This window comes from Plecotus auritus, assembly GCF_963455305.1.
Source record: "Plecotus auritus genome assembly, chromosome: 1".
In the NCBI taxonomy this organism is placed as follows: domain Eukaryota; kingdom Metazoa; phylum Chordata; class Mammalia; order Chiroptera; family Vespertilionidae; genus Plecotus; species Plecotus auritus.
In genome coordinates, this window is record NC_137770.1 from 186,289,201 (window position 1) to 186,433,379 (window position 144,179).

The 144,179-nt window shown below is 38.4% G+C and overlaps 1 protein-coding gene across 1 annotated transcript; it reads right to left on the reverse strand.

Annotated features, from left to right (window-relative positions):
- Window positions 1-50,572: 50,572 nt before the first annotated feature.
- Window positions 50,573-94,247, reverse strand: MMRN1 (multimerin 1). The gene is made up of 8 exons (XM_080668469.1): window positions 93,557-94,247; window positions 84,667-84,786; window positions 80,934-81,040; window positions 72,009-72,110; window positions 70,628-70,801; window positions 63,449-65,437; window positions 52,579-52,725; window positions 50,573-51,405 (listed from the first exon to the last, which is right to left on the reverse strand). The coding sequence occupies exons 1-8, from the start codon at window positions 94,132-94,134 to the stop codon at window positions 50,984-50,986; spliced, it is 3,639 nt and encodes a 1,212-aa protein (XP_080524595.1). The 5' UTR covers window positions 94,135-94,247; the 3' UTR covers window positions 50,573-50,983.
- Window positions 94,248-144,179: the final 49,932 nt, after the last annotated feature.

A 144,179-nucleotide genomic window follows, 5' to 3' on the forward strand; every position in this document is an offset into this window, starting at 1 on the left:
CTTCCAGACATCATTCCAGATGTCCTTCCTTAAAAAACCCGGGGCTGGAGGGAAGCCAGCCCAGGTCCTGGGTGCCTGCGGGTGGCTGGAGGAGGGAAGCAGCCTGGGTCTCGGGTGCCAGAGGGAAGCCAGTGTTGGCAGCCAGGGGAAGGAAGGCCTACTCTTGCATGAATATTCGTGCATCAGGCCTCTAGTATTTATAGAGAATGGAATCCCACCTTTGAGTTTCCTCACACTGAGGACAGTAAAAATATAAAATGATTTTAGGTGCATTTGAATTCATCTTCATAACTCATAAATTACTTGTGAAGAATGTATTTATAAAGCAGTAAGGACCTGTGGACTCACTCTGCCAAAGAATGTCCCTTATGATCATGGTTTTGAAAGTTCCCCAGATCAGTAGTAATGCATACAGAAATCTAACTGGCTGAAGAATCTTAGGAAAACCATTCCACTTTTCTGGTCTTATATCACTCACTGGTAGAGTGCTGGGTTCTTTAAAAGGTTTCTTTTGCCTGAGACCTATGAGAGGGAGATGACTGGAGCATGCAAATGAATATCAGGTGTCACTGTAAATCACCAGTGGGGACTGATTAAACTTGGGCAATTTTTAAGTGTGTTAATATTAGTTTGTTGGGTGGCCATAAAAGAATACCATAGATTGGGTGACTTAAACAAGTAACTTAACCTTTGTTATCCTCGAATTATCTAAAATAATAAAAGCATAGTATGCTAATTAGACTGGACAGCCGAACGACCTTCCAGACTTCCTTTTGGATGACGCCCCAGAGGCAGGCAATCAGGCAGGCAGGCAGAGGCATTTAGGGGGGATCAGGCAGGCAGGTGAGCAGTTAGGGACAATCAGGCAGGCAGGCGAGTGGTTAGGGGCAATCAGGCAGGCAGGCAGGTGAGCGGTTAGGAGCCAGCAGTCCCAGATTGCAAAAGCGTGCTGGCTGGGCTGAGGGACCTCCCCCCTCCTCCTGTGCATGAATTTTGTGCACTGGGCCTCTAGTTCTTTATATAAAAGATGTAATAATTGCTACCTGGCAGATGTTTTCTGAATAGTAAATTAGAAAATGTATTCCAAGCACCTGATGGTTAACAAATAGAAGCTATTCTTAGTAACATGTTTCTCTAAAGAATAACTTTCTTTAAAGCAAAAAAGATTTTTATTAGGTTTGATTTGCATTTTGGCTTTTCTTCAAAATGCCACTAATATGTGTTGCAATATTAAATGTCTTGTTGCTATTACTGTAAGCAAGAGAATCTACTATAATTGCCAACTTCAGCAGTGCATACTGTTTAGGGTAGACTACTGCAGTCATGTCCCTGGACTTGTCCCTGCCTTCTCATATGTTTTCCCTTATATAGACCTATACTGACACTGGGCTTGGCCATATAACTTACTTTGATCAATCCAATAGCAGGTGTGCCTTTAGCAGAGCCTTGAAAAGCACTGGCATCATGGGATTTTCCCTCTTTGCTGCTCCTGGGATCACTGTGACTGCCCCCTGTAAAGAAGTCCAGGCTAGCCCCTTGGATGAAGAGTGACCACATAGACCTGAGATGAGCCATCTCAGAGGCGGCCTTGAAGGCCAACCACACTTCCAGGACCAGGCATGTTTATAAGGTCATCCCAGGCCAAACAGCTCCTGCTGAGACACTCCCTGGTCCCAGAGATCACCTAAGCTGATTTAGACCAAAAGAATTGCACAATGGATCCTCAAAATCATGAGAAAGAATGAAGTTTTATGTTAGGCCACTAAAGTTTTTGAGTTGTTTATTATGCACCAAATGATATGTCTAATTGACACATCATTGTATTTCCAGTCCCTAGCAAGATTCCTAGAACATAGAAGATAATCAATAAATAATTGAAAAAAATCTGCAATCTTTATTTAATGGCTTTAGCATGCTATGTAGTTGGATAAATTGTTAAAAAGAAATGTTTTGAATAAAAAACAATTTTTCTTCAGTAATTACTATAACATAAGTTATGTGGTGTGATATCTTTCTGTCTTGGAAACAGTGTGACAAATATTTTCTTAAACTTGTGTGAAATGTATCATGCACAGATATCAAATATCACTTTAATACTGTGCTAATTTTGAAATTTTAGTTTTCATGATTGATTTACTAATTATGAATATCAGAAAAATATTTTTGTATATATATATATATATACATATTCACTTAAATCTATATGTATATATGTATACATATGCAAACAGTTAAATTTTACATTATAAGGGTTAAATAAAATCTGTTATATGGTTTGAAGAATAGCCACAGTTAAGACAAAACAGTGTTTAAAACCGGACAGTGGAGAGATTTGAATATACCTGGTGGCTGACATCTCACTCAGAGTAAACACAGCAGTGCTTACTATGACTCCGAAGGTCCTGCATACCAGGTTGTATGTTACTCTCTGACTTCTAAATAGCACCTCCTCATTCTCCACTGCTACTTCAGTGGCCGCCTTTTAGTCTTCAAACCTGCCAAACATCTGCACCTCAGGGTCTTTGCCCTTACTAATGTCAATGCCTGGATACTATTCCCAAATAGGCTAGTGCAGTCACTCTCTTCAGGTATTCGTTCAAAAACTGTTTCTCAGCGTAGGCTTCCCCGGTTGGTCAATTTAATTTCATATCAACTTCTCTGATTTCTGTTTTCTCCTTGGCACCCACCACTGTCTCACATACAATATATTTTATTTATTTCTCTTCTTTATTGTCTAGCTCCCCACACTCGAATATAAGCCAAGTAAGAATAGTAATTTTTATCCGTATTCTTTATTACGTTATCCTCAGCACCTAAAACAGTAACTGACTTATATAGTAAAAGCCGGTTGATATTTGATGAATGAATTAGAAAGAGGGGTATTTATTCCTAGGTGTTTCAGTTGAATTAGCTGGACGTTTAATAGAACTTTGGTGTAAAAGTAAACCTAATTGCAGTTTTATTAGGAGAGGGTTCATAACTTTCAGCAGATTAATAGATTTTTTTTTTTTTTGGGTGCAAGAACCAAAATATGCTACAAAAAATTGCCCTAAAAATTTTAAAATATCTTTTGAAATAGGTAAGAGTTGTTGAGGCTTTTTGAGAAAGGTAGTGGCGAGAGTAATATGGTACCAAAGGAAGATTAATCAGGCAGAATGATGGATGTAAGTCCCAAGAGATTAAAGGCAAAGAGACCAGTCAGGAGGTTATTGTCTGAAGTAAGATAGGAATTAATGAGGTCCTGAACTGGACGCATGGTTTGGGGAATGAAAAGAAGCGTTACATCTCATTATGTGCAAATACTGTCAGGAGTGTTACTATGTTCTAGGGTGATAGCATTGCTGAAACGGAAATCAACATGATAAGAAAAACACATTTTTAGTTTAAACGAAATAAAACTTTAAACAGTGGGATGTTTTTGGCTGAGATAACCTTGATACCATTGTAATTAGTTGGTTATTAATAACAGGAAAGGAGCAAAGGGGGAAGTCAGACGTTATAGGCCTGTTACTTGGGCAGCTTTGCCAGGAAGCTGCTATTTCACACTCCCCAGGGAACCACATAGGGAACATACACGCATGCCCAGGAAAGTTGGGGAGACTAGGGAAGATGCCAGTCAATCACACGTGGAGACAGAGATGGTTGGCCCGAGAGGGCACGGCCACGGCAAGCGTGCCAAAATTGGGGAATGCGTCACCTCCTAAATAGAGGCGTTTGCTCTCTTGTTGCTGTGGTTGCTCCTGTGCTCTTGGCTTCCCTGCATTCACCCATGTTTCCTCCGTAGGCATGTGGCCCTGCCTCCCCACGTGCACTGGACTGATGGACTGCAGCGGGGGACACAGCTCAGCCAGCCTGATGCGGGCCTGGGCCCGGATCCCACATGGAAAGGAAACTCTGGACACTGGCTCTGATTTGAGCTCTGCTGAAGCCCCAGCTACACTTCTTCTATGACGGACTGAGGGAAATGGCATTTGGAAAGCCAGAGGTGGAATTTCATGGAAATAAAGCTTCTTTCTACCATATCTCATCCTCCCATGGTGGCCTCCAGAAGTGCTTATTCCAGAGGCACCCCAAAAGCTCCACCCCCAGCAGCAGCTCAGGGAGACGAGCCCCACTCCCCTTTGATAACAACCGCACTGCATTGAAGGGAAAAAAAGGTTTTACTATAATACACCAACCATCTTGACTTTTATCCGAAAGTTATCTTTTCTCTCTCCCTACAAATGCTACCATTAGCACATTTGGTTATGAGAGAGGTGGTGGGGAATTGTTTGTTCAGTCCCATTAGAGATACTGGAATAAGACAAAATGACACCATTATTTACCAGTTTCACTCTTGATTTGATTAGCCATGAATATATTTAAATATTTTCACTTTCAACTTGAAACCTAAAGTAACATTACTTGGTAAATATCTTCGTGGAAATTATTTGAAATGTGTTCCTGAAAAGTTCTCGGTGGGAGAGAGGAATAAACATGTAAGCTTCAGAAGTGACCTCTCACATTACATTGATTCCAAGCCCCTATGCTTTATGTGCATTTTGCATTCTCATCAATGATTTATCTGTGTAATTTTGAGAGAAAATAATAATTAAAATTATTCATTTATTAAATTCTCATGGAAAATTATCTTAAGAACATTGCTGCTGTGTTTAGAAACCTTCCCCCACCCGCCCCTGAGCCTCGAACCATGCTGTATATTCACTTATGATAAGAATTATTTTTATTTTCTCATATTGTTGCAAAAGGACTATAGTAAGGTGAATCATGAGCTGAAAGAATTCAAATGCACCCTGGCTGGTTGGATTGGAGCATCATCCTGTACATATGGTTCGATCCCCAGTCGGGGCACATATGGGAGGCAACCAACAAATCTCTCTCTCTCTCCCCCTCTCTCTAAAATCAATAAACATCCTCATTTAAGAATTAAAAATAATAACAGTAATAGCAATGTCAGCTGCTATTATCAGAGTAATTCTTAGCACGGCAATGCAATTGAGCAATTGGAGAGTAGATATTCTTCACACTTGGGTTTCTCTGCACTCTGCAGAGTTCTCTTCACACTGAATTTGATGCTCTTAGTACTCTGTTCCTGCAGGCTCAAGTTAGGTGTCCCTTCTCTTTCTTGAGCAAGTCCAAGATCTTTATTCCGCCCCTATCCTATACAGGTGCTGTATTTCTTCAATTTCTGGAATTTGACAGGTAACCCCTCACACTATGGTCACTGGTGTTCTTCAAAAGGAAATGCCCTAAACAGAGGCATTCGCCCCTAACCACATGTATATTCCTCCCTAAAACCTCTCAGTTGTGGTTCTTGCCCACGCTCCTGGGCATTTCTCCATCACAACCAGCTCTTTGCATCGATGTCCGACCTGCCTTTCCAGCCCTCAAATATACCTGCCATGTTGCTGGAAACCTGATCACACTATTTGCTTATGTAAAATCAATCAGCAGTTTCTCAAAATCATAGGGTGTAAAGGAAATTATTTATGTAATCATGCACACCCCTCGGGTTCTGGTTTCGCCTTCCATCCTTGTCTTGTTTCCTCTAATTGTACTTTACATTCTCTTTTTCCCTGGAACACCATGCTGCTCTCTCCACAGGCCAAATACACCCAGTCCTCAAGTGTTAGTTTCACCAACTCCCTTCTCTTGCCTGGGCATATTCATTCTCTTCCACTTCTCAGTTCTTTATGTATTTCTGCTGAAGCATTATCTCATTGTATAGTAATACTTGGACAATTCCCTAGTCATCTTTTATATCCAGTAGCCAGCATAGTGATGGCTGCATACTTTGTTTTAGCAGAGATAATACCTTTAAACCAAGAATGATTTTCATGATAAAACTTCCAGGTTCCATATGTGAGAAGGCGAAATATGTGTTTTTCAAACTGTGTCACTTGCATGTTTAAGTCGGGCTTCATCACTGCTATTCAATAAATGCATTTGGGAAACCTCCATCTCCCTTTGGCTGACTCATTTCCTGGGTGCTGGCTCCAATCATGAGGCCATGTGGATATCTAGGAAAGAAAGAGGACAGAAGGAAAAGCTTTCAGGAATGAATCGAGGAAACTGGGACTTGGCTTCTATAGCCTCGTGCATAATGGCTCCTGGAACTACAGACAGCTGGGCAGGGAAAGCCCTGGCTCCCAAAGGAGATAACGGATGCCAACCATTTTAAATCCTTACAGGTAAAAAAGCGGAAACCACAAGAACAACACAAACCCAGCCTCTCAACAAAGAAGAGCGGTCGCCCGCTGTGCAAGGAAATTTCAGCAGCCCTGACAGCTGCCTTTATTCAGCTATTGCTTTTTTATTTTTTCGAACAAAAATATTGGACTATCCCAGGAATTCTTGGCTGCGTGACAAGAGAGGCATATAATCCCACTGTCTGCTCAAGCTAACCATCTGCACATGGGGCCTGTGTGCTATGATGAGACACCTTGTGTTTGTGAGATTCAGATTGGCACGGTAGCCCTGACTTAAACCTGGAGGCTTAATAGTAGGTCCCACTGCTAGAGTTTCAGAAAGTGCTCTAAGCTTCTGGAATGGACCCATAATACTTAGGAATTAATATCAGACTGAGTTTCATTTGCTACAGGGTCAACTTTTATTTAAAAATGAAACAACGATTGGTATTTGAAAATAACAACATTCAAATATTTTTACAACATTCAAATATTAATGAGTGTATAAATTATAGATGCTTCAAATGTTTAAACACATTCCATTTTTTGCATAAAATCAAACTTAACATGTATTATCCATGACAAATTTACTTTTTAAAAACTTATTCCACTTTACTAGTTCTTCTTTTATTACTATTTTATCTAGTGATATACTAGTAATATCACCAATATTTTCATATTTTATAGTAGAGAAGCAATGAAGCCATTTCAATAACAGCTCTATTGAAAAACTTGTTAATATTTGTGCTTACAATCCCATAAATATTCAAAGGGACAATGTGAAAAAACAAAACATGTACTAGATTCAATGATGTCCTCTCTCCTTTCTCTTCCAGTAGTCCAACCAGTAACATCTAAATCATGCTTCATACAGTTTGAGAAAAATAAGAACACTAATATAATTCATATACATAGACATAACAGTGTATCATTTGATCTTTAAGTTTTGCCTAACATGTATTTTATTATGCTATCACATGCTTATAAGACTCAAAAATGGGTCTGTATAGTTCTAAGAAATAGATTCTGGAATTGTATTACCAGAGCATCACCCAACAAAAATAGCACCAATTAAGGAATCTGTTTATCCAAAAACTAACTAGCTGCTCCACTAGGAAGGAAGAGATCCATTCTTGGCTCTTATCCATAACATTTTATAGACCCTGCTTTCTTCTGAGTGCTCTGTATTTTTAAAAGCTTGGGACCATGTTACACAATTACATGGTAACTATATTTCTGTTCTATGTAAATACCTTAGAATCTATAAATATTAGTTGAGCAACACTTTTCTTTTTTTAAATATATTTTTATTGATTTCAGAGAGAAGAAAGGAGAGGCAGAGAGGGGTAGAAACATCAGTGATGAGAATCGTTGAATGGCTGCCTCCTGCATGCCCCCTGCCAGGGTCGAGTCCACAACCCAGGCATATGCCCTGACAGGGAATAGAACCTTGATCTCCTTGTTCATGGGTGGACACTCAACCACTGAGCAACCCTGACTGAGCAAGCAACACTTTTCTTGTTTAAAAATCAAGGAGCGGCGGGGAGTACAGAGGGAAGGAGAAAGAAAATCTAAATCTGAAACTAGAATAGGATTTTTGCCATTGTGCAAAATTTTAGAATTTTAGAATTAGTCATAATTCTAAAAGTGATTCCTTAGAAAATATTTACATGCTACAAAGTCCAATACTAAAACAACCAATGTCTAATTTTGAGATCTCATTCATGAGCAATCAATGTAAGATATTTGTGAGAGATACAAAAGCTCTTTAAGTATTCCAAAGATCAGTCTGATTTTCTCTGCACTAACCCTTATAATTAATAAATGAGTCACATGAAATCTATTAGAATGGCATGGCCTTTCCTGTTGATAGTTTGTTGTCGACATTTTTCTTATAGAACTTGTATGCATTCTGCTTCTTTAAAAGTTTATTTCATAGTTACGAGTTTATTGGAAGAAAATAGCATCCTTTCTTGAGAGATCTAATGACTTCTTATTAGAACTAAATTTCACTCTTAAAGGGGGAGAAAGGGCTGTCAAGAGCAGATGGAAACATTTTATCTTTTGCTTACTCATTTCAATTCAGGTGAGTTGTATAGTAACCAAAAGCAATTTTATTTGAACTTCTCAGTGACCTTTATGTGAGTTTGGCAGTTTGCGGCTACCTCCTAGAGGACCTGGCCACATTTCAAAAGCACCGATGTAATTGGCACTCCTTCCAATAACCTTTTCAGAGTCACAAGGTTAAGTGGAAACAGAGGCCAAAGCAAACCTTCATGAGGGTCTTATTTTTTGGACAAGGTTCGAGGCTTTTATTGTTCATTTTTTATGTTTTATTTTGTGGTTGTTTTTCATATCAGGGAGCTTTGCCCATCATTCTGTCAATCTAGAACCTTTTATGAATATGAAGATGGAACAAACTCAATCAAGCATTATGTTTATTTCCTGTGCTATTTACAGTCACTGCAAGAGACACACACAGAAAAATAGTAATCAAAACCTGCACACAAAAAATGCCTATTTATTAAGATTCTTCATGGTCCAAATATTATGAATGATGTGGTAAGTGCTGACTATGAGAAAAATCAGGGGCACTTTTTATTTTCTTTTTCCATGCTGGAAAATTGTACACATGGCATGAAAGTCATACGCTGACAGTGTAGCACACTGTTCCTCCACGATTTGGTAATTAGTGGAATATACCAGAATAAATTAACTGGAGGTATTTTTTTTTTATTTTTTTTTTAACGTAGGCCCGGGGAGAGTTGAATTGCTCCTGCTTCTGGCCCAGTGTGTTTTGCCATCTGGACTGCCACAGCGTGCTGGAAGTGCCCCCTTCCTCCCAAAGAAAAAATACAAGATAAATGCTTTTGAACGCTACCTTATGCCCGTTTAACATCCGTTTCTGACTAGACACAGTCGTCTGTCCCCTCCCCCTCATTCTTTTCATTTCCCTCCCTCCAACTAGCCTGACAAGGAGAAAGAACGGAGATCTCACATGCACCACACTCCCATTACGATCCCCAGTGTGGTGCCACTAAATAGTACCCTTTCTGAGTGGGTCTAATTGGCCAATATATGGTGCTTTCTATTGATGCTTTTTAGTCACCACAGAGTTCGATAAACTTACATGTATATAATTCATCACATGAAGGCCACTTTCTTCACCCCTATTGTTCTGCCCTTTAAATTGTTATCCTAGGTGAATTTCCATGTAATTAACTGGTTTGGTGGCAATTTCAAGCACTTCAGAGAGACAAAAGGAAGACTGAAAAAAGGCACATTTGTGAATTGGTTTACATCCAGAAGCATTTCTTGTCGTTTTCCTAGACCACCAGATGTCAGCCTAAATTGAAGAATGGAGAAGAAACTGTGTATCATAATGTTAGTGTCTAGTAGGCCAGATGGAGTTTTACACGACCCTGCAGGAGGAGTGAGCCAGCAGTTGTTAAAATACAGTGTTAGAAATAGCCCAAGTGACATTGCATGCACTGTAGCTTTTTTTTTATTATTATGGAACTTAATTGTATCATAGATCACTGATAGCTTAATTTATGGGGATTGATTTTGTTAATTCAAGCAGTTCAAAAGTCACTGTTAAAGCTTTAGTACATTTAATTGTATCTGACTTAAGCTTTACTTGTGCCATCAGAAGACAAATGACTGGATAGAGGTTATACATTTTTTATTTTTTCTGCTGTTTGTCCATTTACACATGTTTCATTTACTATGAATTACATCTCAATCAGCAGTGTGAAATATATAAGGCAGATTTTTTCTTTGAGCTTTCAGTTGAGCTAAAAAATGCAAATGTTAAACTATGTTTAAAAAATGTGACACTTTTATTTCACTATGAGAGGACAACAACCATAGAATGTTAAGATTTTCCTCTCAATGCTACCATCCATTTCAAATGGGAGATTATAGATATGACTTCTTAGGGCCAAATAGCTGTGTTTTGAGCTAAACTAATGAAAGTGGTCTGCTATATTTTTTCATTAATATTCAACATTAAACATGTAGGGAAATTCCATAATACATGCATTAAGCAAAGCAGTCAGGCCTGGCTGGAGTGGCTCAGTTGGTTGAGTGTCATCTTGTGTACCAAAACGTTGCTGGCCTGATTCCCGGTTGGGGCACATACCTGGGTTGTGAGTTCGATCTCATACAGAAGGCAACCCATTGATGTTTCTCTCTCCCTTTCTCTAAGCATGTTCTCAGATGAGGATAAAAAAAAAGAATAAGAAGAAAAGAAAATAGTCAGGAATACATTTAGAGTGATTTTACTTATCTTTTGATTTAACACATAGGATGAGTAAATAACAGAGGAGGAAATTTAAAAGATTGAGCTGGTGCATGTGTGTGAGAGGGAGAGAGAGAGAATGTATGTTTTGCCCTGGTAGTTTATTTAGAATTATTTATCTATTTTTCTTGCTTGAACTGCTTCTCATTACTGATGCATCAATGAAATTGTTTTTATCCCTCTGTTCTTTTTGTGTTTTTTTTTTTTTTTTCTATTTGAACACCAGCAGCCAGGTTCTTATCTTTTTTACCCTACTGAGCTATGAAAGCCAAATTCCCTTTGGAGGCAATTATAATGATAATAAAACCTCACATTTGCTTATAATTTTGGAGAACACTGACTTTGTCCAATTGTCTACTTTAACTCACAAACCTCCTTTCCAATGCACTCATTTATCACAACCCCTATTTCACACGTACTAAGCGTTAGATTCCAGGTGCTATGTGCATCTCAAATACCTGAACATTATAATTCAACGTTCTTCTATTCTTTTTAAAATAGTTTTATTTTTATTGTTTTCAGAGAGGAAGGGGGGGGGAGAGAAAGAGAGAGAGAGAGAGAGAGTGAGAGAGAGAAACATCAATGATGGGAGAGAACCATTGATCAGCTTGCCTCCTGCACGCCCCACACGGGGGATCGAGCCCGCGACCTAGGTGTGTACCCTTTGACCAGAATCCAGCTTAAAATAGTCTGCAGATATGATCTTATTAACTTTGTAATAATTAACCTTGTAACCTTTTTTACATAGTGAATGAAAATTTCAAAAAGGTTGAAGGTTTACTCCATGGTTGAATAGTGTATGGATGTCAGAATCAAATCAAACTCTTTATTCTATCTCAACAGTGGCTTTGACATCTGAACTTCCTTTTAAAATCAGATCAACAAGAAAGAGAAACAAAATAAGCCCTTTATTCAGTTTTACATAATCCTTAATGGAAGATCTTTTATGGTAACTTTGTAAAAAATGAAATCTGGCCCGGCTGGTTGTGGAGCAGTGGTTGAGTGTCAACCTATAAACCAGGAGGTCAGGGTTCGATTCCCTGGGGGGCATGCAGGAGGCAGCCAATCAATGATTCTCTCTTATCATTAATGTTTCTATCTCTCTCTCCCTCTCTCTTCATCTCTGAAATCAATAAAAAACAAAGAAAATGAAATCTGAAGACTTAGGTATGATTATATCCTACATATTGTCTTTTTATATTTTAAATCTCATACATTTGATCTATATTTATGTCTTCCATTTTTTAGCAAATATTGTAATAGTTCATAGGCTTGTTAATTTCTAGTACATTAGAAACAACTTAGGATACAGTTTTTGTTTTGTTTTTAAGAAGTTTATTTATTTATTTATTTATTTATTTATTTATTATTTTAGAGAGAGAAACATCAATGTGAGAAAATAACATCAATCAGCTGCCTCCTGCATACCCCCTCCTGGGGATCAAGCTGAAAACTGGGCATGTGCCCTGACAACGAATAGGCAATCTTTTGATGCATGGGATAAGGCTCCAACCAACTGAGCCACACTGGCCAGGGCTAGGTACAATTTTGTATTATATCCAATATAAATAATATCCAAAGGGTAGTGGTGCTGATGTCCTAATGAGGATATAATCATCTAACTTTTCCCCCCACATAACCACTACTTTTGTTAACGAAGAGTAAAGAATAGATTTGGTTTGACAATTGTCGTTCAAGAAATAAATGACGAAGAAAATCAAAGGCAGAATGCCTCATACAAGCCTGTCAAACTATTCTCAGCAAAAGGTCTGGCTGTGACATACGTGTCCAATTACATGGATGTAGTTAGTGACCAAGTCTGCACTTTCATGCACGTAAAGGGAAAGTTATACACACAGTGGCTTGGGTTTTGCTTTTGTCTGTGTTTTGCTTCTCCTGCCCAAAGTAGTACAGGACTTTGTTTCAGTATTCCTTTGCTTATCTGTGCTTCCAAAAGTCCCAGGTAAATAAATAAATAAATAAATAAATAAATAAATAAATAAATAAATACATTTTAATTACTTCCTTTTCTTACTCTTTAGAAGCCACAAAATCATTGATAGTACTAGTTAAACTAGTCCAGTTTCACCAAGTAATTCTTTAGATCACACATAGCTTTGAGAACTTCCCTGAGGACCTATTCACTCACATACTTTCCACCATCTTCATGCAAATGAAAATCAAGATTGTGGGACCTAGCCCTAACCGGTTTGGCTCAGTGGATAGAGCGTCGGCCTGCGGATTGAAGGGTCCCAGGTTCGATTCCAGTCAAGGGCATGTACCTTGGTTGCGGGCACATCCCCAGTAGGAGGTGTGCAGGAGGCAGCTGATCGATGTTTCTCTCTCATCGATGTTTCTAACTCTCTATTCCTCTCCCTTCCTCTCTGTAAAAAATCAATAAAATATATTTAAAAAAAAAAGATTGTGGGACCTTGTCTATCCTTTCCCACGTAATCCAGCAACAGATAGAGATATGCGGGGATTTCCCTCCCTGTCAATACTGCAGAACAGTGTTCTCTTTCTTCTGACTCACTCTGGTTCTGTCTATTCTCTCAGGCAACATACTTCTCAGAATGACGTCCATCCCCTCTGCTCTCTGCTCATCCACCTTTCCAATTATGCATCTTAAAATATATAACCCACAACAATCTTTTTCCTATTCTTATACTTAACGCTATTCAACAAACATTTGCTATTATGCACCCCAGGGCGATCTGAGGTGAGTTACTCTTCATGGCGTGCACAGTCCAGCAAAGACCTCAGAGGCAGTTAGTGTTTTATGGGAGTAATAAAATGTGCTGGGGGAGGGACCTAGTGACGGGAACAAGTCATTCTGTCCTGGACACAGAGGTGATGTTGGGAAAGCAGCCTTGAAGCACAGGTAGAATGTTTCCATTTTTTATTTTTTTTATTTTTTTTTAAAATATATTTTATTGATTTTTTACAGAGAGGAAGGAAGAGGGATAGATAGTCAGAAACATCGATGAGAGAGAAACATCGATCAGCTGCCTCCTGCACACCTCCCACTGGGGATGTGCCCGCAACCAAGTCACATGCCCTTGACCGGAATCGAACCTGGGACCCCTCAGTCCGCAGGCTGACGCTCTATCCACTGAGCCAAACCGGTTTTGGCTGTTTCCATTTTTTAAAAAAAATATATATTTTATTGATTTGTTACAGAGAGGAAGGAAGAGGGATAGAGTCAGAAACATCGATGAGAGAGAAACATTGATCAGCTGCCTCCTGCACACCCCCTCCTGAGGATGTGCCCACAACAAAGGTACATGCCCTTGATCGGAATCGAACCTGGGACCCTTCTGTCCGCAGACTGACGCTCTATCCACTGAGCCAAACCAGTTAGGGCTAGAATGTTTCCATTTGATAGTTTGGGAGACATTATTCTAGATAGCAGAGGCACAGAAATGTGTGTCTGAAGAACAGTGTGCATATAGTGTCCTGGGAGAATGATAGCCCAAACGCTGACTTTGTCCAATTGTCTCCTTTAACTCACAAATCTCCTCTTCCAATGCACTCATTTATCACAACCTCTACCTTACACGTGCTAAGCATTAGACTCCAGGTGCTAAGTACATCTCAAATACCTGAACATTATAATTCAATTTTCTTCTATTCTTTACAAGCCTCGCATATTCTGTTTGATTCACAGCCTTCCATGACTCAGAGAAAGTAACAGCTTCAACTTTACTTCCCATTTAAATCACCTAAGCCTAAGGAGCTTTAAAAAAATAATCATACCCAGAGACCTCCTCTTAGCAATTAAAGTAGATACTCAGGAGATTCGCATGTGAGAATCTCTGCTGTAGACTATCGAGGGAGGTCTGCTCTCCTGTGCTGTTTGTAACCAGGGTCACTGGGAGAATTAGCAGTTCGATCCCCTAGACTGCCCCAGGGCCATAAGTATGGAACAGATTAACCTCCATCAATCACTTAGAGCTCTAGCCACTTACATTTTCCTGAGGAAAATTCTTGGAATATCTTCATTGAGTCTCCATGGACTTCAGGATAAAGTTAAAAAATTTTAAAACAACCATGCAGGAACCTTCATTAATTTCTTACTAGATGCATATTCAGCCTCATCTGCACACACACACACACACACCTTTTTATCTAGTGATGTAGACACACTTGTCATTCTCATGCCAGGATCCCTCACAACTTTCAGCTTTAAATGTGTTCTTTTTCCTTCCTGTTCAGGTCTTGTTCCCTCACACCTGTGCACAAGGAACTCATTCTTCTAGGATCTATCGGCAAGTGTTCCTTGATTTATAGTCCTCAGGATAAATTAGGTCTTTCCCACTCTCTATACTCTGTGTGTAGGTCTATTAGACTACTTTTCCCCTGTAACGTAATTGCTAACTTCTCATTGGTGTCCTCACTAGAAGGTGAACTGCTGAGTAGGTAGAAAGTGGCGCTTACTTCAGAAATCCTTTGCACACAATGCTTGGCATATAAAAGAGGCTCAAATATATACTGAAAAAATCTGTATGACTTTATTGAGTCATTTTACTATTCCAAAATGTAATAATATATTCTTTTATACCTGCACAGACTAGTTGTCACTGAATGATTCTTACATTCTTGGCACATTGAAGAGTCATATTTGTATGTAAAACTCCTCAAAATTAGAATATCTTATTTGAAAATTATCTCTTTTTTTATTCTACATATTTTAAAAACTTAAAATATAGATTCAGGAAATGCTAAATAGGGTAGTGATGTATTCTTTATATTAATAGCAATTAACTGGATAATGTTTCTTTATTTGGAAGGAAATTCCATGCTTAGAAGTAAAGATATTTTCTTTGCACTTAATTCACCATTTCTATTTCAGGCTTATGGAAAAGGAAAAGGAGAAAAATGAATTTATTTAAACTGGATAAGCAATCTGTAAATCAGTGCAAAAGAACCTAACTATCCTTTGAAGATCCCTTTCTTCAGGTTTTCCTCCATTGAAAGGGTAAAAGAGCATTGAAATTGCATAAATAGTGCTAATTAATATTTAATGAGTGATTGACCGAAAGCCAGATGTGAACCTACCATGACCAAACCAAAGAAATATTTTTTAATGGTTTTCACAGCTAATGTCCTTTGGGAATCATTTTTTAAATAGATTGTTAATCTATTTATGCTCTGCTTCTATTTTTAGAAGTGAGAAATAAGGATCTTTGGATGTGTAATCAATGAGCCAAAAATCATGGAAATACAACATTGTGTACTTCTAAACTGCTGGAAGCACAAAGGTAATTTAAATCCTGCTATGCCATTTGACTACTATGAAGAAATATTCCTATAGCGTAATGAAACTTTTCTATTTGGATCATTTCCTTTCTTACTATTTTATCTCCATCAATTTCTGCTTCCTCTCTTATTACCAGACTGATACTGCCAAGATGTTGCAACTAACATTTTCATTCTAAGTGTTTAAAATCAGTTATTTCTCTTTATACTTCTTTTACCTTTAATTCGTTGGTAGGTTTCTTCACACTCATATTTTCTCCGTTTCTCTCACATGTCTTTATCTTACACCTATCCTTAGTTAATAAGGGACTGTTGCAGGTTGGGTTAGCTGAGGAGACTTTGAGATGAAGATTCCATTCAGAAAGTTTATTAGAGAGTGACCTCTGGGTTCACAGCTGTGGAAAGGAATGGTAGAAAGCCAGACTGAGCAGATGGAGAGGTTGAGCCAGAATATAGTCAACGCGAAGAACTCAGCTCCGCCAGCCAATCCCACAAAGAGCACAGGCCTGCCATTCTCCTGAGTGTAAGTGAGGGGCCAAGGCCTTTAGACCTGCATGGACCAGTTTCTACCTCTGAGCTGCCCTAGAATGGAAGCATGACCCTGGTCAGGGAGACTTTCCTCCCCTAAGCCAACTCTGAGGCCCAGAGAGACAGCATTACCAGCAGCTGGGGAAGAAGTCCTTTCGTCCTGAAGGGCGGTCCTGGTGGCACATCAGAGTGTCCTCTAAAGACCAAACTGGTTGGACTGTGCCTTGTACCAAAGAAGGCTAAACCAACATTTTCTAAGGGAATTTAATTACTTTTGCTAATGAGGGCTTTAGATAGGGCATGAAAGGTCTCCTTTAAAAAACAATTTGAAGGCCTGAATTAAGAAAAAAACAAAAAACAAAACAAAACAACACAGAGCAAATGTCACGGGAAATGGGAATGAGTGAGGTAGTTTAAGTATGCTCACTCTACAGAATAAAGAGCCAATGAGAAACCTCCAAGTTGCACGGTAGCCAGAAGGTTTGTAAAGAACATGGTTGTTAATGTTTGGTAAGAAGTTGTTGGTATTGCTTCTTTGTAAAACTCCCTCCACTCCACCACTCCCACCAAAGTCTTTAAGTACACTTCAGGCATGTGACCTGCATGAGAGATGTGATTTTAGTGGAGATTAAAATAAAAGCTTGAAATTCATGAGTGGGTTAACATAGCCTGCCTATAAATAGAGGCCCAGAACCAGAATTGACCATTTAAATTTTCTTAAATCTTAGCAAATATTGTTAAATAAATCTTCCATAAATCCTAGCAGATTAAGAAATGGGGTTCAAATTTACCTTAATAGATTTCAAGGGATGATGACACTCCAGGTGACACATGGTATATTCTTGTGAAAATATATATAGTAGTTTTTAAATAGTTAAACAATGAAATATTGATAATTCAGGATATAGTAGAGGAGCAGGTTTTTTATAGCATCTCCCTCTGATAGAAGAGTACTTAGTAAAGGGTATTTTTATTAATGAGTATGTTCAAGCCCCACTCATCCTAGAAGATATTCTTTTTCACATAAGCTAGGAGTACTGGTGAAACCCCTGCTGAGATATAGTACAGGACATTTTGTAGAAGAAATGTATACACAGGACATACCAATTGTGTGTACACTCCTCAGAGATCCTTACTAATAGAATTCCATTTTTTTGCATGGATATTTGCATCAAGAATTTATTAAAGAAATAGAGCAATAAAATTAGATTGTAAAATCTGTTTGAGAAAGAAAATCATTGCAGTTTTGAGGTTCAACCTAGAATAATTGGAGGGAGAAAAAACAAACAAACAAAAACCTGCCATTTATCAAGTACCTACTCTGCACCAGGGCCTGAGCAAAGTGTTTCAAATCCTCACGTGACAATGAATGTTAGACTGTCCCATTTTGCTCTGAGGAGTCCAAGGCCACAGAGCTAAGATTCAAACCCAGCTTGGTCTGGCTAACGGTCCATGTTTTTCAATTGCTGAGAAGGTTTGAAATTTCCTCCTCAATTATGATAAAAGGAAATGATTAGTCTGCTATGTTTCAGCAAAGTCTTATGTAGGATATAGATTTTCATGAAATAAACAGAAGATGAAGAACAAGTGGATCCTTATAGAACTATTAGTCAATTGTGTTCTCAATGGCTAAGGGAGAGGGTATTGGTGATTTGTAAGAACTTCATTGTAATTCTACCTGCATAGTATTTGAATTTGTTTTCCAAAACTTATTCTGTCAAGTAAACTATAACCCGCTCATTTCATAGTGTTCCATCAATGATTATCAACATTATTCTGTTGGTCTTAAGAGATGTATCTGAGCTCATGAGCCAAACTTATATTCATAAGCCCCAAAATTGATGTGTTGTGGGCTGTCCAGGCAACAGCATCCTTTACCTAATGAGAATCTGAATCTGATCTGTCTATGTTAGTTCACTATAGCTTACATTTAAGATGTCATGAATACCTTATTTGAAGGTACTTGTTAATAGCTATATTAGGTTGAAATTTACTTTGTGTGAATAGCTAATCACACTACATCTCTATAACTGCTAGACAAATTTGTTGTGACATCGAGGGCAGGTTTGTTTTTTAACTGGTTCATAAAAAATGAACCCTTGTAATATGTAAATATAAGTTTATATTTAAATCCTAAACAATTAATGGTGGCATTCTTAGAATGAGAGGCTGGATATACTCATTAAAATGTTCCCCCAAAGAAGTGTTTTAATATCTAGCTGGTGTTCCTTATGCAAACTCGTTTTGATTCCCATGCATTAACTACCACCCTCACTTTTGTACAGCTCTCCAATATTTGTCATCCTCTCTTCAAAGAACTACTCAGTCCTTTTTTACCTGTGTGAACTTTGTGTTTGCGACTTTATCTTGTCCTATTCTGCAACTCATAAAAATCAGGCAAACAAATGTAACACTAGAATAATTTTCTCCCACAAAGCCAGTTTTAGAGTGTTCACCAAAAGAATACATTACTGTACAGTTTAGTGAGAGCAGATATTTACCTGTCAAATCAGGGCTGTTCCCTGTAGGTTGTGGCATCACAAAAGCTTGCCTCTCCAATTACCCAGAGTCTGGTTTCAAATATGCTTTCCTTCTAGGCAGGTTTTCTGTAACAGATCCTGTGCCCAAACACTCTCCCTTGGGCAAAGCAAGCACAGAGGTGCCTTTGTCTTCCTCTTGAACAGGATCCAAGCCAACAGCCCTGGCTTCTTTGCTTGTGAGTTTGCCAAACTGTTCAGTGTGACAGGAGGAAACAGTGTGTCTGTGGTCCTCCCACCTGCCACACCAGACAGTCAAGTGGTAGCGAACCTTGGGTGCATACATCAGGCTTCTGAAGTCCAGCGTACACCCCTTAACAGGAGGTTCAAAGGATCTATTTTCCTTTGGTTCTATTTATATGGTTTATCTGCTGTGACTTTCTGGTAAGTACACCATACAATGAAGGCTCATTACATCTCAGAGGAAGGATACATTTAGGAAATATCAGTAAATAGAAAATAACATGTTTCCACAGGCCAGGAGAAGAAAAAAAATATTTTTCTCTAGGTTTTACATCTGTACATGTCCTATGTGGCATGCCTTTCTTTCTTATAGAACCAACAAATATTGATTGAGCTCTCATAAGTGCACATAAACGGATTGTGATAGGACATAAATCCCAAACTTCATATGGGGAAGGCATGTGCTCTTTCAATGAACTACAGCCTTTAGCAAGTATTGCTTTGCTTGTGTGCAACTTGTGTTACTTGGTTATTTCTGCAACATTGGGCTTTATATTGCCCATCCCTCCAACACATTTGGCAAAAATTGCCAAGTGCTACGTGTTTTCTCCTTTGTGATTTTCTGAATTTCTCTTGTTGTTTATTTAATTGACACTGATCCTCACGCTATGTGCCTTTTTAATTTCTCTTTCTAATTCTGAGACTAAACACTTTATAGTTTTTCTCTCCGATGCTCATGTTTTTATCATCTTTCAGCAATTATTTCTAATTTTTAAAGGTTTTTATCTTGTGTTTAGTCTCTTTCATCCTTTATTCATTCTTGCTTTTGGGTTTACATTCCTAGACTGTGATCCTGCCGGCGACCTCCTGTTACAAAACACAGCCCAGGAATCTCCTGGGAACAGCCTGTCAAAATTGTCTACTTGGTGATCGGTTACAATGCTTGGCAGGTGGCGTGTGACTGATCATTGCTAGAACAGAAATATATTAAAGTGATATGTGGCCACATTAGAGTCACTTAAACAACTGGTTCTAGGTGATAAAGTAGCTGTGGAGCATAAAAATAAAATTATACGAACAAAAAGCAAAATTACTACTGAAATCATATAAAATAATGGTAAAATGTCATAAAATGGGCCAAAATACTCATGTTTCTCTTGTTCTGAGAATTACATTTTCTTGTGCTATGAAATAATGTTGTGTACATGTGTGAAACAGCATATAGTATGGATATAACGGTTTAAACTGTGATTTTTCAAAATATTTTCTAATTCACAACATTGTGTTTCTCTTCCATATTGTCTCCTATAATGTTTACTATAACTGACCTGGATACTCTATCTCAAAAGTGTTTAGTAAAAAATAAAACATATAACAATATATGAGTAGAGTGGGAAGTGATAGGAACAACTAGGGATATTACCTGAGCTCCTAATATATCCAGGTGTTCCATGTAAAAAAACAGGTCCCCATCTACACTAATAAAAGATAAACATGGCAAATTAACCATCACTCTGCTATGCCTACAAGCCACGCCCACCAGCCAATCAGGAGCGAGTATGCAAATTAACCCAACCAAGATGGTGGCTGGCCAAAGAGCTGGAGCAAGCAGGAGGCTTGGGTTGCCCCCGGTGATGGAGGAAGCCAAGCTTCCCACCTGCCCTGGCCGGCCCTGGCCTCGGCTAGAGGCTACAAAGTTTCAATTATAGAAGATAAATAAATCCCAACAAAAATGGTGGCGGACACAGAGCTGGAGCAAGCAGGAGGCTTGGGTTGGCCCTGGAGATGGAGGAAGCCAAGCTTCCCACCTGCCCTGGCCAGCCCTGGCCTCCGCTCAAGGCTACAAAGTTTCAATTATAGAAGATAAATAAATCTTAGATACTTGCTTCCAGCCGGCCCTGGCCTCTGCTCAAGGAGGTGCTGAAAAAAAAAAAAAAAAGAAAAAAGAAAAAGAAAAAAAGGAGGGCCTGGGACCTTGGGTCGCTGGGGGGGGTGATCAGGCCAGGATGAGATGGCAGGGGACATTGGGGGTAAGCAGACCAACAGGGGGGCCAGTTGGGGGTGAGCAGGCCATCAGTGGGGTTCAGTTGGAAGTGATCAGGACAGTGGGGGGGCAGTTTGGAGTGAGCAGGCCACAAGGGGGAAGTTGAGGGTGAGCAGGCCAGTGGGCAGGGAAGGTAGGGGTGAGCAGGCCCACAGGGGGGCAGTTGGGGGTGAGCAGGCTGGCACGGGAGGCAGTTGGGGGTGATCAGGTTGGCGGGGGAACATTTGGGAGCGAGCAGGCTGGTGGTGGGGGGCAGTTGGGGGTGAGCAGGCCGGCAGGCAGAGTGGTTAGGGGCAATCAGGCAGGCAGGCAGGCAGGTGAGCAGTTAAGAGCCAGCAGTCCTGGATTGCCAGAAGGATGTCTGACTGCTGGTTTAGGCACAATCCCTGAAAACTGGCAGTAGGACATCCTTCGAGGGGTCCCAGATTGGAGAGGGTGCAGGCTGGGCTGAGGAACACACACACACACACACACACACACACACACACCTGTGCACAGGTTTAGTGCACGGGCCACTAGTAGTATAATAAGATGGTGTTTAACATTTATGCCTTAATAAAGCCAGAAACTATTCTTTTATATGGAGTGAATGAAGAGGAATAAGGGATTTAATTTTGGAAAAAGAGCAAACCAAGAGTATGAAAAAGGAAATCCTTTTTTGAACAATGATTCCAATAAAACCAATAATTGTATTTAATCACAGAAATGTTGGAATAAAAGAGAGCTAAAGGGAAAACAATGGGTGTTGGTGAGTATATGGAGAAATCAGAACCTTCATACTTTTGGAGGAGTAATGTAAAATGGTTCAGCCACTATGATAGTTTGATAATTCCTCAAAAAATTAAAAGTAGAATTTCCATATGACGCAGCAATTCCATTTTAGGCATATAACCTAGAAAACTGAAAACAGGTACTCAAGAAAATACTTGTATATAAATGTTCAGAGCCACTCTATTCATAGAGCCAAAGGTGAAAACAATCCAACTGGCCATCAACAGATGAATGAATAAACACAACAGGCATATACACACAATGGAACATTTTCAGTAATAGGGATCAAGTCCTAATACATGGTACAGCATGGATGAACCTAGAAAACATTATGCTAAATGGAATAAGTCAGATAAAAGAGAGTCACATACTAAATGACTCTATTTATATGGAATATCCAGAATCTATAAATTTATGAAGTCAGAAGCTAATTGATGGTTGCCAGGGCTGAGCAGAGAGGAGAGTTGGGAGTGACTGCTTAAGAGATGAGGGGTTTTCTTTTGAGATGATGAAAATATTTTGGAATTGGATATTGGTAGGGGTTACACAGCTTTGTGAATGTACTAAGTCCTACTTGTTTTCCTTCTTCCCTCTCATTTTTCTTTCTTACTTTACTTTTTACTTAAAAATTACTAAATTATATGAGAATATTTTCAAAATGATAGCTACAGAAATTTAAAATACAATGCTTATTATGTTATATAATATCTGAACATAGCTGCATGATATATTTTAAAGATGTTCCTTTTTTCTACCCTAAGAAGACCTTTTTTCTATTCTAATGTATTTTAGCACAGAAATGTGCTTTTACATTTAATCTCACATAGAAGCCCAATATATAAAGTAGATAACAATGGAACTGATCTAGTTGAAGCTGGCTTTCTGCAAGTGGCCTCTCACCTCAGAACACAGTTTGAAAACCACCACTTCAAGCAGTTCAATATATTTAATGACATTTCTTGTTTCTCTATTTCTATATAACTTGTTGGGACTATTACTACAAGAAAGGAACAAATTGCTCATTTTTAGTGATACACGGACTCAGGGATTCCTCCAGAATACATTTAGGAAATTACTTCTTGGGAAGTCAATTGTACTTTAGTGGCCTGAAAAAGATGATGAAATTTGGAAGAACAAAAAACAATTCAATTCTTTCTGTTAGGTTTTGGACATTCTGAACAGTTTACTTCTTTTAAGTTTTTATTTTTTATTTCCATCAGGATAGGTCAGGGACCCACTCTTTGTCCCTCTCTCTATTTTTTCACTAATAACCTCACTAATCATCTGTCAGCTATATCTCCAACTAAGCACATATGACTTCAAAACACATTTTTGGGAAATTAGCAGGGAAAACAGAGTTAATTACATCAGGAAAAGGCAGGGACTGCATTCACTGATCTAATTGGAGCCACCAGGAAGAACTCATTCTAACCAAATGAATCTCCATAGGGCCTGGAGGAAGACAAAAATTGAGTTTATTGTGGCTGTTTGCATGAAAATACATTAAGGTGCCCTTCCAAGACACCTGTGTACTAACTAGAAATTCAGAAGCTGACCAATGTTTACTCCTATGAAGTCCCAAGGCATCTGTCTTCTGCAAGCATCAGAGACTGGTATTCTTTCCAAAATTTAGTAGTGGCCAGGAAATCACAAATGACATTACTTGCTGTCTACTTATGTTATAGTTTAGCCATAAATAAAATTATTTGATACAGAATTTATAACTTTGGAGAGGCCTCAGTCCTTCTGTCTTCCCACTCCCACCCTCAGCAGAACACTGCTTTAGTGAATAATTCTGGAAAGCTTATATCCACACCATCCTCCATGCTGTGCATCTTCCTCTCTGCCCAGCTTCTTTCTTGTCAATATTTATAATATCCTTATCCATCTATCTTTTTAGTGCATCCATTTGGCAAAATGACAGCCCAAATCAACATAACTTCACCTATTTTTCCCCTACAGGAGATACTGAATTCTTACCATATAAATTGGTGCTATGGCAAATTCATGGTGTCCAATCTTGATAGAACAGACTCCCATTGCTGACTGTCAGTCACTTGTGAGCCATTCTCTAAATATTTATTAAATCTGTATCATGTGCCAGGAGCTATTCCATGCTTTGGGAAAAAAAGCGGGGGGAATCCCTTCCCTCATGACACTGACTTTCCAATTGAGGACACAGAGTTTAAACAAGTAAACCTATATTAAAAGGTAATTTCAGTTACTGTTGAGTGCAAACAATGAAGTCACCAGAATGATATGCTAAAGACGTGGAGAGTGCCGCGTTTTCTCGTGGTCAGGAAAGGCCTCTCTCTTTTAGAGGAGATGACATTTGAGTTCAGCTAGCAAAGCCAAGAACACAGGGAAGGCAGCTGAGGAGCTGAGTGTGTAAAGACAGAAAGGAGGAAAACTATGTTTGAGTTCCTAGAAATTCTAAAAATTAGAGTTCAGAAGTAAAAGAAGATCAGAAGAAGTCTGACAAGAGAGCATGATGATGTGGGAGTCAAAAGAGGAAATCAGTTATGTCCAATGCTGCTGGGGGTAAAATTAAGAAAAGAAACGAAATGGGTCCTTTGAATTTGGCAGTGTGAAGGATTATAGTGGCCTTGAGAAAAATAGTTTCATCACAATGCTAGAGGCAATAGCCAGAACTACACGGATTGGAGAGAGAAGGAGGTAAAGAATTATAGACAATAATGGAAAACAGAAAGAATGAGTTCCTAAGAAATATTTATTGAATGAACTGTATATCTAAACAGCCAACAGGTCCCTCAGTAAATGGGAAATGTGAGAAAGCCACAGGATGAGCTGTGAGGTAGGGAGTGACAAAGGTCCGGAAGGGCCCGTGTCATAGGGGACTTTAGTGTAAGAATCGTAAGTTAGATATTAGGTCAGTTGCATATTAATAACAAATGGCTGGCTTAATTTTTCAAGTAATAAGCATCTATATCAAGCAAAAAATTCAGAGCCAATGTTTTCAGTAGGGTCAGAGATGTCAAGAAGCCCAGAGCTGTTAGCACCTAAACTTCAGAAATTTAGTTCATAAAAGCAAGTTAAGATTCTGAATGCCTATTGAATTTCACATCTTCATTTGTTTTTGTCACTCATACAACTTTAAAGCTAGAGGGGTCCTCTATTTCTTAGGCTGCTGTAATGAATTATCACAAACTTGGTGGCTTTAGAACACAAATTAATTTTCTCTGGAGATCAGAAGACTGAAATCAATATCGCTGGGCCAAATACACTGTCACAGGGCCATGCTCCCTCCAGAGGCTGTAAGGAAGAATCAGTTCCTTGCCTCCTCTAGCTTCTTGTGACTTTGGCATTTCTTGGCTTGTGGCTGCATCAATCCATGGTCCTTTTCCTTTTCTATATAAAACATTCATCTGTCTCCCTCTTGTAAAGACATTGTGATTGCATTTAAGACCCTTCAGATAATCCAGGGTAATCTCCCCACCTCAGGATCTTTACCTTAATTACAATTGCCATATTAGGTAACTGTCACAGGTTTATGTGTGGGGAAGAAGGGCATCATTTGGCTTAAACAAGTCCAAAGAGATCACCTAACGTGCCTCTCTTTTTTGATGAGGGAAAAAGATGTGGAATTAAAGTAACCTACTCAGGCACATACCACATAACAGACAAGGCTGAATTCAGGTGCCAACATTTTTGCTGCAAAAATCTCACATAAAATTAAAAGCTGGGTGGTGCTTTTTCTGTTTTCTAAAACTGGCAAACCGAAGATTTATAAATCACAGAGACTGAGGATCAAAATTTCAAAAAAAAAATTGTGTAGTTTTATTTCAAAGATAACCCTAAATTTTTTTTTAAGTTATACAGACGAAACTTCTCATTTATAGTGCTTATTCATAATTTAAAATGTTTTATTAGATTAAGAGTTTAGTGTCTTCAATAAGTGTTTATCAACTGGGATTTGCAGACAATTTTCCTGAGGGTTCTGGAATATTTTCTTCTTTTAATGAAACAATGTTTAAAAACAGTGGTGTAGATCAGTGTTTCAGTGTGTTAGTAATTCAGATAATTAAATATTACTTCCCTGCAATCACCTGGAGAGAGAGAATTAAGCAATGTGTGACCAAGATCCTTCCTGTTGAGGGAGCTGGGACGGCTACCAGGGTTTTCATGCTTCCCAAACCATTTTACAACTAGATCAGCACATTCTCTTTCATCTTATGTATTTACACTCCACGCAGAAGTTTCCTAGCCAAAGGGAAAAAAAAGTTAAGCACACTGTCTTAGATTATAAAATCATGCCCCAGAGAGTGTTGTTATGGTAAAATTGCTGTTGTCAGTCATTATTGCAAATTTTCTAAGTGTCATATCAACATCTTTAGGAAAAAAAAAACACAAAAAACAAGTATAGGAGAAAAACTCCTTCAAATTAAAGTTGATTATCCAACAGTCACTCAAAGGGATAATATTGGCATATCTTGAAAATAATTAGGTCAGACTTAATGCTATTTGGAACTCTATTATGTGAGTATTTATTGAGGAAGCTTTTCCAAATATTAACATGTTCAGCCCCACCATGCCTTGTTTGAAAGATGAGTTTTGACAAGTACCATGCTAGATTCTTATTTCCTGATTTTATACTCAGAAAAAAAAAATTTATTCCTACACATCCTTACCTTGTTACTTTCAATCATTTTATTTTTAGTAATTCAGTGTAGTGCACACTTATTTTATTGTGATTCTATTTTGCATTTGTGATTCTATTTTGCACATTTTAAAATGTTCATTGTCTATTTGAATATCCTCATTTTTCAAGTTTCTATAGAAGACTTATTCCCATTTCTCTTTTAAGCTGTATTTTCCTTTTTTATTTGCAGGACTTTTTTATATGTTCTAAATATGTCTTTTATTGGATACTAGAGGCCTGGTGCACAAAATCCATGCACAGGGGTGAGGGGGTACCCTCAGCCCAGCCTGCACCCTCTCCAACCCGGGACCCCTCAGGGGATGTCCGACTGCCGGTTTCGGCCACATAGCCTGCTGGTCAGTCGTTTGGTCATCCCTCGCTAACCCCCCTGCTGGCCTTGTACCTCCTTCGAGGGGTCCCAGATTGGAGAGGGTGCAGGCCGGGCTGAGGAGCACCCCCCCCCATGCACGAATTTCGTGCACTGGGCCACTAGTGTTAATATAAATTGCTAACATTATAACTATGTCTATATTATCTATATCTGTAAATGTTTCAATAGGGTGAATTCCCTTGGAAGAGATGATATCAAGGTCAATATAACTTTTTATATCAGTAAGCAAATTTTTATACTTGTCTATATTAGAAAACACTAACTATGGACTTAAAAGAATAGCATGCAGAGATCATTCCTTGTGGATAGCTTGTGGGGAATGTACAATTCTATTTTCCTACCAAGCAATTTACCTCCTCTAGCCAAGAGCATTTGTAAAAGTGCTGAGAACACACTTACACAATTGCCTCCAACCTAACAACCTTAATGAAAAATTTGTTTTTGATCTTTCCACTATATGTTGGCTGACTCTTTCAGAGTACTGTACCAACCATTTGCTCATGTGTGCTGATAACAGCCTGCTATTAACTGCCACATTGCTGGACCTGTCTATTGTATTTGACATAATTGATCATGGGCCCTCACATTCATATATAGCATATATTATTAGTATAGATATAAATTAATATAAACTATATTAAATATCCTATATTAAGATATTGCATACTAGAGGCCCGGTGCATGATATTCGTGCATGGGGAGGGGGGGTCCCCTCAGCCCAGCCTGCACCTTCTCCAATCCCTCGAGGGATGTCCAACTGCCGGTTTAGGCCCGATCCCAGGGACAGTCGGACATCCCTCTCACAATCCTGGACTGCTGGCTCCTAATCACTCACCTGCCTGCCTACCTGATGCCCCTAACTGCCCCCCTTGCTGGCCTGGTCACCTCTAACTGCCCCCCTCTGCCAGCCTGGTTGCCCCCAACTTTCCCCCCCACTGGCCTAGTCACCCCTCACTGCCCCCCTGCCAGCCTAATCATCCCCAACTGCCCCCCTCTGCCAGCCTGGTTGCCCCTAACTGACCCCTCTGCCAGCCGGGTCACCCCCGACTGCCCCCCTGCTGGCCAGGTCCCCCCACACAGCCTGCTTGTTCAGTCATTTGGTCATCCCTCACTAACCCCCCTACCGGCCTGGTTGTAGGCAGCCATCTTTTGAGGGCCTGAGGGTTAATTTGCATATTACCTCTTTATTATATAGGAGGATAATTGACACACATATGTATACACATATACATACCATGTTTCACCGAAAATAAAACATCCTCCGAAAATAAGAACTACTTACAGGTTTCCTTCTGCATGAAATATAAGGCATCCCCCGAAAATAAGGCCCCAGGCTCTGTTTCAGAATGAAAATTAATTTACCATAAACTGGTCACTAGGGTCGCCCCAACTGGCATCTAGCAACCAGTGACGTTACGCGGAGTCCTGACGTCACTGCTGTGTGGAGGCGGAGTGGAGGTCGGAGTGAGCGGTGAGCACAGGGCGGGAGAGAGGAGGAGACTTTCGCAGATGCATGTAGAAGAACAGGAGGATTAGAGCGGATGGGACGCGGCGAAGGTGGTGAGTGCTGGTCTGTCTCTGGTGACACTACCTGATGCTCGCGGCCGCCTTCATGATGACTGAAGGTTCTCAGTCAGTGGCAGACCCTGCTCCAGCCCAGATCCAGGCCCCAGCAAGCCCAGTGACAGTTCCCAGGCAGGTCCCAGGGGGTAAATGTCTGATAAAGGGGTAGGGGGGATGTCTGGTGAAGGTGTTCAGTGGCACAGGGGTGGGGGGAGGGGGATCACTTAAAATGACACAGGAGGATCAGAGGGGGCAATCAAAATGACACAGGAGGATCAAAAGGGGTTACTAAAATGGTAATCCCCCCTCTGATTCTCCTGTGCCATTTTGATTCCCCCCTCTGATCCCCCCTGTGTCATTTTGAGTGATCCCCCTCTCCCCACCTTGATACCCCAATTCCTTTTCTTTTACCCCTAGAAATGAGCTCAAAAAGAAAAAGCTACTCTGTGGAGTACAAGAAAGGAATCATGGAAGACTCTTGGGGCCAAAATCTTACAGCTTTCTGCAAAGAGAAGATGTTGAGTATCCGATTGGTCCGAAAATGGTGAGCAGAGTATGGTAACCTCATTGAACAAGTGGACAAGGGAAATGCTAAAAAGCGCAAGTGTGGATCAGGTCGGCAACCATTATTTTCCGAGCTGGAAGACCTGATCTGTGAATGGGTTGTTGACAGGAGAGCAAAGGCTTTGGTTGTGAATAGGGCTCAGATTCAAGAATTTGCCCTTGCAATGGCACCACAGTTTGACATAGCCCCCAAAGACTTCAAAGCATCACAACACTGGCTGGATAATTTCCTTCAGCGAAGTGAACTGTCTTTAAGAAGATCTACAACATTGTTTAGGTTGGAAGATACTCAAGTTATTAAGCGAGCACTTGCATTCAAGTCCTTTATTGATGATGCTGACTTCTCTAAATACAATCTTTCCAACATAATTGCTATGGATGAAACTGCAGTGTTTATGGGCCAATCATCTCAAACAACAATTGAACAGCGGGGTGCCTCCTTAGTGTACATTCCCTCCACTGCTTACGAAAGTGCACGTGTTTCCTGTATTTTGGCAATTCGTCTGGATGGCACTAAAATCCCACCTTTAATCATTTCTAAGGGCAAGAAGGAAAAGATTGAATGTGTTTTGGGCATTTTTATTCTTGAAACTGAAAAAGCCTGGGCCACACAAGCAGTTATAAGGAAGTGGGTCGATTTAATGCTGCTGCTTGTTATGCGAGGGAGCCAAAGAGGTCTGCTAGTCTGGGATTCAGCCAGCACTCACCGCACTAAAGACATGAAGACATTTCTTCACGAAAGAAAAATAGAGCAGATAATGATTCCCGCAGGAATGACGGCCTATCTCCAGACTCTTGATATTGCAATAAACAAGCCATTCAAAGACAATTTGCGCATGGAAATTAATGACTACATTGAAAATAGAATGGAGAGAAATCAGCGTGGAAACTTTGTGAAACCTAAACTGCAAGAAGTTGTGACTTGGGTGAAGAATTCATGGGAGAAAATCACTGACAGTTGCATTGCAAATGCACTGCGAGCAGGCTACCTTGACAAGAAGTACTCATTTAAAGACAGTGCTATTGCTAAACGTGAGAGATTTGGTCTACTGATTCTGAAAGAAATGGAGTCACAAGAAATTCACCAGGAAATTCAGGAATGGATTGTTATGATGATGTTCCAGAAGATGATGACATGATTGTCATTGAATAAATGAGTAAATTCTTGATACTGTAGGATTCACAGTTTGTCTGGTTTGTGTTGACAACTACCGTACTACCGTACAGTATACAGGTAATAAATTTCCTTTATTTTCATTTAACAATAAATGTGTACCGTATCTTCTTCATGGAAAAATAAGACATCCCCTGAAAATAAGACCTAGCGTGTCTTTGGAGGCAAAAATTAATATAAGACACTGTCTTATTTTTGGGGAAACACGGTAGGAATACATAGACATATAAATAATTAGATATAATATATATGTATTAGTTTGGCATAAGAAAATTCTATAGGTTGAGTGGCTTAAACCACAGAAATTTATTTTATTTGGAGGCAAGAAGTCAAAGATCAAGAAGTTGGCTCTCCCTTTGGCTTACCGGTGGCCACCTTTTTGCTGTGTCCTCACATGATCTTTCCTCTGTGACTGTGTGCTCCTCTTACCACAAGGATACCAGTTAGTAGATTAAGGCCCACTCTAAAACCCTCCATGTTAACTTAATCACCTTTAAGTATCTGCTCTCCAAATACCATCACATTCTGAGGTACTGGCGGTTAGGGTCTCAGCATATAAATTTGTTGGGGGGCACAATTAAGCCTATAACAATACATTTTATATTAATCATGTGTGTAAGCACAATTAATAAAGTTTGATTATATTTGCTAAGTTTTACCATTGATTAATTTCAGTGTTTCATTTTGGTTTATAGAATGTCTTAAATAATGTGAAACAACTTTAGATTCAACTTATTTCTCAGTTGCTACAATTGTGGGGAAAGATGCCTACAGTCCTATCTTAAATGATCCTTGAGTGATACTTCCAGGGACACTGGAAGTGTTGAGGGGTAGGCATGGCAACCTCAATTCCAAAAGCCTGACACCCTGACAATTCTTGTTAGGGGCAGCTTCTCAGCATCTTCCCACATGACATTTGAACTGATCCTTATATCACAGTATACCTTTCCGGATGCCACACTCTAAAGGAAGCATTGACAAGCAGCAGCAAGTCCATAGATATTATTTTTGGTATGACTCTACACAACAGAACTAAACTCACTTGTGAAAATACCAGGGAAATGTATTTTACCTCAATATTAAGAATAATATATGTGCCTTAGAATGAGCTTCTTATTATATAATGCCACCCCCATCCAATAAAGTATCCAGTGGCAGAATACCTAGATCACCCTCCAGGAAATACTCTTTTCTTTCTATTTCTGCTGTTAATATAACTGGATGATTTGCATATTATCTAAAATCATCATATAATTACTGATTTGTTTTCCTCCCAGAGAACAGAAACCTGTGGCTAAGTAAAAAGTTGAGTGCCGCCCTGACCGGTTTGGCCTAGTGGATAGAGCGTCGGCCTGCAGACTCAAGGGTGCCAGGTTCAATTCCAGTCAAGGGCATGTACCTTGGTTGTGGGCACATCCCCAGTAGGAGGTGTGCAGGAGGCAGCTGATAGATGTTTCTCTCTCATCGATGTTTTTAACTCTCTATCCTCTCTGTAAAAAAAAAAAAAAAAAAAAAAAGTTGAGTGCCCTTTTAATATCTAATGGCATGCAGGGTTTCTGGAATGTTTAATGCTATGAAACACAGTGAAATAGCATTTTATTCTTCTTCAGCTTTTTAATGTCTTAAGAACATTTAATTATAAAATTAATCATTTACAATATTAACATAAGAACTTGTTCAAGTGATTTTTTTTTAATAAAGCACTTATGTTCTCCTCAATATAAAAGCAACTATGCACTGATGCGTCCTTTCTTTTTCCCAGAGAATTAACTGTGTTGTCCATTGTGTGGCTTAAGAGCTATGATAGCTTATCATAATATGCACATGGATGTTTTGGAATAATTTTAAAACTGTGGACCTGCTCTGATATATCTCCTCTTAATTCACGACAAATCAAATGACTAGACCAGTGGTCAGCAAACAGCGGCTCGCGAGCCACATGCGGCTCTTTGGCCCCTTGAGTGTGGCTCTTCCACAAAATACCACGTGCGGGCGCACACGTACAGTGCGATTGAAACTTCGTGGCCCATGCGCAGAAGTTGGTTTTCGGATCTCAAAAGAAATTTCAATCGTTGTACTGTTGATATTTGGCTCTGTTGACTGATGAGTTTGCCGACCACTGGACTAGACCAAATTAAGTGAGACATTTTTATTCCCAATGATTTAGGAAGGCCTCTGCTTGGGGGAGCTGCTGTAGGAGAGGGAAAGAAAGAAGCTGGCATCTAAGGGAAAAAGATGGGGAAAGAGGGTTGAGTGAAGTGACTGAATTACACTTTTCAAGGTATTGTGGGCCCTGTATAGAACCTTGAATTCAGGAGTTAGTTTTCACATGGGGGAAGGAGGGGAAGCATTACTAAGAGAAAGGGAAATGGTTGGGCACCTGCATTTGTGGCCTAGATTCACGTTGCTACATCTAACAAGTAACCTGGTGCTTCCCTCACATAGGATGTTAAGTTGAATTTCTCCCAATATTTTGTTATAGTCAAGGGACCAAATAGTATATCATAAAATAATTAAAAAACAACCATTGTGATTTTTCTCAAAATCTGGTATTTTTATATACAGAAAATAGTTTTAGTCTAGAAGTATTCATTTATAATTCATGTCAATGTTATGATTTTAACTCTAAATGGAACAAAATATTTACTTACTTTACACAACAACATAAATATAAGTGGGATTCTGAGTTTCCGAAAACAATTTCCTGTTATACTTCTCTTTATTTATGCTCTCATTTTAAATGTCCAGCTTTTTTTTCCAAACATAGCCTAACTGTTCTTCTAGAGGTTAATGACACATTTGCATTTCAGAAGTAGATGGGAAAACCAGAGTTCCAAACCATTTTCTCCCCGTGTTTCTTTTTTTAGCACTTCAAATTTTCATATATATATAAAATCACATTATCTTTTGTTAATTTTTGTCAATTCTCACTATGTTGCTTTTCTCTATTTTCCAAATCACTAATCTGATAACACAACTGAGTCAGTGTCAACCTAGTTCTTTCTCCATCTTAGTCTACCTAAGTGCATTCATTGTCAATGGGTAATGGGTTGTTTTAATATGCTTATTCTTTCAATACTTCTTTACTCAGAATACCTCTTCATAGTCTACTGCTATGATCTGTTTCTTACCTATGTAGAACACATCTAACATCCAGTGTGTGGGTTTTCCACACCAAGCAAGTTTCCAATGCTCTGTGGACACAAACTGGATGTCTTACAACTTAATTCAGTTCTGACATTAGCTACCCAGAGCTAGTGTTAGATAGCACAAGGGTCTTCAAGTCTGGCAGTTCTAAATGTTATTTCTTGTTAAATGTTAAAATATTAATTTATCTGCAGATTCAGCAATAAATAGGATGAGTAACAGGAACTCAACCAGATGAAAGTAGCCAATCACAAAGAAGAAGTCAACATGTAATTGAAAAAATTGTGAATAAAACAAAGACTAAGACTTTCCTGAGGAGACAGAGCTTTGGATATAAATCTCGTCTCCTTTACTTACTACAAGTAAATAAAATTGCCCTGAAACAACCAGGTCTTATTGAATAGAGTGCCCAAGCATCAAACCCATTGAGTTTGGTAACATTAGGGAAGACCCACAGGTAAAGAGCTCAGTGCCACAAACCCCCCCCCCACCCCTTCCCCGCCACACACACACACACACAATTTAGATGTCAATCACAAGTAGTAGGTCCACAGGACATGAACACTCTGTCCAACTTGGTTACAAACTGGGGATTTCCATGATATCTGATGATTGGTTCACAGAACTCGGGGAGGGGGGGAACCTCTAGTTACTATTAGCATTTTATTACAAAGGATACAGATAAAAGCCCAATGAAGAGGTACATAGGGTGAGAGGAATAGAAAGGTCCCAAGCACAGGGGCTTCCGGTTCCATAAAGTTTGACGTATACCACCCTCCTGCACAGGAACGTGTTCCACAACCCAGCAGCTCTTCAAATTCCTTCACTAAAGGTTTTTATGGAGGTTCCATTTTTCTAGGCATGATTGTTTTACCTTTGGCCATTAGAGACTAGCTTAATTCTCACCACCTCCCCTTCCTTCCCTGGATGTCCAGCAGGTGGCGATGAGAGTTTCAACCTTCTAATCACATGGCTGGTTCCTCAGGCAGGTAGCCCAGATCCTGGAGCTATGTAGGGGCTCCAGCCGGAAGTCGTGAGAAGGCTAACCCTTATTTTGTAAAACTACTCTTTGGAATTCTCTGCTGTTTTTTTTAGACGGACTCTTATTCTAAAAAAATAACTTTGCTTTCTAGCCTGCTTTAGCCTGCTTGAATAATGAGGAAGATAAACTTAGCTGTCTGACCTGGTAGGCCAGAGACTAGATATGCCCATACTCTCAATGCCATGACAGGTGCATTTTTTTAATTGGATAGAACTGTGTTGTTTTCAAGGCCAGCAGTGAGATAACCACTAAGTGCACATAGGGCTAGCTCTTTAATAAAAAGGGAAGTTCTGCTGTAGCATTGCTTAGAATTTGAATTCATTTTCTCTAAGCCCACCGGTGAATAAAGTGTGACTCCAAACTCGCCAGCATTGTTTGATTATTCCGGTTCTCTGTAACAGTCATGTAATTAACATAAACTCGGGCAGGATTGAAAGGGGTTTATAAATAACAAATGGCACTCCTCCCACCTTTACCATTTAGGAACTTATAAGAGTCTTAAGAGTTCTTTTCCAGAAATGGAAGATAAAGACCAAATATATATCAGGACATTATAAGTGGACTTAACCACTCTAAAATCAGATATTTTCTTTGTGCTTGAAAGATATATAAATTAAGTATGCAGAAATCCATAGGATTGCGTTTGAAATCTGTGATTCACCTGTACCACAAAGAGAGCTTCATGTATGAAAAAGCTTCAGAAAGGAAGAAGAGATAGATGGAAATCATGACTGGGAAATTCATTTTAGTATCTGAATGCTTCTGTTCTATATTGGCTTACTAAAGAGATTTTTAAAAAAACAAATCCAGTAGCTTTGTCTTTATATTTGTTTCAAGGGAGATTTTGTAAGAATCTCAAAATCTTTGTTTCAAGCAAAATCTTTGAGATTAGGAACAAATATTTTGTTAGATAATATATTGAAGTATACAAGTTCTGAGCAACATTGTACTGACACCCTAAAAGTTTGTAGCATTTTTTTAACCTTTAGATTGTCAAATATTTGTTGCCATAATCTTGAAGTTAAGAATGCCAGAAATACCAATAGTGAGCACTTCAAGAGTATTGATGTACCAACTACTATTCTAAATTATCTATGTCTATTAATTAATGTAATCCCTGCAACAAACCTCTGAGGTAGATATTAATAGTATTACTCATTTTACAGAAAATAAAACTGAGGCTCAGAGTCAGGTTTTGAGCAAAACAGTCTTGCTTATAACCACTCTGCATTTCAACTCTTAATTAAAACCTTTTAGTAATTCTCCTTTCTCTTTAGTATCTTTTCCAGTGTGCTGGGGTGGAGAAAGAATATATTTAATTTAACATTTGAATGTTCTTATTTTAAAGAGATCAATCAAGTTTTAGGAAGCATCTTACTGCTACTGAATCAAACATTTTTAGCGATATAAAATGATTTACTTCATTTTCATTAAATTTTGATGCATTAGAATAGCTTATGAAGTTCTATAAGTTTAACTTCTACCTATTCTATGTGACATGTTATTTTGACATGAATGGCTAATATAATACCTGAAGACTCTATGAATACTACAGTAAAAGTGATTTTTAAAAGGCAATAATCAGGCTAAAATAAATTTTAAAAATTTATTTATGTGAGAAATTATTTTTTACCCTGGCAATTTTTTTTTTCAAATCCTTCTTTACACCCTGGCAAGTTTTGTATCAATAAATATAAAGAAAATGAATAATTAATATATCATCTGAAGTTCAACAAATAGTTTCTTGTTGCATTTTCTTCTTTTTTAAAAAAAAATATATTTTATTGATATTTTACAGAGAGGAAGGGAGAGGGATAGAAAGCTAGAAACATCGATGAGAGAAACATCGATCAGCTGCCTCCTGCACACCTCCCACTGGGGATGTGCCCGCAACCAAGGTACATGCCCTTGACTGGAATCGAACCCAGTACCCTTCAGTCCTCAGGCTGATGCTCCATCCACTGAGCCAAACCGGTTTCGGCATTTTCTTCTTTATATGTCCTCATTTCCTATGCCTTTTCCCCAAACACGAATGTGTTACCTCAGGCTAAAGATATGTTTCATTTGAGAAGTATGCATTCCAGTGTGCAAGACTATCTTTTCATCTATGTTTTTCTCTCAGTTTTTTGATCTGTCTGATGGTGCTGTGCAGGTTTATTCTGACAATATGGTATCTTTTGTCCTATTGTTTCTAAACCCCAATGTTAGAGTATCAACCAATGTCTGTCTGTGTGCACTGGCTAAAAGAAAACAAGCAGGAGTTTTCAGAATAGAAGGGTTTATTAGAGAATTGGCCAATCCAGAGTACTGGCAAGCTCGTGCCTTCTTGACTCCCAGATGGCATGTGGGCTACAGACTGTACTGGGCAATATCACAAGACACCACCGGTTAGGGTTTCAGAGCTGTGTTGGGAGCTGATTGGTAAGGGTAATTGATCATTTCTTCAGGTCTGGGGTATATCTCTGAGGTCTGCTCCTGCACCCCTCTGTCTGGTCTCAGGGGAAGGTAGCCAGGCGGTAGATTCACTTTATACTCAGGAGCCCAAACATAACTTAGGTCAAGATGTTATCTTTAGCCAGAGGTCCAGACCTTGAGACCACTGGTCAGGTCCCTGCTGTTGTCTTCTGCTACCTCGGGGGTTGCTGATTACTTAAGGGAAAGGCTGTATATATCTGAGGGGTGTAGAGAGAGAGAGAGAGATGATTCATAGAGCTAGGATTTAATTAAAAAACCCTTGGTTTCACTATCAATTTCATAAACTTTCTTGCTCTACTAATTCAGTTCATTTTATTGCCCTTTTTTTCTTTGTTAAAACTCAAATCCAACAATAAGTAGTTACTGAGAGTTTGTTAATTGTCTCCTCTTCTTTTCTGTGTGTTCCCCTTTACAATCTTCTTTCTAGCGTAATAGCGCTAGCCAATCATTGACTAATTGGTAAGTCCTAAATATTGCATTTAATGTTTTACATGCATTGTCATATTTAACCCAATAAGAATCCTAATACTAAGTAGGAACAATTTTTATGCCTATTTATAGATCAAGAAAATGAAGCACAGAAAAGTTAAAGTCACATAATTTGTGATGGAATTTGAACTCAAGTCGATTCATGCCCATAATGATACCAAACTCAGGTTTGGCTGCCAGCTACTTCAAAAGCCAATACTTAAGGGACAGGTGCTGATGTAAGAAAAGATGGTTTATTTGGGTGCTGGCAGACCAAGGAGATGGCCAACTCTGTCCTAAATCCTATCTTAACATCTCCGTGCAGGCGGGGGTTTTTATTAGGAGGTAGAGGGAAAGCAGAACAAAGAAACCAGGGGAGGGAGTTTGAAGGTCTTTATGTGTAAGTCAGTACAGTCTATTCCAATGATTATCTTGAAACTGGTCAAGCAGAGGTCTGGTTTTTATGTTTGAAAGCCATCCAGTCTCCTGGAGCTGGAATGTCTGGTTGTTATACCCAGCTTCCTTTGAAGTTAGTTCCTGGAACTCTTAAACAAATATGCTGTTTATATTACATATTTGTTAACAATTCATCTTTCACAAAAACACTTTTACCAGAAACAATATTAAAAGACTGGATGAGTGATTTGCTATAAGATCATCTACCCTTCATAGACTACCTATCATTGTAAAATACTTGTGAAAACCAACTGACAACTGATGTCAGCCTTGCTAACAAGTCCTTTAAAACATTGTTATCTTGGCACCTAGATCTCTGATTAATTCTGGTTGGAGAAATAGATTTAAGGTAAATAAATAATGGTATAAGAATTTTTAGCAACATGCACATGGTCAAAGTATACTTTACACATGATCCCGGTAGCTTTCTACTTGATGTCATCAGGTCCATGGATTTAATTTAAGGGTTACACTGAATTGACAGATGGTTACAGGGAACCCAGTAATACGAGGGAGATTGTTTTTACAAACGAATATTAACCTTGTTATTTCACACACCTGTGTGTATAGATTGTGCAGTAATTTATGGCATCATTTCATTTGATGCAATTTTAGTTACTTTCACAGACAAAATGGTATGCCTGTGCACAGTTAAAACATGTCCTTATGAACACTTCATTCATACATCAGGTCAAGCATTAGTAAACAAATACTAAATAAAGTTTACTATATTCTGTCCACTTGTCTGGACCTTGTGAATACTGAAAATAACAAAGATAATGTTAAGTCCTTATGAAACAGCTTTAATAAATCTATCAACTAAGTGGTATTGTAAGTTTCTGAGTCTAGGATTCTTTTTCTTTTTTTTCACTGCAGTAGCTATACCTGAATGTAGATACTGAATGCCAGTGTTTCATTATAATAAAACGCAATATATAGGGTTTCAGAAGTCTTTTCTTTTTTTTAAATTTTAGTCATTTGCAAAAATAGGTTTGATTACTTAAAGGTCTATAAATTAGTCTTTATTCAAAATGTCTATAATTTTAATCATGTTGCTTTAATTGCAATAGATTGTAAATTTGCAATAAAATAACAAGAGGGGAGGCTGTAACAGATGTTCTGTCTGCACATGTGATTGCGCCTAAGACAATCAAGAATTCATCATACTTAATCTTCATCAATTGAAATGTACTGATCTTCAATAATTCGAGGTCTACACATTCAAAAGATTCTGACACTTAGGATACAAATTTTTTGACTGGGACATTTTTTTTCTAAAGTGGCTAATTTACCCAAGTATTTCTTCATTCTTTATTACAAATAATTTTATTTAGTTGTGTATTATTTTCATATTATTTGACTATAAGGATGGCTATTGTTTTTTATAGATGTAGTCATTTTAAAATGTGTTTTTTGATCATTTGATATTTCTTTGTACATGACAAGTATTTCACCTAAATAAGTAAAATGTCATCTATGCTTAAACTGGATGCAATTTGTAATAATTATGTTAAATTACTTATTTGAAATGTACTACTCAGTTGGCAGTTTAATTTAATTGATTCAGATAATTAGAAAATCCTACTGAACAGCACATTAGCAATAATATTTTCATTAAAAATACAATTTAGGCCAGATTCAGTACTACATACAATGGAAATTATTGAAAATATGCTACATTCTAGGCAGTGTTTTTAATTATTTTTTATCTTAGAAAATATGCGGTAAAAAATAAAAGAGGAAAAAGGAGCCATAGGGTTTTATATTTGGAACATTCTTCAAGTGATAGTTTGTGGAAACGTGTAAGAAATGGAGGGTAGGAAGGAGAAAGGATAAGAGAGTAAAAGAGACAAAGTAAAGGTGAAGGAAGAGGAATGCAGAAATAAGGAGAGAAAATGCAGGCAGTTAGAAACTAAAAGAATAAAAGGAAGAAGAGGAAAAAGAGGAGGAGAAGGAGAAGAAAGAAATAGAAGAGGGGGTGGGCAAGGTGAAGGGAACGAGAAGAAGGGAAACACAGAAAGAGAAGCAGGAATGTGAAAGTTAAAAGACCAAGGCTTTTCCTTCCACTTGCAAGGCCAGACATTCTCCTGCTGACACTCAGAGGCTCCTGTAAAGAATCAAGCTGTTGGGTAATGAGAAGGTGAATCCTGCTTTGAGGTTTGCTTTCAAAGAAAAGGAGTGCATGTGGGGGGAGAAATAGAGCTTCCTGCCAATGGGACCCAGGGAGAAGCAATTAGGTCTTGGCTAGTTCTCAGGCACTGCAGATGCCATTTGTCTGCACGAGGAATGATCTTGATTTCTGGGTAAATGACAGCAGTTTGAGAGGCTCCTGAGGAAATGTGGGGAGTCGTGGAGGAGCACAGGGAAGGTGTACCTAGAGGTCAATGTAAAATGTAAAGTGTGTGGGTGTGGGTGTGGGGTGGGGGGAAGACAAAACACAGAATTGCCCTTGATGTATACCTTCCAGAATATCTTTCTATTCACTCTGAAATTTTTCCATTTTAATCTTGTATGATAGGAAGGGAAAACCAAAAGAATGTGCCTCTGATATATGTTCTGAAATTTTATAAAGACCCACGTGGGAAGAGAGAAGCCAAAATGAAACAGAAGTGCAGTGGTGGTCTTTGTTTACTGTTTTCATTCACTGTATGCAGTAGAGTTCCTCGTTTGCTGTTAACATAGATCTCTGTGACAGGCTAAAACCCACTGATGACCCATCAGTGTGCCTACCAGTTAAACAAAATAGAATCATGATTCAAAAAATTTCATGACAGGATTCGGAAAGGGCAATGAAAGTCACATTAAAAAGACATGCAATCTCTGGAGGGCCTTTTAAATTTCATCTATAGAATAATTTCCATAATTTAGCTGCCTTCTCAGCAGGATTAAAAAGATCTAAACAAGTTCTTTAAATAGAAAATCTACAATGGTACCATAAGAAACAAAGTACAGTGGGGAATTGAAAGGGGGGTTGAGACTATGGGTGGCCTCTCTCTAGGTTATTCTTTGTTACCAGCAGATTACTTTGTGACAGATCATGAAAATTAGTGCACATAAATATATCTGTGAAATTAGGATAAAAAGAGCACATGTTCTTGGCATGTATTTGGTGTATAAGTAGCAACTGTCTTTGTCAAAGTTTAATATTCTTTTTATATATTTAACTAGGGGCCCAGTGCACAAATCCATGCACCTTGAAAGGAACTGTGGGCCGTGAGGCTGTGGTTGGCACAGGGGTGGGTCTCGGCCTATCCCTGGTCCCCTGCCTGCTGGCAGCCCTGCTCCCACTGCCGCCGCTCCCACCCACTGAAGGCACTGAGCAACTGGGGCTGGCTCCAGCAGCGGGTGTGAGCGGCAGCTGCTGTCCCCGTTACCCCTCAGGAGCAGGGGGAGGTGGAGACGCCCTCAGGGGTGATCAGGGCCGACAGCTGCCACTTACATCAGCTGATGGTGCCAAGTGATCGGGACCGGTGCTGGGCACCAGCAGCAGGTGCGAGCTGCAGCTCTGATGCCGGCTGTGGGTGCTAGTGGGGCCAGCGCTGGCAACAGGTGCGAGCACTGGGCAGGACCGCGGCACACAGGAGCAAAGAATTTTCAGTAACCACCAGAGGCTTGCCTCGATGGCAGCAACTGGCACCCCGCCTTGGTCTGGTGCCCCTGCTCATCTGCTCCACCATCCCGCCGCAGCCAACACCCACCTTGTTCCGTGCACAGCCCCTGGTGGTCAGCGCACGTCATAGCAATCAGTTGTTTGGTTGTTTGGTTGTTCCGCTGTTCGGTCTATTTGCATATTAGCCTTTTATTATATAGGATTATCCATCTCACCAGATCAAATCACTTTTGGAAATGGTTAGGTAATGTAAATAAATGAATTTTTCCTACATATGTTTTCTAGCAAATTGCTGTCATTCCTAATTCACAAATTTCATGTAGATTATGAAATAGACATGTGGTCCTCTTTATACATATTCTGCACAATTAATACTTTTGTGGTAATGACGACAGCAAGGTAAATGAGGGGAAGTAAATGACAAAAAAAATTGGAAACTACCTGTAATTGTCTGTATTCTGGAAAAAGTATCTAGGGAGTTAATTTATTCTTAGTTGCTAAAGTAAGCAAAGCAGAATAGCATTTATAAGAACATGAACTCCTTGGTTGTGTCTGTCATATAGTACTTTCACTCTTGAGTGGACTTAATACAATATTTATTTTAATCAAAGACAGAAAATTCAAATAAGTGAATCCAATTTTTTTTAATTTAGATTCAAATACAATGATAATATACTGACACACACACACACACACACACACACACACACACACACACACACACTGACTCCTAGGTTGTGCCATGTAGCATTTTCACTAGGGTTGATATAAATAGCTACTTGAATCTAACTACTAATAGGAAATCACTTTACAACCAGGATCTGTTCTAGACTGGTATTCTTACAACTATGGATATAACATTTTTAAAAATTCTAAATATTACTTCATTAAACACTTGGTATCTGGAAAATGTTTGACTAAAGCCTGGGCTTTGATAATTTATGAAGCAATCCATGAATAAATGTAATAAAAACTTCAAAATTTGGACTTTTTCCAGAGTTTTGAGATTGTTTAATTAGGATGCCAGTGCAGAGAGATGAACATGACTTTGTGATTGTTTTCTCTAAACACAAACGCAGTATAGCTTATTGAAGATTCTCACTGAGCTGTGGTAAGAGCTCTCAGGGGAAGGTACTTTATAACACTCCTCAGCTCATTGATGAAACCCTGGGTTTGAAATCACTGGGGCAGCACACATCTCTACCTTTAACAGGGGAAATCAACCCAGCATTCTGAGAAGAGTGGGCCTATCATTTCTGCTTTAATGTGTCCCACAGGTGAGCAGCAAGGATAGAGGATAGGCAAACAGCTTTGACTATTAAGATAAATTGTTACATTAAAAATTGCCTTTAATAAAGACAAAGAATATTACTCAATTAGTTTCTAATGTGAAAAGGTTGACAAAAAGAAACTAAAACATTTTTTTAAAAAAGGTACCAAGTTGTCTATTCATTTTCTTCATACTTGAATTAAAAGTGCATAAAAAAAAACCTTGCTTATATTATCCTATATAATAAAAGGATAATATGCAAATCGACCGAACGGTGGAACGACCGGTCACTATGATGCACACTAACCACCAGGGGGCAGACGCTCAATGCAGGAGCTTCCCTCTGCTGGTCAGTGTGCTCCCATAGGGGGAGCGCCGCTCAGCCACAAGCCAGGCTGACAGCTGGCGAGTGCAGCAGCAGTGGCAGGAGCCTCTCTCATCTCTGTGGCAGCACTAAGGATGTCCGACTGACGGACATCCCGCGAGGGCTCCCAGACTGCTAAAGGGTGCAGGCCGGACTGAGGAACACCCCCCCCCCCGCCCCCAGTACATGAATATCATGCACCTGGCCTCTAGTATAATATATAACACACTGAGTGGCCAGATTATTATGACCACCCCATCAGTACTTCGTTGGGCCACCTTTTGCCTTCAATACTGCAATGATTCTTCTTGGCATTGACTCCACGAGATGTTGAAAGGTGATGCAAGGAATCTGACACCATGCCTGATGAATAGCACTGTCCAGTTCTGTGAGATTTGATGGTTGTGGAACCAGCTGCCTGATGGTTCTTTTAACTTCGTACCACAAATGTTCAATTGGATTGAGATCTGGTGATTGTGGGGGCCACCTAAGCAAGGTAAAGTCTCCCTCATGTTCTTGAAACCACTCCTGCACAATACGAGCACCGTGGCATGGTGCATTGTCTTGTTGGAAGAAGCCATCTCCATTGGGATACGCCATCAACATGATAGGATGGACTTGATCAGCAATGATACTTAGATATGTTGTGCTATTCAGACGTTGTTCCACACGAAGTAAAGGGCCCAAATCATGCCAGGAAAACATGCCCCAAACCATAACACTGCCCCCACCAGCTTGAAGGGTTGTACTCATGCATGTGGGGTGCATGCTTTCATGCTGTTTCTGCCAAATTCTCACTCTGTCATCTGCATGATGCAACTGGAAACGTGATTCATCGGACCACATGACTTTTTTCCAATGCTCGACTGTCCAATCCTCTTGTTCCTGTGCGAACTGGAGACATTTTATCTTGGTAACTGCAGACAGCAAAGGTGTTCGAACAGGCCTTCAGCTTCCATATCCCATTCGATGCAGTGTATGGTTAAGTTGCCTACAAACGTCAGGTCGTCATAATAATCTGGCCACTCTCTCTCTCTATATATATATAAGAGGCCCAGTGCATGAATTCGTGTATGGGTGGGGTCCGGCCAGCCTGGCCAGGGGGAGGGGACATGGGCGGTTGGCTGGCCTGCCTGCTGGTCGAACTCCTGGTCGAGGGGACAATTTGCATATTAGCCTTTTATTACATAGGATATACACTGAGTGGCCAGATTATTATGTGTTCAGAGATCTTAATAATCTGGCCACTCAGTGTACATGATACTATAGGTCCGCTGCACCAAATTCATGCCAGGGGCTCGGCCTTCGCAGCCCCAGCTTTGTCCAGAAGGTCATCTGGAAGGTTGTCCGGATGGTCGTTCCACTGTTTGGCCATTCAGCCGATTTGCATATTATGCTTTTATTATTATAGATATATAATGTATGTAATATACACTGAGTGGCCAGATTATTATGACCACCTGACGTTTGTAGGCAAATTAGCTATAATTTCACGCTGAAGTTGCTAGAGGGCCAGACCATTATAAATAGGGAAGCAGGTTGTTTACCACGACAGTAGAAGTGATTTTTTTCTGGTGGGGGCAGTGTTATGGTTTGGGGCATGTTTTCCTGGCATGATTTGGGCCCTTTAATTTGTGTGGAACAACATCTGAATAGCACAACATACCTAAGTATCATTGCTGATCAAGTTCATCCTATCACGTTGATGCCATATCCCAATGAAGATGGCTTCTTCCAACAAGACAATGTGCCATGCCACGGTGCTCGTATTGTGCAGGAGTGGTTTCAAGAACATGAGGGAGACTTTACCTTGCTTAGGTGGCCCCCACAATCACCAGATCTCAATCCAATTGAGCATTTGTGGTACGAAGTTAAAAGAACCATCAGGCAGCTGGTTCCACAACCATCAAATCTCACAGAACTGGACAGTGCTATTCATCAGGCATGGTGTCAGATTCCTTGCATCACCTTTCAACATCTCATGGAGTCAATGCCAAGAAGAATCATTGCAGTATTGAAGGCAAAAGGTGGCCCAACGAAGTACTGATGGGGTGGTCATAATAATCTGGCCACTCAGTGTATATAATAATACATAACTGAACTTCTATGAATTAGAAATTCATTTGAGCTAGTAAATTTATATTTTGCAATAGTTAAACAACAACAAATCTTTCTCTAAGAGGGTTAAATAGGTTAGTCAACTGAAAGTCAAATATGGCTTATTTTAATAATTTTATAATCCCCAAATGATATTAATCCATTCTCCCCAAATGAGAGTTTTGACTGGTGAGAAAGAGTAAGGAAGAGCAATAGAGGTACACTTCACTTTGAATATGAACTTCCTCAGTTCCTGGAGTGATCCAAAAGGAACTAATGTGAGTTTGGTCAGAGGTACAGAAAACAAGAGAGGCTGGTTATTAAAGATCCACCCCATTCTTGCTGAGCTACACATGATTTTGGTGGCACTAAGTACCCTCATTTCTCTGGGTAATGTATTTGAAAAGCAGCAGATGTACATGATATTTTTTCCAATTTTATATATGATTTATCCTGCCTATCACAAAGTAGGTATTTACTAAATAACTGATGAATGAATGGATATGAAATTGCCATCAGAAATTAGAGCCTTAGTGTACCTCAGAACTTGCTGGGCAGTAAGGTCTTGTGAGAGAGAAGGGCTCTGGAATTCAATCTACAAAATAATACTCATAAAAATTTGCTGTCTCCATAGGGAAAACATCAAGAAAACCCCAGTGCTATATTTTGTGTACATGGGTAAGTTTGATCAGGACAATTATAAAAACACTAGAGGCCCGGTACACAAGATTCGTGCACGGGAAAGGGGGGTGGGAGCGGGGGGGGGCTGGATCCCTCAGCCTGGCCTGTGCCCTCTCGCAGTCCGGGACCCCTTGGGTGATGTCTGCCTGCCAGCTTAGGCCTGATTCCCAGCCTAAACTAGCAAGCAGACATCCCTCTCGCAGTCTGGGACCCCTCCCTCCTTACTGTTCGCCTGCAGCAGAGGTGGGAGAGGCTCGCCAGCCGTGAGCCTGGCTTCTGGCTGAGTGGCGCTCCCCCTGTGGGAGCGCACTGACCACCAGGGGGCAGCTCCTGCATTGAACGTCTGCCCCCTGGTGGTCAGTGCACATCATAGTGACAGGTCGTTCTGCTGTTTGGTCCATTTGCATATTACGTTTTTATTATATGGATTACCAAATTAATTGTCTTACATTATGTTGGGTGGATTTTTTAAAAAATAGCCAAACAATATCATAGCAACTTGAAAATTGCAACAATGGTCCTGGCTGCTATGGCTCAGTTGGTTAGAGTGTCGTCCAGTGCACTGAAGGGTACTGGGTTTGATTCCTGGGTACATAAGGGAGACAAATTATGGATATTTCTCTCACACATCAATGTTCCTCTCTTTTTCTCTCTCTTTTCCTTTCTCCCGCTCTCAAATCAATTGAAAAAAAAAAATTGCTACAATGCCTCTTGGTTATTAGAGGCAATTTGTCATTTGTGTATTTTTACAAATACTTATAAAATAACATTAATAATTAAAATTTCAAATACCAAAGCATCATTTAATGCTAAATGTTTATATCTAATTACAAAATCAATTAACTAAATTGTGCATGGCAGTCACAAATATTGTCAAATCATTTTCTTCCTTCTGTTATGCTAATATTAAAGAAAAAGCAGTACATTGAAATCATTGGAATCTATGTTGAAACGTATATTTGTAAGACAAAAATTCTATTTGTTCTATGAGTCTTTGAAGAAATAAAATGAAAAACATTTTTAATTGTGATCAATTTTAAGCAGGGACTACAGAAACTATCAAAACTTGCCATATACTTTGAAAATAGCACATTTACACAAAACAGAATAGAAATTGTCAGTCACCCACCTCCACTTGTCAGCATCTAGCTTACAACTTCCTTGGCTGCTCGAGTCTGCAGAGAGAGGCTGGGGTATTAATGCCTTGCTATTTTGGCTCAATATAAGATGTTCTAATGGGTAATGCTAAAGATAGCACTCCTCTATTGTATATTTGAATATTGCTAAGAGAATAGATCTTACAAGTTCTCATTACAAGAAAAATATAACTGTGAGGCGATGGTTGTTAACTAAACTTATTGTAGTGATCATTTCAAAATACGTAGGTATATCCAATTATCACATAGTACACAGTAAATGAATACAATATTTTATGTCAATTACATATCAAAAAAATTTTTCAATGCTCATTTCACACTTGCCTGCAGTGGTGGCTAAGGTTTGTCAGGTTGCAGTTTGAAATCTTCTCCTGCATTGATTACGAGTTTCCTATGTGTTGTAGGGTGTTTATTCCTCTTGATTGCTTGGCAGTCCCTTACTCCAGCAATTTTCAACCTTTTTCATCTCATGGCACACATAAACGAATTACTAAAATTCTGTGGCACACCAAAAATATGTTATATTTTTTTGCTGATCTGACAAAAAAATGGCATAATTTTGATTCATTCACACTGAACAGCTATTGTTTTGTTGGCTGTTGTCATTTTTAAATTTGACAATCTTAGGGAAAAGAGGTCAGGACCTCTGATTAAATAGTTAGGTATTACATGTTTTAAAAATTCTTGCAGCACACCTGTATGCCTGATGTGGCACACCAGTTGAAAATCCCTGCTTTCATCCCTGGCTGGTGTGGCTCAGTTGGTTGGAGTGTCCTCCTGTCACAGGTTTGATTCCTAGTCAGGGCACATACCTAGGTTGTGGGTTCAATCCCTAGTTGGGGCATGTATGGGAGGCAACTGATCAATGTACCTATCTCTTTCATATCAATGTTTGTTTTTTTCTCTCTCCCTTTTGTCCTCTCTGGAACCAATAAAATAAAAATTTTTAAATGTATTAAAAACCAAATAAAAATTTTAAAAAAAGAAAATCACTGCTCAATTCTATGAATAAACCAGAGTTTGGTTAACTGTTCATTTGTTGGTAGACATGTGAATGGTACCTAATTTTTAGCTATTACAAATAAAGCTTCTACGAATATTTGTGTACAAGTCTTTTTTTAAATTTTAAATTCTTTATTGTTTAAAGTATTACATATAGTACTATATATTGTGTACAAGTCTTTAGACATATGCTTTCAAGTTGCAGAAAATTTGAAAAATTTTCAAATATCTGCTTATAAGGAAACTAGAGGCTCAGTGCACGAAATTCATGCACAGGGTGGGGTGTGTCCCTCAGGTCAGCCTGCACCCTCTCGAATCTGGGACCCCTTGACAGATGTCTGACTGCCCGTTTAGGTCCGATCCTAGTAGGATCGGGCCTAAACGGGCAGTCGGACATCTCTCTCAAAATCCAGGACTGCTGGCTCCCAACTGCTCACCTGCCTGCCTTCCTGATTGTCCCTAACCACTTCTGCCTGCCAGCCTGATCACCCCCTAACCACTCCCCTGCCAGCCTGATTGATGCCTAACTGCTCCCCTGCCAGCCTGATTGCCCCTAACTGCCCTCCCCTGAAGGCCTGGTCCCCCCCAACTGCTCTCCCTTCCAGACCTGGGTCCCCCCCAACTGACCTTCCCTGCAGGCCCAGTTGCCCCCAACTTCCCTCCTCTGCTGGCTTGGTCACCCCTAACTGCCCTTCCCTGAAGCTTGATCGCCCACAACTGCCCTCCCTTACAGACCTGGTCCCTCTCAACTGCCCTCCCCTGCTGGCCATCTTGTGGCAGCCATCTTGTGACCACATGGGGGCAGGATCTTTGACCACATGGGGACAGCCATCTTGTGTGTTGGAGTGATGGTCAATCTGCATATTACTCTTTTATTAGATAGGATAGAGGCCTGGTTCACGGGTGAGGGACAGCTGGTTTGCCCTGAAGGGTGTCCCGGATCATGGTGGGGGTTCCCTTGGGGCATAGGGCAGCATGGGCGAGGGGCCTGTGGTGGTTTGCAGGCCGGCCATGCCCCCCGGCGACCCAAGCAAAGGCCCTAGTATCTGGGATTTATTTATCTTCTATAATTGAAACTTGGTAGCCTTGAGCAGAGCCAAGCCTCCTGCTTGCCCCATAGCTGCAGCCATTTTTGTTGGGATTTACTTATCTTCTATAATTAAAACTTTGTAGCCTTGAGTGGAGTCCACGGCTGGCCAGCGTGTGCAGGAAGCTTGGCTTCTTCCATAGCCGGGGGCAACTCAAGCCTCCTGCTCTCTCCAGCTCTGTGGCTGCAGCCATTTTTGTTGGGATTTATTTATCTTCTACAATTAAAACTTTGTAGCCTTGAGTGGAGGCCTGGGCCCTCCAGGGTGTGTGGAAAGCTTGGCTTCCTCCATCGCTGGGGAAACCCAAGCCTCCTGCTCTCTCCAAGGCTGTAGCCATCTTGGTTGGGTTAATTTGCATACTCGCTCCTGATTGGCTGGTGGGCATGGCTTGTGGGTATAGCGGAGGTATGGTCAATTTGTATATTACTCTTTTATTAGATAGGATACTATCTGCACTTTCAAGATTGGCAGCATTTAAAAACTGCGAGTTTTGATGAGGTTGTGTAGGGGATGAAGAGTACTATTTTACACGAACAAAATTGAACTATGGGTTGGTAGAAATATTTTTGAGGGTAATTTGATAGTAGTTATCAAAATAAAAATATATGCTTATTCTTTGTTCAAGAAATTCTCCATAATTTTCTCTAATATTAAAAAAATTAGTTACTCTGTATGTGCCTATTTCTCATTTGTGGAAAGCAGACAATAACATGTAGCATGTTCCTCATAGAAGAATTAAATAAATTAGTTTATGAAAAATGCTTGCATACCAAAAATTTTTCATTATTTTTACTATTTCCTGTAGGAATCTATTCTTCAGAAATACTTTGTCAAATATGTAGGAAGTTATTTTAAGGGTGTTCACTACAACAATATTGTTATAATAAAACATTGGAGACAATCTCAATGACCTTAGATAAGGGATTAGTAAATAAATTGTGGTATATCTGTAGGAGGTAATATATGGAAAGGGTAGATGTGTGTACTGGAGAAGATATAGCCTCATTCTAAATTCTGCCTCAGTCTGAAGGAGTTGTGGAAATTGGTCTATTTATTAATCTCTCTCTGTCTCAGTTTCTTCAACTATAAAAATAATGACAACAATACCCACCTTATGCGAGTCTTTGTGGTAGATCAAGGAGATACCACAGGTAAGTTTCTTAGAAGAGAATCAGGGCATAGTGAGCATCCCATAAATCATAGCATTATTTCCGAGTATTTTGTACCCTGTATATGTAAAGGTCCAGGCAGGTCTGAATGTGCTGCTGCATAAGGACACTCTAAGAGAAAGGTTTTATTTCCCCCTGTAAGGATTGTATAGCGGAGACAAGGAAAAGACCCACTTACATATGCTTAGGCTTGGGTGTAAATGTTCAAATATTTGTCAATTATTACTTTATACTCTAATTATAGAAAGAGAACATAGTTAAGCATATTTCAAGGGTCAAATTCAACTTGCTTAATTTTGATTACAAATGAAAATTTTAATATATAAGACTGATCAACTCAACAGTAAATAGTAAATATCAAAATTAAAAAGAAACACTTCTCGATCTTAGAGTAATTTATTTGAATTTATATATGCAGAGAATAACACAGTTAATGTTTTTGGGTTTTTTTTTGGAAAGACTACTATGACAGACAATATTGAATGATTACCGTCTTATATTATTTTACATTGAAATGACTTCACATGAGAAAAAAAAAAGTTATGCTAATACATGCACTTCGTTTTCTGTTATACTAAATCTCTTTAGGAGCAAGGACCCCTTCATATTCAGGTTATCTAAAAAATATTCAAATGATTTTGTGAAATAAACAAACTCAGTCTTACTCAGATTAAAAAAGAAGCTGATTTTCATGTTGAATGGAAAAACTAGAAACAGCAGATGTGTATGCAAAGGTAAATAAAAACACTGGCTGCTTCTCAGTAGGGGTGAGAGTCTGCCTTTCACGCTAATTTATGTACGGTATAACAAGTAACCACTAAATGTAGTAGCTGGAGGAAATTTGGCTGGAATTGTTCCTTTTACAAGTCGTAGCCACACTTCCTGCCCATAATTTAATTCCAACAAGGCATCCCCAGTCAAAACCCTATCACAATGTGTTTTACTGTTAATATTTTCAGATTCAAATGTAAGCTTGTCTCTCCCATCAACCACCAAAAATCCAGAGAGATGAGCACTAAATGACTCAATGGTATACTTAAAAACATATACCCCTAGATACGGAATTCTGAATTTTCCAGTTCTTGGAGTATATGAAGATCCATAATTGACCTCCAAATTATTAAATAGAATAGGACCAGGTGTAGTCATTCCATATGTATGAGATGCAAAAAATGCCACCATCGGTGCGTATCTGTAAGAACCTTTGGAAAAATCTGTAAAAGGAAATAAATGGAATGAGTTAATTTTTATGTTTTTACCTGTTTTGCCTTTCCTCATATCTTTATCATCTGTCTCAGTTACAAATAGGATTAGCAGAAGTAAAAGGTCATTCATTGTATTTAACAAGGGCAGGTGTGTCTGAATGCCTGCCTCTTTTCTTGGCTGAGTTACCAGAAAGCAGTGTCTCTGAGCCTCAGTTTCCCCGTTTAGATCATGACAGAACTAGAACGATAATAACATTCTACCTCCCTCATAAAAATGCCTCAAAGATTAATTTGCATATTGCTTTGATCTCTCCAGGGATAAAGGAATTCAAAGCACTTTATGATTATTATGGTATGCCAGAATGTTTTAAGGCCCCTTGAAGGCACTGAAGCTGACATGATGCAGAAACAATTTTTCCAGCACCTTGTCAAACAGTTTCTAGAGGCTAAACGAAAACCAAATGAAGTCATATGCACTATAGAGAAGTAGACAAAAGGAATTTTCTATGTAATTAATGCCAAATGTACTAACAAAGGCTGAGATTTAAAAATAGACTAAAAAAAAATGTACTCTTCACTATGCAGCATATTAAAAGCCTGCTTTGAAGTGTTTTTTTGCTCTCATTAAAGAGAATGCATTTTAAATGTACAAAGAAATCAGAAATGGTACACTCTTCAAGTAAATTTATAGCAACCAATAATTACAAAGGTAAATGGACAGAAAAGGCACCTTATTCTACTCAATACATGTGAGCATGTGCTATCAGTCCTTACCTAATCAAAAGGCACTCTTAGCTTGACCTTCATGGAAGATATGCTGTAGTGATAAGCACTTATGAAAGTTTCATTTAAATGGCCAGGTCTGATAGGAATCAAAGGTGTACTGTTTAACAACTTGTTTAAGGAGATAGAGATTTTCTTTAGGATGCACAAGGAGGGGAAAAGTTGCCTCTATTATACCAATATCGAAAATTTCAACAAGTGTACATCAGTATGAATTTATCTGACAAGAAAAGACATTTCCACTTGTAAATTTGCATTATTCAGTAAGTTTCCGAAGTAAAAGGAACTAATCCTCAAATGAGGCCAGATTAAGCAGGCTAAGTGTTCCTTCGTAAATATTTCTAAAAATGTTTTTGCACAAGACACTGAATGAACCCACCGGTGCGTGCACTGCCTTACCTGGAGCTAACGCGTTTTCTTCCACCAGCTTGACAGTGCAGTTGTGACCAGTGAAAGGGTGCCGGCAAGCGCAGATGAAGCTAGTCCTCCCGTTTATACACGTGCCCCCGTTTTGGCATGGGGACCTACTACACGCTTCTTCTGTTACTGAAAAAAAGAGTCACATAAAAGAGGGTAAATGTTACCTACTTCCTGTTGGTTTCAAGTTATAATTTGCAGCAGAATCAGAAAAATATTGATGACTAAGAAATAAGAAAAATGGGTTCCCAGGTCCAGCCGCCACCAGGATAGTCACGGGACTTCTTGCAAATCCCTTAACTCTTCGAGCTCTCTTTCCTGCTTCTTGGAAGTGGGAATAATTCTGTGATCCATTTATTTGTGTGGAAATATTTGGTCAGTGTAGAACAGTATAGAATATCTGGTCACAGAATCACGTGTGTTTGGAATTGGTACATGATAAAGGTAATATTTCAAGTCATTGGAGAAGCAAAATGTCTATTCAATACATTGTGTGCAGATATTTGGATATCCATAAAAACATAAATTCCACATGTACAAAATACTACATGTTAAAAAAAAACCTCATATAATGGCATTACTGTTAAGTAAAAAAAATATCTATGTAGAGATTTTAAATTTTGGAAATCTCTTTCAAAGCCAAACAAAACAAAAATCAGAAGCTATATAGAAAAAATCTTTTAAGTTTGACCACAAAAGTATTAAAACTCATTTGCAATAAAAGCCACCATTATCAAAATTCAAAGATAAGTGACAGATTAAGAGAAAACAAAATAGTAGACACAATAATCTAATGACTAATATCCATAACATATGAAAAGTTCTGACAAAAAAAAAAGTAACCTCTTAAAAAAGGGAAAAAATGGGCAAATGATATGAACAAATCACTGAACAAAAACATGAAAGCTCACGAAAAATTTTAAAAGCTATTCAACCATATTATTAATGAAGGAATGATACCACCATCACCATTTTATAACAGGTGGCAATATTTAAAAAGATAAAAACATCCCATCATGGTGAAATAAGAGAAATTGAGCATTTTTACAGAATGCTGGCTAGAGCTTAAATTGTTAGAACCTTTGAACAGGACAATTGGGTCCATATTTATTAGAATTTAAAAGGTTAATTTGCTTTGAATCAGAAATTTCTTCTGGTAAATATATACTCTAGTCTAGACACACTTCCTAAGTATACAAAGATAATTGCTTAAGAATGTTCTTTATGCCATCATTTGCATTAGTGAACAATTGTAACACACCTAAATGACCAGTGATGTGGGACTCGTTAAATGAATTACAATATATTTTCACTAAGAAATATTAGACAGCAGTTAAAGAATGAGGCAGATTCCTCAACACATTTGATTTACTGAAGACAATCAGTTCACTCATTAGAGTTTCACTTATTTAGAAAGCCTCAAATTCTGAATATGGTTATAAACATAATACATAATTATGTAAATGCAGAGAAAAGGTGGGAAGAACACTATTACTGGCCACAGTTATCACTAGGGCACCACCTTGTGGCAATAGTGTAAATACTTTACAATCTACTCATTTCAACAATTTTTAAATTTAGGGTTATTTGCCTTGTTGAACATTTTTCTCAAGAAGTATGATCTATAGATACTTTATAGAGATTCTGCTTCATATTTAAATAATTAAATTTCACATAAAATGTGACTTGTATGACTAGAAGTTTTGGCAAAGAAAATATATATTACTTATGCAATTAGAAATTGATTTAAATTATTTTGGTATACTCTCTGAAATACCCCATAAACTATTTTCCCAACAAAGATACATATAAAAATATTACATGTGTAATGTGTTTTAACAAATGTTTTAAACCAGCCTAGATTTCTGCAACCATGTGAATAGGTTATTAAACCCTTCCATTTGCTGTTAGTTATCATTCTAAAACCAAGCCCATTATTTGCTGGCTTTAAAAATCTTTAATGACTCTCCATTACCTATAGAAATGTGAATTCTTTATGTCAAAGCACTGGCTTTGTCTCTTTTCACATTCTCTAAATCTAGCACAGTGATCAACTCACAGGATTGTATTCAATTAAGGTATTTCACTGGAAATGAATCAACTGTGAGGTGGAGTTGAGGGAATACTGAATTATTTATGTAACCTGATTAGCTCTGTAATTCTTATTTTCCCAGATGGGAAAATGCCACTGTCACCTGTAGACTTGACCCTACCCATGAATCAGGGATCAATTTCAGAAACCAAGAAATCTGCATTGCTATTAATTCTACTGTGATTCTCCAGGACCAGGGCCATTGCCTTTTCTTTAATGTTCAGGAAGCACATTTCATTTTTCTTGCCCTTGTGTTCCATTACCCCTAAAACAGGATCTTGCCTTGTTCTCCTTCCTTGAGTCATTTTAGAGGGTGCCATTTTGCCATTTATTTCAATTCCTTTGTAGGGTCATTCATCTAGAGTAAAAATCCACTTGATCCAATTGGGGCCTGCACTTTCTCCTATTGCTGTAGTAGCTCAAACTTGCTGAGACCATGCCTGGTTTGCCTTCTAGGATATCTGTCATTGTGCCTATAGATTATCTGCTGGGGTACCTCACCCACTGCTCTGCACCCTTCTGCTGCTTGTGTTTTAAGTTGCTTTTCTTGCCTTCCTTAATGTTTTAGGTACCTCTGGTCTCTGAGTCCAATATAATCCACATTACAATGCATAAAGTATTCCTATGCTTCCCAGAACTGAACATACTGTGAATTGACTCTAAATCAGAGCAAGCTATGGTAACAATTACCATAAAGAAATGACCTTACACATCTGTTAATGTTCCATAAGAATTAAATGTTCATTGTTTATTTTTGTACCTGAATCACATTGTGTCATAACAAAACTTCTATGTTCTGATGTCACAGATAGTCTTTCAAATTCCATATTTATTTAATTCATTTTAACAAGAATTCACAATTATTATTGATAATTAAATGTATCTTATTACATTTGACTTATCATATCTAGTCTTTGTTTTAATTCTATATGCAATGTCTTAGCCACCGCTCCCAGCTTTTTTATATTTCCCTAAGTTATGTTTTATGTGTTCATCCAAGTCATCAATACAAATATTTTATGAATCAGTGTCAAGTACACAGCTTTATAACACACAACTAAAGATTGGTTGGCACTGATTTGTCAATTGAAACTGTTTGTACTTTGTTATACAAGCTACAAATCTACTTTTGTGAATCACCTGACTTGCATTTTTCTACTTGATTTCTAAGATACTTAAAAATGGTTAGGTACCTTTATAAATTTCTGTGCATATTTGTGCTCAACAGGCAAGTTGTCCTTGAATTAACAACAAAAATAAGACTTAAATACAGCATCATTTTCTTTTTGACATCTTCCCTATCCCAGTCAAAAGGCTTAATTATATATAGTTCTCTTATCGTCTGACCTCGGAAATTTGCTTATTAAATTTGCCACACTATAGTGTAATTGCTCCCATGTCCTTCTCACTTCCAACTCGAGTGCGAGCAATTGTGAGGTCAGGGCTCAGGTCTTTTATTTCTTAAACTTTGTGTCCCTACTGAATAGCACAGCACCTGACATACAAAAGTATTAAATGTCTTCCTGAAGTTGAATAAACAAAGTAATGAAAGATTAACTAGATAATCACATCAGTCTTATCCAATACGTTATCCCTTTTTCACAGTTTCTCAAAAATTACAGGGTATTTTAAAATCACCAATCCATATTTATTGTGCAATTTCAATAGTTATTTGTGGAATCTTGGTTTAGAATGAGTTTTCATAGCCATTTCAACTGCCTAGTTTAAGCAAAAAGCAACAATTTATTTAGCTATCTATAAATTTCATGATGTTTCTTCAAACATCGAAACACTAAAAGTGTTGATGATTCATATTATAATTTTACAAGTATTCTAAAATTACACATATTTTATATATTATGCATTTTATAAAATAATCAAAATTATTAGATTATCTGAAGGAAAATGACTGAAACAAAGTTCTTTCAATATACCTATGATGTCTGTAAAACTAGAAACCAAAGGCAAAATAATGATAAAGAATTTCTCAGTCGCCAGGATTGTATGAACTTTAAGAGGAGATATGAGTTAGTGTTTTTGATACTGCCTGTGTTTTTGTAGCTTACAGGAGGCATGATGTCACTGGCATGGTTTTCTAGAGACCTGACTCATTTCAAGCACACTTCCCACCACTTCTCCACCTTGGGCTTCAACCCTCTTCAACTCTTCCCAGTCCATTTATTTTCCTTAATGCAGATCAGTGCAACTTGTAGAACAGTTCTGCCAACTCAACATTCTACTATCTTGTGCAAGTAGTATAACTAATCTTTCAAAATTTATTCCCCTGCTCTGAACATGACTAAAATTACATTGCCATTGTCTTGGAATGTTTCATAAGTCTCAATTTGTTCTGGCTTTTGCTTTCTGACCCCTGATATGTGCTCAAATTACACTTTTCTATTAATCCTACTTCCATACTTCATAAATGTTCATGTTAAATTTGAAATGATTGGAGAGCTCCCTACATTTTCAAATCACTCTGCCTTTGCTAACATTTGCCATTCTTATTATAATTACTTGCTTAATGTATAAGCTCCATTGAGAAGAGAGACTGTGTTTAATTTACCACTCTATCCACTCAGTATTACTCAGTACTCATTCAGAATTTCCTCAATAGGTTTCTGATAAATAAAATGAAGGGGCACATTTTATTGATATTTTCTACTTCATTCTTATTTTTATTTATAGTATACACAATACTAGAGGCCCGATGCATGAAGATTCATGTAAGAATGGGTCTTCCTTCCCCTGGCTGCCAGCACTGCCTTCGCTACGGCCTGGAGCTGCCTTTCCGCCTCCCCACGCTGCCCAGAGGCCTGGAGTGGCTGGGGCAGCTGGGGCGGTGCATCCTGCCCCGACACCAGCCGCTTGGTTCCTATATATACAAATTAACCCACCATCTTTATTGGGTTAATTTGCATACTTACTCCTGATTGGCTGGTGGGCATCGCAAAGGTACAGTCAATTTGCATCTTACTCTTTTATTAGTGTAGATGTCATATATAACATTTTTATATATTATTTTACTTTTATTTATTATTTATTTTAATTAACCCTTAATTTATATTTTATTGCTTAGTTCTGCTTTAGCATAAAGATAATAATTCTTTAAAAATATTTTTATTGATTTTAGAGAGGAAGGGAGAGGGTGAGGGAGAGAGAGATAGATACATGAATGATGAGAGTGAATCATTGATTGGCTGCCTCCTGCACGCCCCCCCACCAGGGATTGAGCCCACAACCTGGGCATGTGACCTTGATCGGAATCGAACCCATGACCCTTCAGTCCACAGACCGACGGCTATCCACTGAGCCAAACCGGCTAGGGCAAGATCATAATTTTTATTTCTTCATTTAAACAATAACTTTGCAGAAGGCAGATAACTGATCCTTACTTAGAGCAGAGCAGTTTCCAACAGATTAGTGAGGGAGGCTATCATTATTTATTACAAATAAATATGTTGCCAGGCAGGACTTGAACTTAGGTTTCCTGGTTCCAAAATCAGTGCTCTTTAGTCATCCCAACTGCCTTTATGCAGAGTCACAGAAATTAGAAATGGTTTCAAAGTCATATAAAACAGTTAAATATTCACTAGGCTCTTATTTTTCTCTCTTAAACTGCTTATATTCACAGCAATTATAATTTTAAAAGTTACATTTGGTATGTGACCAAATCTTTTTATAGAATGTAATCTTCCTTAGAAGAGAAGGGATTATTGTGAATAAAAGAGGTTTATTAAGGAGTGCCAAATACATTTGATATATCTTGGGGGAAATGGTTAAAATAAAATGGTCAATGGTCTCCCAGCAGGAGCCTGGTATCCTCAGCAATGACGCTGCTGACGTTATATTACAGCAGGATTCAGCTCCTCTTGGAAGGCAAGCAGCCAAACTCTCTCTGCAGGGACAGGTCTGCCAATTGCTATACAAACAAATCTTCAAAGATGAATTAAAACCCTCTTGATGTCTATTGGAATATTGTTTAGAAAAAAATCAAATATTTAGTGAATCAACCAGAGCAGCTTATCATCATTGGCCTAGGAAGATCATAATTAGCATATCTGAATGTAGGAATGGCTCAAATGGAAATGATAGGGATGAATACTCTAATTTTGCCCTTCTGTGAATAATTGGTGGTGACTTTCAATGACAACTTCCTACTGGCCAAACCATAGAAAAGTTAAACTGAGAAGTAACACCTTTATTTCTGCCTGGTCAATGCAGAAACAAGGGGCCGTATTTGGATCCTCTAGAGAAGAAATTCCCTGGGAATATCAATTCTCGCTGTATGGAATATTCAGATGTGGTCCGACTCTTGAACAGATACCATGAGTCCAACAGAAGCAAAAGGAAGAGAAAGGCAGCTGAATACACTCCACAATCTCTTTGAGTACAGAGGTTGAGGACTGAGCCCTGAGTCCAACTGAACAGGAGTCAGGCTCAATCACCTACTAGCTGCATGACCTTAGATAACTTTAATTCACCCATCGGAGGGTTAGTTTACTCATCTTCAAATAAGAATAATGATAGTTAGCTCATAGGTGTTATTAAATGAAGTAATGTGTAGAGTATAATTTATACAGTGCCTGGGATATACTAAGTACTAAATAGTATCAAATATTATGTTATTATACTATAACTAGGCTTCAAAATAAAGTATTAAAATTAAACATATTTTATCTTTTAAAAACATGTTTATATGATTTTTCTTCCTACAAATTGCACATACTCTGCAAATGATAGTGGCTATAATCTGAATAATATTATTGTAAAATTTGTAAGATGATAATTATCTTGTGGTGTTAGTTATGTAGGGGAGCAATGTGGCTGCATGGTATTTATAAAATAATAGCAAAAGTCAAAGAAAATACAGCCAAATTTATCCAGAATATCAGTATGTTCCACCCAGGTATTAAATAGGGTATCAAAGGAAGTAGTTGGTTTTGCAATTTATTTATTATTGTAGAACAGTGGTCGGCAAACTCATTAGTCAACAGAACCAAATATCAATAGTACAACGACTGAAATTTCTTTTGAGAGCCAAATTTTTTAAACTTAAACTATATAGGTAGGTACATTGTTATTAACTTAATTAGGGTACTTGGTATTTTGTGGAAGAGCCACACTCAAGGGGCCAAAGAGCAGCATGTGGCTTGTGAGCCGCGGTTTGCCGACCACTGTGAGAACGTAGCCTGAGTTCACTGGTTTAATCACTGTGAATAGATTTTACCTGCTCAGCTGCCTAATGAATGCCACCAGTGTTATAGCCCCATGGTCGGCAAACTGCGGCTCGCGAGCCACATGCAGCTCTTTGGCCCCTTGAGTGTGGCTCTTCCACAAAATACCAGGGCCTGGGCGAGTCTATTTTGAAGAAGTGGCGTTAGAAGAAGTTTAAGTTTAAAAAATTTGGCTCTCAAAAGGAATTTCAGTTTGTACTGTTGATATTTGGCTCTGTTGACTAATGAGTTTGCTGACCAATATTAAGCCCATAGAAACAGGGCTGGCTTAATGAGCATGAATATCTATGTACCCACTTAAAATTATGTTGCTGGTCCTACAAAAAGTGAATATCTACCCAAAACATTAAAGTAGGTCAATATATCTTTATTGCCCTAACATTGTTTTTTGTTATCTTTACTGAAATAAAAATAAAGAACTGTTAATTATTAATTATAAGCCAAGATCAGGAAGTAATTTTATCAGGGCATCATTGCAAAAAAGAATCAGAGCTAGGCTAATTATTAGCCCATTAGGCCCCAAAATTATAAGCGCCTAAGATGTATTCTTTACACTATAAAAGTCTACAGGTTCTTATGCCCTATTAAATTTTTAACTCCATTAATTTTGAATTAATATTCAAAATTTTATACATACTGCATAGATCCAGGTATTTTTTAGTTTAGGGGGAAAAAATGATGCAGTTTGCCTGGTATATGATTGCATATCCTATAGAGCTTAAATGAAACTCATTTGCAGTAATCACAGGAAGAGCAAGGATTAAAATAGTATAGAAAAAGAACAACTTATTACTTTTCCTAAAAGCATTATCATAGAACATCTGAATATTGAAGTACTACCTTTCTCCTAGAAGCATATACATCTAAATCATTTGTTCTGATTCCACTGCACAAGGTTAGTTCTCCTGGGTCAGATTAATTTAAAGGGAACATAAATAAATACAATAATTTAAATAGTCAAGAGACAAACTTTGTATATTTTGTGATTTTAAATATTATTATAAAAGCTTTCAGAGATTAAATGAGTCATCTTACGTTAGGATAAAGATCACTCTTTGTAATTAAAAGGCAACAAAATTTACCCAACTGAGTATATAATTTAACAACAGATATACAATATACACGGTGGAGGCAAAAGTAGGTTTATAGTTGTTCATAAGGAAAATAACACAATAATAAATAGTAATACAAGAATGAATTCTGTATTTTCGCATACTCACAACTACAAACCTACTTTTGCCCCATCCTGTTTATGAGGGGAACACTGCCATTTTCTTTAGTAGGAATCAGTAGCTCTTCTTTCCACTGTGGAAAAATTATTTAATATTACTCACATGCCAAACATATTCCTAAAACACTTCTTTCATCAGCGAGACTATTAGTTTATAGGCATTGCACTGAATTTCTCTTTCTTCCCAAAATTATGCCCCTTCTTCAGTGTTTATAAACATCTGTTAATGGTACTGCTACTCTCTCATTTCCCAAGTTCAAAACCTTAAAATATTCTAGCTCTCTTCTTCCCCAAGTGCCCAGCATTCAAGCTGTGAACAGCTCACAGTTTTTGCAGTGATGCAGTCTGCAACATATTTCTACCAATAAGCTCAATAAAACATTTTCTGCACTCTCATCACTTGAAAGGAAGAAACACAGTTTCTTCGGAGAGATGAACTGACTTAAGGATCTACAGAAACTTGCTGAAACAACTAGGACCAGAATCATAATTGGTTGAGCCTCAGAACATTAATGTTTCTACTGTCCCTCTTCTGTTTCTGTTGATTTTACTTTAACAACATTTCTCACCACTGTTCAACTACCTCTTCCTTTGATATGTCTCTTATTGCTCTTGCCAGTAATGTGCTAGCTGGTATTTCTAACTTCCTGATTTGCAGTCAGGCTACACACTACTACTGCTAGCTCCATGCTTCTGAGACTGTTCTTATTGCACCCAAGCCTCTGCGCCACATTTTCAAAGACCACTTTGTACAAAATCATGTCTAAATGCCTTGTAAGGGCTATGATCTGAGTGTCCCCCCCAAAAAAAATTAATATGTTGAAATCTTAAACCTCGAAGTTGATATTTGGAGCTGGGGCCTTTGGGAGATGCTCATGTATCCATGCGTATGTTAGGTCATTAGGGTGAAGACCTCACGAATGGGATTAAATTCTTGTTTTTGTTTTGTTTAACAGCCCTTTTTTACTATTTACTGTTGTTGCTTATTTTTATTTATTTACCTATTTTTATCATGGAGACTATTATATATGTCCCATTTCCCCCTCTTTGTAAGCCTCTGCCCAGCCCCTGCCCCTCATTCCCTCTGGCCATCACCACACTGTTGTCTGTGTCTATGGGTTTTGCATATATGTTCTTTGATTAATCCCTTCTTTCTTCTTTCATCCAGTCTTCCCATCTTCATCCCCTCTGGCAGCTGTCAGTCTGCTTCATGTATCCATGCCTCTGTTTCTATTTTGTTCATCAGTTTGTTTTGTTCATTAGATTCCACATATAAGTGAGATTATATGGTATTTGTCTTTCTCTGACTGGCTTATTTCACTTAGGTAATAATCTACTAGTACAGGTCCATCCATGCTGTTGCAAAAGGGAAGATTTCCTTCTTTTTTTTATCACTGTGTAGTATTCCATTGTATAAATGTACCACAGCTTTTTACCCCACTCCTCTACTGATGGGCACTTGGGCTGTTTCCAGATCTTGGCTATTGTAAATAATGCTGCTATGAACACAGGGGTTCATATTCTTTTGAATTGGTGTTTTTGGATTAGAGTTCTTATAAAAGAGACCCCACAGACATCCCTCACTGCTTTTACCATGTGAGAACATAGTGAGAAGTCACCAGCTGTGAACCAAAAAGAAGGCCCTCTCTAGAATGCAACCAGGCGGGCATTTTGGTCTTGGATTTCATAGGCTCCAAAACTGTGAGAAATAAATATTTTTTGTTTATAAACCACCCAGTCTATGGTATTTTCTCATGGCAGCCTGAATAAACTAAAGATACTTAGTGGGGCATTCATGGCCTTCTGTGATCTACAGAAATGGAATTCCTGCTTACTTATACATTCATTCATTCATTCAATCAACAGAGTTCCTATTGTATAACAGACATTTTGCCAGGTAATGCCAAAATGAATAAGACATATCCTTATCTTACTCATCAAGGAGCTCATGGTTAATACATATTCAAAAAAAATGTTCTACAGGAGCAAATTTGATTGTTTTACAGGAGTTTTGTCAGAAAAAAAGTTATGAGACATGTAGACAATATATGTATATACTGTGAGCACTTATTTTGTAATGATGCCTAATTTACATAGGATAGGATCAGATTCAAATAATACTTCAATGATCTTAGAATTACATAACTATTTACCCAAGTTCCAGCAACTTCTTTTTTTTTATTCTTTTGCAACCGCCTTTTATATCTTATGGTGTTGCTAAACCATACAGATCTACTAAGTAACATTTAAATAGATAGAGAGATTGAAAGTGATTTTTCAATGATAACTTACCAGGAGATAGAACGTTGTCTGTGTTTCTTTGGGTTCGGCCGATCAGGACAGTGCTAACATTCACTGCTGGTTTCTTAAGCGCATTGTTTTTTTTCAACAATGATTTTACTTGCTTCTGAGACTTGAAAACATTTGCAATACTACTAGATAATGATTGGTTTATATGCCAAGTTAAATTTGATAGAGCAATTTGAGTTTTTATTTCAATTATTGACTGTACAAATTCTGTAAGACCTTTCTGAAGAAGTTGAATATCTGGTAGGGAATCATTTATCCAGTGAGGTATGGTATCATTCAGTTTTGATATACGTGTAGAAGCATTATGACACATTGTTAAAGCTTCATAGAGAGTTTTGTTAAGTAAAGAGAAGTTAATTGAAAGATGAATGGATTTTGCTTCCAGTGCCTTAAATCTAGAATTTAATACCTGCAGTTGAAGAGCCTGGTCTCTCTCATTTGTGGCCACATTGCCTTTTTTTAGTAAAACATAATAAGGTATGAGCAACTTGGTTACTTTAGACTCAATGTCTTGCAACCGAGTTTCAAAATTTATGGAAATCTTTGTGGCTGAGAGCATTTTTTCCTCCAAATGATTCATATTTTCCTGGTATTTTATCAGTTGGGAAGTGGTTTTATTGACCATTTGATAAATCTTTTGGAAGTTGAACTGACTTAATTTTTCATCTTTGGGAATATCTGCAAGGGCCTTGGCAACTTGCAAAACAAAGTTATATCTCTGATTGTCATTGACCAAAATCTGAATAGAATCATTCAAATGTTGGAACTGAGGAATGAATGCCAAAATAGTTTCCATATTTTGGCTACATTTATCATGGAACTTGGGATTGCACTTTATTGTACTCACGGTCTCTTTTAACATATAGTTATCTTGAATGAAATCAATGGCATTATTTATAATGGTCATTGTCTTATTTAGGCCATCTTCCATTTCTAAGGCATGTTCATTGATACGTCTGTCTAAGGTATCACTACGACTCTGTACTTCATTTCTAAGTAAGTTGTGTCGTTTTGTAAGTTCTTTGATTAGAATATTTAGACTATTGACAGCACTAATCAGATTTTCCACTTTCTTCCTTGTAGCTTTTGCTTCTTTTGGTTGTTCAAATGTTAGTGTCTCTCCAAGTGATGCTCCCTGCTCAAGCAAGGGTTGAAGGATCTGCATATCAAAAGTCAAATCATTTAGCTGCTCATTCATTTTATCCATCTTATTGTCCATGGGAAAGATTACCTCAGCCAATGTTTGGTTTAAAACTTGTAAATTCTCTTCTGCATCCTTAATTTGAAATTTAAAATCATTTCTGCACTTGGATAACACGTCTTCCCATTCACTCTTGACAAATTCTTTTTCCATTTCCAAAGTGATGGTGAGATTGTTGATCTTGCTGTCTTGGGTGTGCAAATTATCAAACATTTGCAGCATCATCAAACCTTGCTTCTTTACATTCTCATGTAGAGTGGACAGGTACTCAGTGACATTATTGCTAACTGATTCTGCAGCTGGAACATTCTTCTCATGTGATACTTGTTCCATTGACAGAAGATGTTCATGTACTTCCTTCATTTTAGAAAGAGTCTTATTGAAGGATTCATAATACAGAATGTTCCTTGAGTGTTCCCGTTCCAGAGCACTTTCTAAATGAGTCTGCCTTGCTTCTAGTTCTTTAATAGGCTTCTCATATGTAAAAATCATTTCTTGCCTCATATTCACAATGTGATTTTTCAGATCTAGTATATCAGTCAAAGTGGGTCTATTTTCCTGCATTAAAACAGACTTTTGCTGGACTTCTATTGAAACCACAGATTCATTAACTTGTTGAATTATGTGTTTGGTGTCTTCAAGATCCTTTGAGAGTTTTGATACAGTCTTGAAGAGCTGTGCTATAGTCTCTTCTATGTCATTTTGGAAAATTTTAAATTGTTCTTTAACTATATCCTTTACCAGATCATTAATGCTTCTAGATTTTAGACCTAGAGAAAAAAGCAATAAACAATAATAAATGATACATGATTTTAACAATGTAAACTTTAGATATCTCTAAAAAAGATAAAAAGTTTTGAGGCCAAACACTAATAACATGTAGTAATAAAAATACCTCTTGACTACACTTATGTAATTTTAAAGATGTCTATAGTTTATAGATGGTGATCACTTTCTTAATTCGTAAGATTGAAGGGAGAAATCAATTGTGGTGTTGAACACACCAGAACCATGAATCTGAGTTTCTCTGGACAAAAGACATGAGGGAACTACCGCTGTTTCCAGTTTACAGACTCTTGTATGCAATGCTGCTAGGTCTAGTTTTAATCTTGTATGAAAATAAAGGACTTGGGGCTTTCTGCCTTAGTAAATAATACCTCATCTTAGGTCACGACTGTTACTAGGTTTCTAGTAATTAAATTTCAGAGTCTGTGTTTTGAGCTTATAAAAACTAATAAATTGACTACAGAGAAATGATTTTATGAGATTCTTAAATGAGGAACAATATGAAATAATAGCTACAACATTCAACAATAGTTTATAATAACAATATAATGATAATGAGAGGTTTGGAGCTCACTAAGGCAAATGAAAATAGGAATTTAAGATATACCTTAATTATTATACTATGACACTAATTCTCAACAAAAAGAGAAGAGGCCACTTCCCACTAATGAAGCACATAATAATATATCCTGTATTAGAAAGCATGGGCTGATCATAAACCAAGAATTGTAAACAGTTCTAAAAATAGCATTTAAAAAAAGGAAGGAAAGAAAAAGGGCCCTGCACACTATTCAGAACTATTTAGAATATAAAGTGAATATTTTAAAATTTAAAAATTCAAAACAAAACAAAATGAAACAATAATTTTGTTATAAAAACAAAAAATGAGAAAAAACAAAACATATTTTTAAGGTATATTTATAATACATATGAAGCACTTAAAATGGAAGGTATGTCCATTCCAAAATATAAGCAATGACTACAATATAAAATACAGGTAACACAATACGAAGAATTTTAAACAACAAGGTTTGAACAATGGTATATTAAGAAATGAGTAATAGCTACTATGAAGCCTATACAAGAAAGATGATTTATAATCATCTTTCTTGTATAGGCTTCATAGTAGCTATTACTATGAAGGGCTAAAATGTAGAGTCTCTACATGTATATACCTTGTTAGCAAGTTTCTAAAAGTATTTATGATGCATGAAAGACTTACAAAAATATTATGAAAAAGAAATTATGCTAAATAGAATGATGGATTGCTTGAGCATCTTGATATTATTTAATCTGGTTCTAAGACAAAGCTGTAAATGTTGTTTACATGGATAAATATTTTCCTGGAAATCCTAGACCCTAAAGATCAATGAGCAATATTGATCTTTAGGTTCTAGAATTTCCAAAACACATACAAAAATTATTGTATGTTTCTAAACCTACTGAACACTGAAATAAATTTAAAAGGCAAAAAAAATTATGTGAAAATCAATTTGTATGTAACTGAAAAAAACACACATATGAAGTATGGAATAGTAATCAATTACACATAGCAACAAAGTACTAAGGAAAGGCTAAATTAATTAGAAAAGATTACACAGCCACAATTAAGAGAAATTATACTGAAATAGTCCTAGCTTTTGTATTTAATAACATGAATAATTATACCAGAAAAGTTTTAAAGTATTTTTATTCTCCAAATTTTACACATTTAACCAGTCACCAATTTATAAAACAAATCTTCATTGAGTATATTCTATAAGCTACTTAGAAAATAAAATTTGAAAGATTAAATTTCTGATATTAAAAATAAAATGTTAGCTTTACTGTGTGTAGGTGCTTCTCAATAGCAGTTATTTTCACTGAAATTTCTATAGGATTATTTAGTTATTTCCTGTTTGTTGAAATTGTCTTTAGCCCTGGCTGAGTGACTCAGTTGGTTGGAGCTTTGTCCCATGCATCAAAAGGTGGTGGGTTCAATTCCCAGTCAGGTCACATACCTATGTTCTGGGTTGGATCACTGGTTGAGGTGTGTATGGGAGGCAACCAATCAATGTTTCTCTTTCTCTGCCTTCCTCTCTGTCTAAAATCAATAAAACATTTTAAAAATTGTCTTTAATTCTCATGACAACAACTTGATGAAATACAATAAAATACTTAAGGTCAGAAATCATACTTTCCTGAAAATTATAATCTTATAATTTTGGCTTTAAAATGTTTTTTCAAGAAATGTTTTTTTCAAGATTGCACAAGTAAAACTTAAGCGTGCTTGAATTAATTAATGAATTGTGGACAGTAAAACAGGTGTTTAAATTCAGGAAGTGAAAAACAACATGATCTGAAAGTCCAAATAAGAATAATAGTACGTAAAAACATTGTAAATAGGTAAAGTTCAGTGTTGAATCTTGATCAAAGTAAGAATCTTGATTCTTAAGTAAAAAAAAAGTAAACTATGGAAATGAAAATTAGAAGGTCCTGTAGCTGTTATTTATTGAAAAAAATTTATTGTATGACAGATAAGAAGTCAGATTATTAGCTCAAAAACTTGTTTTAAGATCAGAAGCTTTTCAGGTATCCTATATAATAAAACCCTAATATACAAATCGACCGAATGGCAGAACGACCAGTGGCTATGATGCACAATGACCACCAGGGGGCAGACACTCAATGCAGGAGCTGTCCCCTGGTGGTCAGTGCACTCTCACAGGGGGAGTGCTGCTCAGCCAGAAGCTGGGCTTATGGCTGGCAAGTGCAACAGCGGTGGCGGGAGCCTCTCCCACCTCCATGGCAGCACTAAGAACCAACCCCTTGGGGGATGTCCGACTTCCGCCTTAGGCCCACTCCCCAGCAGTCAGACATCCCCTGAGGGGTCCCAGACTGCAAGAGGGAGCAGGCCCGGCTGAGGGGCCCCCTCCCCTAGTACACGAATGTCATGCACTGGGCCTCTAGTATTCCTTTAATTTCTTACCAAAGAAATATCTATATAAGAATGTGATTTTGCAAAAATACATAAATGTGCTTTATGTTAACATCTGAGTAGGCACATCATTTTAACCCTATTTGATTCTGTTTCATATAATTCATGTGCTTCTACTTTCTAAAAAAGATGATATTGTATTTGGTGACTTGACAGATATAGTTGATATTAGACACCCTGACATGTTCCTTCCATGGTTGTGAATGTATGCCCTATTCCTAATGTTCAAATACCTCTTAAGGAGTTGGGGCATTTAATTTTGAACATTTTCTACGGCTGTTAGCAGTTAGCAGTGTTTCTCACCTGAGAACTGGAGTAAACAAGAGAAGAGGTTGTGGTTTTGCTGGGCAAGCACAGTACCTGAGAGAGTGAGTTTAGTTTTTGTTGCCTGTAGCAACATTCATTAACTAAAAGCCCTTTGATTCTCATAAATGATTGTGCTCAGTTCACAGTTAATGCCTCTCAATGAGGAGGGAATTGTGTTGTTGTTATGAGTATATGTTTCCTGTGTCGCTGCCAGAATTTTTGTTAGTAGCTTTATAAGAAGCAGGTGACAAGCTTAATTCTCTCAGGTTATGATAACCAAATTTTGCTAAACAATTTTATTATGGTGGTTATAGTCTATTATATACTGTTTCTATTTGACTTCTTGTTCCTGCTATTACTTCGGGGAAAATGTATTCCTCTTTCATGCTTGTCATCAATAAGTTTTTGTCATAGGAGACATGCCAGAAATGTAGAACAGGGTCTTTCTTTCAGTGACTTACTAGCATCAGTTATTTACTGGTGATGATATGGCACTAGAAACTTCCACTTTCTAAAAAGTATCTTTTACCTGTAAACCACCAGTGAAAATTAGGAAAAAACAACAACAATGTGCAAGTGATAGAAATGGACTTGTACAGTGAGTATTCTTTTATATGAACAAAATGAAAGGGACCAATAATCCTGAAACTTGGGAACAAACAATAAATCCAGTGAACTGAGATGTTCCTAACTAACCAAAATACTTCTCTAGAATATCCATGCCCTACCTGAAAACCCTTTGGCTAATTAACTCCTCCTGATCCATCATTTTATTAGTTGAGATGGTTTCTCTTCATAGAAGCCTTCTCAGGTCTCCTTCTACTGGATTTGTTGAAACTATCAATCAGACCCATTGTACCACGTGCTTAACACTACCATAGTAATTACTTGCTATTGATAAATCTCTGTGGAAGGCAGAATAATCCTGCCCTGTCCAAGATATCCACACCCTAATTCACTGAATCTGGGAACATGTTATCTTACATGGCAAAGGGCCTTACCAGATGCGATTAAGGTTAAGAACCTTCAGATGAGATTAGTCTGTGTTATCCAGGTGAGCCCAATACAATCATATGGGTCCTTAAAAGAGGCAGAGAAAGGCAGAAGAGTGGGTCTGAGAGATGTCAGGAGGATTCAACAGTTGTTGCGAGATTTCGAAGATGGAAAAAAGACATGAGGCCAGAAATGCAGTGGACTCTAGAAGCTGGGAACAAGCCTCAGTTTATAGCCACCAAGACAATGAGACCTCAGTCTTACAACTGCAAGAAAATGAATTCTGACAACGTGAATGAGCAGGAAATAGATTATCCTATAGAACCTCCAGGAAGGAACACAGCCTGCTGTTTTAAAAGCACAAAATTCAGACAAAGCTGATTCGCATTTGTATAAAAATTATTCCTCTGACCTGAGATGTTTAGGATATATTTTATTGATTATACTCCAGAAGCTAGATAATTTCTGGGATAATAAAGCACTTCAGATTTATCCTCAATACCGTCAGCAATATTATTGAGACAACCATGTATCTAGCTATGTTGTTAATCATTCCTTAACCTCATCTTTATCCTGAACTAAAAATCAGAATGAAAATAAATATGACTCATAGTTAAATTTCTTTTAACTATAAAGAAATACCAGTTAGGCTATAACTAAGCACATATCAATAAATCAGATAAAACATTCAAAGATTTGACTACATGGTGAAAAATATTTAGATATTCCAAATTATTTCAGAAATTAAGTGATTTAAAAACAGCTTATTAAAAATAGGTATTAGTCTAATAGACCACTCAATCTAAAGCAAAGGTACCAAAGTGATATGAGAAAAAATAAATGAGTGATTTGCCTTTTGTCTTAACTGAATAAATAACTTATTTTGTTTTACGTTTACCTTTTAGAAAAGATTGAAATTCCCTGCCTTTATCATCATTGATTTTCTCTTCTAGGGAGGAGAATGTGCTCCTTACATCAGTCACAGCCAGAGAAATGTTGTCAATCTTCCTCTGCAGAAGGGTCAGTTTCATTGCCTGCTGGTTCAGCTGGTCAGTCATTTTTTGTGTCACTGCTGTATTGAGAAGAGAGAACATTGGAAACATGGAAAAATACATATTTAAAACCTTTCAAATTTTATGATAGGTGTAAAGATAATTCAAACAAATCATGTTTGCACTGTATATTTAAAAGGTATAGGCTACATGCATTTAGCAAATGGCAAGCTGTATTTTACACTATTTAGGGGTAAAAATTTGTCAAAGTATTATATCAGCTTAGATTTCTAAAATCTTTTCACTATGCCCAGAATTTTTAGTCTTTTTTTTTTTTTTAACAACAAGGAGTTTTTGCTACAGTCTCAATAGATGAAGTAACTTGGTTAAGGTTACAGAGCTAATGCCTCATCTTCTACTTTCAAATCCAAGGCTCCAGCATTAAATATGTGTAGCTGTATACATATACGTATGTAGATGCATTTATATTCTGAGAAGGATTCTCTACTGAGGTATTTTTTAATGAGACATAGATTTTAGCTTAAATCACTTTATATAGCAGTGCTACTTTTCATGCCTTTCAAAGGCACTTCAATAATTCAAGAAGGATTTTATGAAGATACTGAATTCCAATGCCTTAAAAAATTAGAGTACAGTTTCTAAGATATATTCACCTGCATTCTTAAAGAGATCACCTTAATCTGAGTGCGCGATTTTATATGACTACGCCAAATACAGGGAAGATATGTTTTTATCAGTAATCAACCTATGTTTCTAACAGATAAAGTTGAGCCTAAAATAAATGGTAAAGTATTTATGATGAGGAAGATGAGAAAATATGTAACAGGACAACTTTGGATTAACAGGAGATTCTTGTTAGCTCTTAATCACAATACTTTTCCCTAGTCAGTGATCAATACCCCTTCTTGATCTCTATCACCAATGGAAGGAAGCCTTCTTAGCTCCCTCAAAGGAATCAAGCCATTCCTTCCATGATTGCACTCTTAGGAGGACAAAAGTTTGATTTTATTTTGTAAACATGTGGCAGCATTTTTATTCTCCTTCTGTGTTTGCACACGGAGTAATTATAAGTGGTCCCTTCAGGCAGGGAACCTGCATCTCAGCCAAAGATTCGCCCAACATACAGCACCAATAGAAAAGCGTTCAGAGGTATGTTAACGTGTCATCAACAGACATTTGACAGCCAAGTGGTGTCTCGTTTGGAAGTTGTCCTAAATAGCGTTGACAATAATTGGGTTAGGGATGATAGTTATTACAATCTGTGACCTGGATCCTGTTGCTGTTGCCGCTGCTGCTCGGCTGTTTCTCCGCCAATAGCTGCGTGACTCTCAGCCTGGTTGGTGTGTATCAACTGCTGCTGTTCCTGGGCTAGACAGAAGCAAAAAGAGAGGAGAGAGAGTTAAACATTGGGGCCGCCTCATTTTCTTTTTTCCAGTCCCGAGCAATAATGTGGCTGACATTCATTTTCCTGTCTACTGAAGCATGCCTGGACCATTGCAGAGTAAGCTGCTCCGCCCGCATCCACAGGGCAGTGTGCAACCTCGCTGATCTTGGAAGTGCAGAGCCCTAATTGTGCTCTGAAAAAATATTCAGATCTCCTTTCAGACGAACATGGTTGGTAGTCTGGAGAAGCTGTAAACTAGCAGGCATAAACTGCCTACATAATTGAGGAGACTTTAAAATCAGCTGTGCTAAAAGCCATAGCAGTTTTATAATTTTCTGCCACAGGCTGCATGTTTAACAATGCAATTTCCAACTGGTGTCTACTTGGAAATAAGGGAGAGCTACGATTCCTTACTGAAAGAATATCTGTTTAAAGTAGTAGGCCACTTAACTGCGTTTCCCCAGATTTTTAAGAAATGCATAGGCTCAGAACATAAGAAATGCAAGTAAAAGTAAACTATCACAGAACACGTCTCAAGGAGGTCAACTGGCAAAAGCAGTACAATTTCAGAAAATTGAAAGTCTTATAACATAAATCTCTCTGTAAAAAAATCACTTATATTTCCCATAAATCAAATAACATTTTGAATGACAATATAAATTTTTCATTGGGGAAAACAATTTAAAGGAAGACATTAAAATATTGACCATATTAAGTAATGCCTGTCTGTAATTTTCAGACTTCTAATGAACTGACTTATTCATTGAAGTCTGCATATCAGACATGAGAAAACAAGTGTTTGGTGTCTGTACTTCTTCCCATGTGAAATTATGTACTAATGAAACTTCACCTCTGACACATGGTAATTATGCTCTCTAGGCCTACGTGGCTGCGACAATAATACTAAAGCATCTTCACTCCAAAGAAAGTATAATATGTTTGGTGTTAATTTTAATTAGTCTCTTATGTTAGATGGAATTTTGCATTGTTTTTATCTTCAGAGCATTGAGCTAAATTAATGAATTTCCATTCATGTCCAAGGTTTATGTTTTTATTTTGTCCACCCCATCACCAGGCTGTGTTATAGAAAGTCCTATATAATCGTTGATATATTTGGTTGAAGAAGGCAATCTACAGCTTGGACTTATTTGAGGGCTGTGGTATGTAGTGGAAAGTATTAATTTTCACCCAGCTGGAGTGGCTCAGTTGGTTGAGTGTCGTCCTGTGCATTGAAAGATTGCTAGTTCAATTCCTGGTCAGGGCACATACCTGGGTTGTAAGTTCTATTCCCAGTCAGGGCATGTACAGAAGGCAACCGATTGATGCTTCTCTCTCACATAGATATTTCTCTCTCTCTCTCTCTCTCTCTCTCTCTCTCTCTCTCTCTCTCTCTCTCAGCATGTCTTGTAGAATACATGATGAATGGAATTCCTATTGTAACAACATCTGAGAAATATTTCCAAAGCTAACAGCTTGCTGGTCCATGTTGTGTACCACATAGTCTTTATGAAACATTCAGTATTTTAGCAGAATCAGCAAGTTGTTTGATTCTTACTTTGGTTTACTTATTAGTACATAATATTTTCCATAAATATTATCCAAGAATTTATAATAAATTATTAATATTTGTTAGTCTGGAACATCTTTTAATATACAAAATAACAACTGAATTGGTTATTAAATGTTTGAATATGGCCCCTGACCCCTCCCACCCTATCCTCATAATCAGGAGGCAGATTGGTTTAGGTGTTAGTGACCCTTACTGAAGTGGAGTGACCTCAACAAAATCACAAGAATTTTACATAGGGTTTATTTCTACAGGCTCAAAATACTTTGCTAAAGCTTTATTACAAAGAGTAAGGCATTGTTTTATATTGCATTATCTTCTAATGAAATCAGGTCTCTTTATCTCACTCTTTACAAAGTATTGCATGTTGTCCTCTGATTGTGGAGATTACAACACTGCATATCATGTAGTTTCCTTCTGCATTAGAGAAGGACTGGCAAAGCAGGGAATCACACACACACACACACACACACACACACATACACACACTTACACAAGACCATGTGAGCATTTTAAGTCTTCTAGGGTCATATTTGAGTGGGGGCACTTTATCCTTATAATTCTCTCTATGCCATGCAGTCCAGACAAGATCCTAAATATGCAAGACGTGGAAACAAACCTGGGTATAAGGTCAAGTGTCAAGAATAGAAAGGAGGTAAATAAAGAGTTAAAGTCTAATTTTCTATTGACCTTAGGGTCAAAAGAATTTAAAATAATTTTACTTCATGAGATCTGGAAAAATGCTATTGCATTGCAAATAAGAGAATAGAATGTGATATACTGGAGTGAATCAGCAGATTAGAAATAAAAGCTAAAAAGATTAGAAAAAATAAATCAATGACAAGTAACTTTCTTTAGAAATAAATTGAAAGGGATAAAGAATAATACATAGAAGTATCAAGTGGAAGTCTTTAGTTTTTCTTGAACACTGAACTTTGGTGATTCACTCCTCATTATATGGAAACATAATATACATGAAATAAGAACATTTTCTCCATAATTTTGTGAAATTTTAAAAAGATGAATTTAAAAGAAAATGTAATTGGAAAAATACTTTAAATATTTCATGACAAAAAAACTAGTGTGATTGTGTGTGTGCACTAAACTTTCAATTTACTCTTAGCTATAGTGATTTTTAAATTTATTGTGATTGGAGGAAATAGCTGAGAAAATTGTACTCCTAAGGTAAAAAGAAAAAAAAAAAAAAAACAACCACAACACTTAGTAAGCACCACACAAAGATCTTTGGATAAAATTGGCATATCAACCTCTTTTCTCTGGAATTCATTGGATAGGGTCCCTGTTAAAAAACTTTAAATGCCTGTTTAACAAATTCAATCCTTTACATTATCTTTTTCTAGCTCTGTTTGTTGACTGGAGTTCAATACTTGCATTCATCCCAACTTATTGCATGGGATTTAGCTGGTGGAGAAGTGCTGATAGAATCTCTGGCAGTAGAGTCAGTTACTCTCCTGTGATAAAGTTCCCATTTGATCGATGCACCTTATTTTTTTCATTTAGCAATCTTTCTGTCTTCCCATATGTATTCTCGACCACAAGAACTGCCACAAATTCTAGGTTTTCCAGGCAATCTATCTTATCTTGCACTTAAGCACAGACCTTTGCTTTGTCCCATAGGGCATCGATTTCTGTCTTTTTTTCTTGATCCTTTCTAAGAGATAGAAACTGAGACAAAAAAAGCATTTATTTATGCACTTCAGATTTTTTAAAAATTCAATATATTTTTTAAAAGGTTTCCTTTATTTTTTCTCTTCTCCCAATACAATTACTCTTTTTTTCCTTGCACTGTAAACTCTGACCTTGGTGGATTAATGACTTAGAGAAGCAAGCAAGGTCAGCAAGTGTCAAGAGCAACAGCTTCCTTATTAGATCAATTTTATTTTCTTTCTCTTTAAAATTACACAAGTGTTATTTGTGGATTTTTTCCCCCAGGCCTTTGAGGCATATGGAGGAAGTCATTATGCCAACTCAGTAATGAGAAAGCTTGTTCTCTCTTCCTTAGGAACCTTCCTGTGTGGCTCAACAAGACCAGTGTCCAGCTGATCCTGCAATATGAAGTGAATGCTTACATGGTGGAGTTCAGTGCATATATACAGATTTACTGAGATTTAGTAGTTAAATTGAATAAGGCAATTTGGAGGAACAAAGACTTTTTTGACAAAGTGCATCATAATTTTATTGAGCAATATGTTTGTAGGAGGCAATCTTCTTTCTCAAAGAGGAAAGTATTAGTCACTACTTGGAAGAATTAGATATGCAAAAATATAAGCAATATGAGGTTTTTTTTCTGTTTTAAATATTATAACTCATTTCATATTAATTGAAGTAATATTTTAAAATAATCTTATTGGAGAAGCCCTATTTAAAAAATGTTAATTACAATAGCTCTTACATAATTTATTGAATTATTTCACAGCATTTGTGAAATAAAACATTTTCATATATTCATAACATATGGTAGGGATCAGTTTATTCCAATAACTGCATGACATTTTTTAGAATATCTGTAATAGATTTTATCTATATATATAAAAGCCTAAGTGACTGTTATGACCAGACGACCGGCCAGTAGCTATGACGCACACTGATCACCAGGGGGAAGATGCTCAGTGCAGAGCTGCCCCCTGGTGGTCAGTGTGCTCCCACAGCCAACCTCCCACAGCCAGCCAACCTCCCACAGCCAAACTCCCATGGCTGGCCAACCTCTCATGGTCCCTCTCCCCAGCCAGCTGGCCCTGATCAGCCCTGATTGGCCTCATCAGGACTAGGCAAGATGGCCACAATCAGCCCCAATAGCGGCCAGTCCAAAGGACCCCACCCATGCACGAATTTGTGCACAGGGCCTCTAGTATAAGCATAATTTTATTAAAAGGCTAATATGCAAAGTGTCCCCTCAGGAGTTCAACTGGGAGACCCAGAGTTTGATCGCTTGCTATGACATGCGCTGACCACCGGGGGAAGCACAGAACATGGTGGGAGACCAGTGGTGGTGGCGGCAGAGCACTGAGGGAGTGAGGGAAGGAGGAGGCGGGATGTGGGAGATGGGGAACCTGAGCAGCCCTGATCCCAGCCAGACCTAGGGACCTTACCCATGCACTAATTTAGTGCACCAGGCCTCTAGTAATTTTATAAAAGACCTTTTTCCCCTTTTTACCTTTTTCCTATTTAGAGGATCTGACTAAAGCTGACTGGATAATTTTTAACAGATTTGCAATGAAGTTTTTCTTTTCTCCTCTCTAATATAACATTATTTGAACTTAAGTTTCTGTTCTTTGTGTCATTAGAGAAAGCCACAACGTCCTTATTCTACTTCAGAACATTTTAGACATCTACTGGAAAAGTACATTATTGAAAATTTTATAAAATTGGTTTAAAAAGTATGTTGTTAATGACATCTCAAAAACATATCTCAGGTATCATATTATAAAATTAGGTCCCTTTCTGACAAACTATTTGACCCTCAAAAAGGTATAACAAATGTAAAATATATTAAAACTATTACATTTGCCATTGGATTTGTTGTTCCTTTTTTAAACAAAGTTCTATTCACTTAGACTTTTTTTAAAAAAATCGGTTTTCTCTTGAAAGTATGATTAATATTTTTAATAAGCTAATCTAGAACTTGTTACCAGAATTTTGACATCTGAGTTATTTTAAAAAGAGCATGTGTGGAGTACAGTAATATTATAAACAGCATGTTGCAGGATAAGACACAGTAAGAGTTTTTCCCTTATTTTGAATCCCGACATTCCTTCCTAACAGATGGGGTAGATCTATAGAGATAGAGGGAAAAAGAAAAAGACAGAGGGGTACCAAGCGGATGAGGAGACGTAAAAGAGTATAGTTGCTAGCATCTCTAATTTATTCCTGACCTATTAATCGCTTTTATATCATTTAAAAGATATTCCTCCTAGGATATAAACTTAAAGTTTTTATTTTTGTTTTATAAAATTTATTCTGCTTGCGAGGAGGAATCTTGTTGGGGAAGCAGGGATTTGTGAAATGTATGCAGTATTTCACACATTTTCTATGAATATTATTTCTAAAATAATCTCCTGATGTGAAGGACTAGCACTGAAGTAATTATCATGGTAGTTACACAACCAAGTTATTCCAAACACTTCAGGGCTCTGAAGAGGTTTAAAGAATGAATCAGTCACACTGGTTATTCTTGCCATATTTGGGGCAACTTGTCATATGAGACAGCATGGAGAGTGTTGTCAAAGGAAACCTGACAATTGTTTCTCTCATATAAGAATACAAGACTGTTGGCTCATATATAAAGTGTGATAAAAAGGGGAGGGAGGACTTGACATGTAATTGGGTAGGAATCAGAAGGGGGACAAAAACACACCCCAGGATAGATGAGATAATAAAGAATGGTTGAAGGGACAACGGGACACAGTAGTTCTTGATACTACCAGTGCATCAATTGCACTAATAAAAAATTCAACAGCTTGTACTGCAATAAAACTGAAGAGTAGGATGGTCATAATATTGTAGGGAACAACCGTAGGTTCTTTTAGAATTGCAGTGATATTAGAATTAACTGTATGACAATCTCACACAAGGGGCATATCAGCCATCAGAAAATTATTCTTATTCTAGATTTCAATAGAAAGAAGACCTCTCCACACAGCTTATCAGCAGCAGATACCTGAATTGTAAGTAATTCTAATTATAGTATTGTGACAGAAGGTCACAGTCAAAATGGTTCTGGGACATTTTGGTTAATAGGGATTCAAGGTAACAATTTGTAAATCTAGTATTAAAGAAATCCACAGGCTGCTTCCACTTAAAACACAAGGTGTCATTAAACATTTAAAACTAAACTATTTGAATTTAATTTAAATATTTTATATAATACTTTGAGAAAAGGGGAATAACAGTATATAGTAGATATTCAAAATTGTCAACTAGTCTTGGTTCTTGTATGTACATTTATAATGACAAAATTCTATGTGTTTTTTTCCCCTCTTGAATGTATTAATAATCTATATGAGTTAACCCTTGCAAAAACATGGGCTTGAACTGTGTGGGCCCACTCATAAGTGGATTTTTTTTCAATAAATATACAGCTAACCCTCCATATCCCAGGGTTTTGCATCTGCAGATTCAACCAACCCAGATGGAAAACAGTTTTTTTGTGGGGTTTTTTTCAGCCTAGTTATGGAGGGCTGAGCCATGTCCTGAAGAGTGGAGCCCAGTCATCAGTGGTTTGGAATCCACAGATGCTGAGGGCCCACAGTATACATTGCAATACTTCATTTTATAAAAGGGAGTTGAGCATTTGTGGATTTAGGTATCTTTGTGTGAGTTCTGTGACCAATCCCCCATGGAACTCAAAAGTTACATGTGGATTTTTTACTGTGTGAGGTGTTAGCACCCCTAACTCCTGCGTTGTTCAAAGGTCAGCTGCAGTAGGCATAAAAAACAAATCCTGAAGCAACAGAAGTCCTTATCAGCTTAGGGGAACAGACTTTGCTTCCTGCCATATATCTACATCCAGTCCCTCTGTACAATGGGATGTGTAATGACATTCTAAATTTCCAGGAAGGTATACTATGAACAAATACTTGAATCTTTAAGAAATAATAATAGAATTAATATTCCTAACAAATCCTTCTTTATATAAGAGAAATACAAAAATAATCTTAGACTTTAGAAATATAATTCTAAATACTACCCAGAACTTTCAGCCATCTGCCAAATCTACCTAATAAAAGAGTAACACGCTAATTGACCATACCTTTGTGACGCCCCCCAGCCAATCAGGAGTGAGTATGCAAATTAACCCAACAAAGTTGGAGGGTTAATTTGCATATGCAGGCACTGAGCAGCCGGGGGCAGGGCAGGATACTTGTGTCATTGCCATGGCAATGACGCAGTTGTTCTGAACAACCCCAGCCGCTCTGCGCCTCTGGGCAGCATGGGAAGGCACAAAGGCGGCTCCCGGCAGGAGTGGAAAGGCGGCTCCAGGCCGTAGCGAAGGTGGTGCTGGCAGCCAGGGGAAGGAAGACCCATTCTTGCACAAATCTTCATGCCTCAGGCCTCTAGTATAGACTATAAACAAATACGTTTTACCACTGTGAGCACATCTATGCACTCATGAAGTCCAAAGTCCTTTGAAAGCAGTATCATGCTTCATGCTTGGGTTTTTAAAGAATATCCTAAATTATCTTATTTCCAACTATTTTGGTGCAGATATTTTGTTTGAAAGTTTATTTTACCTGATTATAAACGAAATACATATACATGTTATACTCTGAAAATGTATTAAAATTTTTTTAACATCTCTGAAAGTCAGTCTAGACCCAGAACAAATAGCATTACAATGAAGTTTCTCTTTAGATTTTCATTGAATTGGGCTAGAAGAACCATATGTATGTAATATCTCTAACTAAACTGCAGGCTTCCTATAGCTTCTGTATAACAATTTTCTTTTTTTTTAAATAGGAATCATAATGGTTTTTCCACACGTACATTAATTTTTAATCACAGTCTCCTACACGGCTGATTGAATTTCCCACCACTGCTAATATTCATTCATTTAAAATATGTATGCTGATACCATATCTTCTTTTTCAAAAGAAACCTGTTTAAAGCCATAAGCAAAATAATAGTCGCATGGATGTTAGGCCACAGCAGGCTACCATGTGTTTGATCAGCCTTGCTACCAGAAAACCCTTATAATCTCAGTTGAAAAAAATGGCTCCATTAGGATTTTTTAAAAAGCAGAATAATTCATGCCACATTTTTATATATTCTTTAAAACTGAGTTTCATTTATAAAGACAATATTATTTAAAATAATCGAACTGGAGAAAATAGAGGGTAGTGTTTTTCTTTTTATTTTACATAGGGTCATGTCTAACGATAATTTTTTTAAAAATTGGGATTTCTGGTATTTTAATAAGGCATGTTTCTACAGCATATAGCTAAGAAAAAAAGCAAGATATTTAATGAGATCTCCATTCACCCATTATGTAAACCCAACATAAAAGTGAGGGGAGAATTTAAAAGATAGATTATGAGGTTTTAGGGTACTATAATAGCTACCAAGTTAGGGGGCACTGAAAAGGTAAGTTCTAATCGTTTGGTGACATGTTAATTAACTGATTCAAAAGGGAAAATGCAACTCTTCTTCACTAGAATCAGTTGCTTGTTCTTCAGAAGTTTATGCTTCTAATTGTTACTACAAAACTAACATTAGACGATACCTTTTAGCTGACATTTTGCTCCACTGAATCCAGGACAGCACTTCCATTCCAATGAGGTAACAATTTTATGTTGCATCCTGTAGACAGGATTTGATATCCTCTGAGATCTAGAAAGGAGAGCAATTGCAGGAAATGAGTTATTTGCCTCACGTTAAATTATTAGTTGGAATAATTAATGTAAAGCATTTGGGATGATTTCTGAAATATAATAAGCATTCAGTAAGCGTTATCTGTTGTTGTTATTATTGTCATTACTATTATTAGTATATTTATCATTAATGTCATTGTCAAACTTAGATTTCTTTAAACACATTAAAAATGTATTAAAGGTCATACTATTTGATATTTAAATTTATGACTATCATTACATTTCTAAAGATACTATAGCTTTTCCTTTTATAATGTGTTTCACTAAACCAATGTTAAAAGTTATTTTAGTTCCAATTTTTAAATAGTTTATAGAGGCAATTTAGTTTTATTTCAATTCTCATTTTTCTTATATTGTTATAGTTAAAATGATCCTTTTTACTCCTGATCAATAACAAACAACTTACAACAAATTGGATATTAGTAATCTAATTGAAATTATTATAACCACTATGATTTTCAGCCTGAACTTTCTCATTTCTCACATTTTTAAATCACACTATATATTATTCTGTTCATATAGTATTTCTCTCTGAGAGGGGTTGGGGAGAGAGGAAAAGATCTAACATGATAAAATATTTCTGAGAAGGAAGCATGAAAGGGAATTCTCAAAACTATAACATCTCAAGAATCAATATAAATAGTGAATAATACACAATTGTAGGCTCAATGTATGTAAATGCAAGTCATAAATAAAATTTGGCCATATTATTTTTATCCCCATGACTTCAATATTTAGTTAATATTTATCAAATGGGTCTATGAAATGGACCTATATTATTTTATTTAATTCTCATATAAGTTCTATAAGGAAAGTATTATTATCTCAATTTGCTAATGAAGAAGCTGAGGAACAGAGAGATGAAATAATTTGCTCAAAGTCCCATATCTAAAAGTAATCAAACTAGGGTTTTCATCCATGCTGTGTGGGTTAGGCTCCCTGGTATGATCTAGTGTTTGTCATATACAACTAGTTGGAAATACTGTAGTCACTTTCATAAATAAACCCTTTATTTATGATGTGGAGGAAATAACAGACTGGGCTTTGCTTTGGGAGACTTGGATTTTAGTTTCTGCTGCAACAATGGTAATTCAAAATGTGTAAGGTTATTCTTCAATTTTCAGATGACTTTTATCTCCAAATGCAGGCTAATCGTTTATTTCTGCTTATTTCAGTAAATTATATTCAGTAAATAACTTTGTCCAGTGAAATATCATCTCCAGTCAAGAAGCTAAAGCTAAATAGGAAGTAAGGCAGGTGGGAAAAGGACTCCTTTGAGTTTATAAGGATGAACTCAAGCAGTTAGCTGCATTATTGTCAGAGTCAATGTTCCCTGCTTTGGCAAACTGGATTTCTGCTGAATGCCGCTCAGATGTAATGAACAAGAAAGTGACAAACGTTGCATTGGTACAGAAATAGTGAATAAATGGAGAGATCCATTCAAAGGTAGAGAAAGGTAAGAGACGAAAATAAAGATACATATTTCTGGTCCATTTAAAGAGATTTAAAAAGCTCACCTTGAACTCAGAAGGGCAGTATGATACATGTTTCTGTGGTAATATTTTCATTACTAAAGAATTAACCAGGCATTCTTTGTATCTCATGTCGACAAGGGAAGTGTCACAAAGGGAGCAGATGCTGAAAGCAGAACTGCAGCTCAGCTCTCCCAAATCCCTAAGATGTGCTTAGCTCTCTGGACCATGAACTGTAGCTATTCCTCAGGGACTAAGAAACACCTTGATTTTATGTATTCTTACTGCACACTGTTCCAGATTGCCGATGTGTCAGATTCATTGCCTGAGTTATTCGTATAACAATTTGCATAACATTAGCCATCATGACCTGAATAACAATGTTAGTTTTTATTGCACGTTCTTCTGAAATATCCCCAGCTAAGCTACTGTGACTGTATGAATTCAGGAAATTTATCAGTTACTCAGCCCCAGATATTAGAACAATTACATGTGTTTTTAAAAAAATGAAAACTAAATAACATGTGTCATTCAAATAGACACAAAAAGAAAGGCCCCACAGAGCTGCTTTACTATGCGTAATTGCAATTGGTGGCCTGCCACATTGTGGACTTCTCTCTAACCTATAATGAAAGGGAAATTATCAATAAACCTTTAAAGCTGTGTGTGAATTTCATAAGGAAATAAAGGCTAGGATTGTTGATAAGGTTAAAGAATAAAGGTAATAGTAGTAAAAATAGAAACAAGCATGAGAATTAACATTTATTGAAGACTAGAGGCCCGGTGCACAAAATTCGTGCATGGAGGGGGGTCCTCAGCCCGCCTGCACCCTCTCCAATCTGGGACCCCTCGGGGGATGTCTGACAGCTGGTTTAGGCCCGATCCTACCACAGGGATTGGGCCTAAACCGGCAGTCAGACATCCCACTCACAATCCAAGATGACTGGCTCCTAAACCCTCACTTGCTTGCCTGCCTGATCGCCCCTAACCCCTCTGCCTTCCTGACTGGTCATCCCTAACCCCTCTAACTGCCTGCCTGATTGCCCCTGCCTTGCCCCCCTGCCAGCCTGATCACCCCTACCTTGGCCCCTGCCTGCCTGATCGCCCCTAACCTCTCTGCCTGCTTGCCTGCCTGATAGCCCCTAACTGCCTCTGCCTGCCTGCCTGAACACCCCTAACTGCCCTCCCCTGCCAGCCTAATCTTGCTCCCAACTGCCCTCCTCTGCCAGCCTGATCTTGCCCCCAACTGCCCTCCTCTGCCAGACTGATTGCCCCTAACTGCCTCTGCCTCAGCCCCCACCACCATGGATTTGTCCGGAAGGAAGTCAGACATCTGGAAGATGGCTGGTTGACCCAGTCTAATTAGCATATTATCCTTTTATTAGTATAGATAGATTATATAGGATAAGATTGCTTAAATGGGGGGAGCCTTTTTCAGCAGGAGGAGATGCTCTTTGCAGACAAAAATACATAATCCCTATATCTGAACTGATAGCCATCCATATGCAATATACTGCCAAACCAGTCATTAAAAAATTGAATCACACCAGGCTTTGCACGTAGCAGGCAAGCGGGCTGAACTGCTGACCTCTCGGAGAGAGAGAGGCGGGGCTGATCAGCAGTGGCAATGGCTGTAGGTGACGCCCGGAGAGAGAAGCAGGGTCTAATAACCCTGCTTCTCTCTCCGGGCCTCACCAGCAGCCAAGCCTGTCTCTCTCTCCCAGAGGTCAGCAGTTCAGCCCGCTTGCCAGCAGCCACTGCTGCGGCTGATCAGCCCCACCTCTCTCTCTCTCCAAGAGGTCAGCAGTTCAGCCCACTCACCTGCTGCGTGCGCAGCCTGGCGTTTGGTCAAGCCTCCGGTCATTGCGGATGTTACAACCCTGCCTCTTTATATACTATATAGATACTAGTATAAGTATATCCCTGCATTAGCTCACATTCTATACTAGTAAAAACACACCCATATAGGCAAGTATTAGCAGTATCTGCATTTTACTTATCCATGATCATACATACACTAGTAGTTTAATGTGATGATTAACTTTCTCCATATATTCCAGGCCATACACAATTTTGATGCAAGCAATTACTATTTTCAAGAACCATTACATACCTCTGGGGACAGAACCCACTGCTCCAGCCACAAGGCCCTTTCCCACTTGGAATGTGAGTGACTTGGTTGTCCAGTATCACTGTGGGAGATAATCTGGTGTGCACATAAGCACACCAATTCCTAAGGAAGACATCATTTTTGTTAGGAAAAAATCATTGTCAAAGAATTCCTTTTATCAAAATTATTTTCATAGAACTATATCTATTTCTGTGCTAGTACAGAAGATCAGATACCTTAAAATATTGATGTCTAGCTTTAAAATATCTGGAGAGGATAGAAAACACATTTGTTACTGCATTGCTGTACTAATGGAAAGTAAAGGAACACTGTAAGGTCAAAGTAAATTAAGAGTAAATTAGAAGTAAATCCAAAACCTGTGTTGTTTGGCTGTAAGCTAAGTCAAAATCCAAGATTGCTCTTATGGCAAGTACCAATATTAGGACCAAGATTGGAGATCCAGACCTAAGTTCATTACCTCTATATCTTAATGTGTAGTAAGACAGAAGTAAAGAAATAAATGGTGTAAGGATCCAAAAGAGGAAAAAATAAATCTTTTTGTAGATGATATGACTATGAATAAAGAAAAAAAATGAAATAGTCTAGATGCAAATGATTAAAATTAATAAAAGAGTTCAGCAATGTGGGTAAGATCAACATAAACATTTTTATAATTAATGAAAAGTTTAGCCACATTTTTAAGATCAGTTACAGTTCAATGAAGCAATAACAAAATTTTAAAAAATACTGTTTACAGTGGCAAAAATAATATTACCTTGTTACATCCAACAAAAAATGTGAGATTTAATATACAAATATTGTAAGCTTTATTGAAAAGCCTGAAAAAAAATCCAATACCTTATGTTCATTGACGGGAAGAGCCAATGTAAAGATATCAATTCTCGTCAATTTACTCTATAGAATCAATGCATTTTTAATCAAACCTTAGTTCGATACAAGTAAATAAGCTTATTATATAATTTCTTATGAAATAAACTAAAAACATAAATTCCAGAAATTTCTGGCTGTGGTCACAACAAAAGCACCAGATTTATCTTCCCTTGGTAAAAACTATAAAGCTGGACAAGGTATATCTATATATATAAAAGCCTAAGTGACCGGCCAACCAGCCAACCGTTCGACCAGTAACTATGACACACACTGACCACCAGAGGGCAGATGCTCAATGCACAGGCATGAAAACATGGAACAGACTGATGAGTCTCAGAGGGAAGGGGTAGGAGGGAGGGCGGGAAGAGATTAACCAAAGATCTTATATGCATACTAGAGGCCCATGGTGGGGTCCCTCAGCCTGGCCTGCTGGGATCAGGCCGAAACCAGCAGTCCGACATCCCCTGAGGGGTCCCATATTGCGAGAGGGCACAGGCAGGGCCTCTAGTATAACAATATTTTTCAGGTTTTGGACAACGACAACACAGTGATAGGATTCTTGTGAGAAAGGGACACACATGCATGATTTGAACTCCATATTCAATCTAATTTTCTGCCTAGGAACAGTTTTCAAATTTCAACTTTGGGTAAACACTAAAAGAAAGATAATACAGGGTGAAGAAAACAGAGCTCTGAGTGTGGGGCTGCTGAGGTGGTTAGAATATGTGGGAAAAGTTAAATGAAACAAGGGGACAGGTCATTTTAAAGGTCCTTGGGGTGAGTACTCTTGCATCTTGGGCTGAATACCAAGCTGTGCTTGAAAAGAGTAGGAAAAGAAGGAGCAGCCTCATTCCTGGTTGCTATTTGCAATACCAGTTATTTTATCATAAAAATATCCAATAGCAAACTAGAGAAAGTCCTCAACAATTACAGGTTGAATGAGTCATTGGATATATCTGTTTTTTCTTCTCCCTTTCTATTTCGATTATTTTTCCATTGTAAATATGTGTCTTGTTACATTTAATTTATATCTTTTCCTCTCATCTAAGACTTTGGTTTGTCCTGCCCCCCCCCCCCCCCCCCCCCGGAGAGCAGAGCTGATTTACAAAACATAGTACTGAAAGAAATGTTATATGACTGTCAAACCACTACAAGTGCAAATCAGAATGAGATGAGAGGTATGTCTCTAAATCAGTATTAAAACATCTATTCTGCTTAAAAATAAAAATAATGAAAAGAATGCAGAAATCACCCTGAATGTTAAAGAGGGAGCCCAATTTTCCCAGGGTAAAGCAACTAAAGTTAGTAATCATCTGCTTTGGAATATTTAGGCTTCTTAGGACCAAATGGTCTTCTACAGATAAAGCTGACTCAGTCATTCATCTTTCTAAGACAGATAAATTAAGCACCATATATCTTATTGCGCAAGGTTCTTTTGAATGAAAAGTTTAAAAATTCAGTTCCATGAAGACATACAAAGACACTAGCACATTTTGTTAAAGTATGGCAGTACTTTCAAAAATAATGTGAAATGAAGAACTGGCAAAAGCAAGATATAAAAAGGAGAAAGACTTAAAATTAAGAGAAACACATAAAGGCATATTTTAAAAACTTAGATTCCTCATGCAAATCCACTGGTTATCCTAATTACAGCAAAGGAACTTCAACAGATGCACAGTTGTATGTCACATGAACATTAGCTGAATGACTACTGAGGCTGGAATATGAGGCTGGAAAAAGATAAGTACCCTAATTGTACATATTCTGGGTTTTGAAAATGATAGATGATAGATGATAGATAGATAGATGATAGATAGATAGATAGATAGATAGATAGATAGATAGGTAGATCATTTATGAGAATAAATAACAGGGTCACCAGCTACCAAAGTTCAAAGTAATAAAACAATCTCATGACTACTAGTAAAATAGCTGAGTAGGCAAAAAGCATAGCAGCAGATTGCTCATGGCCCGGCAATCTCTGGTCCGGTGTAAAATGGAAGAATTATCCATAGAACCCCTGGTGTGACTTGTAATTAGGTTTATGCTATGATGTTAAAAATGGAAATACAATTTTAAAATCAAATTATCAAAAAATATGTTTAAAAATAGAAAATTAAGCATGGTGAAGTGGTGACAGGCAGAATAAGATAAATGTAATGATCCCAGACAAGCATTTTGCTTAAATCTAGAAATCCTTTGTCCGTTTCCAATCGGATTATGTGCATGGAGAGCAGGTACTTTGAAGTGGTTAGCTTCCCATGGATTGGTCACCCTCCAAGCAGCAGACTGCATCTGGATTCTCTTTATGGGTAATAACACCATTGCTTTTGTGCAGCAACATGTACGGGAAAAAAGCTTGTATTGATTCTTTGATTTTTCCAAGTTAATAGGTTAAAGGGCTTTTTTTTTCCCCCTAGGGAAAAGCAGACGTCTTTGGTTATTTACGAACATGAGCTTACTTTGCAGAAATACAAAATAGGGGGCAGAAAAAGGAGTCTAATCTGACTTATCCAATGTGAAGTCTTGTGGATAATGAACTAAGAGAAGCATTATAAGTACACAATCTACTATATTTTTGATTGACACATTTTAGAAACCCCAAAATATGTTACATGTATAAGTAACCATTTTAAAATTATTCAGTACAACCTTTTTCACAAAATTGTTTTATTTTACCTAATTTTCTTTTTCTGTTTCTTTCTCCCAAACTGTGAATTCAACATATTCAGGGACACTGCAAGCTGCTTCTGTTCCAGGAGGTGGCAGGCTTTCCCAGTATACAGACCACAAAACCTGGGGAAAGGCTGGCTAAGAAGAGGCTGTGGTGCTTAATCCTATACATAATCCTGTTGTTCCTGAAAATTGACTCCTTAACCATTTTCCTTTAAATAACACATTTTAAAATACTATTTTCATATTAAAAAACAGGTGTGGAAATACAAAAAAAAATTCTCATTTAATTACCTGCCTTAAATACTTGTTAAATTCTAGCATGTTTACTTATATATTCAGTAGCAATTTACTGAGTAGAAATGTCAAGGGAATAAAAATAAAAGGAAACAATGAGAAAAATTAAGGTACAGCTTATGCTTTATTTAGTATTAGCTTTCACTGTTGGTAATACAGTGTAGCATTTATTATCTAAGGAAATAAAAATAATATTTAATATAATGGTATGGTTCTCTTTTTACAGCATGTGAGAATAATTCCCTTTGGATGCTAATAGGCTTGACAAGCCCTGACCAGTTTGGCTCAGTGGATAGAGCGTCGGCCTGCAGACTGAAGTGTCCCGGGTTCGATTACAGTCAAGGGCATGTACCTTGGTTGTGGGCACATCCCCAGTAGGGGGTGTGCAGGTGGCAGCTGATCAATGTTTCTCTCTCATCGATGTTTCTAACTCTCTATCCCTCTCCCTTCCTCTCTGTAAAAAATCAATAAAATATATTTTTTAAAAAAATAGGCTTGACAATAATTTTGAAAACTACACATGCTATAAATTGAATATTGTGTCCCTCCTTCCCCAAATTCATATGTTGAAATTCATATGTGCCCAATATGATAGACTTAGAAGTGGGGGTTTAGGAGATGATTAGGTCAGGAGGCCACTCCCTCATGATGGGATTGATTCCCCTTATAAAAGAGGCCCTAGAGATGCCCCTCACTGTTCCACCATAGAGGATACAATGAAAAGTTTGGAAGCTGGAAAAGGCTCTCACCCAACGATGCTGGCAACCTGACCTCAGACTTCCAGCTTCCGGAACCATGAGAAATAAATGTCTGTTGTTTGGTAAGCCACTCAGCATGTTATTTTGTTACAGCAGCCTGAATGGACTAAGACAACAGATGAATTTTATTGATCAGATTTTTCATATCTACATGTAGTCTAATAAAAGACTTGTAGAACTTAAAATTTTACATATTATACTAGAAGTCATAATTCATTTAACTTAAGCCACTTACTTGTACATACAGCAAAATATGTAGCTTGTATTAAAAGGAATAAATAAATGAAATTCTAAAAGAACCCAAGTTATTAAACTCAGCAAATAAAATATTTATGTTGTTTCATATTCAACTTTTAGTTTCCTTCTGGCCCTTTCATTAACTTTTTACCATATTTACAACCATTCTGTATATAAAATAAAACAACCAATAAAAAAGTGGAAAACTCTCTAGGCTAGCCCTGGTTTTTGCCCCCTCTCTCTTGTCCCATTTATTAAAAAAATAAAGAAAGAAAAAGATACACACAATAAAACCTTCACAATTGAGTGTGCATATTTCTATATTTCCCTAATTTATATCTCTAGTTGACTTCTCTTCTAAACTCCAAGTCCATCCACAATCCACAGAGTTCTGTTGAGTTCTTTCTATGTACCTGGCACTGTTGTAAGCAGTGAATAGAATAGTAAATAAGGCAAGGTTCCTATTTTTATGGGATGCATGTTCTACTGTTAAAAAACATAAAATACATAACGGTTTACATACATAGACTCAATAATTTTAAATAGTGCTATGGAAAAAATAAGGGTGATAAAATAAGGATGGCAACTTTACACTGAGTAGTCAGCAAGGTCTCTGATGTGAGACATTAAAGTTGCAGTTTCATGAGGAAAAGAAGTCCTTCATTCTAAATATTGAAAGAAGAGCATTCTAGCAAGAGTGAACAGAAAGTTTCCTTGAGATGTATGTTAATTTGACATGCTCAGTAACCAGAAAGAAGGCCAGCATGGTTGGAGGAAGTAAAGTGGAGTGACCATGGATCCTAATGGAAGATCTATCCTATATAATAAAAGGCTAATATGCAAATCGACCAAACAGCAGAACGACTGGTTGCTATGACATGCACTGTCCACCAGGGGGCAGACCCTCAACGCAGGAGCTGCCTCCTGGTGGTCAGTGAGCTCCCACAGGGGAAGCACCGCTCAGCCAGAAGCTAGGCTCTCTGCTCCTTAGTGCTGCCTCAGAGGCAAGAGAGGCTCCTGCTACTGCCTCCCAACTCACAGCTGGCGAGCGCAGTGGTGGTTGCTGGAGCCTCTCACCTCCTCGGCAGTGCTAAGGAACCTTTGGGGATGTCCGCCTGCCTGCTTAGGCACACTCTCAAGCCAGCAGGCAGACATCCCTCGAGGGGTTCCAGACTGTGAGAGAGTGCAGGCTGGGCTGAGGGAACCCCCTCCCCCAGTGCACGAATGTTGTGCACTGGGCCTCTAGTATATATATAAAAGCCTAAATGAATGTTACGACCGAACAACTGGAATGACTGGTTGACCAGTCGCTATGATGTGCACTGACCACCAGGAGGCAGACGCTCCATACAGGAGCTGTCCCCTGGTGGTCAGTGGACTCCTACAGCCAACCTCCCACCGCTGGCCAGTCCCCATTGGCCCCTGGTGCTAAACCTGCTTCCGGGTGGGGGTTTCATACATAGCAGAGCAGCCCCCTCACTGAGATCTATTGAAAGTCAGCCCTCGACACAAGGGTTTGTCTCACTCCAATCCTCTCCCTTCCCCGGGGGCTGCCCTCTGTGGTGGTGGCACAGCAGCAAGGGAAGGAGGAGGGGGGGGAGGCAGGGAACTACATGGTGGTAGAGCGCCAACAGTGGCATCGGTGTCTGGCATCCGTTTCTTCTGCGCCTGGCCTGGCGACCATTGCCTCCTTTCCTGTCCCTGCCCAGGCCTTCAGCCCTGGGATGGGACGGGAACTGGGGGTGGGTGGTGGTGGACGCAGCCCCTTTCCCAGAGGGGCTGAGGGCTGGCTTCCTCCTCGGGGCCAGTGGCCAACCTCCCGTGGTTCCTCCCCCACCACCGGGCCTCTAGTGAGATCATAAAGATAGGCAGGCTCATGTCAAGTAAGACCTGTGATCCCTAGTGAGAATTCAGCATTTTATTCTAAATGTAATGGAAAACTACTGAGTAATTTTGAGCATGTGAGCAAAATATAAAATTCACAGATTTTAAGACACACATCTCTGCAATCAAAAATATATTTTGAAATGAACAGTATCTTTCAGTCTGTATTGGTTAGACAGTTTCACTGATATTTTCATTTTAAATATGCAAAAAATTGATATATAGTAAAAAATATCCCTAAGTCTAAGAGATAAGTAAATCTAAAATTTCTAAGAAATAATGCTGTCATACTTTCCTTTCTTGTTAGTATATCATGTAATAGGCCACAATAGACGAAGTCATATGTCCAATGAAATACATTAATAAAATGATTTAAAAGTTTAAACACCTTAAATTTAAACAATGTCATATGTCAAATCTATTCAATAAAAAGTTTTAAAAAATCTCTTACTTGTGTGGAGCATGGATTACAGAACACAAGAGTGGAAATATGGGCAAGTTAAATAATAGAAACTAGGAATAGGATGGTGTAGTGAAGGTGGAGAAAAGCTGAGGAATCTGGAATATATTGGAGGAGGTACTAAGAAGATTATTCTTTTCTTTGTTAAAGGCTAGAGGGAAAGAAAATGTTAAGAATATATCCAAGGGCCCAGCTGGCATGGCTCAGTAGTTGAGCATTGACCTATGAATCAGGAAGTCAGGGTTTAATTCCCAGTTAGGGCACATGCCTGGGTTGTGGACTTAATCCCCAGTGTGGGTGGGGTGTTCAGGAAGCAGCCAATCAATGATTCTCATCATTGATGATTCTATCACTCTCTCCCTCTCTCTTCCTCTCTGAAGTCAATAAAAATATATTAAAAAATATATATCCAAGGTTTCTAATTATGAAACTACCCATCACTGAGATGGTGAAGATTTAAATTCAAGTATGTGCATGTAGGGGCTGTAGTTGTGGGAGAAGTTAAGTAAGAAGTTTATGTGTACCAGTACCTCATTTCACCTATTATCCTCTCAGGGAAGGCTTGTTCACCTCCCCTGTAGGCCATGCACCCTCCTGTATATTCTCATAAGCTTCATTCAGAATGCTTATCACCATTTTAATCCAACATCAGCATTTGTGATACAGTTTTTCCTCCTCATACTCTTCCCACTGGTCTGTGGAATCCACGAGAGCAGGACAACGGGAGTTTTTGTTCATTCTTTTACGTTCAGCACAAGCACCATGCTGTGGACAGATCAAGTCCCCAGCAAACACTTACTCAATGCATAAATGCATTAATCCTAATTTCTTCTTTTTATCCTGCCTATTTCAAAGTGCTTGGTCACTGACAAACATCCACTCTACTAGACAGGAAACCACACACAGCTCTGATGTAGCCAGGAGTGACTAACTGCAGTGCTAAGATGAGAGAGAGTGAACAATGAGACAAAATATGCCAGAAAAAAAATATCCTATAGCCATACGTATTCCTTTTATTTAGAATCACTATAACATTCCAAAAGCAATAGGAAAAAATGTTATTTTTTTAAATCCCAAATTGTCTCAACTTAGCCCAAATCAACCAGGTTTTATTTGTACTTCTTCCACAACTTCTGTATTTCACATATGAAGAAACTGAGGTTCAGGGAGATCAACTGACTTGCTCAAAGTTATGAATCTAGATAGCACAGGAGCCAGGATTCCAAGCGAGGACTACTTAGTTTGATCTTGATAACTGTATGCGTTCCACAGCACCAGGCTGTTTCAATTTTTAAGTCTGTTCACATCCCAACTATATTGCCTTTTTTTTTTTTTTTTCCTTTCATGTTGTGGGTGTAATCCTGAGCACAACCAACATACCCTTGAGTTGAATGAACTGAACTAACAGTCACTGTGGTGTTACATTCTTTGTTAGTAACTATCGCAAGTAAAAATACCTCTGTAAGTGACTTTGACAACTTCAATTAAAAGAGAATTGTTGCATTTTGTTTGTTCATCTTTTCTCCATTAGATAAGGTAACACTTAATTGCATTGCCCTAACTGAAATATGGTTCACTTTCACCTTAAATATAAAATTATTTTCTGGGAGTGAGATAGTTGAACGGTTAGCTTGCAATCTTACAGACCTTATTTATAGTTAGGGGGGAAAAAGAAGAAAATAATGTTTCTTACTTCCCTCTCGTTGTCTCAAAGCTTGACTTTTGATAGTTGGATCTCTGGCTTTCGCTGGGGTCACCTCTGCTGAGATATGTTTCTCGTGGGGATCGATTTCCCACGCCGCCAACTGAGCTCAGAGAAGTCCCTTGATTCGACCTGCTGGCAAAGCTCTGCAGAAACTTCAGCGTGGCGTTGGAGAGGACCACGGACTCGACCCTAGGCCTGACCTCGCTGCTAGATTTGGTCAGAGGGGCAAGAGTTTGCAACTTCAGCACCCTTTCTTCCGTCTCCCCTGGGACTGTGGTGGCTGGGGGTCTCACTCCCCCGGGAGCAGCGCTGGTCTCCGCGGGACGCGAGGCTGGTTGTAGGAGCCCTTCTTCTGAGGTTCTTGGCTCAGTGACCATCTCAGCTGGCATGCTCTGAGAGGCCGGCAGCATTCGGTGGCTTTGTAGTCTATTCAGAGGAACCGAAGCAGAGGCCACCTCCTGGGAGTTTTCACCCTCAGACGGAGTCCCAGTCTGCGCAGTGCTGTTCAGCCCAAAGCCCCCACTCCATATACAGGAAAGCAGGACCAATAGCCTCGCTCCCTTCATCTCAGGAGTTGGAAGCAAGAAAGCGCATGTGAAGCTGGGGAGTGAGTCCTTCTCGCCTTTTCAACGGCGGCTTCCACACTGACTCCGCTAAGACAGCTTTGCCAATGTGAGATGTGCAAAGGAAACAGGTTTCTGTGTTTGGAAGTGGACTCAGGAAGTCCGATTTCCTGTTTCTGTAGGTTCGGTGTGATCTGTGACCTCTGGTAGGATGGATCTATGGAAGCGAGAAGGGTTTCTGACGAGGCTGAGGGCAAATGGGAAAACACAGGCAATTGTTACCAGGAAAACCCATGAGAAAAATACGCAGTAACTTTGCTGCCCTCAGGCACACCTATGCTTCACGTGTTGCTCATTTTGAAGAGGAACTTCATGCTGACAAAGCGGAGCAGGGAGCTTGTTTGGATGTACTGAATGAAAGAGGTTACCATTTCGTTCTCCTACACAAGGACATTGAGAAAACATGTGTCACCCTTCTTTTCCACTGTGCCCCACCCAAAGAGCCACCTTTTATTCAAGTGCTTATACACATGCACACATATAAACAAAAACTCCTTTGTGGTGTCTCTGCCCTTTCACACATCACAGGCTGAATAAATTAAAAAAAAATTAAACCCATTTTTATAAATACACTTCAGCTATAGCATTACGTGAAGTTAATCTGAATTATAAGTAATAAAAAGCATAAATAATTGAATTATACAGGTATGTAAGGAGTTCACTTTAAATTTTGCTCTCAGAACATTTACCAGAACTAATTAATGAAATGAATAATCAGAATTTTACTTACTCTATTTTCGAATTCTGATCTTCTAGGGGTTGGGGGTAACTAGTATTTTACCACTAAGGAATGTATGAAGAAAAAGTGAAGTCACATGAGAATACAATAAAATGGGATCATATATAATGCTTTTGTACTTTTTCTGTGGTACAAAAGTATACTAACTGTAAGAAATAGAGAACTAAATTGATCAAATGCTTTTCTATGACTATTTTTCTAGTAGATATGCTTTATGGGATTTGTGATCTCACCACTCTATCAAATCTCTGATTCTCAGACTTCAATTAAGCTCTCTCATCCATAAAAAGTTCCACAGGAGACTGAGTATATATAAATAACAAGTTCGTTCATTCATTCATTCATTCATTCATTCAATAATTGCTCAAACCCTAAGTTGGCATCATCAAGGCACTTTCTTAGGTACTGAGTTTATAAAGGAAAATAACAATATTCTTGGCTTTTATTTGCTTATGTTCTCTTATGTGTTATCTGAAAACTAGATCCATATGTAATTAATATTCCTATCAAACTCTGTGCCAAGCATTAGGCACTTGCTAAATATTTAGTCATGTAATGTTTTCTTTCAGAATTGGAAAATATGAAACCTAGTAACCTGTTTGGTTATGTATTATTATAGACATACTTTTGTTCCTAATCCTGGATACAGGTCACCAGGATTAGCAACAAGGCCTTATTTTTTCAATGAATTACTAACTACTTGGTCTTAGTACTTTTTCTCCTCCTTAGTCTTCACCATTCATTTCTATGAGTACATTTTTAACATATTAGAGAATATGTAATATAAGGTTATTTAAACTAAAACACATTAATCAGCAGCACCTCCAATTGAATTTGATAGGGAGTACAAAATATCTAATTCTCAGACATACCATAGAAAAATCCCACAAACCAAAAATGTCCAGCACAGACAATCCAGGCAGTAATTAGCTACTAAAAAACAGCAAAAAAACTCCACAATTTTCAAAGCACAAACAGGGTTTTTAGTCCTAAGAAAAAGACATTATAGCTTCTTTATCTAAAAAAGTTATAGGCAACTAACTGCTTTTAGCTTTGAGCAGAATAGTAATTGGGAAAAACCCAAGTAAATTTTTTCTACTTAATAGCATACAATTTTAAATCCATTTCCATAGTTAAATAGACTATTCTGAAAGCGTAAGAAGTAACTGGAATAATGGTGCACATATGTTTTGAAGGGAAAAAAAATCTTGATCCTGCTCAGGACAAATGAACTTTAGTGGTAAAGGGTCACTCATTGGATTTACAATTGATAACAAATAAATAGCTCTCAATGGTAATAAAAACTGAACTGATATATGCATAAACCATGGACACAGACAATGGGGTGGTGAAGACCTGGGGAGGGGGGCAGGGCAGGCTAGAAGGGGTCAATGGGGGGGGAAGGGGGACATTATGTATTACTTTCAATAATAAAGATTAAAAAAAAAAACACTGAACTGAGCTAAGTAATTATTTTGCCTCTTGTGAGGTATTGACCAATAATGACTTTTAGTTACCCTTAATCCAGCTTACAAGGACCTTGTGATCAAAAGGTACCAGATCTCATGATCAATTCACTCAGCTCTCATAGCTGTAACTCCCCAGAGAATCCCCAGCTCATTTGATGGTGTTAGATGTATGGGTTATCCCTTAATTGAAGACACAAACTATTAGTACTTCAGATACTGTCAGAGGCCTAATCTTAAATTATGTTTTCTGAAACTCATTAATGCTCATCAAATAGCAATTAAGAAAAACCATATTCCTGGAATTACAGCCTGAAGAATGAATACTCAATCCATTCTTCTAGCTACTCTAAATACTACCATTAGATTGAACTATAGCATCAGAGTTTTGTATACGTGCACCCTATCCTTCTGCTGTACACCCATTGCCCACTAGATGGTTTATATCCAATTATGTTTTAACCTATTGCCGTTTATTCATCTCTATAATTTTATAAAAAAGAAATGATGAAACTGATTCTATTATATGCTATCAGAAGGTTTTTGTCATTTTTCATTGTATCATAAACATAGGATGGAATATATATTGCAAAACGAGTTATAAGTGATGAGATAAAAGTTTTATTTTCTTCCCTTGTAATACATATGAATTAATTTTCTAATCACAAGAAAAAACAAAAATGTTTATTAAGCAGAAACTGTGCCTGGTCCCCTTGATAAGGAAGATTCTTTGGCTGAGGGACCTTATCCACTGGAGCAGAGTGGGGAGGGGAACTTGTGGTTAAGGCCATCTGAGGCTCTCTTATTTCACATGTCAAGGCAGTACATAATATTGCATCTTAATTTTAGTCCTTATACCACACAAAGGTTAGAAAGCTCTATTGTAAAGGATAAAGAACTCTCTGGAGCATTGCATTGCTCAGATCTCAAATTTAATTAAAAGGTAAATCCTGATCATGTTCTCAAAGTATTTAAAGACTGTGGTGAATTAAAACTAAATAAGGCTGCAATAACTTGAGTTTCAATTAGACCTAGCTCAACTACAAATTGGGATGGTTCAGCTCCTGCAGTGGAGGCCTGACAGGAAAAGGGGTATTCCCCTCTCTGAGGTAAATATTATTTACTAAAGTTCTTTTACTCATAATGCCTCTCATATAATAAAAAAAATTATGAGGCAAATGAATAATTTTTTTCTTTGTTAATCCTCACCCAATGATATGTTTCCACTGACTTTTAGAGAGAGTGGAAGGGACTGGGAGAGAAACAGAGAGAGAAACATTGATGTGAGAGAGACACGTCCATTGATTGCCTCCTGCACTCGCCCCACTGGGACCGGGGATAGAGCCTGCAACTGAAGTACGTGCCCTTGACCAGGAATCAAACCCCTGACCCTTCAGTCCAAGGGCCAACGCTCTATCCAGCCAAAACAAATAAAATTTTTTAAATTTTAACCCATAGTCAAGAAGACATCAATTGAAAATATCCAGAAAAGGCCCCAATATTAGAAGTATCAGAAAGGCAATTTAAAATAAGTATGATAGAATGGGGTGGAGAATGTGAGCTACATGTCTTGAATGCAAAGGGAATTTCAGTAGAGATGAAAACTATATTAAGATATCAAATAGAACTACTAGAAATAAAACAATATCAGAAATAAAAATATATTTGTTAAGCTTAATAGCACATAAGTAATATTTAAGAAAACACTATCAGTTAATAAGAATTCAGGAAAAAAAGAGATTATCCAAATTGAAACAGAGAAGATAAATATATAGACAAAAAGAAAAGTGTCTGAGATTTGTGGGACACTTTCATATGGTTTTATATACATATAATTGGAGTAAACTAAGGAAAAAAATAAAGGAGAAAAGAAAGAGATTAGGACAAATAATAAAATTTAAAGATAATAGGTAAAATTTCCCCCAAATTGATGAAACAATAAGTTCAGAAAACTCCAAGAATAAAATTATACTTAGGTATATTGTAAGTGAAATCTTAAAACACAAAGAATAAAAGGAAATATTGAAACCATCCAAAAAAAGAATCCATATTCCATAAAGGGTATAACAATTATGACTGACACTCTTAAATACAATAAATAAAATAAAATAGTACAATGATATCTTTGAAATACTCAAAAAAATAACCTATTAGTTTATAATGCTATATATAGTAAAAATATCCTTCAAAGCAAAGGGAAAATAAAGACATCTTAAGGGGGAAAACCTGAGAGAATTTGTCTCCAGAAAACTCACATGCCAATATATTTGACAATTTAAATAAACTTGATATATTCTTTTTTAAAAAACTAACTAAAACTGACAGAAAAAGACATAAGAACATAAAACCCCATTCATAATAAAACTTTCTAACAAAGAAAGCTCCTGACCCAAGTGACTTTACTAGTAAATTTTATAGAGCATTTAAGGAAAAAATATCACAAGTCTTCATGAACTCTTTTCAAAAATAGAAGAGATAATACATCCTGGCTCAATTTTTGAGGCCAGAAAAATACTAATAAAAATATTACAAAATCAAATACTTTCACAAAAACAAAACTGCAGGCTCATATCCATCATGGACACGGCAACTAAATAACAGCCCTATGTAAAAGGCTACTATATCATGACCACATGGTATTATTTCAAGAATTCAAGGTTGGTTCCATTCAGAAATCAAGCTATGTAATCCTAATATATAAAAACCCTGGGTCATAACGACCAGTAATGACTGAAGCTCGACCAACCGGAAGTCAGCTGGGTTGCCATGGCAACCCAGCACCTTCAGCTGCAGGCAGGTGCCCCACCACTGACTGCTGAGGGGGCTGCAAATCAGGGCCAGAGAGAGGCCTGAAGAGAGAAGCAGGGACTGATCTGTTGCCTCCGAGACAGCTTTTGATCAGCACTTGCCTCTCTCTTTCTCTCCCAGTCTGGCCAGCAGCTGCACTGCCATTTCTCTCCAGGCCTCCACTGGGGCTGCGAGTAGGTCTGCCTTTCTGATCAGGCCCCGTTGATAGGCCCAGAGATGCTGGCTGGCATAGGAACCGAGCAATCAGAACCAAATGTGGGTGCTGTGAAAAACCAATGGCTGCCTAGGAGTCAGAGCTTTTGACGCTGACTGGCATAGAAACCAACCAATCAGAACTAAATTGGCCAGCAGAGGAGGGCAGTTGGAGGGAACCAGGCCTGCAGGAGAGAGCAGTTGGGGCTGACCAGGCTTGCAAGGGAGGACAGTTAGGGGTGACCAGGCTGGCAGGGGAGGGCAGTTAGGAGCAATCGGGCTAGCAGGGGAGCAGTTAGGGGCAATTGGGCCAGCAGGGGAGCGGTTAGGTGTCCATCAGGCTGGAAGGGCAGTGGTTGCAGGGGTGGGCAAACTTTTTGACTCGAGGGCCGCAATGGGTTCTTAAACTGGACCGGAGGGCCGGAACAAAAGCATGGATGGAGTGTTTGTGTGACCTAATATAAATTCAAAGTAAAGGAGCGGAGGGGAGAGCAAGAGAACCGGATAGAACAGCCGGATCTGGCCCGCGGGCCGTAGTTTGCCCACGGCTGGGTTAGGGGGTAATCAGGCTGGCAGGCAGAAGCTGTTAGGGGCAATCAGGCCGGCAGGCAGGTAAGCGGTTGGGAGCCAGCAATCCTGGATTGTGAGAGGGATGTCCAACTGCCCGTTTACTGGTGGGATCGGTCCTAAACGGGCAGTCAGACATCCCTTAAGGGGTCCCAAATTGAAAAGGGTGCAGGCTGGGCTGAGGGACACCCCCACCACCACCCTGTGTATGAATTTTGTCCATTGGGCCTCTAGTTAAGGAAATGAACAGCAAGTCCCCTTTTGAAGGAATATAAATTTGCAAAAAGACAGAAATGACAAAACCTAATAATAAATCATTGAACAGCAATTCAAAATTTGTTGGGTTTTTTTGTTTGTTTGTTTTACCATAGCAAAGCCACTTAAGGTAGAAAAACAAAGAGCCAATAATATCCCCCATCTTCTAGAAACTAAATTAAAGAAGTGTGGTCATTCACCAAAATACAAAGTAATCTTTCTGAGAAGGTTACTTTTCTTAAGCAGCAGGAAATTGGTTAATATAATACCCTAATTTAAATAAATAGATTAAATTTAGAGATATCCTGGCTATTAACAAACCATCATTAGTAATAAATTTAGGAAATGACCAGATGTTGTAAGCAAGTGTTATAATCAAAACAAAAAATAGCTCACAAAGCACATTATATCCATCTGGAGTGTTCTCAGTAATTGTGATGTGTAACTTATACCCAATGCCTTCATTAGTTTTATTATTACTGTTCAGTTCTCAAAAGCTAAATTATACGTTGAAAGGTAGCCTTATAGAAATGGAGTCAGTATACAATTTGCAACAATATAAACTGAGTAAAAATATGAGTTGTAACAACAGTGCTGATTAGAATAAGACATCTTACATTCATCATGGGCAACTTTGACAAACACAAAACATCTGTAATTGATATTCCTGTCTTGGCACTTCATAAACAAAGGCATGTAATTCGTGCATACACATGTTAACATTCACACAAAAATGAGAATACTTGCTTTTTCAGTTAGAAGAAACAATTTTAGCAACATAGTACATTCAACATTCTCAAATTGTGAAGATTTCATGTCATGTCTAGAAAACGGCCACATTCTTGTGAAGTCCTATAATACCTTAGAATAAGCAGTTCCTAAATTTAAAAATGTGTTACAAATGTGTTTGCTTCTAATTTAAAAATGAAATTTTAGTTTCGAAGAATGTATTTGGCAGATTGAAGTTTTAACTTAACTAGATACTAGCATCCATTCAAATAAAGTTAAGAAATTGCCTCCATTGGCAGTTAGTTTGTTGCTTATTTTACTGTATGCAAATCTATGTATCACTGGTTAAATTAAAGAAGCAGTAAAGGAAATTATCCACTCAAAGCATTGCTATGACGATAGGTAGAGGAATTCTCGGGTTTGCATTTCTTCAGAGCAGCCACACATGCATTTCCCTCAGTTTATCAGTGCTTCTGCTCCCAAATCCCAATAGATAATGCTCTCTCTCCTCAGTACATCTACCCTTCTCCAATAAATCACAGAGTTTTTCACATATTCTTATGGACCCCCTTCCCTCCTAACCTTTTATTTCTTTGGAAACTAGACAGCACAGTGTAGAAATAAGGCAGCATAGCAAATAGTACAGGTTGGAACCTTGAACCTGAGATCTTTGTTCTCATTCCTCTTCTGTCATGTACTACTTACTGGTCTGACCTTGGACATATCCCTTGATCTCACCAAGCGTTAGTTATCTCTTCTGTATTCTTCTGATGATGATGATTATATGAGTTGGTGTATATGAGACTGTCATATTGTAAAACAGTATATTGGTAAAAGCTGAGATATTATTATGTCAAGAAGCCAAAGCTATACTTTATCTGTCCTATGTTTATCGTTTGCTTTATATTTTCTCTCCTCTTGGCAAAAGCCTGGACCCACCTATCTTTGAATTTCTTTTTACTATAAAATAGAATTACTTTTATGCTAAGCATTAGAAAGCCTTTCTGTGTGTGTCTCACCTATTATAAAAAAATTTTTGTTGACAGATTATCAATTTAATGAGTTCTCCTTTCTTATACCAAGAGAAGGATAGCATAAAACAGATTTGCCTTGTCTTAATAATTATAATTGTTAGCTCATCATGCATTAATTTTGTGCTAAGCATGTGTTAACTGGCATATAAAACTATTATTTTATGCTATTTCTCTAACAACTCATAATATTGTGACTCATAATCCCCATTTTACCAAGAGATCTAGGGACTACCCAAAGTATGGCAACTGAAAGTGATCAAACTGCCTGCCATTTGAACCCAGATCTGCTACCTCTGGGACATAAAATAAACCCTGGTCAACCTGATCTCATGTTTTAATTTATATGTTTAGTTTTTGTTGACACATGAAGATAATTTCTGTTACATTACAAAACTGACAAACACATACATAGCAAATACATAGACTAGTTTCAAATGAAAAGAAGAAGTCCTATTTGCAAATGCATCAATTATCCCCCCTCCCCCCCACCATGGTTTCTATACCCAGAACAATCAGAATTTCTGTAAAATTGAAGCAGCAATATACTACATCCAAAAGGTTAACAGTTTCACAGTATGATACAGTGGTGACTTAGCCTATCAAGTAAAGGAATAGCTGAATAATTGACTGCTCCATAAGTAGTAATAACATTATAACAGTTTTCAACATAAATGCTTTTCTTCAGGCTATTTTCATATATATTGTTAAATTCTGCCAAATATTCTGTACACATTTTTCTAATGGATTATGCCAAGTGCCACACATTTTAAAGGAAAATTAATGCTTTAAAAAATTCATTGTATGTTCCACCAAGTACTAACACTGCTAGCACTCAAAATAGAGCTGTAGTCTCATTAGAAGCAACAATAACAAACTTCTATTAAAAGAGTATTTCAAGCAGAATGTTAATTTAAAAATATTCATAACTCTTACCTTAATATTCTTTGCCCATAGATATAAACTAGATGATAACATGTGGAAACCTCTGTGGGCCTCTCTTTAAACTGTCTCCAAACATTCACTTATTTTCAGAACCGGAGAAACAGGAGCTTAAGAGGGGCATGGGGGGAGGACCTTTTATTCTCTGCCATTATTCTCTCTGTGAATGCCTAGCAACAAAATCCCAGACCAAGAAACTAAGATGCCCGAGGGCGCTGACCCTCAGTGCCTTGTGTCCTTTTAGTGTTGCATGTGATCCTAGAGCTCTTACTAAAAAGTGTTATCCAATCTGAAGGTTTCGTTGCCTCTGATTAGTGTTCTGAATAATGTGAGGCTAAGAGTTTTCTCAAAAACCTTATGGCATTACATTTTGTTAATTAATAATATTTAAGCTAGTATTGAAAAAAGACACATTACACATCTTATATATAAGATTTTGCCTTAATCCTACCCAATTTAGAAACAAGGGAGAAAAAAGGAGCAAAATAGGGTAATCTGCTCTAGCTTTTAGATTAATACCATTCTTCAGCATTGGGTTGCTTTCCTGAGAGCATTTCATAGTCAGCCACACCTCACTGATAAAATCTACTCTAAATCTTGGCTAAGGCATTCTACAGTTTCTTATACAGCTCCTACAAGTGGATGCAAAATGAATTCTGGGGATTCTGCAGAACTTTTCTGGAGCATAGAGAAATTTTAGTCAGCTCACTGCCTTTACACATAGCTCCTGCCTCTGGTTCAGCATGTGCCACATTTCTCCTGTTGAGTAAATAGATCTTCCTCGGCAGCCCTTTGCTCTGTTGACGTTTTAATACCCAGGCCAACTCTTGCACTTGATCGGTGGTCAATAAATAATATGTGTATTGCTTCTGTAGTGGAAGCTTTGACATAAATTTGAGTTCTTCCCCACAAACATTTTGTTCCCTGAGAACTTTTTCTCTCTCTGGTCAGCTGAGACTGCCCAAGGAAGTACACAGCTCATTTTTAAAAAGCCGTCTCCAGATGTTATCACATTCAGATCTCTGTCTGAAACCCTTTTGAATGTTTAGAGGCATATGGGTGGAAGAGTTCTTGTATCTAAATTTCAGTGAGTTTTCAATGTTCTGTTTTTGAGAGACGATAAAAAAATTTATTTAAGAAAAAAAAAAAAAAACTCAAACACAGGAAAGAAATGTACTTGCATCTTTCATTGCTCTTCCTCCTTCTTCCTGAATGGAATATCTGGAGCTCTGACAATCACCTTGAATCATGACAATAACTTAGAATCTGTGCAGAACAAAGCATTAGTATGGATTAGCATGGGTCCTGAACATTGTGATATATTGCACCAATGCTGGCTGCCCTGACCATGTCCAGGCTTCTTGAATAAGAGAAAGAATTAAACTTCTATCCATTACAAACCACAGTTAGTGGGGATTTCCAATGATTGTCATTCAACTCAAATGCTGACTAACATAGTAACTGACACAGAACTTCAAACATTGTACACTATCTTTGAAAATAATTTTGAAAGTTGAATCAATCAATCAATAAACAATTATAGAAAAGTTAACAATTTTTAGGCAAGTTTTTACTATGAGTATGACTTAGGAGATAATGGAAGAACAGAGAAAGGCATAGATATTTCAACAATAGGACTACTTCTTGAATGGCATCTTAACAATTTATATTTGAAGGCAGGAAAAAAGTAATTGCAAATGTTATGCTTTGGTTTAAATGACCTTGAACAGGACTAAAAAATATGTGTCCTCCTTCTAATGTTCTGATTTTCCTCATTGTTTTTATCTTTACCATAAATATAATTTTATGCCTTCTTAGATATATTTTATATGGTCTAAAAAATAGGATGTTAAAGTGATTCAAATTCAAAAGGAATAAATCATGCTATAAAGTTGACATTCCTCTCTGCATTTGGTGAGAATCAATTGGTTCTGGTGTGCTAATGAAATATAACTCAAATTTAACTTTTCACCTGACAATGTAAGAAAAGTAAAACTTGGTATTTTAAAAGTGGTTTTATTTATATTAGAAATTTCATCATGATAAAATACATCATTATTCAAGGGAAGAAAGAACAGTCTGGTTGTTAACTCTGGAGTCAGTAAAATTGGGATTCAAATCCTGATTCTATAGTCTATTTTCTGTATTATCTTAGGTAAGATTCTTCAGGCATCTATATCTGTTTCTTTATATCTTAAATAGAAATGCACATAGTAGTGCTTTTTTTTACATATCACAGCCTAAAATAAATTAACTAGGACCTTTCAGTTTTTCCTAATTCTTGACATCATGCTACTTATCCTATATAATAAAAGGCTAATATGCAAATCGACCAAGAGGCAGAACAACCGGCCACTATGAGGCACACTGACCACCAGGGGGCAGACGCTCAATGCAGAAAATGCCTGCTGGTGGTCAGTGCACTCCCACAAGGGAGCGCTTCTCAGCCAGAAGCTGGGCTCACAGCTGGTGAGCGCAGAGGCATGGTGGGAGCGTCTCCCACCTTCGCAGCAGCACATGTCTGACTGTCGGCTTAAGCATGCTCCCCACAAGGGCTCCCAGACTGTGAGAGGGCACAGGCCGGGCTGAGGGACACCCCTGAGTGCCCAAATTTTGTGCACCAGGCCTCTAGTTTTTAAAATAATACAGTTGGCATAACCCATCTTTATAACTTCATTTATGTCCTGAGGAGCTCAAACTCTCCTCTCCAGTAAGCCTACTCTATCCAGTATCATCCCATCTTTCACAGATACTTCTGCTCCTACATGACTCCTACAAAACACACAAAGACACGAAGGATGTATTTTTTTATTGTTGTTGTTTATTAATTTGAAATATCTCTCACTCTTAAAAAATTGAGATAGAATTTATGTGTTAGAAAATTTATTCCTTTAAACTCTACAATTCAGTGATTTTTAGTATATTCACAAGATTGTATAACTATCACCACTATCCAATTCCAGAATATTTTCATTATCCCAAAAAGAAACCCCATATCTATTATCAGTAAATTACTATTCTCCCCTCCCTTGAACCTGTAGCAACCATTAATCTACCTTCTGGCACTATGTATTGGTGATTTCTGAAAAATTCCTTAAATGAAATCACACAATATGTGGTCTTTTGTAACAGGCTTCTTTCACTTAGCATAACATTTTCCAGGTTCATTTTCATTGTAGCATTCACTAGCACTTCATTCTTTTTTATGGCTGAATAATATTTGATTTTATGTGTATATCACGTTTTGTTTATTCATTCATCAGTTGATAGACAATTGTTTCATTATTTTGCTATAATTCATAATGCTACTAAGAGCATTTGTGTGTAAGTTTTTGTGTAGACATATGTCGCAATTTACTTGGGAGTTGAATTGCTAGGTCATACAGTAACTCTACATTTACCTTTTTGAGGAATTCTCACACTTTTTCAAAATGGTTACACTATTTTACATTCCTGCCAGCAAAGCACAATGGTTCCGTTTTCTTCACATCCTCACCAATACCTTTTATTGTATGCCTTTATGACTTAGTCATTCTGGTGGGTGAGGAGCTTCATTGTTGTTTTTTACCTGCTCTTAAACTTAGAACAGAACAGGAGTCAAGGAAAATATTTTTAATTGAATTGTTACTACATTACTCCAAAATTTTCTCTCTTCTGGGAATTTTTTTTCCCATCTTACTTGCCTTTCCAGATTCTAGAAATTCTCCTCATTTCCTGTTTTTATAAAAGATAACTAATGATTATAGTTCACCATTATATTTTCTGCCCTAATCTTTATGGCACATATTGTCTACACTGCATATTTATTTACTATTTTGCTTTATTATCTCTTAATATATACTTCTTATCTTTCCAACTCTATCTGTACGTTGTTTGATCTATAGAACCATGTCTCACTCTCATAAGCATCCCCCATAGCACTTAGCATGTTCCTGAATATGTATACTAGGGTTAAAATAAAAGCCTTTGGACATTGCTTTATATTACTTTACATTGCATTATTAATTTGGGAATATCACATTTCCTTCATCTTCTCTTGGCTTTTTTCTTTCTTTCTACCTTATTTTCTAAACATTGTAAGCATTACTTTTAGTATTAAAAATTATTCACATTTTTCATTCTATAGCCTCTTAGTATGTCAAAACAAAAGGTTTTTAATAAGATAAAGTGAAATATTTCAAGTAAATTGTTGAGCACTTTAAAATTGTCTGTCTATTCTAAACCCAATCTTACCTAATAATAGAGAAACATGTAAATTGACTGATTGACTGTACCTCCACTATGCCCACAGCCAATCAGAGTGAGTATGCAAATTACCCAACAAAGATGGTAGTTAATTTGCATACATACCTGGGTCCTGGGAACCTCCTCGGCACCCAGGTCACTCCCAGCAGGCCATCGGACGGAGGCTTTAGGCTTGGGAAGGGGCCAAGCCTGCAATCAGAGGGGTGGGGGGGGGAACCCCTTCCCAAACCTAAAGCCTGGGGTGGAGGTTTTAGGCTTGGGAAGGGGCCGAGCCTGGGATCGGAGGGGCGGGGGGGAGCCTGCTTCCCAAGCCTAAAGCCTGTGGCAGTGGCTTTAGGCTTGGGCAGGGGCCAAGCCTGGAATCAGAGGAAAAGGGAAAAAAAATCAATGGAAACATATCCTCAGGTGAGGATAAAAAGAAAAATAAAGAAAGAAATGTCATATCCTATGAAAGACACATCTTGAAAATGCCTAAAGAAAGTTGTCATTTTTTCATGGTGAAGGGTTTGGAGTCCGTGTTGATGAAAATACCTTGGCGGCTGGGGTGACTGGCAGTAGCTGCAGCAGTGGGGTGATGGGGCTGGCGCCTTCCCCTGATCAGCCCGGTGGCCTCCCACAAAGGGAGGCCAGACTGCGGCTTAGGTCCACTCCCAACAGGCAGCAGGCCTAAGCCATCAGTAGGACTTCCCCTGAGGGCTCCCAGTAGGTGAGAGAAGGCAGGCTGGGCTGAGGGACCCCTCCCCAGTGCACGAATTTCATGCACCAGGCCCCTAGTGTATAATAATAAAAAGGTAATATGCTAATTAGACCAGATGTCCTTCTAGATGTCCTTCTGGACGACCTTCCAGACAAAGGCAGGGCTGAGAGGGAAGCCCTGGTCCTGGGTGCTAGAGAGAAGCCAGTGCTGGCAGCCGGGTAAAGAAAAGCCTACTCTTGAATCTCTAGTTTTTAATAACCTTGGTAGTTTACTACTAAACATCTGCCATTTGCTTTGTGTTCCAGTGAGCCACTGGGTAATTATAGCTAAAACAAATAACATAAAAATTTTAAAAGTTGGCAAAGTCACATTTTTAATTGATTTGTGTGTCAATGTGAATATGGTAGAAAAATAAAAACTTTTCCCTAAAGTCCATGTTTTCAGGTATAACCCCATTTCTGTACTCTTCTTTACAGAAAACCAGTGGACTATATACTTCCCTTGACCACTTCCTCAACCCCTAGGATCTCCATACCCCGTACCTTTAAGTAAGATTTTCATTGCTTCTTATTCCACTTGAATCAATCATTCTCAAGATCTCCTGGCCTAGATCCATAGTTACTGGTACCTCTTTCTTGCCAAATACTAATGATCAAATTCTCAGGCCACATCTTATTCCAGTTATCAGTAGCATTTGACATATCGATGACCCTGCCTTTCTAGAAATACTTTCTTCACTCAGAATGTGAGTAGCTGCGTTTCCCTGCATTTTTACCTCATCTCATTGGCCATTCTTTCTCAGTCTTTCTTTTTTTGTTAATCAATCTATTCATCTGAACCTATAAAGTTAGAATGTCCCATAACGTAGCATGTGGCCCTCTTGCATTCCCTATCTCCTTTTAGTACCCAGAGGGTCATCTCATATTTGAAGATTTTTAAATACCATTATGTATATATGACTCCAGAATTTATATTGCTAACTCAATATTCTCTCTTGTTCTTCTAGAGCCATAGGTGTCTAATGTGTAAGTTCAAAACTGAGTTTATTATTTTCTATCACCATATTAAAACAAACAAGCCACAAACAAAAACCACCTCTCCTCTAGCTGTCTCACCCATGTAAACTACCACAATTCAACTAATTGCTTTCTCTCACAATGCACATCCACTACACAAACAAATAGGACACCTCTGTTTACAAGATATATCTGGAGTCTAACCTATTTCTATGACCTCCATTTTTTTCCAAATTAGTTTAATCCACTATCTTCTGTCTCCAGACTCTTGTGATTTTCACCTATGCGTTGGTTGCTCTACAATCAGCACTGCACAGCAGTCAGAGTAAATTTTTGAAATGTAAGTCATATTATAAAGCTGCTTCTTAAAACTACCCAATGACTTCTCATTACACTCACTATAAAATCCAATTCCTTTTAATAATCTTTAAGGTTCCCCAATGACTCTCTGCCTGATCTCATTGTCTATTTTTGTCTACCTGGCTTAATCCTCTCAGCTATACAGATGTTCTTCCCACTCCCAAAATACATCAAGCTAATTCCCACTTCAGGACTTTCTATTTCCTATTTTCATTGCTGTTATTTTGGTCTCTTACATTTATGTCTTTTCTGACATATCACCTTTACCAAGTTCCTTTTATGACCAACTTATTACATCTATCCCTGTGTATCAGTCATAGTTCTTAGTTGCAAACAATAGAACTCACAATGGGTAGTTTAAGAAAAAAGAAATGTATAAAAAATTTTAAGTAACACATCATACCAACACCATCACTCATACCAATGAATCTGGGCCCCCCTTTATATCAATATTTCTGGGGACTGAATACCAGAATTGGCCAGTACTATTCCTGAAAACCTAGACTGCTCTACCACCACATGGGTCAAGACACTCCATGTCCTTAATGAAACAATTGTCATGATGTTCAATTCCATATTGAGATCTTATGCTAGTGTATGTGTTTTGTAGAAACCAAGATATTGTCTGCATCCCAGATGAAAGGTGGCTGGGAAAGTAAGCTTTCTATTTCCCAGTTTTGGAAAGGTTAAAAATCATAATGTAGAAAATTATCAAAACATAGTGTGAGTGGCCAAAAACTTGGTCAGCCTTAAATGACATGTTCATTAGACACTATTTTTATTTTTTCTTGCACTATCATTCTCTATTGTTGTAGGATATACTTATTGATTAGCAGGTTATCTCCCCATTAAATATACTAGTAAGCTCCCTGAGAGCAAACATTTTCTGTACTTGTAGCACTGTGCATTCAAGCCTTAATATGACATTCTATGCTTCTGTTGGCACATAGACATACTAATACCTTTCAACTTGGAGTTGACCATCATAAAGACTATCTTTCATTTGCGACATTGAGTTTCTTGGAAAATAGTGGTATCTGTGTCTTCAGGAGCAATAAGAGCCAAGTATCTGACATCCAAGTTAATCTAATTTTTCAATCTTCCATTGACTCATCCGTAAAATGCAGATTACAATAGTACCTGCTACACAGGATCATTGTAAAGTGAAATTGAAATAACCTAGGATTAGCAAAAGGCTTTCCATCTAGAAAATGTTAGATAAAAATAAAAGTTATTATCAACAATATCTAGTTTATCTCTTGTATATAACTAAGCAAAGTATCCATTTTAGGGGGTGGGATTTAATTGTCCTTTTAAAATATAAATCCTTGAGAGAATACAATAACTTATTTTTGTATTTAACACGTAAGTTAGTTGAAAGCAATTTTTTTCTATGAAATAATCCATAGAACATTTTTACCAGAAAGAATTCACAGACTACACTCTGCTGCTGAAAAGAAAAATATTATGAAACTACCAAAAATAATCAAGATACAAAACATACATATAATTAAAGTTTATCCATGAAAGTGGAAAATCATACATTATTTCACATGTAAAGCTTAAGTGTGAAGGTGGAAAAGCAATTCTAGCTGTGGGAAGTTATTGTTATAATATCCAATGTCTGTAAGAGGTCAATCAACCTAAAGGATGGAAATTTTACATGATGACTTGAAAATCTTAGAATTTTTAAATCCCTTTTCCCTCAAACTTGAAGGACATAGATAAATTTACCATCATTCAGCATACAATTGTTGGAAAAGGAAGATAGGATGATTAATTAAGGTTGAGTCTCCTTTGTTCAGTTCAGGTTCAGTAACATGCACTGGAAAATGACACAAAATTATATTTTTCTGGTATTTGATAAATGGGGTCATCAGCATCAAATAATTTTCTTCACTCTCTGCACCTTGTGGTTTGCTATTGAAGAGAATTTAATAAAGGAAGGCCAATCTCAGCACATACATGAAGATAAAAACATATGTTATCATTGATTTTGAGGTAAAATAAAAGGAGAGAAAATTTAATTTTTATAAAAACTCATATATAACCTTTAGGAAAATATATGAGGGGAAAATTGAAGGCTATGTACAAATCTTATCAGATTTTTTTGCTAAGTCTTCATATGTCCTAAATCAAATAGCTGCTTTGTAAATGTGTGACAATAAAGTTGGAACTAAAATCTACTGAATTTAATATGTGAACAAAATGGGTATTTTAAAGAATGCTGGGCCTCCACTTAACCCTGCTGGGACCGTTTTCTTTGTTATCACCTGGGCTGATTTTCGTCTTTTCTTTTCTCTAGTTATTTCATGTAAAATGTAAAGGTATATAATCTTTATGTATGCAAGTTAAACCCTCTCTGATTTAAAAAATAATAAAACAACAGACCTATGATTTAGGTGATAGTATAACAAGTAGTTGATTAGTAATAACAATAATAAAAATAGTACCAATGTATTATTTTTTAGCATCTTCACTTGAAATCACATATAGTGTAGAACTTAGGATGCTTAGAATTATAATTAACTGTTTGATTCCCTCTAATTCAGGTCTCAAGAATATTAAAATATTTTAAATTAAGATAGATTCAAGGCAAGACTATATGAACAGTAAAATTGTCATTACTCTTTAAGAAGGCTGTTGAGTTTGGATATTGATTCAAACAAACCAATTGCAAAACATTTTGAAAAATCAGGAAATTTTGGTTATGGATTGGGTGTCAGATAAACAGGAATAATCTGATATGGGTTTCATGTGATAATGGTTTTGTAGCTACATAAGAATATGGCTTTATTTGTAGAGATACAGACTAAAGCATAGGGGTGCAAATAGTAGGTCTGGAATTTTTCTTGAAAATGTTTCAGCAAAAGAAAAAATATATAAAAACAATTTTGTCAAAATTTAATACTTACACTTGAGTGTAGGTTATATGGAATTTAATTTTATTATTTTCCTTTTTCTAAAGCAGTTTTTAAAGGAGGACTGAGTTCAAAAACAATGAAAAACTCATTGCTTATGAATGCCTTACAATATACAGATCATGCATCATAGAAATGTACACTTGAAACCTATATGACACGGGTAACCATGTCATCCCAATAAATTTAATAAAAATAAAATAAATGCATCAAAAAGAAATAAGCCCCAACAACATCAGATCACATCCCTCTCCCTTGTTCACTGTGGGTGCTACACATGCCTTGGATGCTATGCTCTCAAGGTCTCTGCACAGACTGTTTCTTCTGCCAGGACCACTATTCCCCAGGTATCCACACAGCTTGCTCCTTCAGGTCTTTCCTTAATTGTCACATCACTGAGGCATCCTATGACTATTTTATTTTATTTAGTTAGTTTTGTTATTATTTTCAAATTGAAGTATCATTGCAACTAACATATGTGATATTTTAATATATATATACATATACACTAGTGCAGTGGTCAGCAAACTCATTAGTCAACAGAGCCAAATATCAACAGTACAATGATTGAAATTTCTTTGGAGAGCCAAATTTTTTAAACTTAAACTTCTTCTAATGCCACTTCTTCAAAATAGACTCTCCCAGGCCATGGTATTTTGTGGAAGAGCCACACTCAAGGGGACAAAGAGCTGCATGTGGCTCACGAGCCACAGTTTGTTGACCACTGCACTAGTGGCCCGGTGCACAAAATTCATGCACATTAAAAGGGGATCAATTAGAGGAAATATTTTAATATTGTTATTTGCCCTTTTCTATAATAGAAGTGTCAGAGATGAAAGAAAATTAGTAAAATGTATATGAAAATCTTCCTCCTATCAGAGTCTGGGGCACGCCTCGGGACTCAGAGTCAAGTCCCCGCCTTCCCGTGGAGCCTCAAAATCACATGAGACCCAGACCCAGCTGGCCCCACCCCCATTGGGCGAGATCCAGACCCGGCCAGCCCTACCCCCGTCAAGCCCCACCAAGCAGGGGGTGCAGCCTCAGGTCCTCCGGTGCCGGGGTGGGGGGTGCTGCCTGAGGTCCCCTGGCCTAGCACCGGGGCAGGGGGCACACCTTGAGGTCCCCCGTCAAGCCCCGCCGGGCAGAGGGCGTCACCTGAGGTCCCCTGCCAAGCCCCGCCAGGCGAGAGGTGTGGCCTCAGGTCCCCTGGCCTGGTGCCAGGGCAGGGGGCACAGCCTGAGGTCCCCCAGCCTGGCACCAGGGGTTGAGGGCACGGCCTGAGGTCCCCCGGCCTGATGCTGGAGTGGGGGTGTGGTCTGAGATACCCTGTCAAACCCCACGAGGCGGAGTGTGCAGGCTCAGGTCCCCTGCCCTGGCCCAGCGCCACACAGCCTCAGGTCTCTGCTGATTGCTCCTTAAGGCTTGTTAAGGGAACGCGACCTCCGCTGTGTGTGCAGCCATCTTGTGTTATGGAAACCTCGCCTCCACTGTGGGCGCCACCATCTTTGTGATGGTGTGATGGTCAATTTGCATATTCCCTCTTTATTAGATAGGATTAACCCCACTGAGTTAATTGACACATCCATCACCTCACATATTTAACTTTTGTGTTGTGTGTGTGTGATAGAGAACGTGTAACTTTCTACTCTCTCAGCAAATTTGAATTATACAATACAGTGTTATTAACTACTAGTGGCCTGGTGCACAAAATTCGTGCATGGGGGGGGGCCCTCAGCCAGGCCTGCACCTTCTCCAATCTGGGACCCCTCAAGGGATGTCCAACTGCAGGGGGGATGTCCCTGTGGGATCGGGCCTAAACCGGCAGTCGAACATCCCTCTTGCAATCTGGGACTGCTGGCTCCTAACCGCTCACCTGCCTGCCTGCCCGATTGCCCCTAACCACTCTGCCTGCCAGCCTGCTCACCCCCAACTTCCCCCCTCACTGGCCTGATCGCCCTCAACTGCCCTCTCCAGCCACAGGCCCATCCGTGGCCGGGTGCAGAACACTTGCTTCGTTGCCGTGGTGACGAAGCAAGCATTCTGCCAGGCAGCTCACACTGCCCGCTCTCAGCGGCCATCCCCCTGGGACTGGGGGACTCTGGTGGGGCTGAGAGGACTGGGCGCCGCCATCTTGTGGCTCTGGGCGCCGTCATCTTTGTGACGGAGTGATGGTTAATTTGCATATTGCCCTTTTATTAAATAGGATAGTCAGCATGTTATACAGTAAATATGATTATTTTATTTAAAATAGCAACATCCACCACCTCTTTCCCAATATTCTGTATCTGTTTCCCTGCTTTATTTTTCTTGTAAAATGTATTATTTCATAAACTATACAACATACTTATATTTTATATGTTATCTGCCCCTCCTGACAAGAATGTAAACTCTATGAAGGCAGAATTTTGTTACTGCTCTATTCACTACAATATTTCCAGTATTGCTGAATAAATTAACAGGGCAGAGAAGAAGAAATACAGGAGTTGTTATATTTTCATTTGTGGTTATTAGGCACGAATTTAGAGAGTGGGAGAGGTTATTAAAAGAAGAAGGGCAATGGTGCAAAATGGCTCATCCCAGATAGGGCAGAAAGCACAGAAACATTCTCCTTGTTCAAAAATATCTCACAGCTTTTCATACCATAAGATTCCATTTGAATATTTTGGCTGGGTGAAGAATTCTAAGATAATTTATTTTATTTCAGTATTTAAAAAAGGTTACTCCAATGTCTCCTAGCTTACACTGTTTCTGACCAAAGACAAAACAAAATATGCAAACAAAAAACACAGATATCCTTGTCTTTGTTCCCTTCAGAGAATGTATCTTTTTTCAAGCACGCGATTTGATAATGAATGTGCCCTGGTATGTTTTTAATGTTCCCTGTGCTTATTGTTCTTGGAATGTTGGTTTCAAGTTTTCATTAAATTTAGGGGGGCCGGGGTCGGGGGTGGTGGGAATCATCATTATTTTTTCAAATACATATATATTTATTTGAGGCTTCTAATTATGCATATATTTGGCCACTGGAAATTATCCCACAGTTTGTTGATGCTTTGTCGAATTTCTTAAATTGTTTTTCACACTGCCTTTTATGGTGGATAATTTCTATTGCTATGTCTTCAAGTAGAATAATTTTTTGCCCTGTTTTATGTTATTAATCCCATCTAATGTATTCACTGTCTTAAATATTGTTCACTTTGGGGTTTTTTTATATCTTCTATGTTTATGCTTATCTCATTTAATCTTACCTCTATTTTATTGATCACATGGAATACAGTTAAAAGTGTACAATATCTTTGTCTACTAAATCTAACTTCTATGTCATTTCAGGGTCACTTTTAGCTGATTAATTTTTCTCCTCATTATGGGTTGAATTTTTCTTTTATGTTTTCATGCTTAGTAAATTTCAATAGAATGCCATACATTGTGAATCTTTCTTTGTTGAGTGCTGGATATTTTTGTATTCCTTTAAACATTCTTAAGTGTTGTTCTGGGATACATTTAAGTTCCCGGGAAACAGTGTGGTCATTTCAGTTCTTGCCTCTACTCTTTGTTAGGCAGAACCACCGAAGCATTTAGTTCAGGACTAATTTGGGTTGCCTGCTGAGGCAAGACAATTCCTAGTGCTCTTATGTCATGTGAAATGTGTGGTTTTCCATTCTGGGTCTGAAGGGTAAGCACTAATCCTGGCCCCATGTGATCTTAGGAGTTTGCCCCCTCTAAGCCTTCTGCATGGTTCTTTCGCACTCCTCAGATTGTTTCCTCATCTGCATGTGCTCAGCAGAACTCAGCTGCAGACTGAGGATGGCCCTCTGCAGAACTGGGAGTCTTCTCTCTGTGCAGCTCTCTCCTGTCTAGTCTCTGCCCTGCAAGTTCTAGCCACCTTTGCTTCCCCCGTTTTCCAATTCTGTTTATTAATTCAAAGAGAACCCTCTGCTCCCTATGCTATGGCCTGGACACTTTCTCTAGGTGGTAACCTGGAGCAGCCATAGAGCCCACCTCATTTATTTCTGTTGCCTGGTATCCAACACCCAGAAAGTCACTTTTTCATATGTGTGTGTGTGTGTGTGTGTGTGTGTGTGTGTGTTATATCAAGCAAAAGGATAAAGCTAGTCATCTTGGATGGAAGCAGAAGTCTGCTAATTCAATTTCCTTTGGGGTTTATATCTGCTTGAGAGATGTAAGATGAAGACTTGTTTAAACATTTGGATTCCTATAGACTGATTTTTCAGGTTGCGCTTACCAATACTATGGAATCAATTCATCCTTGTATGTTATTACTGATGAGTCTCATATAGAGTTAAACATAAGACAAGAAGAAAATCGTCATGAAATTTTTCCTTATGTAAACTATCAGTAGTGTCAAGGAGATGAAAGTATTTCTTCATTATGGAAAAATGGGGGAATCTTTTATTTTTTATCACTTAAGAGTACTCTTAGAATAACTATAGAGAAGACTCTAGTTCTAAAAAGTAGTTTTAGAATTCCACTTGCAATTTTAATAACATTAGAAAAGACTGACTCATGCTATGTTGAAATGACCTACTGTGGAGTGTTAAACTACTTCTGTGAACAGCAGCATAAAGTGATTTGAAATGTAGCCCAGACTAATTATGTTTTTGTAACATCACAAACCTAAATTTTTCAGAACTTTCCTAGATTTTCTTTTATCTGTCAGTATATTAACAAATTTATTATACCAACAAATCTTTTGACAAACTGGGGAGAAGAAGGTGACAGAGATGAAGCAATAAATAATTTATATATAATTATGAAGTAGAGGGTTTAATATATTACTTTGGAATTTTGCTTTTCTTTAACCAAGAAATAAAGCCTATTCTAGAATTGTTTTATTTTTTAACATACTGAAATGAATTCAGGATTTTTAGTAATAAATAATTGCAGACAACACTTGATTATTATGTGATTATTTTCCCTCTTAAATAGCAACATTTTATTATATAAAAGTTAATTTTGCTATTATCAATACTTAAGATCTTTTGGCAAATTAAAAAAAACTATAGCAAATTATCAGATAATCTAATAAAGATATCCAAATAACTAAGAATATATATATATTTATAAAAAATTATTTTACATGAAAAGCTCCAAAAAATATTTTTAGTGAATCAGTAAAGGTATACATTTATACCTTTCGACTGCATTTATAAAATTAATTACACAGAGTGTTTCCGGAAAGTGGACCTGGCCTTGGAGGATCTGCCTAGGGTCAGCTGGTAGTGTGTGGGTTCTTGACTTGGTGCAAGAAAAATTTCAGAGTCTAGATGACTATGAGGGAACATTTATTAAAACTGGGCACATAAAACAAGAAAGGGCTTAGCATAGGACAGTGGTCAGCAACCCGCAGCTCGCAGCCACATGCAGCTCGCGAGCCGCGGTTTGCCTTTCTGTTGACTAATGAGTTTGCCAACCACTGGACTAGACTAAATGTTACCGTGTAGTTGGAAGCTGTGAGGATTAGGCAATTGTGGCATATTGTGTGCAAAGAGGTAAAGGGTAGTATATGACAGTGGTCGGCAAACTCCTTAGTCAACAGAGCGAGCCGCATGCGGTTTGCCAACCACTGGCATAGGAGAAGTAACAGGAAAGCCTAGGCTGGGCTGGCCTAGCTCTCTGGGAAGCCTTGGGGTCAGGTTCAGGGGGTTAACCTGGGACGACCTGCTGCTGCCCATTACTCTCCTGGTTGCAAGTCTCCTGAGGTCCTTGAAGGTTTAGCAGATTCATGCCTGGAGGCTGCTCACTAGGTCCTTTGTCTTGAAGCTTTATCTCTTTCTCTCTGGCAGGAATCTTAGGGGAGGTCTCCGAGGTCAGTTTTAGGAGAACATTCATCAGTTTTCTAGGTGTGCACCTCCAGGGACATGGTCTCCACCACTTGGTCAGTGTCAGGGCAAGGGGGTTATTAATCATTGTAACTGGTCCTGGTGTCACCCACCTGGTTTTGCTGCTTTTCTGGGCCTGGAGCTGAAATTCAACTGAGGCCTGGATGTTATTTCTAGGGAGGTGACCTTCTGTATCTGCTGTAAATTTATCTGCCAGTTTGTTCGGCTCTCTGACTCAGTTTCCCTATTCCACTTGTCCTGGCTTACTGGCCTGTTTCAAGAGTATTTTAAAAGTTCTAAGATATTTTTTTAAACAAAGAGGAAATGACATAATTCTCATTGTTAAATAATTTGAATATTTTAAAATGTTAATTTTATTCTTCCAAGTCTAAGGAATGTATTTATTGTGTTGCCAGAGTTGCATGTTGGTTCATAGTTGATAATCTTCATTGTTCAGAAGGAAAAGCCATTCTCATCTTTAACATTTTTTATACAAAGTAAGGTCTATTATCTTTGGAAACTGAAAGTATCCATATTGTCTCCTATATATGCTATTTTACTGTTCATTTTTAAACATTATCTGAACTAATCTCTTTTTTTTTTAGTAGTTGCTAACTTAAGTAGGTACATAATATTTAAATTTATAACAACTTCAAAGCTGTACACATTATGCAATACAAAAGAAATGACACATGTGCTCATCCAAACTCAGAAATATAGAATTAATAAAGCACCATATCTTTCTCTCTTTTTAATGTATTGATAATATGGGCTGACATGATCCTATACTATTTTTTCTTGAAAATTAGAGAAAATGTAGCTTTAAAGCTCATGCAATTTTATTTCTGAACAACAGATGGCAGTATCAAATTCTGGATTTACTACATATTTTTCTATTTGTATTCCTTTCTTAACTGTTTTTTTTTCTTTTTCTTAAAAAAAATCATGACTGTCTTACCCTCAGAAACACAATTAGTGTTAATTCAGGAAATACAGTTTTATTGACATTCGGTCTTGAAAAAAAAATGTTTGCAGTGTCCTGTTCAAAATACTGTTTTTTTCCAGAATATCTGACAGTATTTGAAAAGCTGATTGATCACATTTAGAGGCATTAACATCAAAACAAATAATATCAAGCTCCCAATCTAATTGATTACACTAATAGGACTGAAACTTCCTCTTTAAAAGCAGGATATTCTTTTCTGAGCATCAGTAGAGATTAGGATGGCCTGTGAGAGAAGAGGAAAATTAGAACTAAGTAGCCACGGGGAAGCCCAGTGCCTGACAGGCACATGGATCGCAAAATCCTGTCTTCCCTAATCAAGGACACTTACGAGTAAGTGGTTTTCATTTCTCCCCAACCAGAGGGTAAATAACTTAAATGGCCCTACTCTGGAAGATAGATGGTAGAAATCCGATTAGTGCCCTTTATGCCAACTACACCCAAGAACAGATGAAGTTAAGGGAAGAAATCTCATTTTGGCTCCTCAGCATAAAGTTGATTAATATTCTATTGAGATCCTCCCCTATGACTCCGTTAAAATCCTGGCTTCCAAAACCTGCCAACAGACCCAGGGTGTGCTCTCCCTCTCCAGAATATGCCCACACTTCTTTTTACCTCTCGGGCGTGCATCTCCTACCTCTAAAGGTCCCCATGAGACGTGCAAGCAGGAGAGCAATGGGCAGTGGCCGCTCGTTCCAGGCTAACCACCTGAACCTTCTCTGACTTTCCAGTGAGCTGACACTGACCCCAACGAGGCTCCCTCTCTCTCTGTTGCTTCTTCTATCCTAAGCCCTTCCTTGTTTTATGTCCGCAGCTTTAATAAATGGACTCTCAAAATAAGAAATAATAAAAATTAAAATATATAAAATAAAAGGTAAAATAAAATATAAAGTAAATAAAAATTTTCAGTCTAGGTTAGAATATACTAGAGAAGCTGAGAAGGAAGAAAAATGAAAGAAAAAATAGCATAGTTCTCACAGAAGAGAGATACTCCAGTCTGGTATAGGAAGAATAGATTTATTTATTACAGGGTTTTGCCATAAACATGGGTTCTTTGGCAGACACATTTAGATTCACAACTTTATCCTGATGACTCTCCTATTCTGGTTTGTCCTGGAGCTACCAGGTGAGGCTCAGGTGCTTATCTGTTTATGTGTTCTACTAGGGGCCCAGTGCACAAATTCGTGTACCTTGAAATGAACTGTGGGTCACAAGGCTGCGGTGGGCACAGAGGCAGGTCTCAGGCCATCTTCTGCGCCCCCGCCTGGCTCCTCCTGCCACCGTCCCCGGTACCCTCTCAGCTGGCAGCCTCGCTCCCACTGCTGTTGCTCCCACACACTGCAGGCACCAGCCCTGTTCTCCCCTCAGGAGCAGGGGGAGGTGGAAAAGCCCTCAGGGGCAATCGGGGCTGGCAGCTGCCACTCACACCCACTGACAGTGCCAAGTGATCGGGCCAGCACCAGGCACCGGCAGCGGATGCAAGCAGCGGCTCCAGAGCCAGCAGTGGGTGCAAGTGAGGCCAACACTAGCAGCAGGTGTGAGCACCAGGCAAGACTATGGTGCGTGGGTGCAAGGAATTTTCAGTAACCACCAGAGGCTCACCCTGATGACAGCGACCAGTGCCCTGTGTGGCGCCCCTCCTCACCTGCTCCACCATCCCACCACAGCCAACACCGCCCATGTTCTGTGCTCTGCCGCCTGCTGCCGACGCCCGCCATGTTCTGCACGCACCCCCTGGTGGTCAGCGCATGTCATAGAGACCAGTTGTTTGGTTGTTCAGTTGGTCCACTGTTCGGTCTATTTGCATATTAGGGTTTTTTATATATGGATTATATCCCACTTTGTGCAATCCCAGAATGGTTTCTGTTGACCAAGTGTTTCTCGTAGAATTTAGCCTAAAATATTTCCTTGATCTAGCATTATCCCATTTCTCTCCATATCCTTTTTCTTTAAAAACATACTTTCCCTTTTTCTTTTCTTTATTATTCAAAAGTTAATTATCACATCTCTTTGTTCTTCTCACTTAGCAAGGTATTAGTAATTTATCTCTTTCCATGTTTGCTACCTCATTCTTTTCAAATTTTTCTTATGCTTGACAAAATAGGTTTTTAATGTAACTAAGCTGTTTTAATCCCATTTAATTTTTTTTTCTATTTCAGAATATCTCTGCATGTTCTCTACTGAATTTATATAAATGGCTTGTTCAATGATTTTGACTAAACTATAAACAGCTCTGCTGATTTAATAGCATCAAGAGTAACATTTAACTGTTTTTATCAATTTTCCCAGAATTGAAAAACAAAGAGCCTTAAGTAAATTGCTGCTTACTGCCAGTGTGCAGAACTCCAGGGTGTTACTATTTTGGGGTATCAGGGTGTTTTCAAAAACAAACACACCAAGAAGCAAAAATAAAAGTAAGTGGTGGACTGAGAGCTGTGAGGGGCTCAGGTGAGCTGTGTCAGCAGGGTAGGTAGGAAACAAGTGTTCGTAGGTGACAGGTAAGTATGTACATGAATGAAGATCATTTTTCTTGAAACATATTGATACCTAAGACTATCTTTCCTATTTTCACTTTCTCATAGAGAAGTGGCACATTAGGATTACTTTCAACTGCAAACAAGAGAAAAAATGAAAAATGCCAATGGCATAGAAATAATTTCTCTCTTGTGGAGAAATTCAGAGGCAGTCAAGTGCTGGGATGACTACTCTGTTCCAGAAAGTTCTTAGAGGCCAAAGTTATATCTAGTCCACTGCTCTGCCATCTCTAGTATACATCGCATGTCCTCAGAGTTCAACATGGTAGTAGGAGCCTCCCCATCACAGCTGTGTTTTACAAAGTAGAATGAAGAAATATATGAAGAAGGAAAGGAAGCAAAAAAGGTGTGCACCAGCTATCTTTGAGGAAAGGTTCCAGAAACTGTCATATGACCCTTATGCTAGTATTGAATTGGCCAAACCTTAATCTCATATTACACTAAACTGTAAGAGATTATAGAGAATACTAGAGGCCCAGTGCGTGAAATTCATGCAAAGGGGGGGCCCCTCAGCCCAGCCTGCACCCTCTCCAATTTGGAACCCCTTGGGGGATGTCTGACTGCCGGTTTAGGCCCGATTCTAGGGATCAGGCCTAAACCAGAAGTTGGACATCACTCTCACAATCCTGGAACGTTGGCTCCTTATCGCTCACCTGCCTGCCTGCCTGGTCTTCCCTCACTGCCTCTGCATGCTGGTCTGATCGCCCACAACTGCCCCCTCCCTGCCAGCCTGGTCGCTCCTAACTGCCCCCCTTGCCAGTCTGATTGCCTCCAACTGCCCCCCTGCTGGCACAATCGTCCCCAACTGTCCCCCCTGCCGGCCTGGTCACCCCAACTGCACTCCCCCCCCCCCCTGCTGGCCTGGTCGCCCCATGCAGCCTACTTGTTCAGTCGTTTGGAAGCCCCTCACTAACACCCTGCCAGCCTGGTCGCCCCACACAGCCTGCTGCTCAGTTGTTTGGTCGTCTCTCACTAACCTCCCTGCTGGCCTGGTCATAGGCAGCCATTTTGTGAGGGTATGATGGTCAATTTGCATATTATCTCTTTATTATATAGGATACCTTTCTCTACTCTACCTAGACATTATCCTAGAATATTTATTAACACAGAGACCTAATGGAACTAATATCAAAAAGTCAAAGTAGTTACAAATCTAGTTCTTTACCCTTAAGTGGAAGTACAAATTCTACATTAAATATCTCTCTTGTTTTTGGCCTTGGCAATCAAATTGAATGTGATTGAAGCTAAAATAAATGAAACAGCATTTACTCTGTTGTTATGGTAACTGGAATGGTTGAAATGTATTTATCATTTTCACAGCATAAATGATACATTTCTAACCATCTTTTTTTTTTAATTGCTATAGGGTTTGCTTAATAGTCTGAGTATGAAGAAATATTTGTATCTCTCTTGGCAAAAACATAGTTTTGACTAATTTGACACAATTTTAGCAGCTCTGTAATTTATTTAACTTAATTAAATTTTCATCTTGTTTTCAAAGTGGGTAATTGGAAATAATATTTAAAGGTCTAAACATAAGGAATTTAAATTTGAATTACTTATAGTTTTATTTGTACTTTACTAATAAATAAATAAGTTATTTCACTGGATATGAGACATCAGAAGAGAACATGGCCGATTACAGTGTCACTAAAGGTTTAAAGTAACGTAATCTACCGAGTAAGGTTATGTTCATATAGTTCACAGAATGTTGCAGTCCATATATTTGGTAAAACAACATTTTGATTATGACACGTGCATATGGCTAAATGAAAATGAATTATTGAAAGATAAATCAAGTTATAGACTTTTGACCACTGTTGAAACTTTTTCCTACTTCAAAAGCAAAATTTTAAATATTTAGTTTTGCGATAAATGTACCATCCTATATAATGAAGAGGTAGTATGCAAATTGACCATCACTCCAACACACAAGATGGCCACCCCCATGTGGTTACAAGATGGCCACCCCATGTGGACACAAGATGGCCACCACAAGATGGCCAGCAGGGGAAGGCAGTTGGGACAGACCAGGCCTGCAGGGGAAGGCAGTTGGGAGGGACCAGGCCGGCAGGGGAGCAGTTAGGCATTGATCAGGCTGGCAGAGGAGAGGTTAGGGGCTGATCAGGTTGGCAGGCAGGCGAACGGTTGGGAGCCAGCAGTCCTGGATTGTAAGAGGGATGTCTGACTGCCCGTTTAGGCCAGATCCCAGTGGGTTGAGGGACACCTCCCCCCATGCACAAATTTCGTGCACCGGGCCTCTAGTGGTTATATAAAATGTTAACATTAGGGGAAACTGAGTGAAAGACATATAGGCACTCTCTGTACTTTACAACCCTTGTAAAATCTCATACTACTTAAAAAAACATGTTTTTTTAATGTCCAGAACTTAAATAAATTATAAATGTTTATTCAAAGTTTTATAGATGTTATGGCTAATGTAGTCATAATATTACATATAGACAAAAAGTAAAAATAGTTTGACTATGACTAGTTTTTAGTCATTCACATTCAGCCTTATCAACTTCACTTCAAGTTAGTTCATACCACCTCCCCACTTAGAGACACGTGGTTACACTCAGCTTTGAAATAAATGGCAGGAGCCTTAGATATCAAGGATTCACCACGTGTCAGGAAATTATCAAGTTCCACGACCTCCTAGCTCCTATCCCAGGCTGTCTCAGAGAAAGCACATCCTATATTCATGAACAGCGGTTTCTGGCTTTGATAGGCAACTGTGGAAGGAAGTATTTACCTCAGCAACTCATTAAAATGTTAAAAAACAAAAAGGAAACAAATTCAGCTTTCTTCATAACCCAAGTTTTTTTCCTACCTTCTTTTCCAAGTTTAAAGCTGCCACCATTGTCCCAGATGTCCAAGAGAAAAATTAACTCAGAAATGTATTTTTGTTGCTGCGTGCGATACAGGTCTGGTGTTTATCTTCAGCCCCTCCTTTTCATCGTGCTTTCAGGTCAGCTTGCTCTCAATCTGGGACTGTTTGGCATCTGTTCCTATATAGTTTCGATCTTTCATTGTTATTTGCACAATTCATTCCGTGAAGTAACATTAACTCTTTCTAGTGCAGATCAATATCTCTGGTTTTCTCTGATGCATCCCCCCACAAACACACACACATGCATATTCAGAGATTTTAAGACTTAATACTAAAAGCCAGTATTCAGTTGTACTAAGTTCAAGAAATCAAAAGCATATTTTACTCCAAGCTATGAACTAAACACATTTATTCACACACAAAAAAGTAAGATTAAATTTCTGCCCTTGTAAAAACAGTAGGGGAATTGACCATCTAACATTATATTCCTTCCTATTGTCCAAATTTTATCTATTTTAACGAAAATGGACTGTGAGTTCTCTAGATCTGCTCTATCATGAATTTTCCCCTAATTCATACAAATGACCTCCCTATTTCCTTTAACAAAAACTTATTTACACAATTAATGTGTGCCTGTGAAGTGCCAGGACATAAGAGACATTGAGAGAGAGAGAGAGAAATTTGCTTAGATAACAACTTAAACTTCTAAAAATCAAAGACTGCATATAAATTTTAATAACTGTAAATCTTAAAATTGCTTAGATATGGAGAAAGCCATCCTCATACATGCTTACCACATCCTATTTGGTATTAATGTCATCCTTGTATATGCTTTTTATCTTCTACCGGTTTGTGAGCTTCTGGAGGAAGCATAAACATCCTTCAATTTTTTTTTTTAAATATATTTTATTGATATTTTACAGAGAGGAAAGGAGAGGGATAGAAAGCTAGAAACATCGATGAGAGAGAAACATCGATCAGCTGCCTCCTGCACACCTCCCACTGGGGATGTGCCCGCAACCAAGGTACATGCCCTTGACCGGAATCGAACCCGGGACCCTTCAGTCCGCAGGCCGACGCTCCATCCACTGAGCCAAACCGGTTTCGGCCATCCTTCAATTTTAATATACTTCCTTTGTATACCTCATACAACCATATGGTGGTTCTCATTTACTGAATGTATCATAACCTACTAACCTTAATGATAGATTATAAGCAGGCAATGTGTTGAGAGACATTTGTACAGAAATTTCCATTCCCACCTCTAGACCAGTTTAAGAGCAATTTGTGAGAATGTGACTTTAACACATTGGAGAGAAGCAAGAGAAAACATGGGTCAGAAAGACCCACAGGTGATGTAGAGCAACTGTCCTGAAAGCCCTCAGAGGAGAGCTGCAGATCCCCTGGAGCTTCTTCTGGTTGGTGGCCTGGAGCCTGCAGAGTGAGTGGCACCACGGCTGTGGGGCATACAGGGAAAAGGATGCCTTCCAGCACTTCTGCCTCTTGCAGTGCTGTTGACCAGAAGTGACACCCTGAAGGAACATGGACAGGCAAGAGGCATGCAAAAGTCCAGGCACACAGCTCAAGCCCCGAGGGCCTGCCATAGTTGATGGCTAGCACAGAGCTTTGAACTGGTCCTGTGTCCAACAGGACCACCTAATAGATGTGTCAGAAAGATTCTGATTGCCCAGTTGTGTGCAACATTATTAAAGGAATACTCACTGGCCAGCAGGGAGTGACCCACTGGCCAGGCTGCCCTCCTGGACCTGTCCTGACCACATGGTCCCAGAACAAATTTATAGGCTTGAACACCCAGGTTCATAGAAGCATCTGGTGGACTCCACCTGGAAGAGCTTCACAAGGAAGGGAGTAGAGGTTGGAGAGTAGGGATTAGGGACTGGATTATGGGAATCCTTTTCTGGAAAGCTCTGCTGATTTGGCAGATCTCAGGCCTAGACAGAGGAGGATTTAGAGAATTTTGAGGAAGGCAATTCAAAGAATGGCAAGGTCAGAGATATACACTCTTTCATGAATAAATAGAATAACCCCCCACCCCCCAATCAGGGGTAACAGAAAAAAGCTGAGCCCGTCATAATGTATTCTTCCCAGTTTTGCCTATTGTTTAAATTGCCGCATCTACTCTGGGGCTGAGTGAGGGTTAGGAAGAGAATTCAAGACAATTTAGTGGAAATCCATCCTTATGAAATCTCAAGAAATGTGGGCAAACTGTTTGTCCCTAACAGTAGAGATAGCAACCTTTTTCTTCACCACCAAAATGAAGTTGAGAAAATTTATACACTTCTACTGTTACCTGCTAACACCTTGGTCCCTGTTTTCCAAAGTGAATCTCAAAGCAACATGTTTATGATACTTGCTCTCTTTTGCTCTCTTTATAATAATACTGAAAAATCTGGCTTACATAAATTATAATTTTTAGCTCCCTCACCACCCATCTGAAGGCACAAATGCCTCAGTTGTGCATGTTCACCTTCTATATCAACAGAGAGTGTGATGCATATGAAAAGGAGCCTAATGAATAACCACCTGGAAAAGGCTAAATCCTACTTTTTCCCTGCTTTGAGGTCTCTGCTTTATGACTGATTCCAGTCACAAAACACCCCTGACTTGTGCGAGGAGGGTAGCCTTCAAACTGAAATTTCGAATGTTGTCATACATTCCTGGGATGTAACTCCCCTCGCCCCGTTTGAAGCTGTGCCACAGAACCCATAAACAAGGGGTCACACAGGCTCTCTTACTGTCCAGGGAACAAATTGTAGAATGTAAAATACCCAAATTCCCTTTAAGTGCATAAAGAGGCATAGCAGCTCAATGTGCTTTTCACTGGATTAACAACATGCTATTACGACTGTGATATTGGCAAAAGGACCTGATATTTCAAAGTAGAGAACATTAGTGCTGGAGAAAGAGGGCAGTAGCTCTAGGTTAGATCCATGATCCTTTTGTGAATATGTTTTCTGCTTCTTTGCCTAAAGCAGAACAAAAGAGCATGTGGAAAACAACAGGACCCTGAATCAGCCCAGCCCAGGTCCTTCCCCTCAAACTATACCCTTTGTGATTATGTTTCCTTATCTGCAAAGTGAATGTCATTATTAACACCTGACACAATTCAGAGGATTGATTAAAGTAAATTAATCTGAAGCACTTAGGTCACAGCCTGAGACATCTATATATATAAAAGGCCAATATGCTAAGTGTCCAACTGTCTGACCGGTCTTATGATGCGCACTGACCACCAGGGGCAGATGCTTAATGCAGGAGCTGCAATGACGGACCCAGTGCCCACAAAGCAACACTCAGCTTCCCCCAAGTGAGACACAGGCCCTGCCACCACCCCAGAGTGTCAGTCCACCAAATCGCAGCCAACCCTGCCGAGACCCCATGGCGCAAAATGCGGCCCACAGACCAGCCCAGCCAGGAAAAGGTGGCTGTGGGCACCGGGTAATGACTTCACATAGCAATGCCTGGCTTCCTCTCCCTAGTGACGACTAGCCTTTTGCAGTTTCTTTAGCCCAGGAACACAGCTTGCTTCATAGCCAATTGGAAACATTTCACACTGTAACCAAATGTCTGTGAAGTGTTTTCCCGTGCCTCATCTCATTTGATCCTCACAGAAGTCCTGGAGTAGGTAGATAGGAGACTCGGTGGAATCCTGTTTTTTGTTTTGTTTTGTTTTGTTTTTCATTATCTAGAAAATGGAGATTTAGAAAGCTTAGAAACTTGACCTGACTGAAAAGAAGTAAGAAATGGTGGGCCTTGAAAATGACTTCAGGTTTTTTCACTGTGCAGAATATAGTCAAACACTGCTGCAGTTAAATATTTTACCCTTTGTTCTCCCTGTGTGAGCTATAATAATAATCTGCTTCGTGTTGGTATTTACTGCCATGTTGCTAACAATTACCTGAAAGAGAAGTTGGGGTGCTTCACTGGGCTGGAAAAAGTTTAGCTACATCAGAAAGCAGGTCTAATTAAGCAAGTTTATTCTATATATATAAAAGGCTAAGTTGACTCAGGGATGCATGATATATATAAAGCTCTTGCAGGCACCAATCACATGCGTGTGTTTCAACCTATCATTGTCAATCGTGAATTTGGTTGACACTTCTATTATAGAGAAAGGGGGAATAGCAATATTAAAATATTTCTTCTAATTAATTTCCTTTCAATGTGCACAAATCCATGCACCAGGCCACTAGTAATAAGATACCAATGAACACTTATTACTGGTGTTAGCAATTGTTACTTTCATTTGGGTAATGTAATGTTAGTACTTATAGCTTACATATTCATAGGATTAATATATGAAAAAACGAATTTTCATAAAATAGTCTAAGGTGCTAAAAGATACTGAGATTAAAGTAGTAAAATTGTCATTTACCTTGTGTTTATTTGACGTCAGCCACCTGAACATTTCAGACAGTTTAGTGCAGCGATTCTCCAGGGTGGTTCCCAGTCCAGCAGAAGCAGCATTGCCTGGGGAATGACTTAGAAAGGCACATTCTTGGGCCCCAGCCCTGGCCCACTAAGAACCACTGATTTGCCCTAGCCCAGTGGTCGGCAAACCGCAGCTTGTGAGCCACATGCGGCTTTTTGGCCCCTTGAGTGTGGCTCTTCCACAAAATACCACGGCCTGGGTGAGTCTATTTTGAAGAAGTGGCATTAGAAGAAGTTTAAGTTTAAAAAATTTGGCTCTCAAAAGAAATTTCAATCGTTGTACTGTTGATATTTGGCTGTGTTGACTAATGAGTTTGCCGACCACTGCTCTAGCCAATTTTGCTCAGTGGATAGAGCATTGGCCAGCAGACAGAAGTGTCCTGGGTTCGATTCTGGTCAAGAGCATGAATCCCCAGCCTGGTAGGGACAACCAATCAATGCATCTCTCTGACATCAATGTCTCTCTCTCACTCTCTGTCTCTCCCCCTCCCTTCTACTCTCTCTAAGAATCAATGGAAAAATATCCTTGGGTGAGTATTAACAAAACAAAACAAAAAAAAAGATTAAAAATAAAAAGAACCACTGATTTAGTGTATTTAGAGGAAAATCAACCAAAACATTTTACTTATCATCATTTGAGAAAGAAAAAATCAATAAATACCTCACCTATAAATGTTTCTTCTTCTGGAAATCAGATCTAACTCTATTGTTATAAAGTTGTAAATGTTTCCATAATGTATTTCCTGTACTGTATTCTATATTTAAGAAAACACTCATCCTTGGACCTAATTACACCCAGGATCAGCCCGTTTTCTACCCAAATGTCTTTCTTCACACCCCTTTCCTCCTGGACCCTCCCCCCCTTCTTCCCTGCACTCACAGAGCTCTTTTCCCTGGAGTCCCGGTGCCCTGCTTCACCTCCCATCCAATTATGCTCACCAAACAGTCCTCTTCTTTCCCCATTCAAACAGTTGGAACCCTCATTGGTGCTAGGGAACCCAGAGAAGCTCCAAGTACCATTATCCCAAAGGCAAGTTTCTGTAATGAATGGAAGATCATCTTAGCCGTGGTGGCTCTGTGTTCATGCTGCTCCTTCTGTCTACAACATCTTCACTCCATCTCTTCAGTAGAGTCACTCTTTAGGTAGCACTTTCTCAGGAGCCTTCTCTGACCAGCTCATCAAAACTAGCCACTATCCTGCCTCCAGGAACTCTCCAATCCATTCCTCTATTTATTTTTAAATTAATCACCTCTGTCCTATATTATATTAATGACCCAGTGCGTGGATTCATGCACATTGAAAGGAAATTAATTAGAAGGTGGCTGGCTGGGTGGGACTGGGCAAGACAGGCCGGACACGCCCTGGAGCCAACCTTCCTGGGTCCCTCCCCAGCCAGCCGCACCTGGGAAGTGAGCGAGGTCCCTCCAGCAGGTGGGGTCCCTCAGCCTGGCCTGCAGGGATTGGGCTGAAACTGGATATGAGAGGGCACTCTGCAAAGTTGCTGTCATACAGGGTATGGAATGCCAACACAAGTGTGCAGTAAACCAGATTTGGGGTTGACAGTGCCCCAGCAACAACATAACCCATGGCCAAAGGTGGAATCGCGCGGTCCCACGAGGAATTGGGCTCCCTTCTCTCTGGTTTCGGGGTGCATCACCCAAGAACCGCTGCAGCCAAGTCACTGCAGCTCGGCAGCTCCTATGTTGAGCATCTGCCCCCTGGTAGTCAGTGCGCGTCATAGCGACTGGTCGGACGGTCAGACACTTAGCATATTAGCCATATAGATAGATAGATAGATAGATAGATAGATAGATAGATAGATAGTATTTTGACTGCCTCTGACACTAGACTGTAAACAAGTATTTGCTGCAAACCAGTACATGGCATGTAACAGACACAGAGTGAACACCAGCATTCTAACTTAACACTTTGAAATACCCTTCTCTGCAAAAACAGTGTATACACAGTGCTGCTATCTAGGCATTTGACAAAGCCCTGAATAGAAAATTAATAGGATATGTTTCTAGCCCAGGTCCTTCCCCGAAAACTATGCCCTTTGTGATTATGTTTCCTTATCTGCAAAGGGAGAGAGTGTGAAGCAAAACAATCAGATTAAGTAACAGAAAAGTATACACAGTGGCTTGTGAATTCTAAGGCCAAATTCACAGCTCAGTAAAGGTTTTTAATTGAGGATGATAAAATTTGAATCTATTTAAAACTACTAAATTTGTTTCCAAAAGGCAGTAAATATTCATATGTTCTATAAATATTATAAATAGCATGTTTTACTCAAATTAGTTCAAACAACATTTTCATATTTTCAATAGCAAAATAGATTTATCTCATTTATTCTTTCTTTTAAACAAAAAGCTTATTAAGTTAAAAGCATTACCAAATATGTCTTCAAGCCATCTTTTTGTTGGAGTCCTTTAACATCCTCACATACTTCCAACATGAAAATCAGAAAGCCATTCTGATTTTTCTTTGCGTTTTTACATCCAAGCTATCTTAAATCATATCCATTACATTCCTATGTTTTTCAAATCTGTTCTCTATATGTACATTCGCATTACCAGCACCTTTCTTTTCTTTCTAGAAAATTATAAAACTTCCTATTGGTTTCTCTGAATATAGTTTTTATCCCCCCAAAACATCTACAGGATAAATCAGAATATACTCTGTAAGCACAATGAATCAGATCACATTTCTATCTTGTTTAAGCCCTTTATCATTCTCCCTGTCACTAGAATAACCATCCATCCTAGTTTTTCCAAATGTAGACAGCTCAGTTTTACATCTGCTTTCCTAGAGTGATTATGTGTAGTGCTCACTTTTGTCTTACCAGTGTCTGGATTGAATAATAAATCATATAATTACCCTTTTCATTGCCTTCATCATTTACTTTGAATTCTATAATTTTACATACAAAGCCTTTATATATAATCTGAGTCCTTCTATTAAGAGAAGCAAGATTGATTTCACACACTGATTTCTCTGCTATAAAATCAGAGTGCATCAAAATCATGGATTGTGCCCAAGCCACTTTGGATCAGTGGATAGAGCATTGGCCTGCGGATGAAGGGTCCCTGGTTTGATTCCGGTCAAGGGCACATGCCTGGGTTGTGGGCTTGATCCCAGAAGGGGGCATGCAGGAGGCAGCCAATCAATGATTCCTTGTCATCATTGATGTTTCTATCTTTCTCTTCTTCTCCCTTCCTCTCTGAAATCAATAAAAATACATTAAAAAATTAAAAAATCCTTTAAAAAATCATGGGTTGTGTCTTACACATATTTGTACTTCTAATATTCAACACCACATCTGGAATTGAATAGACACTTGAAGATAATTGAATTCAGAATAGTTGCATTTAAAATTAAAGTTTTTGTTATTAATGATATTCTATGTGTATCATCTTTATATTATTGGGTATAACTATATTTTTTACATTCTTTTTAACATGTCAATTTACTCCTTCCACAAACTTCTTTTGGACACTTAATATGTACAAATTGAGCAATGCTCAGGCAATGCTTGAAGCCAGAGAAACTTTAAAAAAAGAGACATTTAACCTAATAAGGACATATGTGTTATAAGAAGATGCTGAAATTAGATTTAAGGTACTGTGAGGGCACAAAGGAGGAAGTGCTTGAGTGTGAGGGAATGGAGAGAAAAGAATGGCTTTATGGAAGAAATCACTTGCTCCGTTGGAATATGAGCAGTTGTTTCTCTGACAGGCAAGTTGGAAGGGGCTATGCCAGGCCTGGACATGAAGATATGAAGTTACTATGCACACTCAGGAAGATGTACCTGTTCAGTAGAACTGGAGTAGGACAAAAGAGAAGCCATGGATGAAGCTAGACAAGGACATAGAGCTCAAAACCCAGAGATAATTATTGGTTCATTCCTATCAATGATTCTCTGATGAGTGTTAGATGAGGAAAGGGCATGAGTAGTATAGAAATTCAGAAGGACCAGCCTGGTCTCAGTGTGGTGGACATATTGGAGGAGGGAGGTATTATCCTTGCACCAGAAAGATTATTTCAGAGATCCAGAAAAGTGAAAAAAGAGTGTGAATTTAGACTCTGCTATGGACAATGGGAGGTGATCAATGATGGGCAAATATTAAGAGGGTAGATTTGAAGTACTTACTGACTAACTGGATATGAATGGTGAAGAAAAAGATAACCATAGGATAAATTCCAGGTGTTCATTTTGGGGAGTTTGGTGTTGATGCTGCCATTCACCACAATAAGGACATCAAGATGAGAACAGAGTTTTAAAGGAGTAAAGACTAGAGAAAGATAAGCCTATAAAGAAGACTAAGAATAAATAGTTGTAAAAATTTAGTATTGGAAAATTTCAAACTATAGAGGATTATCAATCATTGCAGGGGCTACAGACCAGTCTAGTATTGCAAAGGCCGAAAAGAATAAGAAATATATTCATTTACAGGCCTCTGAGTTCAATAATGCCTTTGACAAAACCATGGAAAACTGTGTAAAAGTTTATTTGGTTACACCCTGCATTTATTGGGGTTCTTCTATGTTTCAGGTTCCGGACTAAGGACTGTGACTGTTGATATGAATAGGACCAAGTCTGCCCCCAAGGACTCATGGCTCCAGAAGGGCCAGGCAAACATGTAAGCCAAGGTAGCCAAATTATTGAGCAGTCTCACCTTGAATGAACATAAATGGGAAGCTTTTAAAATTTTTTCTTTATTGCTTTTGAACATACTGCATGCACTTTCTCTTTCCCATCTCTTAACAGAATCTGGGTAAAAATTATAAATTTCTGAAAAACTTCGGTTATTAAATTTAGTCCAGGAGACTAGCCAGATGTTGTTCTGTCTTTACAGTTCTCTGAAGAGAGATGCTGAGTAGCTGAACATATGTTCTGAATCCACTGCTGATCTAATTACATAAGGCCAGGGTGTAACTGGAAAGGGCACAGAGCCATTCATGGGGGGAGGCTGTGGACAGAGAAAAGTCTCTTCCGTGGGGTGTAAATGGAAAGGAAATGGCAAGCCACTTTCAGACATGGAGAAAAGAAACTTCAGAAAAATGAAGGATTTGGGCTTCAGTACAGGTTTAAGGAAATTCTATGTTGTTCTGGGAACTCCAAATTATTGTTGTTTGTTTGTTTGTTTCAGTTGTTGGAATGTAAATTGCAAGGATGATGCAATGGCAGTAGATGTGGGAAAAGGCACAAAGTTATGGTCTAAAATTCTGTTTCTCATTTTGAAATTATGCTTGATTTTATTTATGGAGACTTATTTACTTATAGTGAGGACTGGCTCTATTAATAGGCAGAATAAGTAACTATCTACAGAGAATAATGTGAGAGTATGCTCTAATGGTGGCAGGTAACAGAGTTTAATTGGCAAAGATGGGACCCAAAATAATCATACTTACAAATGTAGGTTTTATGGCCATAAAATGCTGCAACATGGCAACAACATTAAAGTAAGTAAAGCACCCGAGCCAAAGATCATCTCCCCAAAATGGGTCCACAGAGGTCAGCTGTGAACTCCTACTGCCATCCCCCTGAACCAGGGACTGAAAACAAACAGGGAGCATGAGAGTCACTATGACTCACAATTCTTAAAAAATAAAAATTTTGACCAACAATGGCTAGTTCCAGTGACCCCGGAATTGGCCTTACCTGTGTAGAGGAAGAGGTCTACCTGCATGTCCCTGACACCTGGTCAAGCATGAAACATACTGATGAATAGTGTTGCTCTTATAACCATGAGTCGGAGGTAAGTTTCAGAGGAGTTTTTATTAGATTGTCAGCATTTTTTGTTAATAACTGTGAGATTGATTATTTCTGCTTAATCTCGGCGAGAACCCTGGAAAGCTGTACCACTGGGGGTCATTACAGAAAAGAATATGTCTATGTGACTAGCAGAGTATAAGAAACCCAACCTGCTTTCCATTTGATGCCTCCTGGTTCTGAGGAATTCTGTGCACATGTAGATTGTTCCTAATGCAAGTGAGAAAGTAGACAGACCTTAAGAAGGGAGGGTCACAGGAGCCTACATCTGACCACTATAGACACTTAGATACAGTCTATGGCTTTGATGCATTTACTTACTTTAATGTTGTTTCTATCTTGAATCACTTTCCTGCAATAAAACATAAATTTGTAAATAGTATCATTTGGTGTACTATAAGAATTTTCTGACAGCTAGAGTCGGTGACAATATTGAGTTTAACTATAGTAGCAAGTATTTTACTATTCTATACAAACATGCGTGCTTATGTTACCTAAAGGGTCATAAAGCTTTCCAATAATATGTGAATATTTCAGGTTGGTTGATAAATTGTTCTGAGCTGCTTCAAATCTTTTGTTTGTTTGTTTGTTAACATTCATCCGAGGATATTTTTCCATTGATTTTTAGAGAGAGTAGAGGGGGACAGAGAGAGAGAAACATTGATGTAAGAGAGACACATCAATTGGTTGCCTCCCACACAAGCCCCAACCAGGGCCAGGGATCGAGCCTGCTACCCAGGTATGTGCCCTTTACTGGAATCAAGCCCGGGACCCTTCAGTCTGAAGGCCGATGCTCTATTCCAGTGGTCGGCAAACCGCGGCTCACAAGCCACATGCGGCTCGCAAGCCGCGGTTTGCTGCTCTGTTGACTAATGAGTTTGCCGACCACTGCTCTATCCACTGAGCCGAACAGGCTACGGCTAGGCTGGCTCGAATCTTAAAAGCATAACATCCCGGAGTATAAGAAACCCAACATCCTGGAGGGTCAGTGTCAGTTAGATATAGGGCTGGGGAAGAAGGTGTCAGGAGATGGAGAAAAGATACTTCCTGATGATCCTGGGTGATGACAACATCATGAGGGTGTTGAGTCAAGAGTCTTACAAGAAGTTATTACTTTGGGGGCAAACAAAATCCTACCTTAAGCACTTGAAATGTTATTTTTCTTTCTTGTGAACATTTCATGTTTACTGAGAAACTTCCTAAAACTGGCCATTTATCATTTCAGGCACTTAAATCTAGCTTTAAGTCTAGCATTATGAATTCAAAACTTTTACTGCTAGTTCCTCTGAACTCAGCATTCTCCCTGAATAGAAACCACCTGGCACTTTGTCCTGTGGAAATTCCCCGTATTTTACGTAAACACTGAGTATTAATGCATGTCAAATCTTTTGCCTTGTTGAGGTTTAAAACACCTGCTGGCTCTAAAAGTTAAATGTTAAATCAGGTGAAAACACTGCAAGTTTTTAAAAATTTCAATGTCAAAGGATTGAAGACATAGTTTAAGAATTTTAAAAGTTCAAGTGTTTTGTCAATAAATAAGAAACAGTAATGTGTTATTTTAAAAAACAACAACAAAGAATGTGTGAGACATCTAAAGTATTTAAGTGATGGCTCTATTAAATGATTAAAATGAGTTCAAAGAAACATAAGGACTACATGTTTATACTTGCTGTTTATGAAAAGGGTATGAATTAAAACTTTTCTCAGCAATTTATACTAAAAATGTTAATTCAGACACAAATAAGAATTTAATTTGGTATTATTAATTAAAATCATGTACTTTAATTCAGACTGTATGCCAATTAAGTGAAATGGATTTACTGTGAGACTGGCCATTTTAAAAACTAATATAAATGAAGAAAATAGCTATTGTTATAAGTTCCTACTGGTCACTGAGTTGACCATAAATATATGTACACATGTTACTGAGGTAGAGACTAACGTTAACTTTTCTTGCCTTATGGAAAGAACTGGAAAAAAATACTAGTAAGTTATTGTACATTTAATTAAATATGTTTATTATTCATTATTTTAGGTATTAAATAAGACTAATAACCTGCAAGCTTTTTTCCAGTCTGTTTTTTTATGTTCTTAAGGTAACCATTTTATAAGCTATAATTTTATTTTTGTTAATTCAGAACAGTTTTAATTACTATCAAAATCACTGAGCATGTCAATAAAGTTTTAGTCAGGAAAACAGGAACAGTAGTAGGTTTTTCAACATAGAGAATTTAATATAAGAATTCATTAAATTATATTGAAGGACTGAAAAGGACATAAGGGAAGAAAAAAAAAAAAAGCAAAGATTACTAAGTATGAGAAGAAGGTATTACCCTCTAAAATGGAGCAACAAAGGCCAAAGGTTGGGGTTATCAGAACCTAATGCCTTAAAGCAGGACTCCATTGGAGTTGGCATTCACACTTCTGAGTGGATGGTGCTTCCAGGCTCCTGCTGGCATCTCAGGAGCTCAGGGCTGCAATCAGACCCAGGAGGAAGGGGCCCTGCCTGGTTGGCTGGTGCTGATAACTCAGAAGCCCAGGGAAGAGCCCCACGTTGTTGGGCTTCAGGCATCTGAAGATCACATGCTGGCCTCCTGGTCCTGGAAACCCTGATGGTGGCAACTAGAAAATACAACAAGCAGCTGGAGGCTGGACCCAATTGCTGCTGCTGGCATGGAGGAAGATTGCTATGTATATTTTTTCCCCTCTACCCCGTACCAGCTGGAGTCAGGTAACCATGACAATAACAACCATCAAATAGGAAGGATCAAATATCTTCTTTCCTGCCCTACAACATGCCTGGAAGGTGCTCAACTGCAGGATCTAACAGAAAGTCAGCTGGGAAGGAACATGGTTTGTGGATTCTAGCCCCAGTACCAGAGAGAAAAGAAAAAATATGTACTTGGACTTAGGGGCCCTAGCTTCGTAATTGGCACGGTAATGTTGAGTAATTTTAGAAAAATTTTTCTCATCATCAGTTTTGTTCAGCAAATTCACTTATTCAGATATTGTGTGCTTATTGTGTGTTAATCCATTAACAAAGAATTGAGTATCTTGTGTTCATGGACAGCAAATTAATATCTTAGTATAATTTTCAATTCAGTTTTAAATATCTTGATTTAAATACCATCAGAGAATTGTTAAATTATCATTGTTGGTTCTATTGATTACCCAGATATGAGGATTTAGCTGTAAAACTGGCATTAATTCTGGTAAATTATTATATTACTAGAGGCCCGGTGCACAAAATTTGTGCATGGGTAGGGTCCCTAGGCCTGGCCAGTGATCATGGCCAATATGTGGGGCGACCAGAAGGGTGACCGGGGATCCCCTGCTGGCACCTGCCTTGGCTGGCTTGGGGCCTGTGGGCTGGGCAGCTCCTGCTCTGAGCGTCTGCCCCCTGGTGGTCAATGTGCGTCATAGCAACCACTCATTCTGCCGGTCGTTTGGTCAATTTGCATATTAGGCTTTTATTATATAAGATATCAAAACTTTAAATATTCATTAATAAAATATATCTTTTATTTTAGTACTCTCTAAAATACTTTATTTTAAATACTATTATTATAAATTATTATATTAGTAAATTCTTATCTACTGTAGATATACTCTTCTGTGGTGTTTATTCATACAGCAATATCCTGTATTTTGAATCTTCCCAATGTTGCAATCAAGATCCCCTATTTGCTACATCCAATGGTGGAAAATGTGACAGTAATTTTATTATAAATATTGTTTTTAGTATATCAGAAGACTAGACCTTCATGTTGCCAAAATTTTTCCTGCTTCTATAATCATCTCTATTTCTGGTGCTCCTTTTTAGCACCTATGAGGCTGAATTTATTTTAAAGTTTCACTTGAATCACCATTTTGTGACTGAGTATACCCAACAGGACACAAAGCACATTCTACTGTAGTTGTAAAGACAAGAAATTTGAGGGATATAGTACCAAACTAACATAGTAACTAGCGAAGTGTAATTTTTTCCCAAAGGATTCATGAATCTATTGGATGGCAGCTCTCAACTTTTCATTTTATTTGCAGGGCCCCAGTAGTTCTGTCTTTGAAAAGTGTTTTTGTTATGATTGATAGTTCCAGAACTGAGTCTAGGAAATAAACAATCTAACATCCAGGTAATAAAAATGGAGAAAGATGAGTGAGTTTCTCCAACTTGTTCTTTCTTATTCTAGTAAGTTTCTTCACCTTACAAAAATCAATAATTCTACTGTCTTGATAAATTGGTTTCATTAATAGTAGAGTAAGAAGAATAAATTTAGTAAAGGTGGAACTTGTGTGTAAGAAAAAGAAAAGAATTAAGGTGCCTGAACAAATTTATTCTAATGAAAATACCAAATAGTGAAAGCAGAATGGTACAATAACATTTTGAGTCAAAATCAAAATAACATTTGAATATTTTCACAGACGCAGCGGTCTGTTTAGGGAGCTTTGGGAGCAATTGCCAGTACTAAAAATAAGTACTGTCCAGACCGAGTTCTCACAGAAGTCTCTTGGGTAAGTAGACAGTTTCCTTCAATAGGAAACAATGAAACCAAAGGATAAACTGACACCTACGTATAAACTGGAGAACAGTGGGTGGAAGAAGTGCTTAGGGACCTTCTGGCTGCACATTTCAGGCACTGGGGATGCAAATAAATGTGTGACCATCAATTGTTCAGTAAATAGCCATTGATTTGAACTGACTATTCAGCAACACATTGTTCCACAACCATAATGTCAAGACACAGAAAAATATATTTAAAAGGTTAATCCCTTAGAACCGTGGTCAGCAAACCGCAGCTCGCGGGCCACATGCGGCTCTTTGGCCCCTTGAGTGTGGCTCTTCCACAAAATACCACGGCCTGGGCGAGTCTATTCTGAAGAAGTGGTGTTAGAAGGAGTTTAAGTTTAAAAAATTTGGCTCTCAAAAGAAATTTCAATCATTGTACTGTTGATATTTGGCTCTGTTGACTAATGAGTTTGCCGACCACTGCCTTAGAACATAGCAATGTTCTCTACCCTCCTTAGCATTTAACATGCATACTTTCATTTTGTGTGTGTGTTTTCTTTTTTTTTTATCATTATTGTTTAAAGTATTACATATACTATTACATATGTCTCCTTTTTCCTCCATTGACCTCTCCCCAGCCACCCCCACCCCCAGCACATCCCCTCACCCCCCTAGTGTCTGTGTCCATTGGTTATGATTCTATGCATGCATACAAGTCCTTTGGTTGATCTCTTACTCTCCCCTCCCCCCCACTCCCCTGCCTTCCCTCTGAGGTTTGACGGTCTGTTCTATGCTTCTCTGTCTCTCGATCTATTTTTGTTCAACAGTTTATGTTGTTCATTATATTCCACAAATGAGTGAGATCATGTGATATTTATCTTCCTCTGACTAGCTTATTTCGCTTAGCACAATGCTCTCCATGTCTGTCCATGCTTTTGCAAATGGTAAGAGTTCCTTCTTTTTTACAGCAGCATAGTATTCCATTGTGTGGATGTACCACAGTTTTTTAATCCACTCATCTGCTGATGGGCACTTAGGCTGTTTCCAAATCTCAGCTATTGTAAATTGTGCTGCTATGAACATAGGAGTGCATATGTCCTTTCTGATTAGTGTTTCTGATTTCTTGGGATATATTCCTAGAAGTGGGATTACTGGGTCAAATGGGAGCTCCATTTGTAATTTTTTGAGGAAACTCCATACTGTTTCTCACAGTGGCTATAACATGCATACTTTCTACTGAATTGCCTGGGCAGCTTAGAATGGAAAGGCCTACAGGGTATGAAGTTCAAGAATATATAATAGATGCTTATGATCTTCCAGCTGGTTATAAAAAGGGTGGTAAAACCAGAAAACGCATTCTTCGTAAACTTATCATAATTCAATTCTTTAAATTCTTAAGCTTTATTATACTAATGATTTTTTAGGTTGACTTCCCCACCATTACTTTTTTCAAAGAATGAGAGCTGAAATGATTAACAGTCATGTGGTACTGGTATGTCTGGGTTTGGAGCCTTAAATTTAAGCTTTGCAACTTTATTTCTAGTTGTGCATATTTATCTGAAAGTATTCATAGTGCCAGCTTTTGCTCTGTACTCCCAAGTTTTGTTCTCCAACCCCTGCAGTCTGCAGAGTACAAAACAAGCATTTTTAAAGGAGAGGATGGGATGGTGCTAATTCTATGTATTTTATTTTCTGGAATATTTGATTATGAGAGAGTGGACAAAGGGACTAGTATATATGGTAAAAAATATGGCCTCCACGTCATCTCGAGCACTGATAGTGGTTGGTTAATCTTGGGCTAGTCACATTGCTTCTACAAACTTCCTTGGACAAAGCTCATCGTGTAGCCACACAGCTTTTATTGGAAAATTTAACTATTACCCTGAAGTATTAGTTTGCTAGGGCTACCATGACTAAGTACCACAGAGTGGGTGGCTTAACCAACAGGAATTTATTTCTCATTATCCTGGGACTAGAATTCCATGATAAGAGTGTCAGCAGGGTTGGTTCGTTCTCACGGCTGTTCCCGTTGGTTTGTGGATGGTCATATTCTTCCAGTGTCTTCACATTGTCTTCCGTGTGTGCCTGTGCCCTGATTTTTTTTTTTAATATGGACACCAGTCATATTGGATTAAGCTCACCCTCATGACCTCATTTAAACTCAATTACCCCTTTAAAGATGCTATCTTCAAATAGAGTCACATTCTGAGGTTCTGGAGGTTAAGGCTTCAACATATGAATGTGGGAGGGACACAGTTCAGTTCATACCTTTGTGATCTTACATCCACTGGTTATCCATGTCTTGATAAATAAATTTCTACCACTTAAATCAAGACCAATATTTTAGAAAGAAAAAAGCCATGAGAAATAAAAGGAAAATACTGAAAGGATAAGATGAAAGAGGGAAGGAAAAATCCTGGCTAAATGAGAGGCTCTTTAGTTATGTGGAGCTTCTAATTTCTATTTTCTGTGTATTCAGAGAGACTTCTGTATCGCTCTTCACCTTCATTAGGTGTCTCAATATGTCAATCAGAAAATGCAATTCACATGTGGGAAATTGTCTCATAATGCCCTCTCTAAATCCATAGAAACAAGTTAATTTGCATATTTGGCAAGTGTGCAACAGCTGAACACCATTTCAACATTGACAGAATAATTTGAAAGGATTTCAGATGAGACTTGTCATATTATTACTGACTCTAATTAGCACTCTAAAAAGTATAACATTTTTTCTATGCAATTAAGCTTTATTTGGGAAGTGTTAAATTCATTTTTCCCTCTTGAGGAAAAAGAAAAATGTGGAAGAAATCTTGAGAAGTAGGACTATAGTGATCATGAAGGTACTAGTATATGTCATCCAGTCCATAACCAATGCCTTAATAGAGAAAAATATTATGTATAAAATAATTCCACTGATGTTGCTAGCTAATTATTATAAGCAGGAATCAATAGAATACATGTTCTGCAATGTTGTCTTGTTTGGGTAGGAAGTAAAGAGCATGCTCCTTTTCCTGATAAGGACCAGTGACTCCATATAGATGTCTCTCCTTGGAGATCAATTTCTGAGATGCTGACCCTTTCCACAATGAGAGAAGCACGTGCCCTGTGTCACCACTTATCTCCTTTTCTGCCACTCTGCTAGGTCAGTTTCAGGCCATGTTATTCAGTATAAGATGCCCGAGAGCCTCTACTCTTCAAATAAGTCTCTCTGTACCACTGCAAGATAATTCCTGCAGTTTTACAGTAAAAATAGGGGAACCTCCCCACTTGCAATATTCTCAGTCAAGATTCAAAACGTCCTGAAGTAAAACACTGTATTTTAAATACAACTCTTTTAATTACATATATATGGTTGTTAACAAAATATTGTACACATTAAAACAAAGTTGTAAGGTTATTAACTATTTCAAATGTTGACAGCCAAGATGTACCTGGCAATACTGATGGAATCTGATAGGGTTTTTTTGAAGCTATTCTAGTAGAGCTGCCTTTTCTGAAAGAGAAGGGAAGATAATTATTTTAGACAGAAGAGATGTTAATGATTTCAAATACTGTCATCTCTGATTTAACTTTGGCTCTCCTAATTTGTTTCAAATATTCACACTTGCTTAGATTTCTAGTTGAACATATGATGGCGTATACTATCCTATCTAATAAAAGAGTAATATGCAAATTAACCATCACTCTGCTATGCCCACAAGCCACACCCACCAGCCAATCAGGAGCGAATATGCAAATAAACCCAACCAAGATGGCTACGGCCACAGAGAGCAGGAGGGAGGCTTGGGTTTCCCCGGCAATGGAGGAAGCCAAGCTTTCCACCTGCCCTTGCCGGCCCAGGCCTCTGCTTAAGGCTACAAAGTTTCAATGATAGAAGATACATAAACCCAAACAGAAATGGCGGCAGCCACGGAGCTGGAGAGAGCAGGAGGCTAGGGTTGCCCCCGGCAATGGAGGAAGCCAAGCTTTCCGCACACCCTGGCCGGCCCAGGCCTCTGCTTAAGGCTACAAAGTTTCAATTGTAGAAGATACATACATCCCAATAGAAATGGCTGCCATCATGGAGCAAGCAGAAGGCTTGGCTCCACTCCAGGCTACAAAGTTTCAATTGTAGAAGATAAATAAACCCCAGATACCAGGGCCTCTGCTTGGGTCGCCAGGGGGCGTGGCCGGCCTGCAAACCACCACAGGCCCCTCGCCCAGGCTGCCCCACACCCCAAGGGAACCCCCACCCTGATCTGGGACACCCTTCAGGGCAAACCAGCTGGCCCCCACCAGTGCACCAGGCCTCTATCCTATCTAATAAAAGAGTAATATGCAGATTGACCATCACTCCAACACACAAGATGGCTGCCCCATGTGGTCAAAGATCCTGCCCCCATGTGGACACAAGATGGCCACCACAAGATGGCCAGCAGAGGAGGGTAGTTGGGAGGGACCAGGCCTGCAAGGGAGGGCAGTTGTGTGCGATCAAGCCTGCAGGGGAGGGCAGTTAGGGGTGACCCAGCTGGCAGAGGAGGGAAGTTGGGGGTGACTGGGTCTGCAGGGAAGGGCAGTTGGGGGGGACTCGGGCCTGCAGGGGAGAGCAGTTGGGGGGTACCAGGCCTTCAGGGGAGGGCAGTTGGGGGTGACCAGGCCTGCAGGGTAGGGCAGTTAGGGGTGACCAGGGGAGCAGTTAGGCATCAATCAGGCTGGCAGGGAGTGGTGAGGGGGTGATCAGGCTGGCAGGCAGAGGCAGTTTGGGGCAATCAGGAAGGCAGGCAGGCAAGCAGTTGGGAGCCAGCAGTCCTGGATTGTGAGAGGGATGTCTGACTGCCCATTTAGACAGGCAGTCAGACATCCCTTGAGGGGTCCCAGATTGGAGAGTGTGCAGGCTGGGCTGAGGGACACACCCCCATGCATGAATTTCATGCACCGGGCCTCTAGTATACTATAAATGATTGAATTCTACCTTTTTAGCCTCACATTCTGATGCCAATCATTTCTTCAGGAGTTGTAATTTTAAAGACAATAAAATTGAATATTTTTAAACAGATTATTTTGAGAATAAGTAATAGATAGGAGATACACTTGGACC

Coding starts and splice junctions, on each gene's coding strand:
- MMRN1 (XM_080668469.1), bottom strand. CDS start 94,134: ATGAAGGGAGCGAGGCTATTGGTCCTGCTTTCCTGTATATGGAGTGGG. Junction 81,041..84,666: donor AGTGGGTTCTGTCCCCAGAG/GTATGTAATGGT, acceptor TCTCCTTTCTAG/ATCTCAGAGGATATCAAATC. Junction 51,406..52,578: donor AGAAAACGCGTTAGCTCCAG/GTAAGGCAGTGC, acceptor TTCCTTTTACAG/ATTTTTCCAAAGGTTCTTAC.